Source organism: Buteo buteo, chromosome 8, assembly GCF_964188355.1.
Source record: "Buteo buteo chromosome 8, bButBut1.hap1.1, whole genome shotgun sequence".
In the NCBI taxonomy this organism is placed as follows: domain Eukaryota; kingdom Metazoa; phylum Chordata; class Aves; order Accipitriformes; family Accipitridae; genus Buteo; species Buteo buteo.
This window is the reverse complement of record NC_134178.1, coordinates 12,715,417-12,859,114: the sequence shown is the minus strand read 5'-3', so window position 1 is coordinate 12,859,114 and position 143,698 is coordinate 12,715,417. Positions and strand designations below refer to the sequence as shown.

The window sequence follows — 143,698 nt, the reverse complement described above, 5'->3', positions numbered from 1 at the left end:
TTTTGCATTTCTAATTACTTAAATGCAGTGTTCTTCACAACAGACATAATTCACAGGCCTTTAATGCTGTGCCTTTCAAAACAAACATGAGTCACAGCCCCTAGGTAAACTTCCTGGGCTGGCAGTGAATATCATTATTGTGTGATAGAGTGCAGCAAGCTGTTTGCCAGATTACTCAAGCTCCTAAAGCTAGCAAAATGCATTGCCATTTATTTATTATGCTCATGATAATTACAATTATCATCACTGCAGTGCCAATCTGTTTGCTGCAGAATGAAGGCCTCTTCATGATGTCTCCAAGGATTCAATGTTAGGCCTGAGTAGTTAGACAAATTATGGGGCCTTGCAGGATTCTTTTTTCTGCAAGAATGAGGACTTACTAAGAGGTATCAAGCAGCATACTCCTGCTCCTTCAACAACAATGTGCAGGAATGCCAGGAAACCCCTGCTACAAACCTCCCCTTCTGTACAAAGTACTGTTTTGGTCTTTGCTTTGGGCACTAACTGTCTTCCAGGACAATATCCAAGCACGGGTTCCAGCTCAATATCGTGTACGCTGAACTTAAAAATTAATATATATTTCCATTTCTCCACAAACGTGGTTTTTTCATGTACATATAGGGATCCATAGAAATTACATAATGTCTGAGTATGTGTACAAAGTAAACATGAATCTGCCTCTGCCTTTATTTCTAGCCTGTTCCTCAGTATGTCTTGGCACTAAGAAGGAGGAGTCAGAACATACTGAGACATTAGGCCAGGGAGAGTAGCGAAACCCAGATTGTGAGCAGAGGGGGTGGAAACATAAAGTGTAGGCAGGTGAGAAATGTGAGATCATTTATCCAACCCTGCAGCAGTCTAAAAGAATACTTAGCCTCATATGGTGCTTTAAATCTTCAAAATTCTCAACGAACATTAGTCAAACTAATGAAATTAGTCATCTAAGGTCATATTCTTTTTATTTTCATTTTAAAGGAATTTTTCTTGGATTATTTTGATGAGTTACATTAATTTAAAACTCTACAAATGAGTTCTCTTAACTTGCCTTGCATTTCCCTTTACATGTCTTCTGGCAGAGTATCTCCAGGTTACCTGAGCATTGGTTCCTTGAAGGCTCTTGACGTGATCAAGCAGTATGTTTCCTGGTAACACATGTTACAATGTTAGGTGACATTTCTCAAACAAGATAGGACTAGATCTTTGGGATTCACTTTAGCTAATTGGGTTTAGAGAGTTGTCTTGTCACCACACCTTCACTTTACTGATGCACAAGTATGTTCAGTACAAATGCATTAATCTCTTTCATTTTCATATTCAATGAGATGCTGAATTACAGCATTTAATGTAAGCCACTATGCTCACCTCAGTGGGAGTTGCAAATGATCGTCATTAGCGTAAAAACATTGCAGATCATCTTACCACACTGAACCTTGGCAGTTCAAATATGGATCTAAAACTGAACTACAGACTGAAGTCAGCTCTTGGATTGTATTAGTGTTGTTATTAGTCATTTGTATTGTCTTAATTATGAACCACTGGATAGTAAGATATGTGGTATAAATAGCACATTTGGTCTCTCTTTGGACACAGACGACTAGCAGGGGTCTACCTCTGCAGAATAGTAGACTAAACCATAGGTTGCCCTACTTCTAAACACACCAAGGAACTTTTTGATAGGCGTTTGTTGTTATTCTGCAGTGACAGGGAATGTGAGGGGAGAAAAGTGAGTCCTGAACATTCACCTTGTCAAATCTCCCAAAATGATGAATGATAAAGGTTCTCAGTAACTGACACTTATTTCATGGCAGCAATTTAGGCAAAAATTATCAAGACCTGAAACTGTTTATCCTTCATTTCGCTACCATGCGTAATAGACCAATTAAGATATATCATGAGCTGCTCATTGGTGTTAGACATAAGATGGAGGAACACAATAGATGGAAACTAAATCAGGTGATTGCCAAGGACAAGTATAAAAGAATAACATAAGCACATAAGGATAAAGGAGAAAGCAATGGGCAGGAGACAAAGAGGGTAACAAGAATCATTCCATAAATACATTAATAGTAAAAAAGAGACTGAGAAAAGCTTTGTTCACTATAAAAAAAGGAAAGTGTTACTCTGCAATTTAACAGGTAGGGAAAGTGACTGATAGATCATGCTGAGAAGACCACAATGGTTAATGCCCATTTTGCATCAAGTCTTCCCCAGAAAAGTGTACCCTGTAAACTACCCTGTTGCTATTAGTAACAAAAGGACATCATAAAAGAGAGAACCAAGAATCCTCCCCTTCTGAAGGAAAGAAGACAGCAATTGGCTTGGCATGATGGACTTCATCCTAAGATTTCTACAGAACTGTCACAAGTAACCTCAAATGTGCTAGCGGTCATCTCTCAGGAGAGGAGTAGGAGGACAGGTGAGGTGGCAGTAGAAGACTGCAATGGTGCAAAACAGTGCACAGCACTAAAAAAGGAAAACCAGAAAAAAAAGGGAACTGCAGACTGGTCTTTGTAACTGCCAGCCCTATAGACATTCTGGAGCAAATGAACATACTAGCAAGCTTCTGAAAGTTTTTTACTTCAAATCAGTTTAATTTCTATCTATAAAAGGATAAGGGGTCTTTTGAATATAGGAGAGGCAGAATATGTCCTCTGTTGTGACTTTAATAAGATTTTTTATATGGTCTGACATACCATTTACACAAGCAAGTTCTAAAACCCAGTCTAGAAGGAACTGTTTACATATGTATACCCTAGATTCAGTCCTGTTGAGTGTTTTCATTAATAGCTATGACCATGGAATAAGGCTAGAAGAAACTAGAGGCACGTGGGAATGGAATGCAAAATTATATTTGTGAACTAGTAAAATAGGGAGAAGAAAAATAAAGTTCAACAGATGCAATTGCAATATCCTACACTCAACAGACTGTGCAAATACAGGATGGGGAGAAACAGGTTAGGTAACAGTTCTGCAAAGAAGGAGGTAGGTGTTACAGTCAAAGACAAACAGAGCATGAGTCAGCAGCATCACATTGTTGTGAAAATGGCAAGTGTCATACTGAGATACAGAAACAGAAATAAGGTTTTTGAGACATGAATTGATCCTTCTATTCTGCTCAGCACTAGCAAGAACACAGCTGGGCTGGAGCACTGCACTTCAGGAAAGCGTGGACTAGAAGAAAAGAGTCCAGAGGCAAGGAAACACTGAAAGAACTGGGATATTCAGCTGAAAGTAAAGAATAAAACATACAGGGTAGCCATCTTCAAATAAACAGAAAGCTATCACAAAGAGGAAGGGAATAATCTGTCCTTCATGGAAATAGTAGCTAGGAGAGAAGGTTTAATTTGCAGCGAGAAAGATTAAACGTTAGGAAAAACATTTTACTGGAAAGCCTTGTGAAGCAGTGAAGTAGGTTTCCTGCTGAGGCTGTCTCTCCATCTCTAGAGGTCTAGTAATATGTTAGAGAAACATCTCTCAGAAGTCATATAGGTCTACTTGATCCTCTTTAGGGGAATGGACTAGATGACCTCTGGAGGTCCCTTTGACTCTATGACTATCCTTCAGTTGACACCTATGTCATTTACATTGTATAAGCTGACTACAGTAAATGAACCCTAATCTTAATGAGTGAACTTGCTTCTACAGTCACACTGCCTATCGTACATCACTTCGCACCTCACCATCAATGTGTTTTCTGAACATAAACAAATTCTGCAGCACGTGTTACAGCTCCCTCTTCTAAATAAGCAACATTATTGGCTTTTAATTCTGAGACATTTTTTAATGACTTCTTCCATTGTTGGCAAAATTCTATCTTGTGTTTAAATAGCCTTGTTTCCGAAAAATGTATACATACTTCTCTCTTAAACAATAAATAATCCTCTGCTTAAAATCCATTCCAAACAGATGTAATATTTTACTTGTACTGTCTGTCCTTTTAAGGAACACCACAAAGATTAAAATTTACTATTAAGTAACTTTAATAGAAAAAAACCAACCAAGCAAATGCTGTATCATTTCATTCCAAACAAGGATTTATCTGTAAGCAACCTATATCAACTGAACTAGAAAACCAGGTTGCTTTACATCATGTGCAAGTTCTCTCACAATGCTGACTCCCCTGTTCCTGTGGGAAAACTGTGAACTGAATTCTGCTCCAGCCAACATTTATAACACAACTGCTGTAATCAATACTTGCTTAGAGCCTTCCATCAGGGACCCTCAAATAACTGATCAAAAATTGATGCTATTCTCATTTTACCAATGGGAAAATACCAGCAGCTCTGCCTTCATTGAATATTAAAGTGATTTCTCAAGGTCAAACAGGAAATCAGTGCCAAAGTCAGGAATTTTGCCCTTCAGCCCCTACACTTATTTATGGGTCTAGCTCTAACACTGTTGGTTTGAGATGCCATGTTTTTCTACCTAATGCAGGTGCCAAATACCCAGTTTTAGACTGAGTTCCCTTTTGTGTGTAACTATAGAATCACAACAAGCACCCCCTTAGCTTATTTTTTTTCAGAATAAACTGTACACTGTTAACCATTGATGTTTTATTGTCATTGATTTAGTAGCTGCCAGAGAGTTACAGCAGGAGATAGATTGCTGTTATTTTAGCCTATAAAAGTTCTTATGCCTCTGTCAGCAAACACTTTGGTTCCTTAAAATAAATAAGTAATCTGAAAGAAAATACACAAGCTGGAGAAATCTTTTTGGGAAAAAAATGTATTTTTTTTCTTAAGTGTTGCATTGACTATTTCTTTCTGGATAACAGAGCTGTGTAAAGCTTTCTCTGTTGTATAGGCACCTGGGGGGCAAGCTAGAACATTCTTCATGCCCCAGTTGGAATACCTGCACTGGGCATAGCTGGCAGGGTCCGGGTAGCAGAGGACTGCAGGGGTGACCGGTGTGGGAGGAGGCCATGAACTGCCCTGGGCTGATCACAGCCATATCCAGACAGCTCTTGTGCTGGTTTTGGCTGGGGTAGAGTTAATTTTCTTCATAGTAGCTAGTATGGGGCTATGTTTTGGACTGGCGCTGAAAACAGTGTTGATCATTCAAGGATGTTTTAGTCATTGCTGAGCAGTGCTTACCCAGAGTCAAGGTCTTTTCTGCTTCTCGCACCACCCCACCAGCAAGGAGGCTGGGGGTGCACAAGAAATTGGGAGGGGACACAGCTGGGACAGCTGACCCCAACTGTCCCAAGGAATATCCCAGACCATAGGACGTCATGCTCAGCATATAAAGCTGGGGGAAGAAGAAGGAAAGGGGGGTGTTCAGAGTGATGGCATTTGTCTCCCCAAGTCACCGTTAATGCATGATGGAGCCCTGCTTTCCTGGAGATGGCTGAACACCTGCCTGCCGATGGGAATTAGTGAATGAATTCCTTGCTTTGCTTTGCTTGTGTGCGCAGCTTTTGGTTTACCTATTAAACTGTCTTTATCTCAACGCACAAGTTTTCTCATTTTTACTCTGCTGTTTCTCTCCCCCGTCCCACCAAGGGGGGAGTGAGCGAGCGGCTGTGTGGTGCTTAGTTGCCAGCTGGGATTAAACCACAACAGCTCTGAAACATAAAAACAACCCATACCTCAAAATTTCAGCCGGTCAGAGGAGCACATGGCTCCTCTGCTCAGATACATTTAAGAAATGGTGGCAAGCGCTGGGGGCAGGACACACAGGAGGACACACCAAAGAAGACCTGTGAAGAGACAGATTTGGAGGAATGGAAGGGGAGAGGGCACATGAAAGATGCTGTTGGGGACACGGCTGGAGATGCACTCCTGGAAGGATGTACTCCCTGCCAGAAGTTTCCCTCTGAGGGACTGCAGCCCATGGGAGACCCACACTGGGGCAGAGACACCCTGGAGAGACTGTGGCTATGGGTGAGCCGTGCTGGAGCAGTGACACTCCAAAGAGGCTGTGGGTGATTAACACTACAGTGAGGACACCAAAGAGGGCCCGTGGCTGTGGGTGACCCATGCCAGGGCAGGGACAACCCTCAGGCACTGCAGCCCATGGGCAACGCATACTGTGGCAGGGACAGCCCCAATATATGGCAGCTTGCTGGTAAGTCATGTAGAGCAGGGGCTAGAGCAGAGAGAAGCAAGAAGCAGCAGAAGAAAAGAGCAAGAAGCAAGTATTAGCAGAAAGGAACCATTGCACACTGACCCAAGCTCCTGTGCTGCCCATCGCCTGCCCAAAGGAGTCGGTGGGGACTTACTGTAGCATACAGGGACAAGGAATATGGAGACGAGGAAGAAGGGAGGAGAGGTGCTGGACTGAAGTTTATCCTGCGGAAAGGGAGGAAAAGTGTTTCGCTGAGTGTTTGTTATTGTTTGTCTTCCCATCTTCTCTCGATGTCTGAATCGGTAATTAACGTCTTATATTAAACTGCAATAAATTAAGTGAAATTCCTTGAGTAGAGACATTTTGCCTGTGATAATACTTTGTGCTTTTTCAGTATTCTGAACAACAACTTTCCAGATACAGTCATGTAAGCAAATGTGCCTTCTGTTTCCTACTTCTTAACACAGGTTTTAAATTCAGCCCTGCTACAGCATAGGCCAGGTTTGGCCTGTGAATCCAAACTGGCCACTGACATCAGAAGGACACTCAAGAAAAAATTCACCCATTCAGAGCATCAGCAAGAAATGCTACTGTGCTGCAACTAGTTTTTGCAGCTGTGCTCAAAATGTCAACATGCACTTACATTCTTGTTCCTGTATCTTCAACAAATAAGAAAACTCACCAGCACTAGGAATGTCTGCACAGCATAAGCACATGCAGAATAGGAGAGTGTTATTGGTGCTTTCATGAGGCATCACCTTTCAATAGTTTCAATAGTTAGCATTTAGCCAAAAAGCTAAGGACTTGGCCAACATACTTCATTTATCTAATTTGTAGGTCTACGTTTCATATATGTTTTAGATTGATTTAATTAGTGTTAATTAACATAACTTTATGTATTATGAGAGACAGCAGATACCCATAAAGATTTTTGTATTGAGCCATATGGCAGCCTGCAATACACTAGCCAAAAAAGTATAATGAGGCATATAAAAAAATCTGCTGCACAACACTCCTTGGTAATTTTGAAAAATGAATGTCAAAGTTTGCACAATACAAGAGATATCATCCTGTTCTTGCCTTACCCAGTCTGGCTATGGAAGCTGCATCGAGCTCCAGTTAGGATTATGGAAGATGCAGACTCTGTAGTACCAAGGCTGATCCGAAGGGAGTCAGTTCACATCTCTGGATTTTCCTCTTCGGCACAAAGGAGAGTAGATGGAAGCGTTTCCTTTTGGGTTAGGTAGGGTCCAGATGGAAGATATGTCCTGAACTCTTCGCTAGGATCAGGAGATAGGCAGTTATCTCTTTTGAACTTTTGTGTGGATTCTCAAAGGTTTTGCATTGTTTGCTGTTAGTCAGTTGTTTCAGATGGTGGCCTTGAGGACCTGCCTGGTCCTTTCCAACCCTACCTTGCTAAAACAGGGACAAATGGAACTTGGTGTGAAGGAGGTGACCAATCTCCATCTCCATCCATGACCCAGCACCTGTCACAGGACAAGGAGGAGCCCAAAGCATGAATCTGTGGGAAAAGCCAAAGAGGCTGGGGAACAGCAGACAAATAATCCCAGATAGCCTGAGAAACAAACAAATGGTAAGGAGAGAAATAAAGTTCCCTTATCTCCCACAGTAATTGTTCACCCACCAACCCCAGGCACAGTCACCTCTGAACAGGAATCTTGTCCCATGCAGAAAAAAATAGGCCTGTTATTTTTTTGTAGCGCCTTCCTTTAATTGCATCGCTGTCATCCATGCAGGCAGAATTCAGGAGTCTTCAGTGACTCAATTTGCCAAGAATGAGACAAGGTGGCTGAAAAACAAACAAAGATACAAACAATCAAACAAGTGATTCCACAAGAAGATTTCCTATTTCCTTCTCCCAGTTTTCAAAGCAGCACAGTTCCCGCATGGAAATGCCTTTCAGATAGCCGTATCTTCATTTTCAGATGGCCAATTTCAGAGATGAGGCAGGGGGAAGAGATATTGGAATAATATAGGAAAAACTGGAAAATGTGAGTATTGTAAGGACAAAAGGTTCCAATTAACTGTCATTACTGCTCTAGAGATGTAAACTTCAAGACGGTGCTGGAGAAATGAAGAAGTAGGGGTTTGTTTCTCACATTTTGGCCACAGGAATGTACCATGAAAAACAGTAAAACTAGAAAACCCAAGATACTCATAAACAAATGCAATCTCCTTGTTGCCACTTGCTGTAATTACCAAACATCTCTGCACTCCAGACTGCCCTGAGTTCAAAATCAGAGATTTGACCTTGGCATTTTGGCATCCTCTGTGAGTGCCAGCACCATCAGACTAAAGGCTGTTCCTTATAGACTCCATTATCCTGGACCTGAAGAGAGGAATGTGGCTTACAAGACTGCCATGACTAATAAATTCTGGCAGAAAAGCTTTGCAGAGCTGGAATATTTCTGTTTGCGCTGGTGCCTCTTTTTATCTATATGATACTGACATCTGGTGGAAATGGGCATGAACTGACGAACGTGAGGGCTTGGACTGCTCCTGCCTTAACGTAATGGCAGACAAGAACACACCTTGAAATGTGAACAAGTTACATGAGCAGAAAGTGAAAATTATTTATAATTACACTTCTTTTTAACAATTTAAAGACTTTTAAGTGTAGCTTCTTTAGAGAAAGCTACGAAAGATTTTTATCAGTTTTCCATCTTTTTTTGTGATAGCACACAGTTGACACAGGATGTGTGGTTATTACTCAGATATACAGTTCTTCGTGACGCTTACCACTTCTTGTTATGATGAATTAATGCCAAAATACAAACACTTTTCCACACAGAAGCTGATGCTCCCATCTTTGCGAAATCAAAGTTTGGAAATAAGCTTAACAAAAGGCATTCCTACCTTGTTGTTTTGTTTAAATGTGTAAACAGAACTAAATTGCTGTACAGATAAACAGTATTTTTCTTTCATATAGTATGCAAAATATAATCATAAAAATTCACAACTTTAAAGTAGTCTCTTCTGAAAGAGAAAGCATTCAAGTTACAAGGACAAGATTACACAGTGAGTGTCTGAGCTCTATCAGCTGCACCAGTTATCTCATTTACATGTCTCAGGACAATGTTGTTCAATTAGAAAGATAATTAGTGGTCAGAAAGACCTGAACTTGGAGAAATCAACATTCCCAGGGAGAAGAGAGCTCTCTGCATTTACAGAACAAACTCCTGTGTAACTGAAGTCAAGATCACAGATATAATCTTCTCAATAAATAACATCACAGTAACTCTTCTGGATTGAAAGCTCTTGTATTTAAGGCATTTGACAGTAGGATGCCCACTTTCAGTATCACAAACACTTTACCATCCTGACCGAATTGCCAACAACAAACCATAACAAGTATATCAGGTTCCTCCCTTGACCTGGTACTGATAACATCTCCAGTTTTGTTAGACCTCTGAGGACTCACTAGCCTCAAAAGAAAAATGAAAGCTCTTCCCTCTTCTAAAGAAAAGAGTGTATGTGATCAGTGGTTCCATACAGTTTTCTACTAGATCTGATACTGTTGATGGTCTGGGGATTTTATGAGTGAGACAGTTAATGGTTCAGCCTTGTTGTCCTCTGCTTACCACTGCATTTTTATGAGGTTCTGTATCAACACATTGACACCTCATTGGGCTTAAAGAAAATCTTTCTCCACAAATCACAGCATATAACAAAATGCTAACTGGAAAATATTCCAGATAGTACAGAAATGAAATCTTGCCTTATACACATAACATTATCTTCATCAAAGGAAAAGTACTGTTCTAAGTAGTTTCATGACTTGAATGAGAGACTGAGGTGGCTGACTCGGTATATCAGCATGCAAGGAGACTATGTTTCCTACACCATTTTTCACTGAGAATGCTTTAAAATGCAAAAAGTCCTTCGTAACCTTCATCATCAGTCATTTCACTGACTACAAGAGCTATCTTTCACTTTGTTCTCAGATCTGATTCACTCAGTAATACAAATATCTGTAAACTATGCATCATACATGACTGGTAACCCCTTGGAATTTCATCAGCGTACTTGGCACAAGCATGGAGAAACTGTCAGACTGGTGGACTCTATCTCATAGATCACAGAGTTACCCCTGCACAAGTTCAAGCCCAGTTCTCAGCAGCTTTCAGCTGCCCTAGCTCTACAATTTATGATTATCCCCCCCAAAGGAGACCCTCCTCGCTTTAAATGTGTTGTGATCTATGCAAGTGGTTAATTATTTGGTAATTTCTTTTCATGGTTAAGAACAATGTTGCATATCTTGCAGAACAAACTTTCTCAATGTTCCAAGCTGTTCTTTAAAAAAAGTTGATAAAATTATTCAAGGCTGAAGCTAGAGATAAAACTACCTCACATTTACTTTATTCTTTAATTGTAATGGCTCTACAAGGTAATGTTATGTCTTTATGTGCTGGCCCCAACAAGGACTCTAAATGTTACCCTTTCAGCTTTCAGAGAGACCTGGTGACATCTGGCCTGTCACAGCAGAGAATTTATAAAGCCAAGCAAGCACATGATCTGGACAGTCATGAACCACCATCACCCAAATGAATACCCCACTGGCTGTGGGGTACTGACCACCCTGTGGTCAGATGGTTGAACAGCCCCAGGGTGATTAGAGCTTACACCAAGGCTCTTCTCTTGTAGCTTCACTTTTACAGCAGCTGAAGCAAATCAAAGTCCACCAGCCCATATTTCTTTCGCTGTAACCGTTACTGGTGTCCAATCATTGCTAAGGTAACCCACTTGGACGTTCCGCCTAGTAACTCTTTTTACTTATGTAAGAACGTAGCCAACTATGTATTTTAAATACACTAAACATATTTCAGCTTCAATCTAACCACTGCAGTCTAACCCCAGAAAAGGAAGCTTTTTACTCATTTGCCTATTTTGTACTCAAACAGAAACAAACACTATCAAACTTTTCCCCCGTGTATGTAGATGCAACATCCTGTCAAGCTTTTAGATATCCAGAAGTCCTTTCTGCTAAGAAAGCTTACAGTTTAGGCCAGGACATTCAAAATGAAATATTATTTATAAAGTAATTTTGGTGTGTTACTGTGGAAATCATTGGGATGTAAAAAGACTAGAGTCTAATAAATGCTCTGTCCTCTCCAGTTGGACTTACAAGAGCTCAGTAGTTTGCAGACAAGGGATCTAGGATATTTCTATACAGTGTTAGTCTCGAGAAGTTGCTCAGACTAGTTTTAAATGACTTAAGCAATTCTGCTACATCCCTTGAAGTGTTGCAATGTAAGGCTTCCTGTTATCTGTCCTAAACCTTCTTCTTCATTCCATACTGTTATATCTAATTACACAATAATTGTCTTCCTAGGCTGATATTTATGTTGTTTAAAAACATGCTAAAAGTGGTTTTAGGCAAGACAGATAACATAATACAAAGCAATGTTTCTCTGATAAGAGGAGAAAAAATGTAGCATAAAATTTTAGTTCCCATGACGTTAGAGATGAGATAAAGTCCACGAGAGAAAAATCAAGGCTGGATAAAGAAAGTGTGCAAGGCTCTTGGCGCAGAGATGAGACTCCAGCTATTATGCTCCTTGGAATTCTGCCCTGCAGCCCAAATAGGAAACAGATATTAATCTCATGCCTTATGCCCTCTGCTTTTTCCCTGGGGATGCCTCTTTCAGCACTTAGAATCATAGAAATATTCAGATCAGATGGGACTTCTGGTCTACACTACTCCTCAGGGCATGGGCAATTTCATAGTGAGATCAGGTTCCTCCAGGCCCCATCCAAAAGAGTTTCCAAAATCTCTGAGGATGGAGATATCACAGCCCTCTCCAGGCACCTGTTCCAGTACTGAACCACTCTCCTGCATGGGATATTCCTTCCCAATTCCAGTATTTCCTTCTTCACCAAAGAATCATGAGATGAGTGATAAGTCTGCATGTAATTTATTAATCAAACAACTACACCGTGCTTCCAGTATGACACTTCCAGTCCAAACTACACAGTTTGGCCAGTGGCCAGCTTCAAGTTACTTTCTGTTCTCAGTCTCTCCATGGTGGTCTCGTGCAACTTGGGACATTCCACATAAACAAACCAAAAATCAGGACATACTTCTCCCCAGCCTTCTTTTGAAGTCCCTCAACAGTCAACAGGTGGCAATGTACTCAAAACTCTCCCTGATCCCAGCATCATTCACCCAGTCAAACAGTTTCAAGATAGCATTCGTGAAGAGAGAATAAGAAAAAAGTTTTGTCTCCTATGAAGGATGGCAGTCATTTTTAATGCCTTGATTCCCTTTCCCAGTTGCCTGCAGTTCCGAGCAATCCCCTAGATTACAACCCCTAGCTGACATAAATATTTTAAGAAAAACAGAAACTTAGAACACTTTGCCATCCCGAATGTTCGGTGCATATATCACCAGAATATTAAAGAGTAAGTAGAGAGACAGCATTGACACTTGGCCTAAGGCTGGCACAGTCAAGTGATGTTTAAGAATGTCTCTTTGAATTCTGAAGCACTCTTATGCTCTTTTCTGTTCATGTACCCCTGCTTTGAAGTTCGTAAACATTCCAGTGAATAGCTTTTTGATTCATGTGAATGCTTGAAAAATATCTATTCTCTGCAAAATGCCTGCACATAATTGAGTTTTTCAATGCAGCAGCACAAATATTTACTATTCAGTATTCTACTGCCTAAAAATCAGTCCTTCAGTCCAGGAACAACTATGTCACCATGCAACCAGCCATATATCAGAGGGGGCAAATAGTCAAACTAAATAGTTTGCACATGTAAATTGAAAATAGTTCATCTATATGATCCACTGAACAGATTTGCAAAATCCAGATACAGCTTATAAGCTGTTCATGAACAGCGAAAAATATTTTCACAGTAATCAGTATTTTCACTTTTTGGACCATTATTTCTTATTACCTTTTGCTTAAAGGTGTGAAAACTACCAGATATTCAAGTGCGAATTTTTTTCATGTGCATTGATGACAACAAGTAATAAGAGTCTGCTGCATTTCTCACCTGCAGATGAGATAGTTTGGTACTGCAAGTCATCACAACATTGCCTTGGAGCAAATACCCCAGCACACTAATTGTCTCACATAGGACTCGTTGGATATTTAATTAGTCAGGAAAGTTTTAATTATTAAAGAGATGGAAGTGTTCCGCAATCTTCACACAGTAGTCTTACATAGACAAAAAGAGAAGAGTTGTGACTCAAGGTCCAGCATTTATGACAACTACTAAGCTTCAGATATTCCCGAGGAAAAAATTAAATCCATAGCATACCTGACTGTTAGTATAGTTCTGTGACTGCAAGTACTCCTTGCAAGCTTAATTCTGCATGTTAAACTTGTGACCTGAAACATTAGCTGTATTCCCAGCTGTATTTTTAGCATGGATACAAACCTTACCTTTTGATGTTGTGGAAGGGCAGAAATAGCACGAGGCAACATGAGGCTTTACACAAGGCTCATTTTCCACCAGGAAAAGCTAACACAATGGCCTTTTGTTGGCATTTCTCCCGATTCCTGCTGCAGGAGGGTCCATTGAGATGACGTTGGCACGTGGGGACACAAAAGGGAGCAGCGTGGCTTGTAGCTCCAGCCTCTTTCTCCTTTACACGGCTACAAGGGGCCCAGGGACCTAGCAGGTAACTAAAGTTTCCCTGAAACAGCTCCAACTTACGCCAGGCATTGGGTGGATGTTTGTCAGGCTCTGAGCTCAGAAGGCACACGGGCCGATGCGGCTTCCCCAGCGGTCCTCAGTTCCTGCCCTACCAGGAAATGAGCCCTTCATCTCTGTTGCCTGCAGCAGGTCACTGTTACACAAAGCACTTGTGGTTTGACTTATTTGTTATGAATTCACCGCCTTTCATTCCTGTAAGGAAACTTCTTGTTCTTTGAAGTGGGAAAGACTTTCAGAAAAAAAAAAAAAAAAAAGGCTTGTTTCATAATATTTTAATCTGAACTCTTTACCAAGTTATACAAGCACTATGTTTAAGGTTCCCTTTGAGCAGAATCATGCCTTCATCCTGCAGTCCTGATCCACCTTCATCAAATTCTTCAGATCTCTCAGATAATTTGATTATCTCTTGTTTCAAATGGTAGAAGGCTGGCCTGGTCAGCTCTTGTTTGGATCATTACCTATTAGTAGAAGTAAAACAAGGGAGGATGTCAGTCTCACACAGTTCTGTTGCCCTTGCCCTGGTGGGAACACAAATGCCCTAAACGTAACAAATGTCATGTGTATGAAGATTAGTCTGTCTCCCTCCACATTACTTTTGTGCAGCCCTCTCCAAAGCACTCTGAAGACTACAGCGCACTGCAACTTAACAAATTACCATGTACCAGCTGAGCCGTGGTCAATGTATCAGCATTACTGTGCTCTAAAACCATATAAAATCTCAAGGAAAGCGTTTAACACTGATGCACATTCTTTTGCATTAGATGCAGTTGTAGAGCATGATGCTTTCATCAAAATGAAGGTTGCCTGAGACATTTTCAACAGACATTTTCCGACAGAACACGCCACATCTCAGCTAAGACACAGTTTTGAGTACTACCAACAGGGCCAATCTGCTGCAATGCAAAGCTATTATTTTTTAAATCAGCATCGGCAGTTTACACTAACAACTCTCTGAGAACAACCCAACAGTACACGCACAGACAGTGTACGTCAGCGCAGGCACAGAGATGGACAATGCAATATATTTAATGGTGGGATTTTTTTCCTTAGTCTTCAAATTTAAAGCCTTGTCCACTTCTTTCGTGCTTACCACAGAGTTTGGGAAGGAGGACAGCCAACAGTGGGAGAGCAACTGGTTGCAGATTATGGAGAAATGATAACCCAGGTCTGCAAAATACAAAAAAGAGTGCTGAAAGGGCTGGCTGATGTGATAGCAAGGCCTCTGTCTACCATCTACGCAAAATCATGACAATCAGGGAAGGCGACCTGACTATCAGGAAAAGGGGAGTAGCTGACATGCTGAATGTCAGAGCTTGAATCCAGAGGAACCTTGTGGATCAGGAGGATTGGGCCAACAGAAACCTCACAGTGTTCAACCAGAAGCAGCCCAAAGTTTTGTAGCTGAGATGAAAAAACTCCATGCATCAGGACAGGCTGAGAAGCAACTGAAAAGGACTGAAAAGGATTTGGGGCGATGGTGGGCACTAGGCTGAATAAGAGCCAACTCCATACTCGCCCTGTGCATACAGCCAACTTTACACCGGGCCACATCTGGAGGGCCAAGGACAACATATCCAAGGAAGATGCTCCCACCCTCTGGTCAGCACTGGTGAGACCACACCTGGAATAGACTTGGGCCAGCTGTGGAAGCCCAGTTCAACAGGGATCTGGAGAAAGAGAGGGGGACTGGCAGAGGGCTACCAGCTAGGTCAGGGTCCACGAACACTGTGACGAGAGGCTGGGAGGAGCTGGGCTTCAGTGTTGCAGACAGGAGGCTAAGGGGAGATCTCGCAGCAGCTTACAACAACTTGAAAGGCAGTTACAAAGATGACACAGCCAAACTTTTCTCTGCAGTGCCAGACAATAACACAAGGGGCAACACCCACGAGTTACATTTTGTGAGGTTCAGGTTGGACGTTAGGAAATACCTCCTCCACAGGAGAGTGTGGTGCAGCACTGAAACACACTGCCCATAGAGAGCACGGATTCTCCATCCTCAGAGATTTACAGAAGGAGTTGGCTGGGCAGACCCACAGTTGACCTAGTGTCAGGAATATTACTACTGCAAGTGGGAGCCTGATCTCCATAATGTCCAGAAGTCCTTTCCAACCAGATTTGTCCATAATTCTGTGACATTGAAGTGATTGTGCCTCTATGTATGCAGAGACATTCATTCAGGTATACTTCAGGGGAGCAAAATGCCAGGGGAGAGGAGGAGATAAGACAAAAGAACTCAGCAGTCTCCAAGTTTAGATGGTAACAAGCAGAAGGTCTTCAGGATCATAGTTTGGACTGAAATGCCTAAAATCCACAGGAGGATTTCATAGCTTTTGAATATGTCTGTGCAAGAAGACAAGTAAAATAAGAATCCACTGCTGACATGAACGAATGCCACATTGTGACTATTGCCCAGAGAGGTGTGTACGCACACCAAAACAAATATTCCCTTGCTATTGCAGGTAGGTGGGAAGCATGTGCAAATCTCTTCCCTCCCACCCCTTAATTCCAAATTAGCCCAACTAGACTACCTGCCAATTCCTACAATTTATTGCTAATACAGCCCAACTGTGAATCTGCATGAACGCTCTTTCAGGGCATGGAAAAAAGTATACTTCAGAGAGGTTTTTCTCCTGGAGAACAATACCTTCCAAAGCTATTTTGGGAGTGCAGACAATACAACACCCTGCAGTGCAGGAGACAGAAAAATGTCCACATGTGGAGTCCAGCATGAAGATCAGTTTCATCAGTCTACATCCTTCTCATAGTTTCAGGTTTGTCTACATCTTTCAGGGGACCACGAGGACCGATGTTCCCCAGGCCAACAAATCTGCCTGGTTCAGATAGCAGCACCCACACGTACTGGTTGGGGTCCAAAAACACTATATGTGCAATCTGACATTCAAACTAAAGAATACTCCTACATGGGCTGAACTACTTCTGCATCTAGGTGGTCTCTTCAGGTGTCAAGGAAGCAGCAGTAAATTGGCTATCAGAGCCCCTGAACTAGGCCTACTGTTTTAATAACATATTGAAAGTGGCCACAGGCTGGGCTCATCTTCCAGGACAATGAGCATCATGATACCCCAGTGAGAAATCTCCTCCCCAGCCCTTATTATTTGACTCCCTTAGCTGTCCCTTCCTCCCCCCCTAAAAAGCCCAGGGCAGCTCTATACAATGAAGACCAGGATCCCTCAGGCTTCCCTTACCCGAAGTGTATCTTTTCCCTTTCTGAGAAGCACTATCATTCTCCCCTCTCTTTCTATGCCAGTTCCTATAAGCCAGACAGGAAATCAAATGTTTGGGCTAAATCCCTGCAGCTGTGCATCACTGAATTGCACAGGGAGCCAGCCATCCTTCCAGGTCTTTAAAGAGCCTGTGTGCTTTATTACAGGTCTCCAAGCTTCACACCTCTAAACCAGAGGCATAAGCCCACTCCAGACATAGCTACAGCTAAGAGCATTTTAAGACATCTTTATCCTCTCAGGCATGCCTCCAAATGAAACAGTTTCTCATAAGTCTCTCCCAATTTCCTCCGTTTGTACATGTACAGGGCCCTTCCTCCAGTAATTTTATCATATAAATCCAGCTTCTTCAGTGATTTTCCCATGGAAATACTCCTCTCCCCTGCTCTCCCTCCTATTACAAAGGCCTACCAAAGGAAGTGATCCTTCCACCTCTGGTAGGAATGAGAGGTAATTGCATTCAGTACTGTCAAACGACACATCACCTGTCCCCCAAATCAAGAAGATGGATTTAGAAGTCATAATATGATTTTTAAAAATTTTGAAAGACTTCATACAACCACATTCTGGTTTATGAACCTTGCAGACATAGTCACACCAAATGTTCTTTCCTCTAGAGAAGTAAAGGATAGAAAAATGGGGGGGTCTTAGTGAAAGGCGAGACCTGTACCAAAAGTATTTATCTGCAGGAGCTGAGTGTTACATCAAATACAGAAAGACTCAACATTAAATCAGGACCCTAAACAATATCGTGAATCCCCAAACCAGAAGTATTTTACTTTGACTTTCACAGTTGGTTTCTGCTTACATGCTCCCATGAAGCACAGCTTTGTAGTCTTTTTCTTTCTCCTTGTGGCTCATTCAACACTTCTGCGATCTGTGACCAACTGTATTTGGCACATGGGATGAAAATGAATAGGATAAAAAAAGGCCAAGAAACTGTCTGCAGCCCAAGATGTTACATTTAGCTGGGCCTTGAACTCTCTCCAAAGTTTTCCTCTCCCTTCCACAGTTAGATTGCCCAATGCAATATTTTTTCAGGCACTAAAGAAGAGGCTTGTGAGTTCCTACATCTTTGATCCCTTTCAAAAGATGTCTTCTCGTATTTTTGTCTTTCTGGGAAATACAATCCTAAAATTACTCTAGTTCTGACCAGAAATGGAATAGTGATGAACCTGGAAATAAAAGGCCCATACCCCTTGTAACAGTTTCCAATATGACACTTGGATGAGGATTTCATAAAGAAACAAGCAACAACAAAAACATAAAAACACCAGGTGAGCTCAATACCTAGTAGGTATTATAGCCTAGTAAAGAAAACAAGCAATGCTGATCCACGAGAGACAGTATGCTTGGGATTAAGTAGCAAAACACAGAAACTCCTTTTAAGAAGAGATTTAAACTATGGAAACAAACAAGAAGTGAAAGGAGTTAATGAAAAAATTCCAAAGGACAAGATGAGAAAAGCATGATGTAGAAAAAGCAAGGAATGAGAAAAGTGTGCTAAAATGAAAAATTTGAATTGGCAGGTGGTGAGGGAGCTGAGAAGAATAAACAGAGCTGCCATAATAAGGATAAGATAAGAATATTAGACTAAAAATAAGTAGTCTTCAGAAAAGATGGGGATCATGAGGAACAGAGAAAAGTGAAAAATCAGCCTGATTTGCATGAGCTTTAAGAGACTGCAGAGGGTAGGTAGGGAAATGAAGAAATATGCATAGATAATATGGTTGATGCTGAGGCACAAAACAAGAGATACATGGAAGGGCTTATCCACTGAACCAAAATTAAGAACCACGGTGAACTGTGCTTAAAAATATACATGCCTGTTTTCATAGTGTGGGAGAGAAGGGTCCAGAGCAGAGCACCACTGGTTTTTAAAAAGGTATTTTCTTGGCAATAACAACAAAAATGACACAAACGTTGCTAGTGAGAAAAGAAAGATGAATAGTGAGAATCAGAGGGGAAGAAAAGAATTTCTGTTTTTGTTATCTTTAAAGCAGTTGTATCTCTCTAAGAGGGAGATAAGGGAGGTAGAAACAGAATTATTGATGAGTACGTGAGCAGACAAGAAAGAAGGAACATACCTGGGTGCTATGAGCATACCAATATCACTGGCCAGGAGCAAAAGTACTGCTGATAGGGTAAATATAAAGATAACATAGAGACCAAAAACAGTACTCTGGGCCCATTGCTAAGAGAAGTGTTTCAAAACTGCTAAAAACATGAGCAAAGTCAGTCAGTCAGTTTGGAAGAAAGGTGAACTGAAACACCACTACCATGATAATGAAGAAGAAGGAAACAAACTGCTGTGTCAAACACAGTGCTGGCGATTCGATTCCTGAGCAAAGCAAGGATGTCTGGGAGTAGAATGGCACCGAGCAAGGGCATTGAAGGGCAAAGTGCTATAAAGTGTCTCATCCCTTAATGCTTGAGGATTATCATTAGAGTTACATTTCTTTCCTGCAGAACCTCTTTCTAACTCTGTGTGTTCCTAACTTGGTGAATTCCACTTGTGTCTGGGGTTTCTCGTCCCAGAAGGGGCAAAGCATTCATACAGCAGGGTGAAGGAACAAAGTCTGAGGTGCAGAGAAGTATAGCACCACCATTTTTCTCTGCTACAATAGGTATACCATCACTGCCCACTCAAGAAAATTGATATTTTGACCTTATAGACTTTAGCTGTAGCACAAACAGCTCAAGGGAAGACTTCAAAAACAAGAGAATAGAAGTGCTGAGTGACTACAGCCAAAATAAGTTACAGGGCAAGAATGAGAACAAGACGTAAAGATGCTCTAATCTGCTGTCCATAGAATAGAAAGATACTTATAGAAAGCAATGTTATTGCCTTTACAAAAAAAAAATGTTGATGCCAACTCATACTGCAGGAAACCATTTTAAGTTTACAAAGAAATATATGGAGAAAGAGGAATCAGAGTTAAAGAAGAAGAGGGACTGATAAACTCTCTGTGAGACTGAAGAAAGCATAAAACAAAAACACTGATCAAATTAATTTGGAAGAGTTAAAGTAACATTAGTTATGTCCTTGTACATCTCTTAGACAAATAATCCCTGTAGATGAACAAAAATAATAGGTAAGAGCATCATAGGTACCTTGATAGTTTCAGTAGCAACATACCTAAATCTGGTTTTGCTGCAGTTTTAAATAAATAAAGCATTTTTTATTTAAGTTGACATATAGGGCCTCTGGACAATGTTCAACAGTGACTCAGAAGTGCTTGCTCTATAGTCATTACTGAATTCCAGTAAGGCAATACTTGTAAGAGTCAAAACTATACAGAAGAGACATTTCACTATAATCCCATGTTTTCACTGACTCAGACCTCCCCAGGGGGGAAAAAACTGAAAGAATCATTTCATGTTTCTAAGTACAAAGGGAGCTTCCCCTCTCCCCCTCCTCCAAAAAAAAAAAACCAAACCAAAAAAAAAACCCACTTGAGAATTATTCTTTGGACTACAGGGGTTTGCAAAGAGGGTGTGTGGGGATGTGTATACAAGAACTATTTCAAAAGAACATTAAGAATACATAGTCAAGCCCTAAATTAAAGTCAGAATTAAAGTTGTCAGTATAGCTTTCTCTCAGGCTCCCTCCCTTTTTACTAACTATTATTTAGCATCATTATCACATTCATTTTTTTTCTGCATGACCTCTTCTTCATTGAGCACACAAGGTGGGCAGCAATCACTAAATGGACAGCTATTCAAGATTACCTTTTATCCTCAGTATTCGGTGGGTGCTCCATGAGTTAATTATCACGTCACCCAAATCCTGCTTTTGAGTTTTTCTGTGATGCCCTTATTGTTGTGTACTAGTTCTTCATTAACAGTAGTAAATACATTTTCACCAAGCTCCTCATGCGACTGACTGGTATTATACCTTATCACTTGAAGAGCTTAAACAAAAAGTCATTTAATACTCTATACCACTTAATACGTATGCCCACACTGTCCTAGGAAAAGTAATCTTGAAGACCAGATTCACTGTCCATCCAGACAGCAAGCCTGGAACCACAAACCTAGGTACCTCCACATTGCCCAGAAAACCACTCCAGGGTTAGGACACTCTGAAGCAGTCTGTTTTAAACGGGACCTTGTATTTGGAACTGCAAGGGACTGCTGGAGTTTTTCACAAGAGGGATACCAAAAAGAGATATTATAATATTCCAAGGACAAGAAGTCAATGACTTAGGAGAAGCAGTGTGTTGGAGGGTGTATCTCTCTCTCTCTAATTAGAAAGACCTGCTCTATGAGACTTCATCTATCTCAAGCTGATGCGAGCACCCTAGGACTACGTATGCAACAGAACCCTTCTTCCAGACACTTCCCTTCGGTATACACAGAACCACACAGACCTGGCAACACTGATCTGCAATGGACAGGTAAGAAGGAAATGGTCTCCATCCATTCTTCTTCCTCCCCACTTCTGCTATGTAGAGGAAGCACTGCCTAAATTTTACAGCAGAAACTGGGAGTCAGAGGGTGTGCACAGCAGTGTACAAGGGCACTACAGTACCACACTAACATGAAGAATAACTTGCACACCCTCATAAGGCTGACATGTGCATATCACTGATCACCACAGCAATGATGACAGCATTGAGTTCTGTATCACCATGTAATGATGCTGCAATGTACCAATTTCATCTACACTTTTTCTGGCAGTTATCTTGCAATTCTTTGGAAGAAAAATAATGCAGGATGAAATGTAACTTTTATATAGTTTTCCTCAAACCACTTTACTCTTATGTGGAGCTTTTAACTGGGAAGAAAAGGGAGTGTGGAGGGAGAAGAAACGTCAGATTGTCCCTCACACCCACATGCATCTACAGCAAAGAGTGGAGAGAACATTCCTCAAAACAGGTAATGGGATTCTTCAGCAAGCAAAGAACAGTACAAGCCTCCCCTTCCGCACATGCCTCACTTTCAGAAAAATTGGTGTTATAAGTTTAAAACTCTCCTTTTGGCTTGCGTGAGCTGCATTTCCTCAGCAGATTATCCCTGATCTCACTGCCCTTGGCAGCATTAGAGGGGTCACATTTTTACACGGCTGAACTACTTGAACAATTTCTTCAAAGTATGAAATAAAAACATTCTTTCCTTCAAAGCAGCCATGCATGCTTTCTTCTTTATTCTGTTTGTTCAGTTTTTTTCTTTTTAAGTCAATAAACACTTTATACCTTGTATTCATTGCAAGAAAAACAAATTCTACTCTATGCTGCTGAAAATGAAGTATTCCACATGTGTCTTAAATTCTCTTCTAAGATTTAAGTCCAACCCCTAAATGATTTTCTCCCCAGCAAAAGTTTGAATTGTATTTGGCAGGAATGGAGTGAGGAGTGACATCTCTGATTATCTTCTGCCAAGCCTCAAAGAGCTGCTGTGTCCTCCTTCCCAGCTCCCAGGAGAGAACCAGTACAGTAAACATCATCTTCTTAGGTACTACATGTAGCAGCAGCAGACGCATTTGCAAAGGTCACCTAGCAGAAAGCATTCCTGCCAACTTTCCTTCAAATCCAAATGGTTATTATGAACTATTTAAAGCAGAGTCTGGTTATACATGGTGGAGTGAACCCAAACTGCATGTTACAGCTCTCTTTTGTTATAAATTAATAAGATTTACCCAGGTGTTAATAGAGTACAGAAGACCGGTAAGTGAATTGCTAATATAAGGTAACCAAAAATTTACTCAGGCCTTTTTTATGGTCAAAATATGGCACTTCAGCCTATATAAGACCCTATAGAAAGATGAAACGGCCATTCCTGAATGCTTTTTCTCTTTGAAACATGTATTCTCATACAAGTCTAATAAAGGAGATTACCTCCAACATTGAGCCAACTTCTATTTCTTTTTTTGTTTTGTTTCCTAGACAGACTAATAGGATTATCAGTACTATATCCTGAAATTCATATTTTAAAGCAATAGCAGCCGAACCTTTGCCACGGAGACTAGAGTACCACGAAGGTTTTTTTGTGGGGTTCTTCAGAAGGTATTAAAATGCAGTCAATAAACTCATCCAGCAAAGAGAGACTATGAAGGAAAAAGCAATGACACACCTGTAGGAATCCAGAAGGTCTAGTTGCTCTCAAAAAAAGAACAGATTCCTTTATGGGAAATCTTAATTAGTTAGCAAACCTCTTCATCTGAGGCATATTGGATTCATGCACTCATATTCTCATTTGGTAAGAAGTGTTTTAAAGTCACTGTGGGCTCTTCTGCTCTGTGCCAATAGTCTGTTCCTGTCATTCCAACATAGTTACCCTTTTTTCCCCTCCAAGTCATGCCACTGTGCAGGTCCATTTCTCCTTGCCCTCACAGCTCTCCTGTCCATGCACTCCTGTGCATGCCAGACCAAGCGCTGCTCCATTTCAGTGTGGAAGCTGTCTTCTCCTCCTGCACTCGCCTGAGAGTTCTATTGTCACTTCTGCAATCTCTGTCCCTGTATCCAGCACTGCAGTGCTCGAGAGCGGTAACTCCAAAGAAAGTCTTACGAAGCCCCCACCAGGACCAAACAGTGCTCTCCAGCCTGAAGGTAAAGACCAACAAAGAGATGGAATGTGTTCGATGTAAAAGCAGCTCTTGGAAGGATTTAGCTGCTAGATGGGTTGCCACTGAGCACATGTAAACTGATTTTTTATAGGATAATAGCTATTACTATGCTCAGATTAATTTTTATGAAAAAAAAAAGAAGAGAGATACCTCACAGATAGACAACTTTCCTTTGAGTCTTTTATTCTAGTGCCTGGACATTCCAGATGTGCTTCTCACACAGAAAAAAACCCAAATGGACTGATTTTTTTGTAAGCTGCAGAACAATACGCTTTTCTCCAGTGTGTTTCTCAGAAAGGCCAGGAACAAACTTGCAGAAAATAGGATGAGTATCTGACAGACCTGCAGCCCAAAAAACTTCAGCCTCTAAGTTTAGCAAAGCTATAAGTTTCTTTCATTTGAGGTTCTGGGCATTATGAACCAGAAGTCATGCAACCAGCTCCAAGTAATATATTTCTGATGCCCAACATAAGAAATAGTATAAACTATTAAGAAGGAAAGAAAAATTGAAGTAAAATAGCTAGATCCTGCCCTTATAGGCAGCAAATCAATCTAGCTTACTTCAGTGGGCTCTACAATTACAAATGAGGGAAGAATCACCTGAAGTTTTTTAAGCTCTGTTTTCAGACTTCTGCCTCTTTTGGCTGCCTGCCTGCAAGAGTCTGCATCTCTGAAACAGCGTCCCTGATGCATTGTTTCCTGAAAACAAAGAATACCAAAAGGCAAGCATAATTATTCTCATTGTTGGATACTTGAAACAAACGGCAGGAGACATAAATTATAAGAAGACCTATAAGCCTGTATATGATGAGGAATAATGAACTACTGTAAAGACAGAGAAAAATTGAAGTGCAAAGGCATGTAACATTTTACACATTAATAATGTAATCAAACTTTCTAAGATCACAGATCTTCCTCATTTTTTTAGAATGGGATCAGAGTGTTTTGCCTTAGGCCATACTTTACCTGGACCATTTCATCTACTGTCATTACCAGGCGACTAGGATAACAGTCCTTTTACTAATTGACTTATTTAACCTTAAAGCACCTAAAACATTTTTTAGGTCTAACCTGCAGAAAGCCCAACATTCACAGCTGAAAACAGTTCATTATCAGTTTTTTAAAGTATGTGTGAGTTTTAAGTAGCATTTGGGGTTTATCATTAGCACAAACACTCAAAAGGCTAAATATACCCTGGTACATCATGAACTAGCATTACAGTTGCCACTGGAGTTCATTCTGTAAAACACAATTCCATTTCACCTTTCTCTAGCCCCAATAAAGCATTTTAGGGGTCTCCAGAGGCCCAGAAGGATAACAACAAGACCTTATTTTACAAAGCTGATAGCTGCAAACCTCTCTTAGATGCACTGGGTTTTCCCCATGGTTTAGATGCCAAGAATATTTCAGTACTTGTGGACTACTTTGCTAGTAACATATTCATTTTTCATGCACATGTTTATCTTTACATGCATGAACAGAAAAACTTCGATCTTTCTAAGAATATTGGAAAAACAGACCTCAAGTTTGGGGTTGTTTTTTTATTAGAAAGGAATGGGATACAGAATAGGTTATCTAGACCAAGGTCACTAGGACCAGTGTAATAATTTTGTTTCCCGTGGGACGAAGACCTCACCCACATCCCTGTTACTATTTTGGATCAAAAAAAAGGCAAAATTTATAAACAAAGTATCATTTCAAGACTAAAAAGTCAAAAATAAAAAATAAAGAGCTCATTGTCAGACTGCAAATAATCTTCTACCAAAACAAAAAAGATTTGTTAAAAATCTTTGATTAATTCTACTAATTACATGTACCTAGGTTGTCATTCCAATTTCTCCTTCATCTAAGTGTCACTCAGACACTTGATCTGAAGTCTGTGGTTCACACTCAGCCTTCAGCATTTCAGATTTTATTTACTGCAGCAGTATATCTAAACCAGGATCCAGAAATTTACTGGTCCAGGTGGAGAGGAAAGGAAGGAAAGGAAGTTGAGGAACCGAAGTTAAGGAAACTGCAGCTCTTTATAGATTATGGCAAAATATACTTGCTGCATCCAGTCTTCAGAGGTTCTGCCATGGTCAGCATCAGGGTGATAAAGAAAGGTGGACAAAAAAAAAAAAAAGATATAAAGACAGGCTGCAGGAACTAATTTTGCCATGCGTGAGATCCTTTATTTCTTGAACTTTCCAGGCTGAAGTGGTTATGCAGACTACCACAAAGAAATCAGACAGCCAGCAACTTCCCAACTTAAGGTTGGCTCTTCAGACAACATGGTCCATCACAAAATTCCTCATTCTCTCCAAGAATGGGGATAAATATAGACCCAAAACCCTATTAAATGCCAAACTTACTTAAAAAACATTCCTGATTGCAGCTTTTAAGTGGGGTGCATCCAGGAGCATGCCTGTAATCCCCTTGTTGAACAGGTAGATTAGAACAAAACCATACTCCATACATTTACCTCCCCAAAGTGACTAGTGCCTAGACTTCCAGGAGGACTCTCTATTCCATGTCCTCCATTTCCCAGTAAAGTTTGTGGAGGTCTAAGCACTTCCAAAAAGTCTTGACCAAGCTGACTAGTTTCCTGAACTAACAAGCAATTCCTACTACTCTTACTATTAACAATAAATGAATAGTCTACCAGTGCTGGGCAAGTGGATTGCAGCCCCACACGTTTATGAAAGTATCTGAGTAATCTCAGCAGTATGTGCCAACTCTCAATGTGCTGTTTTTAAAGTGCTGTTATAGTTCACTGCATGTTTAATTTTTCATAGTTTATAAATTTATAACCATTGCTGTTTGTGGTGTAGGAAGGTCTGGAATCAGAAGGTCGATATTGGATCATTTTAAGGTCTAACCCACAAAATGTTTCTTCCATGGTGCCAGCTAGAGAATAGAGTTGAGGAAGTCTGCAGAGCTTTCTGAGGAGAAATAACACTTTTCTGAGAGTGGTCAATGCATTCATCAAGAATTCTGCAGGCTGCCTCAGATGTGGGGCAGAAGCTCAGACGGCCACTCTCCCAGATAGCAACGAGTTATACCAGGCCCACCGCTGGCAAGATTCAAACAGAAAGTGATAAATAACAGACAAAACAAACACAATAGCAAATGTATTGACAGTACTATAGCATCATGATGTCCGTGACCCTGATCTTGACCTCTGTGCTGCCCTTGGAGCCTACAGGGCCTGAGAGAGCCTTACTTTGAGCCACTTGGACCTACAGCCATGTTTCTGACTCCCCTTCCTTTGCTCCTACTCCTTTCCACCAAGGAGGGATGGTGGCTCCTGCACAGCCCCTCTGCTCTAGTGCTGGGACGAGCAGAAAACAAGTTGGGTTTTGCATCCCTTCCCTTCGATTGGTGACACACCACTTTGTCAGATCAAAAGGGATCAGGTGGAGGAGGGGGTGTTGTGTTTGTGGACCTGAAGACCCAGGGAAGAAAAGAAACATGGAGATTTCTATAGGAGAAATGGCCTCATGCTCCAAATGGGGAGAAGCTCACATCCTGGGAAATCTTGCTGGGGTGGAGGACTGTGCTCCAGGGAAGAAGATGCAAAATATGGACCTCATCACGCAACTGGGTGACAGCCTCTACCACAAAAAAAGTCTTGGCATGACTTTTGAGATCAGCTCAGCCAGGCTCCACCAGTGATTACATGCCTTCAGCAGCAACTAACGATGACATTTTGCTTGTTTTTTAATGGAACTTTGACAGGAGACAGCTGGATCATCAACATCTTACATGTTCAACTATAGCCAAAGGGATATACCATCATTCAGAAAACTAACTGCACAGTGATCAAAGAAGACACCCCTACCCACAGATTCCCTACCCGCAGTAAAGAGACACAGAGCACTAAACATTTGCACCTACATCCCCAACCACGTGTTCTCCAGCCACAGGATTCATTTTGGATAAGCTCTATACACAGTGCATATGCTCAGTCCTTAAACAAGCCCCAGAACTGTCCATGCCCTCACTTTGGCACACGAGATGTTACCAGAGCCCCAGCAGTACCACTGGAATAGCTCTCCTGGGCGGCACATCTCTTGTCCCACGGGGCAGCTGGTTTGTTCGTTGCCTTCAAAGACATACTGCCTTGGCAGACATGACAGAGGCAAATCTTATGGCCTCTGCTGCCACTTGATTGTTTACTGTTCTGTCATTTACCAGCAACATTTCACTGGATTAGGCCCAAAACATGAAAAAGCTGATTGCAAGATGACCACAGACAGAGAAGACCACTTCCCAGTCAGGTCCAGGAAGAACAAAATGTCCCCTCTCCTAAGGCTTCTGCAATCTGCAAATTACCCATTTGTACACTGCAGGTCCAGCTGGGTTTCCTTCAGTACCAGTGTGCAATTAGCAGTAAAGAGCGATCAGTCTTCTTAAAACTGAAGTATCGATCATGCTAACAGTAGGAACACAGAAAGTAGACAAAGCAATTTTAGAACAGAATTCTTTATTTTGTGTCCGTCTGCCCTTACTGCATAACGATAGCACAGGTCAGTCTGACTTCTTCAGATGCACAGCAGAGAATGACTTCAGCCTGAGCAAGTCCCCTAATAGCTTCCCCTTTTGGAAGGAGAGGATCTCTTTTTAGCCACCCAGAGTTCCTCTGCTCAGATCAGCTCCAGCACTTCCTCTGCAGCTTCAGCCACCTTCTCCATTCCTGCCCGTTTTCTCAACCGTCCTGATTGAACACCTCCATATAGCAACTCTCCTTCTGGCTTAGCTAATACACTTTGTCCACAACACAGAGCAGTTGCATTTTTATGATGTGCTGTATTCTGTAAATACTGGTGGAAGGCTATGTTACAGAGACATACGTTAATTCACTGGCAAGCGGCTCAAGGTTTAAAGAACCACAGTACCATCAAATTAAATTAATGCAGAGTTGGATCAAAGTCAAGATATACCTGCAAATTTAAATGTGGACAAACGACTTTTTAAAAAGACCTATTCACAGGGGCTGACATTTAAAGATTTTTTTTTAATTATTTACTCAAAGAATACATATTTGGAATAACAAAAGTACAGAAAACAAGACTCTCCAAATATCCTAAAAAAACAAAGAGTACAGACACTTAAACTTGTGTCTATTTCTAGCATTTTGTTTATTTTCTGTATGTGATACACAAAGAAATAAATGTGCGTACCGACTGTAGTGGCACTCATTGCATACAGATGGTTTCCCCTCTGAGGAACGTTTTGGATATAGTTACATTCAGCTCTCTGGGAGGACTTTATAATGTCTTCTTTGAAAAGCAGTTGTGTACACTGCTCTTTTAAGGCCCATTCCTGCCTTTGTTCATAAATGCATTGGGACTAGTCACCTGCACATGACACAGTCTAAGCCTTATCAGATACTCGGGTAAATAAAGGAGCAGACGAGGCACGGCAGAAACCTCACAACACACTATTGCATGAACGCAAGCCTCGCTGTGCTGATGCGATGGGAGGACAGAAAGGTTACACATACACCATTTCATATGCAGCAGCTGTCTGATGTGCATTTACCACGAGACTTACCTAGGTCTGTGGAAAACAGGACAAGAAGAACTTTTAACAAACAGTATGTAAAAAAGACAAGTTTTCTCTTGAACACTTGAAGGCTATGCTGTATCTTCTATACTTTGAAAACCGTATACTTCTTTTGACTGGGATTTCTTTACTCAGAAGTATGGTAACGTATCTTAGCAACAGTGGCAAGGGGGAAGACTTACTGTACTGTAAAAGAATTAAAACAAAATGTATATAGCTGCTGACTGTTATAAATACATCCCTACCACTCTGAGGGGGTGTTCAATTATATTCCTCATTACTTTTCACATTTCCTTTTTCAAAGGGGTGGGGCGTTCCTCCGGTTTTCAGCTCACCCATGAAGAGCCCTAAGCATTTTAATTCCTTCAGCTTCAGCTCCGACTAGACAGGCCTTACAGTATAACCTGTCGCTATCCCAGCTACGCTAGAAAAAGCCATTACTGTAACACCCTGGAGATAACCTCTCTCTGTGAGCCATGCTGCCACTCCCTCAGGTGTTCAGCTGCCATCAGCCTAGAGCAGCATTTTCCAGCTCTGTCTAGAGCAGGTGAGACTAGACATACCGGGACTGCAATATTTCACATTCCTATTTGTCGGGTAAATAGAAAGCTTCCTGCAGCGGGGGAAGTTTGCACAATTTCACCCTTTACCAAGATAGGTAGTTTCCCACAAGTAAAATAACCTCCTGAGCGCAAGCTTCATCTATGCCTTCTACCCAAGTCCCCAGCCAGCGCAAGCCTCTTGCAGGCTTCCCACCCTCGCAGCTGTGGCAAAGCAAGGTTAAGAGCGCTACAGCACTTTTGTTCTCCCGTGGAGAGCTCTGTGGGCAGCAGGGACAGGGACCGCATCCCCCTCCTGCTCTGGATGCGGGGGAAAGCACCTAACTGCAGCAGAGGCACTGAACTGATCTACCGGAGGAGCTACAAAGTGAAAGCAAGGGCTCCAGATTTTAAATGACAGAGGGCAGGAGTGCTGGAAACATCAGGGGAAAAAAAGTGAAAACACCTTTTTTCCTTCAGCAAGGGCTCCAATTTTCTTTTTAAGGATTATCCTCCGCAGGCAACTCTGGCAATGGCTACGAGAAACAGCCTCACCTGAGTACTCTCCCAGCAAATCCTTTGCTCAGCCTTCCTGGGAATGAACACTACTACTGTCTACCTCCTAGTGAACTTCATGTAATGTCTGTGAAACACTTGGAAATCTTGCAGATGATTATGCCCTCCCCAGGAAGGGAGGGAGGGAGCCCTCGCTGTTTACTATGGCAGGGGAGGGATCTTAGTCCACGCAGCTTGGAGCAGATTTACACACAAGGACGGACCAGGTGGTTGCCTGGGATAGCAAACTGGTCGGGGATACTGAGAGTACGCATGACTTCAGCTGGATATTTTTCAACTTTATCTACTACAGAGGATGGGGGGAAGGGTCAGAAAAGAACACAAAGTGACTCTTGCCCGCTGTTATTTTTCAAGGTTTTGGACTATCTGCTCCATCCAATGATCTATCTGGCACCGTCATTACTCCAGAGGTGTAGACGCTAATTCCGTCCTAAGTGTTCCCATCTTTCAAAAGGCCACACTTGACTGCTGTTATTAATTCCATGCATGATGAAGACATTTAAAGCCTTGCAGGCTTCCTCACAAGCGGATGTCTTTCATGCCTCGCTCTTATTAGTGCAGCAGATGAATTTCCACACACACACACACGCCCGCTCCTCACACCAGACGCCGCCGCCGCCGCCGCTGCTGTCACCCCCGCCACAGACACATACCGCCACCGACACCCCTGCGGGAGACGCACCCCCCCCCTTCCTCCTCCTCCTCTTCCTCCTCCTCCTCCCTCCCATCACCATCCTCCACCCCCTACCCGGCCACAGCCTCCGTTCCCGCGGGGTTCCGAGACGGGCAACGCCGCAGGGAGGCTGCCGGAGCCCGGCTCCCCCCCGCCGAGCTGTGAGGGTCGAGCCCCCGCCGAGCTGTGAGGGTCGAACCGCCGCCACAGCGGGAGGGGGACCGGAGCCCCGGTGGCCCTTCGCCAGCCTTCCCCGGCTCCCCCCTCTCCCTTTAAGGCTTTGGGAAACTTTTCTCCCCCACCGTGCCGTCACGCTCCGTTAGCGGGGCTAAGGGCTGGGCTGAAGCCGAGCCGGGAAGTTTCTCCCGCGGGCGCCGGCCCGAAGCAACTTTCCCGTACGGTTCACCGGGCAGCCGGAGCGGCCGGGGCCCCGGCCGCTCCGGCTGCCCGGTGGACCGTACGGGAGAAACGCGAGGAGGAGCTCGCTTCGGGGGAGGGAGAGATGAAGCCGGGGCGTGGGGAAGCCGCTCCCTTCTTCTTCCTCCTCCTCCTCCTCCTCCCCCCGCCCCTGGCTGCTCCAGTCTGGCAGCCAGGCGGCCGCTGCCTCTGGCCGGAGCCGCTGCAGTTGGAAAGAACCCGCCGGCCCCCGGCGCTGCCGCCGGGATGGGGACGCCGCTGGCGGCTCCCGGCCTCTTGCTCCTCCTGGCCGGTACCGCGGGGCTGTGCCGGGCTTTCTTCTCCCTCCCGCTCCGTGTGTCCCATCCGGTCGCCCCCGGCGGGTCGCCGCCCGCCCCGGTGGTGTTGCGACCGGCCAGCGGCAGCCGGCAGCAGGATCCCCTGGGTGGCGCGGACGGCTTGGCCTTAGCCTCGGATCCCGGGGGCAGCCTCAACTTTTTAGCCATGGTGGAGAATCTTCAGGGGGACTCCGGCCGCGGCTACTACCTGGAGATGCTGATCGGGACCCCGCCGCAGGCGGTAGGAACGGGCCGGGGGCTGCGGGCATGGCGGGGGGGGGGGGGGGGGTAGAGGACGGGGACGGCAAACTTCTTCTCGGTGGCGGGAGTCCTCCCTCCCCCCTCCCAGCCCAAACGCAACTTTGTCCCGGCGCCTCCCCCCCCCCCCCCGACCCCCCCGAAAGACGGTGCCGGTGCCCGGAGCGGCAGCAGCGAGTTTCCGCGGGCCGGGGGGGAGGCGCCTCCCCGCCCTCCCGGGGCCCCGGCGGCGGGGGGCGACAGCGGCGGGCGGGGGGGGGGGTGTCGGTGCGGGCAGAGGCTGCGGGAGGCTGCGGTGCCCCGGCCCGGTGACTGAACCCTGCGGAGCTGGTCCCCGGTTTCATGCTGTCTCATGGCGTTTTGATTCGGAGCGAGTTGTTCCGTCAGTGGAAATGAGTGTGGTTTAGAGTCGGGGGGTGCTTTTTTGTTGTTTGGGGGTTCTTTTGTTGTTTTGTTGGTTTTTTTTTAAGCTGCTTTGCATTGTGATTGGGTGCTCTGATAGATCCTCCCGGTGCCCCCGGGAGAAGCACTCGAAATCTTCCTGCTAAACTAAGTGATGGCTAGGCAAAACCAGCCCTTTCTTTCGGGAATTCATGTGTTGCTCATTAATAACACGAAGAACGGGTGTGTTTTGAATATTGTTTTCAAATAAACCGTGTTTCCTTCAATCTTCCCTTCCATCTGCTTTCACCAGCATTGCTAAAGTTTTTATTTTTTTGCAATGTAGCTGCTCTTTCATCTGTGTCATGAGATCCCAGGAGGAGCGGTGCTGGGCAGCTGGTGGGGATGACTGGTCAGCTGAGTGGGGATTAATTTCCTGAAAACCCTCGGGGCTTTCCCTCAGAACTTCACGTTTGCTTTGGGAGTTTAGGTCCTCGCGTTCACTAGTGTACACAAAAAAGTCCTTATTCTTCTGCTTTAGCTCCTCTATGTAATAAAAAGCCAATGAATGCCAAAATGCCTAGCCAACAGGGAGCGCCCAGCCGTTGTTGCGTCTTTGGACTTCCGTGAGCTCTTTCTTTTTTACTCCTTCAATGTAAGAGGATTGGCCACATCGTCACTCTAATTGAAAAGTATGATGGTAGGATCAATACATGTATTGAGAAAGGGTGGCGTTGTTTTATGCTCAGTAAATGGAGTTTAACAAAAAAAGCTAACTAGGTCTGATGTATCAAGGTGTGGCCCGATAGCCACAGAGGGCAAGAAATAATTTTTCCTCCATGTCGTGCGCTGTATACTTGACTAGTTCTGTTAGTGTGGCGTTGTGTGTGCTTCATTACTCCAGGGAACATTCAATATTGGTTTCTGCCAGAATCAACATACCAGATTTGATTGGACTAATAATCCAATTCGGTATGTCTTAAATGAAAAAAAATTTTTTAGGTAGAAAAAGTGACTATCAAGCATATCATCTCCTTACATGTCTAGGGGGATTCTGAAATTGGAAGAAATGGAGAAAGAAAAAAATGACAGGCTTTTGATAATGTGACCGGAGGTCTAAGAGGGAGAAATGTGCTGCCCTCAGTGCACCTGGAGGCTTCAGTTACGCTTAACAGCTAGTATTACGTGTATTACATGGGATGTAAGGTTTCAGATAAACTTGCCTCAGTGACTTTTTTTTCCCATCTGAAAAAAAGCTCTGAATCTGGTTGCAAAGCTTTTACTATTTTGAACCGGTTCTGAGTTCTCGCAAAGTTAATTATTTAAAAGACCGCCAGTGGTGTTTAGCACATGTGAAGTTTTATTCACGAGTAGGCCCACCGAGGTTGTAAGTAAGGTTATAAATGCGCTTGTGTTTCCAAAATCAGATCTTGGCATGTAGTGACTCAGTAGAGTGCAGTTAAAATTTATTCTCTACTTTTGATGGAGATGAATTTTTTATCTCGTTCCCTGCCTGAAACTGGAAGACTTAAAGATCACAAATGTACTTGTTTTTCTGCTTTGCAATGAATAGTATAAAGCTGCAAAGCCGCTACAGGCTAGTGCTACTTGCATCCTTCACAGCGCTTATACTAAAAGCAAGTATCTTCATACTGCCAAGAGCTGGGATGGTGTTAAATTCCTCCGGCGAGTAGTTGCTGGAGTCAGACTGGGCGATGATCAGGTAGAAAAGGAGAGATGTCTGTTATCGATTTAAACGCTCCTCCCATCCTGACTTTGCCTGACGTTAGAAGCTGCAGTGTGAAGTGATGCTTGGACACCTGCCTTTAGCCTTGCACCCCTCTGGCACGGGACTTTCTCCCAGGCTAACTCCCTTCCTCAGCCAGGCCTCTCCCAGGACTGCCGAGCCCACGCAGGGGGTAACGCTGCCCTGACGTTTTGCCAAGGAGGAAGAAGGATACTGGCAACGAAGAAGAGCTGCAGAGCAGCATGGCTTCGCTTCTGCGCTGTCGGAGCAGAAAGGCGGATGGCAGAGCTGCTGCTCCAGACGGTGTCGCAGAGAGGGGACGGGTAAATGCAAACAAGGCAGTGGTGGACCAAGACCAAATAGCAGGTTGTGAGAAAAGGCACAAAGCTTAATGTCACTGTTACAATAGTGTTGGTGCCTGGTAACTTTGAAAGTGTGTGCGTTAAGTGTCGAAAGCTACTGTGCCAGTATGGGGAATGAGCATTTGTGAAAGACTTCAGCGCTACTGAGCTTGCTTTTCTGCTCAAGTACATTTTTAGAAATTTTCCTTTTTTAATTTCCATTCTTGGAAGGAAGCTACTACAAAAGAATTTCATTTTTCAGGTCATTTAAGGCACGCTGTTTGGCTTTTGTTCCCATTCTGATTTGTCATATAGCGGATAAACACAGCACAGAACTGAGTTTCACAATGGCAGTTCTGAAATACTTGTTCTGACGATATAAAAATAGAGCAGCTGTGTGAAGTCAAATTTGTTTTATTTTCAAGAGAGGAAACTTCAGTGCAGTCAATCCAGTTTTGCAAAGTGTGTGCAGCCAAAGTGTTTCTCATCACTTCCAGTTTTGTAACAACAGTATCCTTCCTAATCCTATCAGATCTCCAGACTAGCTACCAGGTCAGTGTCAGCTGTCATTACCCCCATTAATTCTCATCCATTCACATGCACATCTACTTAAGAATTATGTGAAAGGTGAAAAAGAAGGTCTATTGTATTGAAGAGTGTGATATATTTGTCTCTTACTTCACGGACGTGTTATTATGTGTCCTACATCTGACGGATTATGTGCTTTACACCTGTCTGTATAGGTGCCCTTCTTCCAATTCCAGATTGAAATAAGAGCTGGCAAGAGCGCAATATGAATTGTGTGCGCTGTTCTTACTACTTATTTCTTTAAATAATCTGATGGAATTCCTTTGCTCTATCTTTTATTATTTTGCCTGCCCTGAGATTATAAGCACTGTGAGGAATCGAATCAAAGATAATTTAGGGTTTTTTCGTTATCTTCACCGCAGCTCTCGTCCTATTAGTTTTGTTTCTCCTACGAGCTTTTGACCAACAGAATAGTCAGACTCCTAAAGGACCCCATGTTCTTCACAGCTTTCTTGAAGTCCATCTGGACTCCATTAAATGTTTGCAAAGAAAGTACTGTTGCCTCGTCTTGCCTCTTGTGCTAGTCTTCATTGTGTGAAGTAATGGTAGTCCTGCCGGTCTCACTGTGTTTCCAAATTGTGTTTTTTATTGAGACCAGGTAAATGTTATTCCTGCAACTTCATTGCGAAGAGAGACCAGGCGTGTGCCTTCTGAGAGCTGAGAGTCACGTAGCTGCGCTCTTATTAGTGGGTATTGAAACCACAATAGGATCTGACTTGTGCTCTGAATGCCACGGCTTCTTTTTGAAATTACAGTGTCAATTTTTCATTCTGTGCATGAAGAGGTTTCGGCTATTGTTTCTCCTAATGGCAGCTTGTTCTGTGCAGAGGGTGAGCAAAAACCTGTCCTGTAAACTTGCTCTGAAGTTTTCAGGTCAACATCAATGTTGGGTCTAACGGCCTTCGCTGTGAAACACAAACTCCAATTTCTGTGTAATTGGTGGGAAGTTACCTTTCCTTCAATTTCTTCCAGCTATTAAAGAAAAAAAGGATAAAGAAGGATATGTATTAAACACCTCAAGTGTGTCATGGAGTCTTATAATTTATAGCTCAGTATTTTGAAGGTGATGAACATGCACATTAGCAAGTTCTGAACATGCAGCCATTCTTCCTTAACTGTTGATAGCTCTTATTTCCTGAGTGTTGGAAGGAATGAAGATTGTGAGGGAAGATTCAACTGCTCTTGTAATTTCATCGCTTCACTAGTCTTGCTATATTAGGTGATAAGGACCTGATTTCTGGAGCTGTGCTATTACCTAAGAAGCTAAGCTCTGCTTTCTTAATTTTGCTGAAAGGGGGTTTACTGTCTTTCTAGATACAAGAAGTTTTGCAAATGTGATCCTTCAAGGTTCAAATACCAGAAGGCAAGCTCCAACTCAAGTCTCTCTCTCCCCCTCTTTCTTTTTTTTTTTTTTTTTTAATAAATATGTAGGTCTTTTGTGTTTATTTTTGAACTCTAAATGAAAGCTGAAAAAAGGAGGATTGAGGAGCAAAGACAAGTGCTGTGGTATACTGGAGTATTTTGAGGTGTCAGTGTCAAAATCCCTCCAGATCCATCTAATGGAAGTATTATTGAAATGCAAAATATTCCTGTTGTTAAATGATAAGTTGGGTAGATTTTGGTTCTTGTTGTTGTTGTATGCCTGCAAAATGAAAAGGACAAGGACCTGAAAGTCGTCAGGCAGGACTAATATAGTGATGTGCTGTGGTGCAGTGGGGTGTAATGTATTTTTGACCAAAGACAAAGCAAACAAACATGCCAGGTTTGGGTTGACAGAAAGGTCCCTGCCTTTACAAATTAGCATTCTGGCACCTCATTCCATACAAAATTAGCCCTCGCAAAAGGGACGGCGTGTGAAATTCCTCTATGTTTGGATGTTTGAGATTATTAAGGAAGAAATCTTTTTTTTTTTTCCATGGGTTTTGGGGTTTTTTTCCTTTTTTTCCCTTCCTGTAACCAGAGGGCTGTGTGGTCTAGGGACAGTGTCTGGCAAGACAGATTTAAAAACTACTACACCCTGCAGGGGTCTTTATTTTCGTGAAGGGCACTTATGACTCCGAGTCTGTGAGGACACGTTAGCTATTACATTGCCTCCACATTTTATTATCTTTGAAAATTTCTCACTTATTGTAGGTGAAGCGAGCCTGACCTGAAATGTTATCTGGTCATTGTCGAGTATAGCTACATTTGAAAAAGGAAGCCGATACTATGGCATACCCTTGCACATGTGCATCTCCAGTATGAATCAGACATACCTTTCTCCCTTTTCTTACTGGCTGTGAAATACATGTTTAATCATAATTTGTGTAAAGAAGTAAAGGAACTTGTTGCTCCTAATTCTGCCCAGATTAGGACTTGAGATCAGATCTTCAAAGTAAAGGAGGCAGCACTCAGCTGCCTCAGAAAAAGGAAGTGTTTTTTCCTGCCATTGATGGGACTGTCATACATCTTGCTGCTTTTCAGCCTGGTTTTGCTACGTAGATCTGAGCTTACGAAGCAAATGCCGTATGTGTTCTACAGATACCAGACTGCTGTTAAAATCAAAAGTTTTACATTTGAATTTGTATCTGTTAGTTCAGTGTCCTTCCAAGCACTTGAAATAGCCCAGGACCAAAATAGATTTTATTTGCAATTTTTTGCACATGAATTCCCTTAGTTTTAAAATAACAAGTTAGCTGACTCTCTGTCTCCTCTGCATATGCCTACATCGCAGCCACCCGTGCGGCGAGGATTGCGGCGTTAAAGAACTGAGCTAGCTGAAAGCGGCTAACTCGGATGGGTAACAGCCTAGTTGTGACAGCGGGGACCTCCACACGAGCGATCTACTGTGCTTTTCCGGGTGGCTCTGCAACACGCGGTGAGCTCCGCTACTGCTGCCAGCACCTGAAGTAGCTCGAGCACGTCTGTATCGACTGCGTGGTTTGGTTTTGCTATGGCAGCGGCTGCGTGCTCTGCGCAGCAAAAGCTCTAGCAGCCCAGAACCGCCCGTGAGCCTTGCGGAGGAGCTTCATAAACTTCTTCCTCCTGGGACAAAAGTTTGGCTGCTGAACCTGATACTGCCCACACGCCCAGCGGGGCTTCCTCCAGGCGTGGCTGGCTGATGGGCTTTTGGCCGGGCTCGTCCCAGGGCAGTCGTGTAGCAAAGTCAGCTCTCGTGCCTTCAGAAAGCCTTGGGCGAGAGTCAACGTTTGCTCCCTCTTTGCCAAAGGTTGATAAAACAATACTCTTCTCCCCCCTTCTCGCTCCTCCAGCAGAGTTGTTCCTTCATTCTTCCTTTTGCCTGTCACTCTTTCTTCTGCTCTCACTGCCTTTTTATATCTTTTACCGGGAGGGTGGCGGGGGACAGATGTTCTAGAGCTTGGTTTTGCTTTTCAACAGTCCTTCTCAAATAGATGAAACCTGTGGGGTATCGCAGAGAGGGAATTTGAGGAAAATAAGCTAGATAGGAAAAATCTTATTTGAGTGAAAATTACAATTCATTGAATACAATTAATGTGTCATAATTAAAAGGCTCTTTTGAAGGGAATCTATTAAGACAGTAATTGCTCTCTACAATCTTTTTTTCCCCTCACGCCTGCTTACTAATAATTTGAAATTATGAAAAATAAATTGCTCATAGATTTTTTTACTCATTGCTCAGCTTGTAAGTACTAAAATTAGTTGATTTTATTTAGCTTTATGGTTGGTTTATTTTTGTACCTACTTACTAGCAAAAACTGCTGTTAAGCTGGACTGCATGTGTTTAGGGAAAAGTGTCTCAAAGTTGTTGCTAGTCTGGTTTTATTTTAAAAGAGCAAAGGTATTAACACTGCAGTAACACTTGGTAAGCTTCTCCTCCTTAAAGACACAAATGCATCCATTCCTGGGGATCTAAAACTGCTTGATAGCACTACTTTTTCCCATTGGCATTTTTGTTTTAAGGAAAAACAGAGGACAACTCAAGAACTAAGAGTCACCTCTCCACTTGAGGGAGGGAGCAAAAGCCTTCTCACATTAAAGGTCAGCACCTGCAATTTGACAGGGAAAAAGTAATGGAATCCTTTTGGTGGCTGTCTCTCAGATAATTCCTTGATATTTGTTTGTGGGTCTGCCTGAGAGAGTGGTCCGTAGAAGAGTGCCTCGGAGCCAGCTGCGGTGCTGCGGCTTGTGCTCAGGCTTACGTCAACGCCAAATGCGAGAATTTTCTCGCCCACCCGGGCTCTTTCTGTTTCTTACTTTGCTACCATAGGAAGCTTCATACCAGAGATGATCAGCCATTTGGGGCTTTTAGAGAACCAAAAGGCTTACCTGCTAAGCCACTGTATGGAAGGTTGGGTCCTGTGTGTCCCCCCCTTGAAAATTATATTGTGGTATTAGGGAAGAAAAAAATACATCAGGTCAGGATAAGGTAAATTTTGAAGATTGCCTTTGGCAGCAGTAGTTTTGGCATAGAAAATAATATACTAGAATGTATATTTTGACTGCAGGCTTTGGATCTATTTTCAAAATTGCCACTGCGAAATCTTGAGGAAGATTTTTTCTCTTATTTTTTTCTACCTAATTGGAAACTTTACTTCTGAAATTCCATTATGATACCTGTTGATAGAGAAACTTTGACTGTCAGTGTTTGTGGCTTAAGAAATTAACAGCTGTAGTGTCTTTTCAAGACAGAGCATGCTATACCAATTTGGAAGGTCTTCAGGGCAATGTTACTATGCTGCTTAAGCGTGGTATGGAAAGACTTACGCTTTCATTCACTGTGCTGTCTAATAGACGTCTGCTACGGGTAAGAGTGAAATGTGAGGCGTGTCAGAAAAATGAATCATCAGTCCTGCTGATACTTCTCTGTGACTAAAGAGATTTTTATTTAATTCATTCATTTTTCTTCTCGGTGACTCTCAGGTTGCAAATAAGCCAGAGGAGTCCAAAGGTGGTCACGCTTCCCAAAAATCTGAGAAGTGCTGTATCAAGATAACATCTGATGCAGTTACAGTCCTTCAGTTTATGTGTCACAGAGTAACCTTCTCATTACTTCACGGATGCAAAGTCCTTCAGGGAATAACACAAACATCTCGCATGATCCAAAGTGCCAGAGTTTTGCATTTGGACTGCTGAGATAAAGGGGGGAGGAGAAAATTTCTCAGCAGCCGTAGTTATGAATGCTGGCACATGTTACGTGTTCCAGCTAAAGTTAACTTTCATTTGCACTCTGGTGAGCCTTTGGGTTGGCAAGTGACCAAATACTAGTGATACTACCTGTGCGTTTTTGTTCAGGTTCGGAAACTTTCTCCACAGCAGGCGTGCACGACAACCTTTGCTGTTGCTAATGGGTGAACTTCCACAATTCCAGTGGCCTGAGCACCATCAGCTCCAGTGTGTAGGCAGCAACGTGGCTGCGCTTGCCACCTTCTCACAAAAGTTGGAGCCCTGGGCTGCGGTAGGACCTGAGGTACCATCATCACACAATGGGTTGTAACCCCTGGACGAAGTAGAAGATAGCTTAGGCCTACATACAGGTTGATATGCGGAGGAATGGATAGTAGGAAGCTGTCTTCTGTGTGTTGTTGCAATGTGTAGTAGCAGACTTCGTCAACCTGAGACCATGAAAAAGTCTTTTAACTTCCTGCCCTACAAACTCAACCTGGTATCTGAAAATAAAGCTGTGTTCCTGCATGCCTCTGTGTTCTCCTGTGTAATAAAGATTTTTATAGTGGAACTTGGTTAACAATTGTAATGATGTATGAGCCACAGGCGAAGCTAGTTCATTTCCCAGAGCTGCTGCCTCTACAGTATTAGCGAGGGTAAAGAGTAAAGTGTGCATGTTTGAGAAGGAGAGAGAGAAATAAATGAGTCCAATAGCAGGGGGAGAAACACTGCTGCTTTTAAAAAAAAGAATTTTAAAAAAATCGTATCTTATTTCACTTGAGAATCAAATCTGCCTTTTAAATTGCCCTGCCAAATTTTTAAGTAAAAATGTTAGAATAAAAATGAATAAAAAAGACTGTTCGTATTTTTAATAAATCAAACACATTATTGTGACATTGCTTAGCAGCTGGTTTTTTCCCTTTTTTTTCCCCTCCGATCAAATAGTCCTTCCTGGTGTTATGGAGTGGAAAGCTGCTTTCTGTTTGCGCCTTTGAACTCCCCTGTATAATTCCAAGAAATACCCATGATGACAATCAAATTCTGCTCCTTGGTAATATCCTAAATAGGTCAGGTGGAATGGGGAGCAAAAGCCTTCTGTCTGTTGTATTCCCTTTATTAATTACCAGGAAAATAAAAACACTGGAGTTGCATCACCTTGTTTGTGCTCTGAGACCTGGGGCTGCCTGTGGACATTCCTGTGGCTGCTTAAGACGGCACGGACCAGCGGGCAGCTGCCTGACCCCATGCCTTTCCCCAGAGATGTGGCACAGCTTTTCTAGCAGGAAATACAATCAGAAGAACCAAATTCCAGAATTCCAGTCCTTGTGGTTGACATAGCTGTACTTGCCTTTTTTTTTTTCCTCATCTCTTCCCTCCCTCTCCTTGCCTGCAGCAACGGATCCAGTCATGTCCCTTTGCCGTCCATATAGCAGCAACCCCGAAGGTGTTGCGAAAGTATGTGATCGTGCCTGTTTCTGGGCAGAAAGGGAGGAATGGAGGTAGGAGCTGCTGTGGCAGGTGGGGAAGAGGTAGATGAAGGGAGTTAAAGGATGGGTAAATGCCAGGACCAGTCTTTTCAGCTCCCCAGGCTGAAACATACCCGTTTGGCAATATGAAATACTGTAGCAGCTCTCATATGTTAAACAAAATCTGACAGTGCCGCAAGTCCAGTCCTGAAGAACACGTGGCATTTTTATAGCAGAGGTCATGCCTTGAAGTACAGGGAGTTCACAGATGCTTTCCCAAGGTGTGTGCTAATTTATTTACCTCTCTATGTCCAACAATCTTGGCTAATCCAGGGATCCCAGTGTGTGAACATGGAATTGGTGGTAGTTTCCTGGCCTCCAGGAGGGAGAGACTGCTTTCACACCCATGAACTTGACTTAAGCAATAAGGTGGGGGTTCCCAGGTAATCATGTCCATTGGCTTTCACGTTTTGGGAAGGTTGGTTGTTTCACTGTTGCAGTGTATGGATAGGGAAAGCCCAAGAAAAATGACTCTTACCCACTTTGGTTTTGTTACGGTGTTTCAGAGGAATGACTGGAAAATATCATATAAGTGTTCAGTGTCCTTCTTGAAGAAAAGCACTAAAAAAAACGGTAAGTAAGCCCCTCCTGAAAGCAGGCAGTAGGTGCAGCTCGAAGGACATTCTAACGAGCGGCCCCGCTGTGTGGGTATGGCAGTGCCGCTGGGAACAGCCTGTTCTGGGGAGAACGGATAGACCCGATGTGTCAGGAGTGTCCTGCCTTCACCTCTTCTAGCAGCGCTCCAGACTTTGAAAAACCTTTGCTAACAAACACCTGTCTCCAAAACTAACATCTTGACAGAGGAGGGGAAAAAAACCTGAAAAGAATCATGTCACTACGAGAGTGAGTTGATGGGGGGAGGAGAGGGAAGAGATCAGACCCAGCGTGCAGCCTTCTCAAAACTCTGATTTTTCTCACTGCTGTCCTGCCAACTTCTTTTTCTTCCTACCTGTCTCTGAAATGTAGCCTTTTTCAAAGTTAATCGCTGCCTTCAAAAGCTTCTTAAATATTGCAGGAGCAGCTTTGGCACTTGGTTTCACATCTCTAGTGCAATTTGAAATCCAGGGTCTTACTTAAATTGGAGATTGAAGTTCAGATCTTTGGCGCAAGGGAGACCTTTTAATGGAGGTAGAAGTACAGGAGTGAGACTGAATCTCTCCTGAGAAGCTTCTGCCTGCTGCTGAAGGGCAAGGGTACTGTGGTGTCTTTGACAAAAGGGAGATTACAAAAAAAATAACCGCGCTCATGAGGTTAGAGATACCTCCTAGCCTATTCTCAAGAACATTAGGAATGGGCTTCATAAGCTGTATTGAAGTTTGAAACGTGGCCTGTGATTAATTCTGTTATTTCCAAATGGCACAGTAAACAAGGGCAGTGACTCACAGTGTAGAAGCTTGTACAGCATGAAGAAGGTGTAGTTAGTTCAAGCCTTCTTGACTTTACTTAGTATAGCTTGGCTCTGTGCAAATGTGTAAAACTGTTGCAGTCTTACAGCAGTTGGAGGGGTTGTTGCTTTAGTTTCAAAACAAACTTTTTTTTTTATAGTGTCAGACTTCTGAAGCTAGGTAGAAAAGAACTAAAAACGCCCTTTTTTTTTTTTTCAGACAGCAGTTTCTCTCAGTCTAATGAACAGTTGAGGTAAAGAAAAGGGTGGCCTGACAAAATAAATTGGAAGCTAATTTTGGAGAGCAAAAGCCTCAGAAAATTGAAATTCTGAACTGTATGCAGCTTCTAACTGTAATCATTCACTGGGTATAATATATTAACATAGGCTTACTGATTTCATTTCCTTCAAAAAAAAAACCCCAAAGCAAAAAGCCTTCCTTGGATATCATACTCTGAAAGGTAGTGTATTAGCATAATGAGTGCCTTTCTCCTCTTTTTTTTTTTCCTAAAAAAAAAACCTCTAAAATTCTTTGACATAAGACTATGGTTTTTAGAAGTATCATGCCCCAAGTAGTGGTAGTAAACAGAACACACATAGCAGATGTTTAACCTAACGCACTTGAGGTGGATGGTTTATTGTTTTTCAGTGAGGTGGTTGTCTGTTTTTTACAGAGCAAGTTTAGCTTCAGGTCAACTGAAACAATCTGACAGTGGCTTTCTTCAAGAATGAAGCAAGGCAGGCTGCACTTAAGCACAAGTGCACAGAGGCTTGCTGAGGGAGCTGTCTGGGGACAGCAAAACCCTTTTTCACTGGCCGGTGGTGTCTGTCCCCCGGTATCATGAAATACAGTTGTGCAGCCCTTCGCCCACCTCCGCCACCCTTCTATTTGCTGTGGGGCTAGAAGCTGTCCCACTCCTCAGGTCCTCCCACAGCACCCATAGCTCTGTCGACTAGTAGCCATCTGATGTGGCTGGCCACTGCTCTGAAGAGTTCAAAATCCTGCCAAGTGGTGCCCAGCAGGTCTGCTCTGCGGTGGCTATGCCTGGTGGTTTCAAAGCGAAAAAGAGATTTAGGTTGAGAAGGTGACTGTAAAATCAGTAACGGCATTCACGAGTGTATCTCCAAGAGTCAGGCTGGTGGTAGAGATGCATTTCAGGCATTTCTTCAGTTTCTTTTTAGCTGTCGGTTTATTGAATTAATAGTTGTCTCTCCAACACCTTTGGCCACTGTGTTCTCTGGGGAGGGAGGGGGGAGCTTTGGATGAGATGCTTACTAATTTAGATGTGGCACAGAGCTTAGATGTAGCCCGTCTCTAAACCAAGACTGCGTGGGCACTGGGATTCCTCACGAGTGTTGCAGTTAGATGTGAGAGTTGGTCCCAATGGCATTCGGCTTACGGTCTCCCTGTCTCATCAGTGCTGTACTGTAATTAACAGAAAATTGATGAATTTAATTCCTATACACCTACTAACAGGTGGAAACATGCTTTTGGATTTAACAAGAGCTCTGTGTGTACTTAAGTGCAAATAGCTGATGTCTCCTGCATTCATTCTTGAATTTCAGGGACTGTTTGTGGGGTTTTTTTAATCTTCTGTTTATCTAGGCACTCATTAATTTTTCAATCAAGAATGTGTTTAGTATAAATATAGACTATATATATATTTTCCTCACTCAAATTTGTGAGCACTTGGGTGCCTTACTGCTCTTAGTAAGAACTAACAGTCTATTTGATGTTAACATGCATTGCTGGCTACGCTGGGAAAGGCTGATGAAGATACCAGTTGGCTCACACGCAACCCCTTTTTTCTGAAAAGTGCGGCTCCCAGGGGGTCTCTGTGGCAACCATACGTCTGTTAAAAGACTATCACAGTTTTGCTCGGTCTTCTCAAACCAGTTCAAGCCTTTCAATGGTTATTTACAGGTGAGATTTTCTAGACCTCTAGATTATTGTTGTTACTGAACTTTCTCTAACTAGTCCAGATCTTAAAACCTGATGCCTAGAGCAGGGCATGACTTCAGCTGTAGCTGGTTTATGTGAACTAGAGGGTTGCTTCACACACCTAGTTTTTTGTCAGCTATAGAGCATGATATGGGAGAGGGCCTTGCATCTGAAAAAAAAAAAAAAAAGAGGAAAAAAAGGTTAATATTTTCTGAAAAGGCAATGAGACAAAATTGCTACGATTCACACAGCTCTAAGATAAGCAAGTAATAGCTCATGTTCAACAGCAAAGCATGTTCATATAGCATGAATAGGATGGATGTGTTGTATGATAAATCTAGACATAGCAAATAAATTTCAGCCTGAAAAATAAGATACCACATGAGACGGCATGTGCAGAAAGAATGCTAATGTTTAGGGAACCGAAGGCATTGGCAGAAAGGAGAGCGCAGAAATGAAGAATAGATATTTTGTTTTGTTACCAGGATTGATTGGCTGACTATTTTTTTTGTCTTTAAACCATAATAGCCTTCCCTTATTGTCAAAATGATAATATATATAAAGCACTTCCTGTAATATTTCCCTTCAAAATGACTATTCATCAGTCCCAGAGTCAGATGCTCATATTTCAACTCACAATTTAGTTTAGCAAGTTTATACTTCAAAGCAATCAGTCATTTTAGCATTTGTGGTTTTAATACAAATCTCAACTACAGAAGCACGCAGTGCTCTTAAGCATGGATAGATTGGCTAATCCAGATAGTACGTTTTAATCTTCTGGCAAAGCAAGAGATTATTGCTTTTCAGAGAGAAAGAAAAAAAAAAAAAATGAAGTATTCCTCCCAGTCTAGCAGTGCAGATCATGAAAAGATTGAGGGCAAAAGTCTCTGGTCTTCTCCTGGGCCCAGTACAGGTGTGAGAGTGTCCAGGGATAGCTGAGTGGTTTAGGTGCCTGGAGGAGAGAGTGAATGTAACAGTCGTATAGATACGGGGTCAAATCCCAGCTCCTGACACCAGCTGGGAATATGGTGAGGGGACTGACAGCGAACGCCAGACATGCTCTGGTGGGCTTGATCTGCTGCTGCCCTCAGGAGCCTCCATTTGCCACTTGTTCTCCTGCTTACTCCGCAGCCTACAAACACACCACAGTTTCTGGGACAACATTCTGCCGTTGCGAAAGCAGGAGTTATCTTTGGTGATATACTTGACCCTCCTGGTTTGGCCAAATTTTCGTGCTGCAATAAATCACCTTCCTCTGCGTCCGCGGTGTGACGCTGCAATGAAACGTGGGCACCACCTGCTGAACAAACGACATTAGAAAATCATTAATCTCCATTCCATTTTTCTTTCTCACAATGCCTCTCTTATCTTGGCTGCATGGTTAAACCCTTCTTATGACTGTGGGAGGATTTTTTTAGAGGTAGTAGCAGATAGGTCTGTTTTCACTGGTGAGGTGACCTTGCCCTGGACTCAGCGTAACATGTGGGCCTGCCCCCTTCCTCCTCCTCCTCAAAGATGAATTCGGTACCGTCCAAGCTGCAGAGAGTTATTTGGCTCCGGGTGGCTTTGACCAGATGACCCGCAGAGCTCCTTTCCAACCCTAACCGTTCTGTGAAGCGCTGCAGAGCAATGAGGACTGGGTTGCTCCAGTTCAGGGACCACTTACGAGCAATGAAAAATGGGAGAGTCCTGTCTCTACCCCAGTGTTCGGGGGCAGCGCGTCGGTCTGTTGTACAGACCAACAAACTTACCCTTTTTTAGTTTCAGTCTTACCTGTTCAGCAAAATACGTATTATTCTGCAAGCAGAAATGTGTCATTGTGGAGGCTTTTTCGGTTTATGTCTAACTTTGCAGGCCTCTACATCTAGACATGCTTCCAAAGATTCCTCTAACTCATCTTTTAATTAGGTTTTATTTCTGTATCTTAAGAGGAACAGATCTATATTACAGCCTAGTCTTCTGAAACTGTTTATTAGAAAGTAGGCCGTAAATGCTAATTCCAAGTAACACACACAAAAAACCCCAGCATACAGTAACTCTGTGCTTAAAAAGCTGCTATATATTGTAACAGTATTAATTTGTAGAAACAAATTGCTGAAATAACCTGACTGACAGTCTGTGCCAATAATAACACGGAATTCCAACTGTGGGCAAACACAGCATATAGTTGCTAGTGTGTTTTCTTTTTCATGTGATAGTTGTAAGCAATTCTTGCCGGATGGGCTGATAATGTAATTAGGAATTGTTGTGTTAAATGAGGCAGTATTTAAATTGGCAACTAATTTTCCTATCTATTAACCAGATTGAAAAAGAAGAGCTGTTACCCAAATGATTTCTAGCTGCTAATCTCTAAAAAGAAACATAGCACTTCTCTGCACCTTTTTTTAAGCACTGTCTAGCAAATTATTTTCAGTAGGGTTTATTATGTGGGGGACAAAATAAGAAAGAGAGGGAGTTAAGAGATGTTACAAGTTCAGGGATTGTTAGATGGGGTGGACTTCTACTAAACCAGTACATCGTGATGTGTGGTAACAGCTCATGAGCCAGTAATGGGATGCTTGCTATTTATAGTCTCTACATGTGGACAAAAACCCATATTTACTTTGTGATAGTTCACTGTGTAGCATACTCCATCAAGCAGAGTAGGACTCTAAGCCCTATTTTAAGTGTGTGTGTGGGAGAAGTCATGAAAGCACAGCAGGACGAGATTTTGAACGGCATGTGAATGTTACTAGTGTGGAATGGTCGCTCTCTTTATTGGGGATGGGAGAGGAGAGAAAAGAAGGGGGCACCCTCAGGTCGAGTTAAAATCCCAGAGAAGGCATGATGGCTTGTAGTTTTTCATCATGAGCTCTTGCGGAGCGAGCTTTTTTGGTCTGCTGGCTTGTGCAGCAGAAGTATCAATTGCCCATTATTAAGACTTTGACTGAACCCCAGAGTAAATGTAAGGCTGAATGAGGTTGATTATTATATTTATGGCTCTATCTGTGCAAATCTTATTCCTTTTTTTTTCCACTCCCCCCCATATGCTTCAGCTGAAGCAAGGATGAAGAGCCGAATACGTTTTTGCAGCCTGGTTTCTTTTGCCCAGTGGTGAAACTTTATTGCTTGACCTAAAAGGATCAGACCCATTAACTTGGAAAAACCTATAATGGATTTTTCCATGGGCCAGTCTTTTAATGGGGATGAAGATTATCTCTAGTTCAGTGTGGGTTACCCAGGGCATCACATCAAAAGCAGCAGCACGACAGGGTTGCATGCAAGCCCTAGGATTCCCACCTGGAAAAGTCTGTGTGTGCTAAACCATGTGGAGGGCTGCTTCAAAGAAATGCATTATGCACTTGTAGCCTGTGGGATTTGTTTTGTATATTTTTCTGAAAGTTACCAAAACTCCCGACCTCAAACTAAAAACAGGAAAGAGAAATTTGGACTAAGTCCAAGTAAGGTGTAGATCAGAACAGAGGCAACATCTGTCCCTGCTAAAGCATGCTAGCAACCTCTATGCCACAAAAATGGAATGATTGCCACCTTTTATCCCTTTTCCTTGAAAATGTGAAGGAAGTCACTTTCTGAATGCATGGTGGGATAACTGCAAATTGCTGTTCACCAGGCAGTTAAATGAGGCATAGATAATGCCTGGTGTTGATGACGCTGCATTGACGCCACTTGCTGTAACAGATAGGGCAGGCACCTGAACCACAGGCAGACGAAGCTTTGAAAAAAAGATGACAGATCAATAGGCAATATTTTTTTCTGATATCAAAATACAACAATATTCAGCAATGGAAAGCTTAAAAATATTAAAGACCTAGCGGTAAGTTAAATTATTGAAGCAGGATAGCATCCAGTAAGTGCTATTTGAAGTTGGCGCTAAACCAAGCACTGGAAAGTTTGAGGGATCCTTGAAGTATTGACAATATGTTTGACTTCCAGTTGAAATAAATCATTATGACTGGGTTTTTTTCAGTGTCTCTACCCCTTCAGAGTAGAAAAAATATAAAATTCATGGCCTAAGGAGGCTTCTGCTTTCAATGTTCATGACTTTCAGTAAACAGGTTTGGATGTGTTTCTTTTTATAAGCACAACTTAATGGCATATAGATAGAGTGTCAGATTTCCTCTGTAAGTTTGTCGTGGCAGAGGTGGATGGTACTGTCTTGCCTACTCTATAGCTAGGGTTCTTTATGAACTTATTAATAATAACGACACTATTTCCATACAGGAAATGCATCCAGCAAAATAATCTCCAGATACAATACTATGTGCAGACTTTATGTCCCACAGCTGTAGTAAAGGTGACCTTCAGGGGGGAAAAAAATGGCCTTTTGTGTTTGCTGTCTGCTTTCTGCTATATAGGTCTGAAATTGACTTGGAAACCACAATAAAAAAGAAACCGAGGCTTTCCTTCTGTGCCTCCGAAAGCAAAAGGAAAGTAGTTTTTCATTGTTTTTAATGCTGGGCACGTGATCAAGTCAGCAGTCTTTGGGCAGTTTCTCCTTCATAGCCTCGTTCAGCCGTGTCTCTCCGACCTTGGCTTTCGCAAAATCTGACTTCATCTGACAGTCTCTGACAAAACAGGGCGATCACTAAATAATCGGCTCTCGGTGACAGGAAGTGATTCACTGGCGATGGCTGTAATAAACCCAAGGAACCTGCTCCGCCTGCCCGCGAGAGCTCTGATTGACCACATCTGGGGCTTCACCAGGAGGCAGCTGGAGAGGACACTACCACCGCTGTTGGCTCTGCCTCGGCGTCAGGGTCTTCTGTCCCTGTGACAGAAGGGTAAAGGCACAGAGAGGTATGACCGCTCTCCGGCCGTCACAGCCCAGAGCTCAGTGAATCAAGTTGAGGTGCCATCGGTTTCGGTTTTTGTTAGTAAGCTGGGTGGCGAAACGCAGAGGCTGGGGAGTTGAGCACATAGTGTGTTTGACTTCATCTTTCGGGAGAGGGCAGGGCTGACCTCTGGAGATGGGGCAGGATAGGCAGCCCCGGACCATAGCTCTTTCAGTTGCCACCCTGTGATTCACCAGAGCTTCCCTGAAGCTCCCCCAGCAGCACCATTAAACCGGCAGCAGGCAGTACAGAATAAAGTAGGCTTCAGTGGTGACAACATGAAAGTGATTCTTAATGAGACGTGAAGGCACTAAAGAAAATTCAGACCCAAAGGGTAGCCAGGAGAGAAAGAGAACTCAGTAAGTTATACCCACCCCAAAATGAGCTGCTAATCACTGGCACTATTGTGAGGACTACAATAAATCAGTGTCTGCCCTGGCCGCCTGCATCTCATTATGCACAAACATGCGGAGAGAGAATGTCAGCCTCAATAGCGATCTGTCATGTGAATGCTGCTGTGTCCGAGTGGGCTGGCACTTGCATGGTTGGCCAGCTTTGTTTTTTCTTTTTTTTTTTTTTTTGGTGGGGGATATTTATTTTCTTTTGGAAATGTTGATTTGCTCCGTACTGTGGGTAGTAAATTCGCCCTTTTCTTCAGTGATTTGTGAATTCTGTGATGATAACATTGTATTTAAGGTGTGGGGGTAAAATATCTTTCATATATGTCATATTTAGTGATTGGGGGTTTGTTTGGGTTCGGGGGTTTTTTTTCCTTCCCAAGTCCTCCTTCGTGTATGGTGTCATGCATATTACTGAAGCTAGGGCAACACCTACATGTTTTTATGCAGCTGATGTACAGTGCCCATTACTCAAGCATCACAGACTGCCTCGGAAAGGCTAATTAATTTAAGCCCTGCAGCACCCCTTTGAGGCAACTTTTGTTGGTTCTGATAGATGCACACACTGTAGCCGCTCTTTGTTATTTATTTTTAACATGATTTCTCTCCCAAAGAGGGGGAAAAAACGAGTAGTTCTTACTTTGTTAGGTAGTTGACAAAATGTTAGGCTTTTGATATCGTTGAAATAAAGTATGTAGCAAACTTTGGATTTTATTGCAAGCCATGCCTCAGAGGTTCCTATTTTCTTTTAAAGCCTCAGCTCCTGGAGCCAGGTGAACTTGTAGATGTCCTTTTGTTTTTAAATCTCTGTGCCTAGCTCGTGTGGTTGCAAAATAAATTTTAATATATTGTCTCCGCTTAATCTAAAATCTGGGATGCAGTGAGGCACTTGACTAAGGTGGTAGGTTTGTTTCTTTTTAGTCTTAAAATTTTTGCATGATTAGGACTGGGAATATCAATGTCAGAGTGTGCGTGCAGTTCAGAAGAGACTCCTATGGATTACTAGTTGGTTTTGTGTTCATGTTTTAATTTCAGAGCTCCTCAGTCCCATCCTATATTAACAAGGGTAAAACAAGCGTAACCATCTCCTCCTTCCCCCTCCATGAGCAAACCAAAAATGTTTTTGAACATCAACTCACACTTTTTTGGTCTATGCTCAGTCTTAAACTTGTTGAAGGATTCAGCATATCTTCTCCAAATGCTTTATCCTCCTTTGTCTTTTCTCTCCTTTCTGAGCTCGGCCCTGTTTCTCCACTTCATTTGTCAACACTAAGCTTGTTTCCCCTATTGTTCTCTCTTACTCTTCCCATGTCCACTTTCAGTGCTAGATCGCTAGCTACCTCACGTCTTAAGGAGTGATGAGGACTACCAAAGTGGCTGGTTTGAGCTGACTTCAAACCACAGGCAACCCAGTCCTCATGTCTCACTTCCTCCTACAGGAAAATTCTTAATTCCTTAATATTTTTCTGGGGAGCAGGTGTCCCCTACTGCCTAGGGCATAATTTCACAATCATTTTAAGCCAACCTGAGACCGCACTGTCACCAAGGGAGGAATTGCCCTTTTCTACTATCTGCTACTGCCATCTCTTTTCAAGTAGCTGCTGATATGGCAGATTGCTAATTTTTTTTTTTTTTTTTTTTTTTGGTAACAGTAGGTGAGGAACCTGATCTGATTTGCATCACAGCCCCATGGGTACAAGTGCTTATGCCAAGAAGCCCTGGGAAGCACCCAGCCAAGAGCAGGGAAAAAGTGTGACCGCTGCTTTTGGTAGCAGTACAGTCTCTGACTGACTTAAATTATAATTTAATGACACTACATTTAATGTAGTTTCAAGGTCTCACTGAAAGAGGTGATCCTGCATCTGGCTGCTAGCTCCCGTGCTGTTACCTTCTGCTTTGTGTTAGCACAAGCCATCATGCAGCTGTGGTGAACCAGCCTGGTTACCTGAGCCAAATGGGGAAAGGAGACGTCTTGTTTTGTCTGTGTGGTTTTGTTAGGCAATTTTTGGGCCTAAATCGTCCCCCCAATTAATCAAACAAGTGGCCCTACTCTTAGGCCACCTTTCAATCAATGCTTTTCTTAGTGTTTATAAATCTGCCATCCTATTTAAAGGCGATGCAGGCTGTGGTAGGTTGCTGCTGCTCAGGACGAACTGGGCACTGTTCCCATGCTCTCCAAGCCACGAAGCAGATTCATGCTTCTGCTTATTTCTGCTCAGACTTGCACTCACCCCCTACCTTGAAACCTCATAAGCTCTAAGGCAAACAGTGCTTTAAAAAGTATGCAATTCAGCCTGTGTCCAGGACGTGCCAGGTTACCAAGACACGTGGGTTGGACCAAAAAGAAATTTGAGATAGTTATGAACTCATCTGCTCTGCAAATATGGGCTTGGTGGGTTTTTCCCCTTCCAGGAACATGAGTATGTTAAAGCACTTCAGCATGATCAGCTGTTTTGAAGGGGCTGCAGCAATATATCTTTCCCAAAAGTGACACTTTGTATTTAATTTTCAGAGCAACTTTCATCATAGTTTTGAAACTGAAGGTAGTTTAGACGAAAACTTTAATGATTTTTTGTTTGTTTGTTTGTTTGTTTAGTTGGATATGAAAACCACCTCTCCTTTCTTCTGTTTCGGCAGTTAAATATTCTGGTTGACACTGGGAGCAGTAATTTTGCTGTAGCAGGTGTGCCTGATCCTGATGTCACCTCCTACTTCAATACCAAGCTGTAAGTACCTGTTCTGCACGGCGTGATGGGTTAGGATGTCTTTTAGACTCTGGCTCCTCCATGCAAAAGAGGATGATAAGGCAGTTTGTGGGGCTCCTGTGATGTCCCATGAGAGTGGGATGTTTGTTGCCGGAATGGTAAGATTGGCTTTGCCTGATGCAGAATCCTGCCTGACATCATGAACAGTCACACTGATGGCAGAGCAACTGAGGTCTGAGCACAGTGCTGATTAGAGCTGGAGAAAAGGGAAGAAGATTACAGGGTAAAAGTCACACCAATTTCAGGCAATTTCTTATTTGAATAGTCTTGGAAGGAATTGAAAGTTTAAATATACTTTCCCATTGTTTACAAACAAAACTTAAACCCCAGTAATTGTATCTGTTACTTGACATTTCATCCAAAACCAGAATTAGTTAGTCAAAAACTAATTTGTGGTTTAGTTTGGCCAAACGCCTCAATCAGTTAGTGATCTGGACAGGCCCTGCTGAATCTGATTGTTTATGAGGTATGACTTGGTGGGTTTGGTGATTGTTATGCGCTAAATTTGCTGTGTTTAGCATGAGCCAACATTAGTCACAGCCAAGGACAGCTTTGTCTGTCTGAATCACTTTCCCTCCTTTCTTCCTTCCTTTCTGCCCTTCTCTAGTTTCAATTATTTCAGGTAAACTTCTCCAAAACACAGTGTCTATCTTTAGCTGAAGCTGATGACTAAAAATACTTATATGATTGGGAGGCTGGAGAGTATCACCATTCCTATTACCTCTTCATGTATTTTAACATGGGATTTGCACTTTTTTTCCAATAAGATGCACTGGTAATGGAGGGAAGGCTGCTTACTAGAATAGCCTTACCTCCTGTCACATATTCAGATGTTAATGGAAATATTTCATGTCTCACTCTGATATGACACAGGTCTAGAAAGTCCAGAATTCATACTTGAAAGCTGTTTCTGCACTATTGCAGAGTTTTACATGCCCGATATCCCCTGCCATAGATAGTGGCTAGAGGAAACTTAATTGCAAGGAATTAAAAGCACAAGCATTCCTTTCCCCTTTTCTCTTAGGTGATGTTATTTTGTCTGGAAGGGCAAGGCCTCTCTCATAAGAACCATAAACCATTAGAAACAGTAGCAACAGCAGAGGTTGTGTGTTGCGAAAGACTGTGACATCACTTGAAAGTCACAGTCTCTTATCAGTGTTCTCAGTGCATGCTGTTTTGAGAACTTTGATATGAAGTTAATAATGAAACCTTGAAATTTAGGCCCTGAAGAGTTAAGGGTGCCTTGTAAAATGTTCAAAACTCAAGTCATTAAAGTCCAGAGCAATTGCAATAGCAATTTCAGGTTTGGGTTGGATTGATGGAGCAATATGCTCAGAATGAAGTACAACCATTAGCATGTTTGAACCTGGCTACACCATGCTTCTTCCATTTTAAATACTTTAAATACATTTCAATAAATGTCATCTGGGAGGGATCCTGGCCCCACTGAAATCAGTTAGATGTTTCAAAAATGTTGTTTGTGTGAAACCTCTGTAGGTCACCTAGTACATATCCCAAAGGAGGCAGGGCTGTCACCAGATCAGGTCAGCTACGGCTGAGTCCAGCGAAGTCCTGTAAATCTTTAAGGGCTGAGAATCCGTGCTCTCTATGGGCAGTGTGTTTCGGTGCTGCACCACACTCTCCTGTGGAGGAGGTATTTCCTAACGTCCAACCTGAACCTCACAAAATGTAACTCGTGGGTGTTGCCCCTTGTGTTATTGTCTGGCACTGCAGAGAAAAGTTTGGCTGTGTCATCTTTGTAACTGCCTTTCAAGTTGTTGTAAGCTGCTGCGAGATCTCCCCTTAGCCTCCTGTCTGCAACACTGAAGCCCAGCTCCTCCCAGCCTCTCGTCACAGTGTTCGTGGACCCTGACCTAGCTGGTAGCCCTCTGCCAGTCCCCCTCTCTTTCTCCAGATCCCTGTTGAACTGGGCTTCCACAGCTGGCCCAAGTCTATTCCAGGTGTGGTCTCACCAGTGCTGACCAGAGGGTGGGAGCATCTTCCTTGGATATGTTGTCCTTGGCCCTCCAGATGTGGCCCGGTGTAAAGTTGGCTGTATGCACAGGGCGAGTATGGAGTTGGCTCTTATTCAGCCTAGTGCCCACCATCACCCCAAATCCTTTTCAGTCCTTTTCAGTTGCTTCCCAGCCTGTCCTGATGCATGGAGTTTTTTCATCTCAGCTACAAAACTTTGGGCTGCTTCTGGTTGAACGCCGTGAGGTTTCTGTTGGCCCAATCCTCCTGTTCCACAAGGTTCCTCTGGATTCAAGCTCTGACATTCAGCATGTCAACTACTCCCCTTAATGTAGTGTCCTGTGCAGATCTGTTGAGGCCGCAGTCTGTCCGTCGTGTAGGTTCTTGATGAAGATGTTGAACAGTTTTTCCTCCACTCACAACCCCTGGGGCACTATGCTTGTCATGAGCCTGATGTTGAGCCAAAGGTCGCTGCCCTTTGGGCCCAGTGGCCTAGCCCATCTTCAGTCCACACAGTGGTCTGTTTGTTCAGCTCCACATCCTCAGGTCCCAAATGGGAATGCCGTGGGAGATGGTGTCAAAAGCCTGACTGAAGTCAAGATGTGCTACAGCCACAGCTCTCCTCATCTGTGTAACCAGTCATCTTGTAGAAGGCAATGAGGTTGGTCAGGTGTGATATGCCTGTGAAATTCCTCGTTGAGTGTCCATGATTACCTTCTTGTCCTTCACGTGGTTAGGAATACATTCCAGGAGGTTGTTCTCTGAGACTTTTCCTGACTTGAGGTGAAGCCCAGTGGCCTGTAGTTCCTTGGGTCCTGCTGCTTGTCTCTTTTTGAGACTGGCCTTATGATAGCCTTTGCCCAGTAGTCAAGTTACCTTCCCTGGTTGTCATGATTTTGCATAGATGGTAGGCAGGGGTTTTGATATCGCATCAGCTGGATCTGTAAAATTACCTAAGAGTGATCTTTACCTATGTGTAAATGAGATAAATGACCTATGGTCACTTTTCTTCCACACTATGTAGAACACTTCAAAATTAGATAAAGAGGTTTCCTCTCATCTCGTAATCATTCTTGCAGTTTTCCCCTATATTGTCATGAAGTGCTTCCATATGAAAGTCATAAACTGCAAATTGAAGACAAGGGGAAAGAAGAATTAGTAATTTGTTAGGTTAATGGGACTGAGTTATAGATGTGTGCTTATTAGAATATTAATATTGTGTTAGAGAAAGAGTGACGGGTCTGAATTTCCTGATTGCCACGCTCTTAGTTTAATTTTATTCAAATGAACAAAATCTGAAATTAAATGCATGATTGTTTTTTGACTGAAATTGAGGAGGGTGCATAGAAAAGACATTATCTTTGTTTCAAAGGACCCAGAGGGTGTGTTGTTCAGGAAGAGCCCTCCTTGAGCAATTTTAGAACTACCTTGTTAAATGATGTTGTGTGTCATATAATCCGTGTCGTATAATTCTACTGTTTAATTATCTGGGTCTTTCTGTACAAAAAGAATAAAGCTGTTATTATGAACTCTTTCACAGCTTGGGCTTTTGAGTGGCTCTGACAAAACTTTGCTGTGAAAAGTTCTAAGTCTGCTGTGATGATCATGCTGTGTAAGTCACCATGATGTATAAGGTTTTGGGAAATGGCCTAATTTGTCCTGAACTGAAAAGAAATCACAGAGTTTGTTTCTCATGCTGTTCAAAGTAACAAGTAGTTTTTGTTGAGTATGCTACTTATAATAAAAGAGCTACTTAAACAGATGCATAAAGGGATTTTTACACTTGAAACTGAATTATCAGTGATGACTCTGTAGCAGCATGTGAAAGAGTGATGTACTCAGGGCTGTCAATATTCAGCAATAGTATTCAGTTTTATTTCAGTGTGAGTACTACTCCCTTACCATCTAAAGTTTCAAGAGCAAACTGCTCAGGAGTTGATCATTCCAAGAGATAGGGAGCTAAGAAAATTATGGGCAGTAAGTTGAGGTAATACAATAAGTTATATACCAGCAAGCAAAAGTAAGCTGCTGTTTTGCAGTATGATCCTGTCAGTTTGCTTGTGTACACTGTATAGTTTGTGGTTTGGTGTAAATTATAAACTTGTTCGAGAATCCCTGCAAATTAGATGGGACTTCTTGGTTAAAAATCAATAATTTATGTTGGGTTTTCATGTTTGCTGTGTCTTAAAGTCATTGGCCCTGAATCACTTACCTTGTGCCACCTATCACTAGAGAGGGGATCAAAACTTCTGTTCAGATTTTTTTGTTCATTGCTGTTTTCTGTCCCTTCTTTGCCATTGCTGTCCGTGGAGACATTGATTTGGTGCTTAGGAAAAAGTGAGGGAGTAAGCAGGAGGTCCTGGTTAGTTGCAGAGCGGCAAGATAGCATGGAATTAAGAAGGAATTGTATGTCTGCCGAGGTTGGTGTTAAGCAGGGCTTTCTGCATAGTGGATTTGCTGTTGCCACGTTGAGCTCCCTTCAAATGAAGCATGACATGAGAAATAATATTTTGGTTTTGTTTTGTTCGGTGATATATGCTAGTAATGAGAAATAACTCTGCATGAGAAAATGAACCCATTGCTAGTTTTCTCAGCTGAGGCTTGAGATCCATTCGAGGTTTGAGGAACTGTGTTTCTGTTGGCTGCTTTAGAGAGAAGATAGTAACCAGGAAAGAGAGGGAGAAGGAAGTAGTGTCACTACAGCACTATAATCTAGGAGGCCATTTTCCCTCACCTCTGGCTAAAATACACGCTGTCCTGCCAGAAGAGTTGAACTTCTTATTTTCTCATCACAGCCAAAACAGCTTGTTTGGAATTTTTTGTGCTGTGTGTTTGTTTTAAAACGCTCGGCCCATGAATTAGAACAAGTCTCTAGTTTTGACCTCTAAAGAAGTTTTCTTCCTTTAGATCAGTGAGGTGGAAAACCACGGGCTGATTACAGTCAAGAAGATGGAACAGGAAGTGGTTTTGCAGAACAGAATTTACTGCCACAAGAATTATGTGAGATCCCTTCCCACATTAGGAATTTTGCTCCTTGAAGGAAATAATAAGGCCTTCTCTTAAATACAATATTTGTGCACTTTACAAATGAGATGACTATCCTCATACCCCTTTCTACAGGTGGGGAGGCTGAGGCACAGAAGGCAAGGAAGTGACTTGTCCTGCCTTGCCACAGGAACGTTCCCCAGGCGTGCTGGAAAACGAACCCAGTCTTTCTGTGTCCTGCTTCACAGCTCAATCCATCAGGCTGTTACCGCCTATGGAAGAAGAGCTGTGTGCTGCTGTTGTTGCTAGTCATGCACCATCTGAAGATTCACTTCGCTTTATTCTCCCAGCACTCACTTTTCTCTCTGATTTCAGATGTTTCCTCTTCTGTTGCACAGCCAGACACTTTTCTACATGAAGAACCCTGTGTTTTCCCTTCCTTTTCCTGCCTGCGCCCCCCCCAGTTTCTGTTATGTCACTAATTATTCAGAATCTATTTTGATTTATAAAATGTACTGCCAGCATCACAGTGGTGCTCTGAAGACCCTGCCTGAGCAGAGATGTCCCTTTGTCTGTCATACAAATGCAGAATTACGCAGAAAGGTAAAACAGCAGTAGCAGCAGAAGTGAGCAGATAGAGGGAGTAACAGTATCTCTGGAATTCGTGCCTTTTGAATTGTAATCTGTGGGGCCTATTATCTCATGTATTTCTGCTGTCTTGGATGTTACAAGCTACTGAACTCTGAAGACCCTTGAAGGGTTAGGTGTTGGGAGTATCAAGAACTGCTTAGGGTTAGAGCCTGGCCTCTTACTACTCCCTCCCTCCCTTAGTTAGGAAAAGGATCAGTCGCAGGGTCCATATGGCCAAATTGTCCCTCAAGATAAAGTGTCTGCTTGAATGGATGGGAGTTGTCTGTATTGCCATCTAAAGGTTGTTCCCCATAATAGGCAAAATCACATCGACTTCATTCTGGTGAGCTCAGGTACAGGGGGCTGTGAAACCACTTCATGTGGCTGTTTCTGTCAGAGCAGCTGTTACATTAAAGCTGGGTTGATAAAACTATCTGCATTTGATAAATGAACTGCACTTTCTATTGTTTTACACACATGTAAAGGTGGTGTTATGAAATTATTTTACACGTTTTTTATATTTACTTTTAAAAAGGCTGTCAAGCAAAAAGCCTATTCAGATGAACATGAGTCATGGTCATCTGTCTCTTCAGAAGGTGAAGCTGTATGCTGAGGAATGAGACCAAAATAAATTGTAAGGGATCTAGAACTTCTGTAGTTCTTCAGCAGTGATGCGGATAGATGATTACTCTATTTATACTATAGGATTTTAAAATGAAAAATCTATTGAAGTTTTTTTCAAATGTTTTTGTTAAGCCTTCTAAACAGGACTCTTCTCCTTTCTTTGCTTGCCATACTTAACTGCTCCTTTGCCTTTGCTGCCCTGGTCTAGAAGGAACTCCTTCCTTTCCTCCTCCAAGTCAGTGAATTATTCATTAATAATATCCAAATCTACTTACTTCCTGACAGATAGACCAAACTGCAGATTTAGAAAACCTGTGTCTTACTGCTGATACTCACAATAATATTCCAATTTATCCAAAATGGATTTTTTAATAATATTAATGAGGTATTAATCTACAGCTATTCAGTTAGCTTGGCATTTCAATTTTAGATTTGAATTCAGAAGCTTTTCATTTCCTAGCGCCACTTAATACGTTCTGTCTCCAGTTAAAGGGTGTTGCTCCTATTGTGATGGACCAGTCTGAGTCAGGGACACATTGCACTAGGTGGCATCATACCTTAGTTAAACAAAAAAAAAAAAAAAAAAAAAAGACACACATTGTGAAGATTTGAGTCATTGACGGCTTCAGGATAAAAACAGGGCCTCGAGATTTTATTTCTGCTTTTTACTGCTTTTACAATCCATCCCCATTCTTCTGTGAGCACATGTGATTGACTTTGCAGACTTCACTTTTCTTCCTCTCTGGGAAAAATTGAAATTGAGTATATTTTATTGTCTTGCATTGTAAATGAACAGCTCATGCATAAGCGTATCTTTTCCTTTTAAAGGTCAAGTACATACAAATCTCAAGGGATTGATGTCACAGTTAAGTACAGTCAAGGAAGCTGGACTGGAGTGCTTGGTACAGATGTCATTACTATCCCAAAAGGAATCGATGGCAGCTACACCATCAACATTGCTACCATTCTTGAATCGGAGAATTTCTTCTTACCAGGGGTTAAATGGCATGGGATTCTTGGTCTTGCCTATGATGCCTTAGCCAAGGTAAATCATCCTTTCCCCAGCTATTGTCTTTCACAATGACAATAAATAGAAAAGTAACTACTAAAATAAAGTGAGCAGATGATCTGTTAGCATTAGACTCCTCCCTTCCAACCACTCTTTCCTATGTTTGTTCCAGAAAGAATAAATTGGGTTGTGATGGTACCACGTCCCATGTGAGGATTTTGGCTTTTCTGTTGATGAAGGCTCTGATTTTACCTCCTCTGGAATGAATAAGCTTTTACAGAGCTTGTAGTACCAGAGTGTGGGAGTAAGGCTTCTGGTATGTGTGTGGAGGGCATATATTAGGATATCCTTCAAGACTTGTAGATGGACTGGTGGACTTACTTGGCAAAGTTCTTTCTAAGACATTCTGCATTCATCAAGTAAAAAGTTGAGAAGGAGGGCATATATGGATGATTTCAGAACAAATATTAGCTACGATGCTTTCATGAACATAGAACCAAGCACATCCCGTTCTTGTGGAGGTAGGAAATTCAGGTAGAAGTTTAAATTAAAACCTAAAATTTATAGTCTAAAATTTATAACCTTATAATCTAAAACTGAAAACGTGATTGGAATACTACACAGTCATCGTTTTCAACCTACACATAACTGTCTGAGAAATTCACAAACTGAGATATATCCTGTTAGAACAAATGATACTGCCTGCCAACTCTGGAATTAAAATGCTTTATTCAAGAGTTATGTGATCGTTGTATTGACTTTTGCCGTACTTGCTGTCATACACTGTCAACAGACAGACAGAGAAGAGCTGCTTCTCAAACTCTGGTTTGGGCAAATAGTGTATTCAGGGCATTTATTTTTCCCCTCTTCCAAAGACTTAAGTGTTGTTGGCTTCTGAGGCTGCTCTGTGCTTTGTGTAGTAAGAGCACCTCACAAGCTAGCTAGGGTCTCTGCCTGTCATGAGATGTAGCTGCACAGAAATCTGAATTACAATGAAATTGCAGTACTCCAACTGCAAAGGAGAGCATGACATGCAGTGTAGGAAAGAACCTGTAGGACAGTAATCAGCTGAAGTAAGTATGCTTGGAAATGAAGTTCTTTAAAAGAAAGTAGAGGAAATAAGGGTCACCGAATTCAAAGTTCATTAGAATTAAACTATCTTTAAAACCTGAAAATCCTCACTTTAAAATTCTGCCTTTTAACCGTGGAAAGGTGCAAAGGGCAAGTTACATTTCTCTGTTCTAATAACCCAAAGCTGTTTCCAAACAGAAAGCGTCAGGGAGAGTTTCTGCCTGAAAGTGAAACTAGTATTTGAGTTTGAAAACTGCAATTGAAAAATACTCTCGTGCTTTAGGGATTTCTATGACAATGGTCAAGAGTAAAAATGTTTTAAAAACAACAGAAACCGAAAAATGACAGATGTTGGGTTTTTTAATGACATTGTATCTAGAATTTTCATCACTTGGTTGTCAGAAATTCAATTTACTTGTGAAAAGTGGTCTTGTTTGAATGATTTGCTCATTTCTGCAAAGAAACTTTTTAATGAATGCTTCTGCAATTCTTTTGTTTTTTGTTTTGTTTTTCAACACCTTCAAGCCTTCAAGTTCTGTGGAGACATTCTTTGATTCTCTCGTGAGGCAGGCAAAGATCCCCAACATTTTCTCCTTGCAGATGTGTGGTGCTGGACTGCCCGTCTCTGGAAGTGGTACCAACGGAGGTAGTCTTGTGGGTATCTGTCAATCTGAGAGGGAAGATGTATCTTTGTTAATCTCTCTCCCTCTTTTCTATGACTACGCTACTTCTTCCAAATTTAGTGTTTAAATATATGAAATGTTTTATATTTTTTTAAGGAAAAGTTAAGCACTTAGGCAAAACTCAAGTGTCTATTTTCATTCTCCATTCTTTTTTTGCTCTCTCAAGTTTGAGTAAACTTCTGCATTTCAAGTTTCATTTTAATAAAGAAAAACATAAATATTGTGGTGTTTCCTCAGGGCAGATTCTGCTACCTTTCTCAAACTGAGTAGTCCCTTACTCAGCTGCTAAGCTTGGTCAGTCTCATCAAAATGCTACAGTAATTTTTTTTACATGATGTGAAAAGGGGGAGAGGAATTGAGGCTCTTTTCCTTCGTTGTAGACAACATATTAAAGAAAAAAATCTCAAGACCAGATCTTCTGCTTGTTGTTACTCTGGAAAATCTTTCCATCAGTTTTAGTGGGACCAAGAATTGGCCATTATTTATCTGGAATCAGGAGCTGGAATGGCTGTTCCCAAATTATGCTGAAATAAGCGTATCAGCACAGGAGTTGATCACAAATAGTTATTTTGCTGTGAATTCACACACTGTAAATGTTAACACACTTGAGACAGATGAAGCCCAAGAGAGAACTCGCTTATGTTAGTTCAGTTCAAAGTCTGATGGTCTAGTATGCTCCCAGTCAGCTTCAACATAAGTTTTGATGGAAGCTAAAAGTGATAGCAATGATAGGGTGGTCATATTCCATTTTGGATGTGTGTAAGAAAAATGAAATGTTCTCAAACAGTATTAAGGCTTTTCTGATCTGATAAAGTGAATTTATGATGTGCAAGTTTAATATTCTGTCCCATTTTTATACATTGCCTAGATTAAACCACTGAAGATACTGTTTTGATTTTAAACAGTAGAGCTTTCACGAGAGAATCAGTGTGAGCTTGTAGATGAAGATGCTGGCAATTTGGCCCAATATGGGAATTCTGTTTGAGAGAAGCACGATCTATCTAATGTCTAGATGTTTTGTACTGCTTTATTATTGACAAAGAACTTGTCAGTAAAAACCTTACAAATGGTGCTAAATTAAAATTTTGATGCCCCGTGTATCACAATTAAATCTTTCCCTTTTTTCCTGTACTTGCCCCAAAACTAAACATCCAGGATTTAAAAGTTTGTGAATTCCTTTCTCCTTTCCCTTAGGTTCTGGGTGGAATTGAACCAAGTCTGTACAAGGGTGATATTTGGTACACACCAATCAAAGAAGAGTGGTATTACCAGGTTGAAATTCTCAAACTGGAGGTCGGAGGACAGAACCTCCAATTGGACTGCAGAGAGGTATCTGTGATTATGTGTTTCTGTCTATATAAATGCAAGTTTGGTTAAGAAAAACACTTAATTGATCAGTTTTGTCTCTGCAAGCAGATGTTTATTGCAGTCTCCTCTGAGAATTAAGGCTGCATGGTAACTTTGAAAAGAAATGATCAAGCCATGTGAAATGCAGTGTGTACATCAAGCATGCTAACATTGTTTCAAATAGGACTTTTAAGTCATTGACAGTATTTTCAGTAAATTAGGTACTAAGCTACAATTGTTAAGTGAACAGTCCACTGAAAATAAGGCTGCTGTGGTTTGGAAGGGCTCAGCCCCTTGACTAGTTTCAGTTGTAACAAAGTGTCTAAACACTGAAGATAGTGCATTGATTCAAGGGGACAACAGCCTTTAAACAACTACAGTTTATGGTTTTCTGTTACACAGTAAAACCAAAGCAAAGGGGTTTAAAGCAATTCTGGTCAAACAAAGAGAAGGGAAGCTTTTGGATTGACCCCTGTGGAGATGTCTAAGCATGTAATTCATTATGGCAGTGGGCAGGTGTCATCCTGGGGTTCTTCCCAAAGTATCTCATCCTATGCCTCCTTTTTTTAATTTTTATTTTTATTTTTATTTTTGTAATCCCCTTTTGCTTGCCTCAGCATTGCCAGTTATTATTCCTGATGGATATGTTTTCTGTTTTTGTTAGGAATAATGTTCTGCTATCTCTGGATCAGTCTAATGAGACTGCGTTGTTGCAATTTTTATTCCAAAGCTGTTTCTTTTTTTTTCTGGAGGATATGTGTGTATGTGTGTGTTTTATTTGTTCCTTCCTGCTGCTTGTTGCTGTTCACGTTTTGATTTTAGTTCTATAATTTTCATGCCCTGTTTTCATTAGACATCTTAATTTTATCTCATGCTTGTTCTCTTAGTTGGAAATCATTGGGACACGATAATTCTAAAATTTTTATAGTACATACAAATGAAGTGAAATTCATGATAGAAATCTTATATGTGCATAAATATTATATATCCATACAAAATATGGAAATCATATTGCCATATAAGATATTTAAAATGAGTCATATCGTCTTTCAACTTAATAAGCAAAACAAGGTCTATTTAAATGCCTCTCTCTACTATAGAGTTAGGAAAGCAAAACCACTGGTCCTTTGACATAAATGTTTGTGCTCGCTTTTCTTTCTTGCCTTAAAAAACAGTCAACATGTTTTTGAAGAGGAGCCCTTGTGCTAATGGTTTAATACATGCTGTTTCCAGAAAACAACTCACTTAAAAATCTAGGAGTGTTACGAAAGTTTCCTGTTATTGTCGCTCTTTTCTGAGCCAGAGTTTGCTTTCACATTGTACGTATTAGCGTAGTATGCTAGTCACTGTTACAGAAGGCATGATTCCTTTCTTGACCAAAGGAGATCTTCCCACAAAAAAAATTAGAGGAAGAACAGTAAATTAGAGCTAGTATGATTAAAGTTTGGCTAGTTAGGGGCTTGCAGAGCATGCATAATTCGCTGTATAGGATGACGAACTATTTGCCCTCTCTCCTCTTAGTTGTTTTCTAGGAAACGGAACATTTTTTGTAACCATCACCAGAGACTACTCCTTTCCTTGCCAGGGAAAAGTAGTCCCCTCGCTTCAATGCTGGGAATCTGTCCAGTGTTACACTGCAGCTGTGGCCTTGAGCCTGGCAGACCAGGGCTGAGAGAAGTACTGAGCTGCCAGCAGTGCACTCTGCATAGGGTGCGCTGTTAAGTATTAACCAGGAAGACTAAGAAGGCAAGTCGCTGCCGCTGCCAAGTACGCTGTACGCAGCATGAAAATCCAGGTGCTTAGTCCCTAGCCAAGCGATCCTGCTACTTGAGGCGTTTTGCATGGGTTTATTTTAGCGGTTGACCCTCTTGGCTGTGCCTCCTACCTACTTTTTTCCAAAGGTGTCTTTCCAGGATGCTGGTGATTGCATATTTGTGGTACTGTCACAGTTAAAATGGACTCCGCAATGCCTTGATATTTCTCTCCACTCTTCAGAAGCATTTCAGAGTGTATCATAAATGGTTTCCTGTTTGCTTTTCTTTCAGCTCTGCTTGGCAGCCTATAGCAGCTCTTCTTTCAAAAAGAAAATAACTAAGTCAGAGTTACTTTTTTACTTTTTGGTGGGTTTTATTTTTGTCACTGCGCTGAAGATATTCCATGTGACTTGATAACATCTAAACCAATCTATTTTAAATTCGCTTGCTGTTTGACCTCTTCCTAAAAAGCTTATGCTGTGTATTACCTTGTGTCTTATGATTATGCTATAAACTTGTCAGTGTTCAGTTATATCGATCCTGCTGCCTAAGCTGGTAATGAAAGTAGTTAATGCAAACAGCTGCCACTGCTACTTGCCTCCCCTCCCCCTCCATTTAATCATAGTTTTTAAGGAGTTCATGAAAAGAAGACATACCTTTTAAAATAGTTATTCCTTGTTTCTGGTATCTGAAGTTTGCTGAAATCTCTTAATCTGAGGGCTGGGGTTTTAATAATGAAGAGAAATGTTTGCTTAGGTTTTTTGAGTGCAGATTTTGAGGTAGCAAGATTGACATTTCAAGGGTTTTTGTACTTGTTTTTGTCTGTGTTTTAGTGGTTTTCAGCAGTCAAGAGAGAAAGGTGTGGCATTTGGCATTTGTACTCTTGAACCAGTACCAAATACTATATGTAATGAGGCCCGATGTTCCCTGACTATTCTTAAATAAGATACACCAGCCATTAAAAGTAGGCTGCTGTATTGTGTTTAAACTAGAGTGAGTTGCTTCCGTGACAGCAGAGACCTTGATTCAGGGCTTGGACATATGTGTAAGCTACATCAGCATGCTTAGTATCTGTCTGTACTGACCATGAGAGTGTTTTTGCCCAAAGCATACGGGAGGTAAAGTGGATTAGCTCACACCTCTGAGAGGGCCCAGGCTTTACTTCTTTTTACGGTGGTTTAGCCATTTGCACCAGCTGTGGTGACACTCAGTAATTTCCTGAATGGTGCAGATAAACACAGTCTTGTGTCTAGGCTGACCGTATCCTGCTTTTGCTCTCAGACTTCTATTTGAATTCAAGCTATCAACTAGAGAGAGCTGCTGACAGGTATGACATGCAGGCTTGGGCAGACAGCTACCCAAAAGGAACAGCTTTGTCATTGTTATGAAACAGTGGAAGTTGCATTACATTAACTGCAGTGTGTAACTTTTCTCCTTTTTTCCCCCTCCCTAGTATAATGCTGATAAAGCGATAGTAGACAGCGGAACCACGCTCCTCCGACTGCCCCAGAAAGTCTTCAGTGTTGTTGTGCAAGCAATAGCTCGCACATCCCTGGTAAGCTAATGTCATTAAATCTGCTCAAAATGTTAAATTCCTATTAAATGATCGCATGATCTTTGAAAGGAGTGTCATCTTTGCTATCTACCTTGTAAGTCATAGGGGTTTAACCTGAGGGGAGCAGAATCTTTCCTGGACTGCTCCTGTTAATAAGTGAGAAATGACTGATAATCTTTGATGGAAACAGAAAAGGGAAAGCATTAGCTGAAAAGGGAAAGGGAGGAGGGAAAACAGGGGGTCCAAGTACAGACAAGAAGTGTGTGTATGGAAATGTATCAGAAATAGCACAGAGAGAGAATATTTTGTTCTAAGCATTTCAGAAATATGGACATAATCCCTGTTGCTCTGATCAAAGTACTAAGAGTGCAAAAATCAGTCCTTTCATTCAAAACAGAGTGTTTATAAAGTAGAAAAACCTGCTACTGCAAGCAGTTCCTTTCCAAGTATAATGCTTATTGTTGTATAAAACAGATGCCATTCATTAGGATTATTCATATCAATAAAGCTGCTTTTGACTTTCATTATTGAATTATTTATGTTTAAAAAATCTTTCTTTGAAAATAGAGTGGGCTTTAGAAGCAGGACATGAGGGTGCCGGATTTCTCTGAGTGTAGAGTAACTGAAGCAGCATTTTCTAGTTAATAAAAAGTATTCATAAATTTTGGCTGAATACAGTGAACAGCGCCAAGAAGGTTAAAGATGAAGAATAAATCCCAGATATTTCAATGTGAACAATTTTAATATTTTTGTCATGGATTCACAATCAGACAGCAGCAGTAGTTGCATATCACAGGAAATACAGTAACAGGACTGTTGGCTGGGTGCCAAAAAGACAGCGTATTTGCCTGTATGCTTATAATTCAAGATTGAGATCCTTTTCCTACCCGATTGAGAGCAGAGATTTGGCATGAAGCATTCTTCACTGCCTGCAGGTGTCCAATATCTGAAATAAATGTGTACCAGTTACCTTATGTAGCTCAGCTTCCCTGGTTAAAAAGTTCTTCTCTTTGCAAAGCACTTAAGTATTGACTGGAACAATTTCAGTCGATGCGGGGGGATTTGAAAGAAGCCTACCCAAGAGTTCTCGTAACGGCACCCTGGGATAGGGCGTCCTCCTGGGAACTGGGTCACAGCAGTCCACACTCCTCCCTGACGTTGGTCAGGACGTTTGAACTAGGGCCTTTCACATGACACGTAAATAGTCAACTGATTGATAAGGTATTAGAGGGGAACCACTCACTCGGCATAATGGTTTTTGTTCTTCCTATTAAAAACGCATAAACTAACTCTTCTTTTTTAGGGTTTCTTTTTAATTTCCAGGACCTTGCTGCTGTACCCCTTTCCCTCCACACACACCAAAAATTACTTTTACCACTCTAAACAAAGGAGATAGTCTATTAAATAAGAAAGTAGTCACAAGATGTAAGGATCAGATTCCAGCTGTGTAGAAGTAATGTCAGGAAAATGGCTATATTCAGCAATTGTACCATGGCATCACATCCCTACTTGTAGCGCTATGGGCTTCTGGCAGCCTATGTACCACTGAAACATAAAAGCATCTGCTGTAGTCAGACGTACTTCTCTGACTACAGGTGAACCAGGTTAACAAGTTCCAGCTCCTAGCAGCTTGTTATGAACTTCCCAGCAAAATGTTATTGCTCCAACAGGTGCGCTGGGATAACTGCATGTGAAGCGTTCCTTTATTCAGCTCCATTAAAAACCAAGGCTGTGAGCTTTATGCTCTTTAGTGGTGCAGATCGTTTTTTAAATCTTACTTATTTGGACTGAAGTCTTTTAGGGAGCAGCTATAGATGCAGTTTGATGTTGGCAGGCCTGAAGGTGGTGGTTTTGGCAGAAGGACAGAGATGAACCACAGAGGAGTGGCAGCTATTACACCTCGCTGAGCTGAAGTCAGAACAGCGTATCTACTCACAGCATTAATATGATGCGAACTTAATATGTTGAAGAAAGGAAGGCCCAAATAAACCTAAAATCTTTATTTTAATAACCTTTTAGGTATCATACAGCCAAGTCCCCCCAGTGCAGTTCTTCAGCATACAGAAGTAAGGCAAAGAAATGCAATGTAATAAGCAGTCCTTCTGGGAAATGAAAGTAGGCACTTAAAATAGAGCACTTTATAGACTTGGTCTGTCCAGTTTGGGTGCTATCTTGCAGTTTTTCTCAGATCACAAGCTCTGCTTCCCAAGAGAAAATGGAAAGAGAGGAGAACTATATTTTTCAGCAGCTCTGGCCTGGGACTTAGCTGTGAGGGGCAGAGCGTTCTGTCCCATGCCAAGAGATGTACTTAAGCGTGCATTGAGAGTTAAGGGTAAAAGCAGTCTGTTTGTGACGGTAAGTCTCATTGTGTATTTACATGAATGCACACTTGTTGGCCCAAGAACAGAGATGAGCACCTGGAAGTATTATGTCTCTAATACTGTGCAGCCCTAACAAATATTTCATTGGCAGGTATGTGGGATGGGGTGAATACCTGTCACCTGTAAAATGCCTGATAACTAAAGTATAAGCTGATGTTTGCAAAATAATCAATATCAAAGCTAAATACAAATGAGGGGAGGGGAGAGGCTGGATTCCATCTTTCTTCTTCAGTCAAAAGGCAGGCTTTGGCTGTGTGGTGTCAGAACAAGATATTCTCTTGGATGTTGCTTCACGTGGGAATAAGAAACAGCACAAAGTAATGCACTCAAATAAGGAAGGTTTTTCCTCTGATCTGGCAGCAGATCAGCTTTGGGGAGCATGAACATTAGAGAAGATGTTTGTCTCAGGCAAACAAGCTCTGTAGGGGTTTTCTTTTTGTTTTGTTAGTGCCCTGGATATATGAAAAAGTACTGTTTATCAACCTTATTTCAAAAGCGTGTCAAGTTGTATTGGTAGTGAGTGGCAGGGCAGCAAAAGAGACAGAGGGACATATTTCTTTCCATTGACTGTAGCAGACCTTGATTTCCTTAGATGACAGGAGATTTTGGCTTAGCCCTTGGCTTCAAAACCCTAAAGTTGAGTAAGAAGCTATAAGTATGTGAGGAAGGGAGATGACTCCATTACATATTCATGTGGTTTGTATTTTGGTTTGTGTTTTTAAAAAAATGTCTGCTGCTTCAAAACATTGGCATTTGGTCGGAGCTGTTCAGAGAAGAGGTAGGTAAGTAGTAAAAGCCCGTTGATGCTTTGCCTCTTTGTGTTACTGATTGCTCAGGGAAGTCATATAGGTTCATTGCAGAAGTAAAAGTAATGAAATACAAATGGGGAGGGAAGGGAAGCTAAACTTGCTTTTGCCTCTTTCCCCTTCTTCCAAGCCATAATGGGTTATGATGCACCTCAATTGTGTGTTGGGTTTTTGCTTTGATCCTTAAAGAAAAAGCTCTTTGTCAGACTTGTGTTCGTGTTTGAATTTCTCCATGGGAATGGAAGAAGTATTGAACAGTGGCAGTGACCATTTACAAAAAATCTATCAAAATGCATGTAATCTGTATGTATCACTTTCCTTTTTTTAATAGATACAAGAATTCTCTTCTGGTTTCTGGACTGGTTCACAGCTTGCATGCTGGGATAAAACTGAAAGACCCTGGTCCTTATTTCCCAAACTCTCCATTTACCTGAGGGATGAAAACTCCAGTCGGTCGTTTCGGATCTCTATCCTACCACAGGTCTCAACCTTCTTTGTTTATTCAGTTATGCATTTATTTTTACTATTATAAAGCACATGCTTTTAAAAAATAGGAGCTATTTGTAGCAGTAATAGAGAACTGGCTTATTGCCTGCAAAGGAAATTCTTTAAAATGAAATTTAAAAAATCAAATTTTAAATGGGGAAAATAGCAAACTTGTCAAACCTAAAACCAAAAAAAAGAAGAACACAGTTTCCCTCTGAGTGTAATCTCAGTTGGGAATGGTTTTTTCAAATTGTCAGGAAAAATAGGCAAGTTTTTGTTTTGTTTTTCACAAGCTTTAACCACATCAGATGTCAATACAGAATGTCTCTGCTCATTTTGACCTTCTTGTTTTGGGAAGCAAATTGATTTATTTTTCGTGGCATTCTGAGTTGAAGCACTTCTTCTGAATATGTCACTCTTGGCAATGAGCCATGTGATCTCTTCACCAGTTTCTGTAACTTGGTTGGTTTATCTTTTATTAATATTCCATCCAAGCTTTTAGAATATAATGTGCCACTTTTATTTTTCCTTTCTGGCTTCCCCTCCCAGTATAGGTTGCAATACAGGCTAGTATCCTCTAGCATTACTAATACAGTCTTCTACCTCAGGGGATGGTCAAGAGCAAAGGGGAGAATGAACCTATTAAGTACATTTTAACTTGAAATATAGTAAAGCCTAATGGTAAGCTTTCTCTGTATTGATCATGTAGCTTGGCAATCTTTCATCTTCCCTGAGGAGACAAGGGGTAAAATGTGACTTGAATTTATGAAACTAGAGCCTTGAAGCTGACACTGAATGCTATCTGAATCAATTCCATCCTGATAATTTTTTAAATAATAAAATTATTCTCTAATTTAAGTTCATATCCCAAGTTCTTTCTCAGCTATCCTTCCCTTATGGAAAATACAATAAAAAGTGGTTCTCATGAATTTGCTGTTGACCTTCACATAGTGACTGACTGTGTTCAAATTTAAGCTTAGAATCCAAGAGCTTCACCTCTTACCTGCATGTAAGCTTTGACCAGTTTTAAATCATGTACAGAAATCTGTTTGCCCCTATTCATTCTCTATTTCCAGTGGAGTTTGAGTGCTTGAATACAAAAATCAAAAGATCTGAACTTCTAAGTACTGTGTAGTGTTGCTTCTTACACTCTGGCTTTTTTTTTTTTTCCCCCATAGCTTTATATTCAACCCATTCTTGGAATAGGAGAGAATTTACAGTGCTACCGATTTGGCATCTCTTCCTCCACAAATGCGCTAGTTATTGGTGCTACAGTCATGGAAGGTTTCTATGTAATATTTGACAGAGCCCAGAGGAGAGTGGGCTTTGCAGTGAGTCCGTGTGCAGGTAAGAGAAATATTGTTCAGGACTTGGTGAGTGAGGAAACACCTGCTCTCTCACAGAAACACCTTTACCACTTACCTGATGGGGAAAAGCATGGTTACTCATGAAGTGCGAAGGGTATATTTTTGAGCAATCCCAAGCTATTCAGATTTCAAGGGGAGAAAAAAGAAAGCTGTATTGCATGCAGCAGTCTTTGGCATGAAGTAAATCAGCCTCAGCTGTGGGTATCTTAGCTGCATTCTTCCTCTGAGAGGAGATCTTCTTTCTGAGACATCTGTCTGTGTGTGCAGTTTCCCCAACAGTTACATGAGACGAGTCCCTGTTTTTAATGCAGCTTCATTTTTATGTAGTTTCTGTTCTAAATGAATTCTTCAACTAACTTTTGCAGTGTGCAGTTAAGTACCTTACTAGCGCTTTTCATGTAAATTGTGCCTTTTCAGCCTCTCAGAAATACTCAAAGAAAGAGCTAAGGTGAAAATGGGACTCAAATTAAGACTTGTGGTGTTTGTGTTGGTTCTAAACAAATAGTGTTCTCAGTGTAAGTAGACAGCCGTTAATTTTTTAATTAGCTGCTGAGAAAATGTGGAAAAGCTCATAATTTTTGGCTGATTTTACAGTGCTGGTTACCTTTCTTGCTTTTTCATGATTTCTCCTGTCTCACCACAAGTAGCTAAAAACAAAAGTTTTGGGGTTTCCTCCCCTTGTTGATGAGACATTGCTTTGGCACCGCAAGAACATACAAGTGAGAGAGGAGGGAAAGAATGTGCACTCCTATGCAAGTCTCTGTCCCAAACAGAAGTGGTCTATGCCCTGAAAAATATTGTATCATCTGAGATTTGCATGAGAAAAGGACTGTGACGGACAGTGCTTATTTAATCCCCAGTTTTATGTTAGAGAGGGTAAAGGCAGTAAGTACTTGAGTGCTTAATGCGACTAGGTAATTGAGGGAGAGACTAGCTAGCTGAGTTGTAGCTCCAGGGCATTTTAAAAGCTTTTTTTTTTTGAATCTCCCCATTGTTAATGGGTTCAAAATTGTCATCTTTGAGCTTGCTACGAAAGAAAATCTGGATATTGATGTGGGTTGCTTAATGAAGACCTCTGTGAGGTACCAGGCAGTGATGAAAGACACATTTTGAATGCATCTGGAAGGAGAGTGTAACTAGACAAATACTGCAGACCAGGTTTTCCTGCCTTTCATTCTTCCTTGTGCTTCCTGACTGCAATTTCAGCAAGCGTAGAGCTGCCTCCTGTCCCTGCCATGCTGCAGCCGTGAATGGAGAGGGGCGGGGGCACTTTGACAGAACATATTGACCGACATGTGGTGAGCAGGGGACACAAGCCAGCTGGTGCTTGTAAGAACTGCTTTGAGGACACGTCTTTGTCGAGAAAAAGAGTCAGGGAACCATGATAACACCTTAATGTTAATATTGCTACATAGAAGCATTGAGTTTGGCCACTTCATGTAGTTCTGCCAGCCGTGTCTAGAGAGGAACTGAGCTTGCTGAAGAGAAATGAAATCTGAATTTGCATGAGCTTGAACACATGATGATACCCAGCTGGTGCTAGAAGGCATTTCCTCCTTGTTTCTTTGTCCATGTTTCATACATACGTCTAAGCTAGCATCGTGGGAACTTAGCTTCTTGAGAGATCAGATGATACAAGCCACTGACTGAGACAAGATATACTGATTTGTCAGACTCTGCTCACACGGGGTAGATGACGTTTTGCTGGATGTGCCAGTTATTCTGAATTCACTTCTTCACAGCTTGTGGTTTCCATATTTAACACTACTTTCATCAGAAAACCACAACTGTGAGTGGTTAGCAGTCAGTGCAATGTGAGGGATTAAGCTGCCTAACTGGCTTCCTGTGGAGGCCAGCCATGTCCTCCATAGCAACTGTATTAATGTAATTTATTTGGAGCTTTTTAGGGTGTTCATGGGTATAAATTAAATTGAATTACTGGTGGCATAGATCTTCAGAAATAGAGAAATATAAAAGACCATTTGGTGTGGCTTTGCAATGACCTATGCTTTCTTGTTTACAATAGAGTGTTAACACTAAATTTAAGCCCATGTTTTTATAAAATGTTAAATGGGTATGTGCTGAATACAAAAATGAGGAGAACGGGACTAAAAGCCTTACTTCATTGAACTCCCAAGTTTCTATTCAGACTTGGCTAGAGATGAGAACTGGTTTATCCCACAATACTCCTTGCACCATTTTCATTCTCCAGGATGTACCAAGAGTGAGGATAGTTAGATAGATGGCTGCAGGAAGCTATTCCATTGTAGCATGAAAAGAAATTTGCTTTTTCCTCAGTATGTGAAAGCCTTTAAGACTTCTTCAGCCTGTTACTAATTTCAAATTGTTTCAAGTTGCCTGTTGATAATTTCAGGGATAACCTACTGTTTACAGGATGACTAGGAAAGGTTTTGGATCAGGTCCCTTCTTGAGACAAGATGTTCAGATCAACTAGTTAGTATTAGTGAAGCAACCTAATGGTACCATGGTATTGAGCAGAATTACTCCCCTAGTATTTTTGTAGTAAGTGACAAGATCCTAGGAGCAAGACTTGGGTATTTTTTAGGGAAGAAATGCACCAAGCACTGTAATCATAAATTACGTCTACACTAAACTGTGATGAGACAGAATGCACCCAAATTTGTGGGCACTAAACTCGAGAGAATGGATGGCATGATGAATAGCAGAGCTTCAGTCCAGAAGGACCTTGGTAACCTGGAGTACTGGACAGCAGAAACCTCAAGAGTTTCAGTGAACAGAAGTGCAAAGTTCTGCACCTCGAGCAGAAAAACACCATGCGTGGGTACAGTCTGGGAAGGGACCAGCTGAACAGCAGCGCTGTGGAAAAAGAACTGGGGATTACGGTGGGCCTAAAGTTGAATGCAAGCCAAGGGTGAGTGCAAGTGTAACTACATAACAAAGGGTAACATCCACCAGGTACATTCAGGAAGGTTCACGTTGGACATGAGGAATTTCTTCTTCACCAGGAGTGTGGTATGGCACTGAAACAGGCTGCCCAGAGGGATCATGGGGTCTCCATCCTCAGGGTTTTACAAGACCTGTCTGGATAAAGCTACAGCTGACCTGATCTATTGATGGTGACAGTGCCGCTCTGAGTAGGATGCTGGACTAGGTGACTTCCAGGGGCCCCTTCCAAGCAGCATGTCCTGGTGTCAGCTGGGATAGAGTTAATTTTCTTCGTAGTAGCTGGTACAGTGTGTTTTGGACTTAGTGTGAGAATAATGTTGATAAAACACTAATGTTTTAGTTGTTGCTAAGTAGCTCTTATCCTAAGTTAAGGATTTTTCAGTTTCCCATGCTCTGCCAGCACGCAGGTGCACAAGAAGCTGAGAGGGAGCATGGGCAGGACAGCTGACCTGAACTAGCCAAAGGGATATTCCATACCATAGGACGTCATGCCCAGTATATGAACTGGGGGAGTTGGCCAGGAGGGGTGGACCGCTGCTCAGGCATCGGTCAGCAGGTCGTGACCAACTGCATTGTGCATCACTTGTCTTTTCTTGGGTGGTTGTTTTGGGTGGGATTTTTTTGTTATATTCCTTTCCATTACTATTATTAGTAGTAGTATTAGTATTAGTATTAGTATTTTATTTTAGTTATTAAACTGTTCTTATCTCAACCCACGAGTTTTACTTTTTTTCAATTCTCGTCCCCATCCCAGTGGGAGGGAGGAGGAGTGAGCAAGCGGCTGCAGGGTGCTTAGTTGCTGGCTGGGGTTAAACCACGACACAGCACTTTACAATTTTATGATAAATTTGATCAAACTTCAATTTTGTTTCCTTTCCAAACCACCCAAGATGGTGAGTGAGTGAGAGCGTGTTTGAGTTCTACACAAATGTTATAAAATAGCATTTTTCCAGAGGTGCCATTTTTGTTTTGTAATCGTCAATACTGAAGAAAATCCCATCTATTCAAGGTCAAGAATTTATTGTAGGTAGCTACCACCAGATGTTCTAATAAAATATGCCAAAATATCCTAATTCAGCTAATGTGTAATATGCTAAGTGTGTGTGACTGTTAGTTTATGTTAATGGCTTGTTTGAACAATTTAGGCAAATTTCTCCTCTTTTGATGTCCCCTCAGTTTCTTTGGGGGTGGAAGAGAGTGAGGGAAATCTTTCCTTTTTGGAGGGAAGAAAGCAGAGGCTGTGCTGCTATCAGGCATTCTCAAAATTTAATTTAAAATGTCAGCCACTATGGCAACAGTTTTGTATTGCCTTTTTTAATAGGCTTAATTATGTACTCAAGCCAAATAATGACTAATTAGGGACTGTTTATTTTCAAAGCTATCTCCAAGGTAGAAAATTGTCCTGCTTTTTTTTCCCCACTTCTTCAAAATACTAAGCTCCTGAGTAGTAATACTTATGCCTTGAATTTCACATTAGTATTAAAAGTGGTTTAGTTTGGTTTTGCTGCAGGACTTCACGGAGACAGATGAACTCGTGTGAGGGGGTGAAATGTCCAGAAGAAACAATTGCATGGTAGACAAAGTTCAATAATCGGACTCGGAACAAAACAGATTCTGCCACAGACCTTCTAGATAGTCTTTTACAAGTATGTCTGCTACTGTGCAGCTGCCTTGCCATATACCTATGTAACAGCAGTGTCTTGGCAAAGATATGCTGACGATACAGGGTGCACAGGCCAGTTTATTACCATCTGATGAGTTGGAAGAGTCCGTGTTTGGTATTCACCAGTGTTAGGGTGCTTGTGGGTACAGCCTCAGCTTTCACCCAGTCTAACAGCCTTTTGCTGCTAAAGGAGTCTTCCTACACTCACAGCTGGAAAAGGGGTTGGTTCAGTTGAGTGATCCTGCAGAAAATTCCTCGTTTCAGCATTTTGTTTGTTATGACAGGTTGGTTTTCCATCAGATCGGAGAGTTGCCCTGACTCTCCTTGCAGGCTGCCAGTCACTAGCACCAATACAAAAGAGGCAGTGAGGGAGAGCAGGACTGTCTCTTTCAGCAACAGCCTGCAATTAAGTTGAATTAAGTCTAATGAGACTTAAACCTTAAAATAATATGAGGTATTGGGAGGCCAGGAACTGAATATCAACTAAAATCTCTCCCAATAAATTGTAGATAAAGCAGCCCACCTATTCTGCATTTGTTTCTCCACAAAGAACCTTAAAGGCCACCTTCCTGCCTTTCCAAAACCCAGGCTCCCCTCTTCCTTCCAAAGGGTATTTTATGCTAATCTCTTTAAACACGCTTTCAGGAGTTGTGTCTAAGATGTGTGTAAATAAGAGATACTGTTTTCAGTAGGCAGGATCACTTACAATTTGGCAAGAGTCTGTCTGTGTATGAAATGAACAAGAAATAAAGCAGGAAGGTTAAAACTGAGGCCTTTATAAGAAAGACACAAATGTGTCTTGAAGTATCTGACTAGAGAATTGAAATACAGCTGTTTGGAAGACTTGTTAAAATGCACAGACAGTACTAACTGCAGGCTCCTAGTTGCCCCAAGCAAGCTAAAAGGTATCCATCCTTCCCTGGCCACGCACCTGCAGATATGAAATGCTCTGAATATTTTGTTGCCCTAGGCAACTCACTTACTCTGCCTTTACAATACATGTAGCCCTGTCCACAACTCAGGGGAACTTTGCTGTGCTTGCCACGGTTACTGTGACAACCATGGGCAGCATAACCCTTTTTAGCAAATACTGGTTTAACAAGTAGGGGTTTGTGATGGTAATGAAACAAGTCACACAGTCTGTGATGTTACTGAGATGGATGGCTGTTCGAAAATGAAGTTGCCGAGGCACCCCTTCATGCTTCTTGCCTTAGCTTTGTCATCTCCATTTTCCAAACTGCTTCGTTAGCTTCTCCCTCCCTGCCCAACAGCACTGCTCGTTCATGTCCCAGCTCCGTGGTCCTGTCATTGACCTTCCTCTCCACTATTCCCCTTTTCTGGAGAGCTGTCATCCAGCTCTCCCGTCTTGCCTTCCCTTCCTTCTGGATTTTCACCTCCAGTCACAAGAGTATGTGTGCTGCTTTCCACCCCGCACCTTGTGTTTAGGATACAATCCTTTAAGATATCTGTGAAGCTAGTGTACCTGCATGCTGCTGCCTAAGACCCTGGAAGATAGCAAACACAGAAGATGTAAGCATCATCTGAGGTACTCTTCCAGTTGTTGTGAATGCCAGAAACAAACAAAAACTGCCCAGGCCCTGACCTACTCCAGTGTAGGTGTTGTAGGATTTTTAAGCTCTGTTAAATTGACATTTCTGAAAGGTTAGTCCAAGAGAGAAAAGGTGATCCAGTGGCTTGGGCTGTGGGAGACCTGATTTAAATGTCAGTTCTCTCATTGACAGCCTGTGTAGATGTGGGAGTGTCATGGTCTCCTTATGCTTCAGATTCCCATTTTATAAACATGGGATACTAGCATTTTTATTGCAACGAGAAATACAAAAAAGCATGAGTATGCTGAGATGTATGATGATGGAGGGAAAGGGATATATAGGTATTTAGGCTAGATCTTTTGTTACTTACTTTTAAATGATGTCTATAGACTTAATGTTTTTCTTTTCGTAATTTCTCAGAAGTTGATGGCTCTCCAGTATCTGAGATTGAAGGCCCTTTCACAACAGCAGATGTTGCAAGCAACTGTGTTTCTAGTGTTTCTTTCCATGAACCAGTGTTGTGGATTGCCTCCTATGCTCTCATGAGCCTGTGTGCAATTATCCTCCTTGTACTGATCATCCTGCTGCTTATTCCACCACGGTGTCAGCATCGTTACACCGACAATGACGTGGTCAATGACGAATCCTCCTTAGTGCGTCATCGATGGAAATGAGAAACTTGATCGTGAAACCTGGGACTTAAACAGAATGAAGAACAAAGTACTTTGCCAAGGGGAAGAAGCCAATGCCTCAGTCCTTTCTACATTCCTTACAAATTGCTGTTGAAATCCCGCCAAATATCCTGCATCATAACTTTTTAAGCTTTATTTTCTAACACTGATTCTGAACCAAAGCACTGTTAACCACCTCTTAAGTGCTACGGTAATGGATTTGCTACTGCAGTACAATGAGCCTTTATGCTCTCAATAGTACCTTCTTTAAAAAAAAAAAAGAAAAAAGAAAAAAACACACCATGATGTTCTTCCACTGTCTGAACAAAAGTGTCCATCCCTCTTTCACAAAAAAAGAAGCTGTCAGTATTTTCTAACTAATCGAGCCCTGACTGTAGAAAAAGAGAAAAAACTTAATAATCTTTCTTATTATTTTCATTAAATGAATACTGCTTTCTGTTTACATCAATTCATTTTGAAACTGTGCTTATGGTGTGGGGGAGGGAGAAAGGTCAGACTTAAGCAGCAGAGAAAAGCAAGTGAGGTCAAGAAGAAATGTTGGTTTATGGGTTTTTTTCCTCAAGATCACTGCTGCCACTTGAGAGGGTCACCCTTCCTGAGTGTTGTTACAAAATAGTTGAGGAGGCGAAAACTGAGAAACAAACTTGTTCAGCCTTAGTGTAAAACAAGACTACCTCTCTTAATTTACAAGGATGCTACTGCTGGTAAGTGTGTGGTTCAGAACTGGTCTTGAAGCACAAGACACTCCATACAACCAAATGCAATGCCTTGGCTTCAAAGTAGTGGATTTTATAAAAATGAATACTTCATGACTTTCCACTTCAGTGCATCAAAAAAAGCCTTTCAGTTCCCCCCCTAATGTGGGGGTTTGTGGTGTTTGTTGGGTTTTTTTGAGTTGAGGATGACTGATATGTAGAAAAGGCTGGTCTGCATATGCATGGACAGATGATAAAGCTAAGATCTGTGTTCTGCCGTGTCTTTTGGTATTTCTAGTGAGCGTGTAACAAAAAGGAAACAACAAAATAAGAAAGACAACCTTTTTTTTTTGGCTGAGCTCAGCAACCTAGAAGTTCAAGGGAAAAGTATCTGTCTTCATGGACAGACTGTGAAGTGAAAGTCTTAATGCTGGCTTGTTTTTCAACTTGAACAGCAGTTGGAGGTGTTTAGTTTAGCTTCACTGGTGTGTCAATCAAATGAAAAGTGTGTGTACTGACCGGCTGAAAACAAATATGTGGTGAGATTGAAAACAATAGTGGGAGAGAGCAGGGAAGAATATATTTGACCAGACCTCCATTGTGCAAGTGCAGATCTTAATGCTGAGGACAGAACACGGTATTTTCTTTGCAGATAAGACAATTTTTCTTGTATCTAGTCAGCGAGCATTGCAGGACCTCCATAGCTTTTCTGTAACACTGGCGTAGTGGGTTTGAAAGATAAACAATGCAAGGTTGAGGAGTCCGGTGATAACTATTAGTTATCTGGGTTTTCTTCTTAAAAAAAAAAAAAAAAAAAAGGAAAAAAAAATTCCTTTGCATTTTGATAGCAGAATGGTTTGCATGCCTGTGTGGGAAACAAGGAGAAAAAAAAGGAAGCTTAGCTCTGAATCTCCCAATCCCTTGCCTAGAAAATTTTCTGTCTATAATCCCTTCATATAGCTTTCTGATTCACACTGCCTCTGCATTTGACTCTGCATGGAATAAGCAAAGATTTCTCTTTTTCAGGAATGGTGCTTTTACAGAGGTGCACGTAATGTGTGTGAAAATAAAGCACTGTTGTTTTTTTTAAACTAACTTGCGTATTTCTCTTCATAACTGGAAGTGCCTGTGGTTTTCTTTCCTTTTTAACTCTTGCACTTTCAGATTGCTTGGGTGAATAGAGTAAAATAATTGGTGTTGTGATCCAACGTCTGAAAATTATTTCTCTTGGAATTAGGAGTTGGAAATAGGAGGAAATTTTGAGTTTGCCTCCTTCTTCCTCTGCCTCTTAGTTTTTAAGAGGAGAAAAATGGTGAATTATAAAGAATGTAAGAAACTATAGAGCTTAGGTGTTTTCTCCATATTCTATTATCCATACATCTCTTTCTTAATGTCTTATAATTAGAATTTTTAGTACACGTTATAACAAGAAGTTGTTCTCTTGAGTTTTTCTTAAAGCAATATACTTTGCTCTGAAAAGTTAGTGATGTTTCCAATTCTGTGATTTGGTTCCATATCATCCTCCTGGGTTTTGTTTTACACAGAACAAATAATTTCAGAGTTGTATTCCTTCTTCTACAGTATGGTAATATAAGTAATGCTTCTGTCACCTGTTTCAATCAGAAACACAGTGTGAATGTTTGGATTGATACAGTGGTAAACAATGAGCCCTTTTTCCAATTCAGAAAGTAATAATGCTTGTACGCTCTTAAAATGTTTCTTAGCTGCTTCCCTCTCCCCAGCCTCTCCTATCTCCTTACCACAAAGAGTTTTAGGAAGGAATTTATTGGGAAAGGTTCCTAGTATGCTTTGTAATGACAAGTGAGATTTCTTCTGAGTTGCTTAATGAAGTCTTTTTAGTGTGCTAGATTTCATATAAAAGCCTTTCAGTTTTACCCTTTCACTTTGAATGTCGTTGGTCAAGACATTTTAATAGAAACACTTGAATTATAGGAGCAATAATCAAGTAGCACAAATGAAATAGTAATATATTCTTGAGTTTTCATGGCATCCTTTGCCACTAAAATTTGGCTTATTGTAAAAATGCTGTTAGCGACATCTGCTAGCAGCACAAACTTCATCTGAGCTTGTAAATTGATACTTACACTGGCAGATATTCAGGTGAGTATTGCTTTGTTGCTCTGGCAACGAGAAGAGCAATAGAAACCCTTGAGGGTTCATTTTTAGCCTACAGCACATTAAGAAAAATAATGCTCTTGAGCATTTTTCTATGAAAGATGAAATACAGTGACAGACTACAGTGTAACCAAGTGTGTCTTACTGGTGATCTCTTTCCCTGCCTTTTTTTTTTTTTTTTTTTTTTTTTAAAGGAGAGTGCTGTGAGGTATTTTATGCTCCTGTTAACTAACTTCAGAGATAAGATTAACCATAGCTTAAAAAAAGGGGTGAAAAAACAAAGCTTTGAGTAAAGACGGTGCTGGAAAATAGTCTCTATTTATTATGGAAGACAGGATGCTCCAAATCACAGCACTGCAAAGCATTCCTACACATATCAATATTTCTTGCAGAACCAGCGTTCTAATGTGAATGTAGTATCATGTACCATGAAAATGTCAGAAAGCCATGTTTCATTGGATGCGGCCTTTTAGATAATTGATGCTATCAGTGCAATCATTAGGGATTTGAAGATGTGTGATTTGAGCTCAAGTAGTTAAACCTGAGTTCAGGCATGGGAATATGTTAGTTCTATCCCACTGCCTTCACAAGTTTTAGAAATATTATCATGGGCTTTTTGGCTCAATTTAAACACTGAAGAAAGTAGGTGAAGAATTTTAATAAGCCTTTTATTCAGGTTCTGTAAAAGAAGTTAGGTAGAGGGGATTGTTCTGGTTTTAAGGTGAAAGAGCTTGTATTTAGGATTTGTATGTTGGATCAACCTAAATGCAATATATCAAGGCAGTGTACCATTCCAGTTCGCAGTTTTGATGCTGTGCAGGTTTACTAGTGGTATTCACAGAGCTATTGGTTTTGGTATCTCTTGTTAACATATCAGTTGCTTAACAACAGTCAACTCTTCATCAGCTAAAGTCAACTTATGGGTATTCTACCCAGTTACTTGCTGTGTATCAACTGGCTATGTTTCACTGAAGGATGAGCCATTTGTATACTAACCTTTTCCTTTTAAGTATGAAAAGGTTTATGAGACTTGCTTAAGACAGCATGTTTTCAGAGAGAGAGTGGTCCTTAAATTTTCTGATATTCCAGAATGATTGTGCTACTGAAAGCTGCTTTGATTTCTGTAGACGTTTCCAACAACTAGGTTGGTTAGCTGTCATAACCTGATCTCAGACATGAGCCTCACATATATAAGTAGTAATATGAGCTGAGTAATGAGGGGGGCTGGTACAATGACCTATGGAGGTGAAAGTAAAGGAAATTATGGGAAGAGAAAGAAGTAAACTACCCTTAACTTCATTAAAAATTTTAAGAGCATAACGGATTGATCCTTTTAAGAAAGGTCTGTACAATTTACCAAGACATTAGTTCCTGTCAAACTTTATGCTCTGATTGATAAATTGTTCATTTCTGGCTGATGAAGTTCTTGCTGCTGTTCAGAGAAGTGAAAAGAGATTGGTAATGGGATAAGAGCAATCTTCTGAGCCAGTCAGATTTTCTGGCTTCTGGGGCCTAATTAGATGTTAGGCCAGGCTTGTGAGTAATCCAGAGTCCTGGTAATGGCTCCTCAGGAACATTATCTGAAATGTAACTGTTGGTTTCAGCCGAACCCCTGGATGAGATGGATCCGTACCACAAAAGCCACTGCTACGACTTGCACTAACTGACAGAGGGGCTATGGTGAGCTGCAGCTGGCTGATGGTGTGAAATGTGGAGATGCTAAATAATTGAGTCTTCTACCAGGCTTCCAAATCAAGGCTGAGGCTCCTTGCTAGAGCAGAACAGGATAGCAACTGCAGTTGCTGACAAGCTGCTGTAAGTGTAACATTATTAGTTAACCTGGCTTCTTTGGTACGGGTTCACTTGTCTGAATGTTTTGAAAGCCAGTGTACTCTTTAAGGTGCCTGTTGCTGCTACTGGGAATCATGCACTCACAGGTGAGTAAGGGGCACGATCGTCTTTAAGTAGAATCATTGGCCAGTTACTGAATATTCCCCACTCCATATAACAAAGCTCATAGTGATATGTCTCAGCCCTAGCAATAATCTGTTTGTAAGCAACAAAACAGATTATTTTAAAACATGTTGACATCGCTGACTGTACAGTAGTAATGTAAGAATGTTTTGTGTTTGCTTTTTTTTCCCCCCTTTTCATTGTATCTAGGCTTTCGCTGGATCTTTGTAGTCTGGTAGTTTTTGAAATACTGGGAATTTTAGATTAGACTACGAAGGCACATACAGAATTTCTTTTCAGCTAGCCAAAAAGTAAAATGCAGAAGGTAATTTTCAGCATTTAAAAGGAATTAGCCCTTAATAAGTGTTCTTTTTTTTTTAACTGATGATAATCACTTAAAATCAATGTATTTTAGTATAGCTGCTGTGCTACTAACTCACTGGCTGTAAATCTTCTGATTTTTCTGATTGTCTTCTGGTCCCCTTATTCCCCCCCCAAAAATAGTTCCTAAAAGCTGAAGACCTCTATATCTGAAATTCAGCCTTCTAACAAAAGATATGTTTTTCTCGGTGACCATTCACAGACCTGTCTTAAAGTAGTTTGTAAGGCTTTAGAAATTAACTCTAGCTTAAAAATACTTGCATTAGTATTAGGAGAAATAGAGCCAAAACTTCATCTGCGTCAGTGGTCCCTGAATTTGTCTGTGTGCAAAGAACTCCTTTGTGCATTTTACTACGTTTCCTAGACCTCTTTTACTTCCCACTTGGAAATAAATACTTAACCGCTTGGTCTCCCTCACTGGTCCTGTACATTCTCCTTTTTCTCTGTCCTTATGAAATAGAGGGGTGGAGAGGAGGACCACAAGGAGCTGTGAGGGTTAGTGCCATTCCTTAAGCAGATGACAGCCGCTTCCTTGAAGGCCTTGCCATTTTTTTGTCCTACCACCAGCTGTAGTGGACCATTACTGTCTGTTGGGTCTTTTTGCTGACTGCGACACTTCTGCTTTTTTCAGTTGAGCAACTCGGCCTGCTCTGATTTTACAGCGATGTGTACTTAGGCAAAATACTTGAATAAACTACATTGTTTGTAACCATCTTCTCATCACATCCCTCTTTAAAGAGGGAATTTTCACAGAGCTTTGTCAAATCTGCGAAGGGTATGTTTATTCCTGTGTTGTTAGAGAGGAATTACATAGCTGAATGTTTAAATGGCCATCTTCACAATATAGCTGTCCCTTGGAAAATTCTGGGTGGAAAAAATGGACTCAAGAAAGTCATGTTGAAGTGGTACTGAAAAGACAACTGACAATTTCTTGATAGCACCAAGGCATGGATTACTGCAATATGTCCTGGAAAAAATTGCTTTGCTAGCCAATACTATGTGTGTGCATAAACTGTACAAGGTTGAGTGTTTAAATAAGATTTATCTGAAACAGGCAGTTCACATTTTTTATTGAAAATTTTGTATGGAGATGCAGAAATCTTTTAAGATTTTAACACTACATCAGCTGTTACTTGATAGTTATTTAGGAAGCGTGGAAAGGATTTCACCTTTAAGGAAATGATTCCATCTTGTAGAGGCATTTCTTCACCCGATTTTTTTTTTTAATAGACAGTTTTTAACATTGACCAAAAGGAAAATGGGATCAAAACTTTGAAAAAAGGGGTATAGTCTTTTTAATTCCGTCTTCAGGTGATGTTAGGATGTCTATCCCACTTACTTACTGTCAAGCCTCATTACTGAATTTTCCAAAAATTTATACTTTGTACTTTCAGGTCTTGCCATTTTCAGATAAACAGTATGTAAAAAATCAAATTTTATGCTGCTTAAAATAAATGATTAAGTCTTTCAACCTATTCTGTGTGTCTTTTTAAATCCTGTTAAGATTAACTTCAAAGCCGATAAATTATATCCATCCAAATTCTTCCTAGTACTTTGTGACTTTCAATTCTAACTTCTGGCTTTAGCTCTGAAAAGAAAGCAGAACTGCTTTAGATCTCATCTGAACCTTGCAGGGACAGGGGGAGGCAGGCAAGTTTAGCTCCAAGGTGATTTTTCCTGCTTCTGCCTAAATAACTGAGATCTCCTTGCTTCAACTTTTCATCAGTTCATTTCAGTATTGGACAGAAATTGGGCACAGAAAACATTAACTTGAGAAGATGAAGCTTCTGATCATCTGGAATGGATTACAGTAATATTTTGGACTGTTGCTGTCTGCTGCCCTAAACTATAAATCAAGAAGGCATACAAATTGAAAGTACCTGTCCCCAAGACAGCCAGCCAAGCCACCCTGGGAGTGTTGGTTTCTTACCTGGGGAGAGCGCGGAGGAGTGGGTACTGTGCTCTGTGGTTTGTACCCCGGGAGGTGGCGCACATGGTTTGTTTTTCAAATGGGAGAGGTTTGAGCCCTTTCACAGCAATTTCTGTTGTCTTGCTTGAATTCTATTAAAAGTACTTTCAATTTTTCTTTTTTAAATATCCTACCCAAAAAGGTCCTTAGCTTGGGGTCTTCTGATCATTTAGTAACATCCCTCTTCCCTCCCCCTAAAAGCCTTTTTTTAAAAGGCCGTTATTTTAAGTCCTCAACTTTTATCTTTAAAGGTAGCATGGTATATTATGCATGTTGATAAACTTACAGGATTGGTCAAGCAAGACAGATTAGCACCAACTGTTTAACATGGTGTTTTTATTTCACAGTTTGGAAAGCTGGCTGGTTTTGCTTATTACTGTCCTGATATTCAGTGAAGCCTACCTATTATTACACAGCTCTGCTCACAGGGATACTATGCAAGTTTTCAATTTTTTTCCTGTGCTTAAACTTCTCTTATGCTTTGGAAATTGCCATCATCGTCAGAGCACCCTCTGTGCTTCAGACATATTGAATCCAAAACTGTAAAACTGTCTGTTCATTCACACTTCTCTTGCTCATCTTTCCCCATTAAAGCCGGCCTATCTAGACAAAACACCTTTTAAGTTTGTGTATGAAACACAAACGTAAGAATTTATTGCAAGAATATGACTTTTTTGATAACTACAGCGCAGTGTAGACAAATATGTGAAGGTTTACAATTCAAGTGTTCAATGTAATTTTTCAGGACAACATGTAATTCTCATGGCCACTTAAACATTAACTATTCTTCCCTTTCTGCACCAAAACAAACTGTTTTTAAAAATAAATGGTTCAGGTTGGGGTTTTTTTTCATTCTAGAGCCTTAGAAGTAATATCTGCCTATACCTTGACTCATTTTTTTTTCCCTAGGAAATCCAATAGCATTTCCTAAGAAATACAAGTTGTTGTAAAGACTACAAGAATCTATGTTGCCAGTGTATATACAAATATTAACATATTGGATTTTTATAGTTTTTAGCTAGATAAAACTACTTTTTATGAATAAACAAGGTATTGTGATTCTTCAACTTCTTTCTTTTCATGCACCCAGCACTTTTCTGAAGTACTATGTGTAAGAACACTATTTACTTTTCCTTTGTTTTTTTTTTAATTGTAAGCCTAACATTAACTTCAGCTTTCCATATTCTTACTGTATGAGATTTTTTTTATTGTTGTACACCTTGAACACTCTCTTGGCTGGTGTTTTATACTGATTTTTAACTGCTGATGTATTTTTACAGTCTTCTGGTTTGCACATATATTCCCTTTTTACACCCACCTTTTTCACCCACACTGTCCTGAAATATTGACCCACTGTCACTGCCCATGTCTGTTGCCATCCTGGCCCACAGGTAAGGTGATACCTTTTTTCTCTTTTCCCCCTCTCTAGGAGGCAGGTCTAAAAGAAATCCAGCTCTCTCACTATGCATGGGGACTGGGCTTCAAAAGTCAATTAACTGTGGGTTTTTTGCTCTTTTAGAACTCCAGCATCACCTTCAGGTGACCTGAGACCATCACAGTGGCATCAGCCTGGGTCCCTGTTGAGAAACCTGGTGTTGGCAGAATGGATCAGGGAAGAGCTCCAGGACATACCACCAGATGTCATCAAGCTACAAGTGCTTTGGGATTGCTGATAGTAGGGACCTTGCCAATCCAGCTCCCTGCGGTAAATCTCTGCTTGACTGAGTGGGTTTACAGAATTGTTTACAACCAGACATGGCTGTAGACAATGTGGGATTGCACAGGTTCTGTGCTAATAGGGACCTGTAGGCCTGATGACCGTGCTGACAGCAGCATTTCAAGAAAACAGACAACAGAGATTCTGTAGGATTGTGCAAAGCCATATCCAAGTATGCAGCATTAAATAGAAGGATTTTCCTCTCCCTCTCATTTTGCTCTTCTCCACACCCTTGCCTTCCTCTTCTGAAAAGTTTGGGCCGCTATGTATTAAAGATGACTAGATTTGGGCACATAATGTATTAAGCTATTGCTGCTAATACTGAGGAAAATTTGCCGGTTGACTTCTATCTGGATGAAGTGCAATTGAATGTCTTTTCCTTGTATATCTCTGGATTAACAAAGCATGAGAAACACAAACAAATACGCCCCACCTTAGCCTTGTTTAACAGGCCAGCAACATCCTGGGAGCTAGACTCACTAGCTTTACAGGTTTTCTAGGTTATCATCTGAAAGTAATCAGTGCTTGCTTTTTGCTTTTTGTTATACGATCCATTTTTGCATATCTGGGGGGAAAGTGTTAAGATTTCAATATATCCACAAAAGAAGTATCTAAAAGCTGTCATCTTGTTCTAAGTATTTGCTCCTGGGTTTCACAAAGACATTCAAGGTATATGTGGTGGGTTGACCCTGGCTGAACACCAGGTGCCCACCAAAGCCACTCCCCCCCCACCTCAGCTGGACAGGGGAGAGAAAATATAACAAAGGGCTCGTGGGTCGAGATAAGGACAGGAGCGATCACTCACCAAGTACCATCATGGGCAAAACAGACTCAACTTGGGGAAAATTAACTCAATTTATTACCAATCAATTAGAGTAGGGTAATAAGAAATAAAACCAAATCTCAGAACACCTTACCTCCACCCTTCCTTTCTTCCCAGGCACCACTTCACTCCTGGATTCTCCACTTTTTCCCCCCAGCGGCACAGGGGGGACGGGGAGTGGGGGTTACAGTCAGTTCATCACACGTTATTTCTGCCACTTCATCCTCCTCAGGGGCAGGACTCATCACACTCTCCCCCTGCTCCAGCGTGGGGTCCCTCCCATGGTAGACAGTCCTCCACGAACTTCTCCAATGTGGGTCCTTCCCACAGGCTGCAGTTCTTCATGAACTGCTCCAGCGTGGGTCCCTTCCACGGGCTACAGTCCTTCAAGCACACACTGCTCCAGCGTGGGTCCCCCGTGGGGTCACAAGTCCTGCCAGAAAACCTGCTCCAGCATGGGCTCCTCTCTCCACAAATCTGCAGGTCCTGCCAGGAGCCTGCTCCAGTGTGAGCTTCCCACAGGGTCACAGCCTCCTTTGGGAACCCACCTGCTCCACCGTGGACCTCCCTGGGCTGCAGGGGGACAGCCTGCCTCACCATGGTCTTCCCCACGGGCTGCAGGGGAATCTCTGCTCCAGCGCCTGGAGCATCTCCTCCCCCTTCTTCTTCACTGACCTTGGTGTCTGCAGGGCTGTTTCTCTTACATGTTCTTACTCCTCTCTCCGGCTGCCATTTCTGTCTGTCCCAGCAACTTTTTTTTCCTTCTTAAATATGTTATTCCAGAGGTGCTACCACTATCACTGATGGGCTCAGCCTTGGCCGGCGGCAGGTCTGTCTTGGAGCCAGCTGGCACTGGCTCTGTCGGACACAGGGGAAGCTTCCAGCAGCTTCTCACAGAAGCCACCCCTGTAAACCTCCCCCCAGCCCCCGCTACCAAAACCTTGCCACACAAAGCCAATACAATATACTAGAAAAAAAAGTCATTTTATTAAAATATACATTTAAATGCCTATTTCTCCACATTACTTTTCACGCTACCACAATTCAGGATGCTGAGGTTCCACCTCAATTATAGGCACAAGCACACGGTGAACCATGGCTGAGTTATGGCAGCTTGAAGAACTTCTCTTCTACATTGCCACCCCTATTGTCTATGTGTATGTTCTTATCTGTCCCAAGTCTTAGGTAAAATTAGTTAACTTAAACATCAGTTGCATATTTTAGGTAGGTGGTCTACTTTTTCTAGTAGCCCTTGAAGTCCTTGTGACCTATACAATAAAAGATTTGGTACGATATTCTTTCTCTGCCTTACAAACTCTGCATCCATTTGAAGTCATTAAACTCTTTTAATTCATCCTAGCAGGATTAAAAATACATTGTTGGCCATTTGCAGATGAGCAGAAAACATGTAAATTAAATAGCTATGAGGACTGGAATGACACTTTTGCTAATTTGTTAGCCAAGTGGGACGGATGCAGAAAATACCTCTGAAGGTACAGCAGCTCAAAGGGCAAGCAGAAACTTGCTCTGGCGTAATTTTACAGTGTTAGCAAATGCCCATAAACTTTCCCTATGGACTGTGGCTTTTGTGATCATAAGACAAGAAAAACACATAAGCATTGTGTACATACATTCACCTCTTCCATTTAGTGTCTGCAAGAGTCATTTGTTTCGTGAGTAGATTTCCTGTGCTGCTTATCACCAAAGGGTCTTACAGCCCCACAAGCATCAAGAGTGAAGATTGTTTTGAGAGTTTTTCTCTAAGCTTTCAAATTACAGAATGAATGGTTACAGAATAAGAACTGAAATGATATTTCAAAAGTGTTCTGCATCCCCCATCTTTGATTAATTACTAAAGAACGAACAGCATGGTGGGTTTTTTGCAGACACAAAACTGAGATACCTGAAGTAAAACATTTTAAAGTTTCCTAGTCTGTTGGTATTTAAAATCCCCTCAGCTAGAGACCACTGGATCCCTGGGTTTTGGCAAGCAAGCAAACCAATTACTGTGTTGCCTGGTTTTGTAGCAAATGCCTGGGCATAGTTCACTGTAGTTTAAGCAGTAATGAAAATGAAGTAACCTGCTACATTTTCCTTGTGGGTAAAAGCAGGTAAATTGGCAGTTATCCAATGGACGGTGATTGCTAATGATGGGTTTTTTTCACAGTAAGGTGTTGAGGTGGTGACAAAGCTCCTTGGGGCTTAAAATTTTTATTCATGGAGTCTGTGACCCACCAATGCCCATACAATAAATTTATTTCAAAATTAAATTATCCTGAGTGCTAGTTAATTTTCCTGGCTTTAATAAAAGTAGCAGAATTTTTCATTTGGCTACCATGAACTGTAGCATTTGAGGTTTAAAGACACATTATTTTTACTTTAAAGGCTAGATATGCACTCTTCAATAGTTTCAATCATTTATTTGAAGAGACATCATTTTCTGATGTGCCATCTTGCAGGATAACAGTTCCTGCAGAAATAATTGCATATTTGAAAAAGTAACCCAGACCAGTGTTGTCCTTAACATTCTCTTGCCCACTCATAACTCCTTCTCCTTTCTGTCCTATGCTTTTCATTTCTTAAGTTTATTTGTCCTGTGCTACCGCTTTAATTATTTGCACACCTAGGCTTTATTGGATGTTGCTTTTCATTTGCAAGCTCCAGTACATGTGAAAATAATGAGCAGCAATATTCCCTCAGGTTTTACCTCCAATTTATAGGATACTATAATATCCCACTCGCAGATGAGGACAAGAAATGCCTCTTCTCCAGGGACTGGAAACATTTATAGCTTTCATGGGTGTCCTGGGAGGAAGGCAAAAGCCCCGGTCTGGCTGTGGTCCTGTATGTGCCCTCCTGCAGGAATTTATTCATGTTTGCTGAACTAAACATAATTTCGGTGCATCATTAGAGGCAGAGGGAGCGAAGAAGCTTAAGGGAAACTAAATCAGAGAGTTTTAAGGGCAAACGCTGATTCCCAGTGCAGTTTGAGCAATTTTCAATATGAAATCACTAGCTTCCTTGTTTGGGTTTTGCCCAACTTGGGGGTGTTCAGCTCAGTTTCCTAAACTTGTTTGAATGCCTACTTCAGTTCTTAGAAGTTGTCCTCGATGTGAGCTGTAGTTTCCTTGGGTCAGGGTCAGGGCTGGCTGGTGCTGGCAGGGCTCAGCGCCCACGCAGGCCTGCAAACACCTATCAACCATAGCAGGCTGGAAACTGGAAGTTTTAAAAACAGAAAAGCAAGCCCATGATGTGTGGGGTCCTGATGGGCAATGCCTTTATCTCACATTACCGGCCGCAGACTAGAAAACACGCGCTGCCAGCAGCATGCTGTGGTTTCACCCTCCTTATATCTGGCCTGGGAGGCTGGGGAGCGGGAGAGAAGCAGTTTTCTGGTGGGGGCGATGGGAACCGGGGACTGACCAAGCTACCCCACCACCGGGAAGGAAACATCCAGGCGAGGGTGCACGACGCTTTGCTCGCAGCACTGGCAGGGACCACCGCAAGAAAAGATGAAGCAAGGGCTCGGCCCGCTGGGTCGGTGGGTGGAGGAAGGACGAGGGGGCTCCAGCTGGGACCTGCCCCGCGGCCTCAAAAGCCAAAACAGCGGGCAGACCCTGGCCATCGCCAGCAAAAAGCCCTTGCTTGCTTGCTTGCTTTCTGGGTTGGGTTCAACAGACTTAAAAATAACTGGTTCATTTTGAGATTTGGGGGAAAACGGCTTTTCGAAGGGGCTGCCGGATGGCACGCGAGCCTTCCTTTTGATCCTGCCGGCCAGTTGGTTTCTTTCTGGGGAAAACAACTTTCAGCACGACCTCTTACGTTTGAGTTTTTGGGTGGCGTCTACTGCTGTACCTCCTTGGGGGCTCAGTTTGGGGGATGAATCCTCCCTCCCCTCACCCCGCATGCCCTCTCCTCCTCCACAGCCCCCGCGGCCGTTACAAACCCCAGGCCCTTCCCTCACCGCCTTTGCCAAGGAGATAACGGCAGGCCGGGATGCTGCCCAGTTTCCCCCCGACACCAGCAACCGGCAAAGCGGCCGGGAAGTCGAAGGGGCCCGTCGTGCCTCCCCGGCCGCACCCCTCGCCGTGGCTGTGGCCGTCCCCCGACCCCAGCGCCGCTCCCCTGAGGTGCCCCGCGGCTCCCCGCGCAATGGCGGCGGCAGAGCCTCGCCCCCCGGGGTGGTAGCAGCCACCGCTGCCTCCCCCGGCGGCCCTTCCCGTCAGAGGAAATCGCCCAGGACAGCGGGGTGCGGGGCTGCCGTGCCGTGCCGTGCCGCGCAGGGGCGGTGAGGCGCGGACAGGTGGCTGCTCCCCTTCCCGCGCCGTCCCGGTGGCTGCAGGACGCGGTGGGGGAGAGGGACGAGGAGGAGGAGGAGGAGGAGGAGGAGGAGGAGGAGGAGGAGGAGGAAGGGCGGGCAGCCCGCCCCCGTCCTGAACAATGTGGCTGAATCGGCAATGTGAGTAGTACTCCCGCGGCGGCGGGGGCCCGTCCCGCCGGGTGAGGAGGACGGCGCGGAGGGCGCGGGTGCTCCCGGCGACGGTAGCCGGGGCCTCGCTCCCGCCTTGCGCCCTCCTCAGGCGGGTGGCCCGCAGCCGCTCCCCGGCCGGCCCGGCGGCGATCCGAGGCCCCTCTCGCCGCGGGGAAGAGGCGGCAGGGCTGGTCCCGACGGCGACCCCAGAGGCGAGCGGGGGCCGAGACCCCGGCCCGGGGCGGAGGGGCCTGTGCCGGGCCTCGCCGCTGGGCGCCTGGCCAACACCTGAAACCGGGTCGACGCCCAGCTTTTTGAGGTTGGAATAATTTAAGGTCGAGACTTAAATGGGTTTGTTGTCGTCATCGTCCCTCCGTTAAAGTCCTGCTGTGTACAGGTAGGTGTGTATTGGCGAGGTGTGGCAGCATGGGGATTTTTAAGTCGGCTAAGCAAAAAAAAAATATATATATATTCTGCTTACGTTTAGTGCTTAGTTGCTGGCAAGGGGCAAGTGAGCACCCAAGGCAGAAAGGAAATTGAGAGCTGCTGTGAGGTGGGACTGCTAATCGTCGTCTTTTCCTTCTGCCTTGCTGTCTTTCGCACCCTGCCTGCCACACCACCATCCAGACCGTCCACGCCGTTCTTCATCCCTGCTCCTCTCTGCCCTCTTACCTGTCTGGCTCCCTGAGTATTGCCGAGGATCTCTGCCCGAGTACCTCTCCGTGGCAGAAACAGAGCGAGGGAGGTTCGTGCCACCTGTCCGAGCACAGCAAGCGCCTCGGCGGCACGACATCCCCTTGCCGCTCCTCGGTGCGGAGCTGAGGAGCCACACAGCCTCTAAAATCAGCAGAAGCGCAGTCTGGCTTTCGTGAATGTAAGCCGGACCTTGCGTTTTATAACTCCTAACTGCTGTGGATAGCAAATCTCAAGCTCTCTTAACTACCCTAAGTTTGTCTGAGCTTATGGCTTAGCTGCTAGTGTGTAGGTTTTATGCATGTCTATGCAGTACTCAAAATAAGAGTCTACGTGTGCAGGATGTGTAACCTCAGTAAATCCAAGAGATCCAGGTGGACCCAGCAGATAGCATCAATGCAGCCTTGGCAGAATCCAAGAAAGCAAAACCAGAAGTTGCTTGACAGTGAAAGTATTTTGTGACAGTTTTGAAAACTAAGTACAAACTGTGCAGGAGAGTTGGTAAATGTATTCCTTAAACCTTAAAAGGCGTATTTCAGAAACGTTTAAGGAGCTTGTGGTTTAAGTAAAATACAGAATATAATAACAGAAGTTAGACATTCTGTACTTTCTCTTCTACTTAGATAAAATGCTGCACTGTTGAACCTGTTTTGCAACAGAGTTGCTCCATAGTTTTGACGAAAAACAGTGCAAAATCACTGTAAAGATAAACCTGCTAAGCCAATAACAGAAAAAGCAAAACAAAACCTGACTGACAGTCTCATAGATCTTTACAAGGCACCCCACACCCCTGAGAAAAAAAAATCACTGCAATCTTTAAATAAACTTGTAGTTTTCACTTAATTCCTTCTGGGTTTTGTCTTTGAAACTTGTGACTTGGTCTCCTTTACAAATTAAATATAGATTGTCTATAAATCTGATTTTTTTTTAATATTCAAAAAGAGAAAAAGTGAGTAAGTTTTATTCTGCTTGGTTTCTGCAGCTTCCTTCTTTGTGGACATGAACTTTGTCTGTTCACATTCACTGTATGAATGAAATGTTGGAGTACTTTTTAGTATTATTTTAGTGCAGATTTGCACCACTACTAGTGGTAGAGTGAGACAGTTTTCTCCTAGACTGAGGCAATAATTAGGAAATTTGTTATATCTCTGAAGATTCATTATATTACTGTTTTAATCCTTTGATGAAAATATGGTAAGTTTCTCACAGTATCTTCCTTAGTCACACAAATGCACACACTTATGATTCCTAAATACAATAACACTGAACATTTTAAGAGCTCAGATCAGTATCTTAAAAGGGTTTACTGTCCTCTCTTCCCCCCCCTCCCCTTTTTTTTCTGATGCAGGAAATTAGAAACTGGGTTTATTTACAGAAGAACTTTCAGTGTTCATAAAGATCTGCATTCTTCCTCACTGAGGTTCAGGGACGGGAGTACGGCTGTGCTTCATTTGTGAAGGATGACTGGGTCAGAGAGGGCCTCTTGCTACTTCTGTTGCTATTATAAAGAATGGGGAGTTTAGGTGACGGTACTGTTCAGTGTTAGCTTTACCAGTCTGCTTTTTCTGTCGTGTTTTGTTAGCCTTTTTATTTTTAAAGCTAGGTAGAATGCAGGAATAACCACATGCACAAATACAGGATAGCGAGTAGCTAGAGAGGTAAAATCTTTGCAGGAAAAAGATCTGGTCTTTATAGTGGATTATAAACGGAACCTGAGTCAATAAAGTCTACTCTTTTGAAAAAAAGTCAAACTTCATTTTGGTATGAATAACCAGTAGAGCCTCCCAAATGGGTGTGTTGGGCTGGTGTGTCCGTTCTGCAGTAAAAGATGCAGAGCAATTGGGCAGAATTCATGGGAGGGCAGTAGGACCTGCAAGACAGGACTTGAGGAGAACAAGTGAACACTTTGGCCTTATTCTAGAGAAGGGGTAGGGCAGAAATCTTAATATTTATAAAAGGCAGTTCCAAGAAGCAAAGGAATGTCTTCTTGAGTGTAAACAGTTATAAGGAAGATTTAGACTAGGTAATAAGCAATATTTTCTAGCAGGCTGGCAAAGTGAACATACTGGATGTTTTTGGACATTGGTTCTGTTGAACTTGATTTTCAGGACTATGAAACTAAAAATTTTCCTTTCTCACTTTAAAGGATGATTATGTTCAAGGACATGTTTCTTTACAGATCAGGAAGTATCTTCTCACATCAAAACATCGGTGTTTCACTACTGCAGTGTGATATTTCCTTGTTCAGCATCATGAATTAGGTGGCGCATTTCTTCTAGATCAGGAGTGCACGTTAGCCTTTCTGGTGATGAGGAAGAGGAGATATCCAATATGCAATTTATTTCTATTTCTTCATAGTCAGGAAAATTGTGAATCCTGTTGTTTTTGTAGTGTGTAGATGCGCTGCTAATACAGTCCATGGAAACTGTGATACAACTGAGAGGAGGTGAAACAGTCACTCTAGTCATGTTTGAATGCAGTCAGAGCTCATTGTGTGAACGAGATTATTTGGGCCTTCTTCAGTTATTTTTTACCCAGTGTGTCAAAAGGGTGGTTGGAGGGAGTTCCCTGTATGGTCAGTGTTTTAAACCATTCCTGTAGCGTCTGCCTATCGCAGAAAATCAACAGTAACTGCATACCACCTGTATTAGTCATGTGTAGTATCTGGTACTTACATTTCAGAGTCAAAATCCTACTAGGATTAAGTTTAACTTCATGTTTCTTTGGGTATTATGTATGTGGATTGAGGGGAGTCTTGTGGGGAGTTTTCTGCCTGAAGATCAAGTTTTAGAAACGCAAGGGGTTGTCAGAGATGGGAATGCAACAAATGCTCTATCAGCACGTCTCTGAAGGCTGTGGTTAAGACGGTTAAGACAGTACATAAGAAATAAAATAGCCAGTTTGTGTAGCAGTGCCAGAGAAAATACAATATTTTGTCTGTTGCTATGAAAACATCTTTATGTCTCTGTGGTTTTCTTTCTTCTTTTTTTTTTTTTCCCTTGGCAGATCTTGTGAAATTTTCAGGGCTCCTGTTGATGTGGTTGGCTGCTTGGTACTTGGGATACTTAGTCGCTGCTCTTGTACCCAAAGAGACAATAACAAGATCTATTGCTAATCTTCAAGACATTGGAAAGAAACCAATGTTGAGGGGTGTGTAGTTGCATTTTTTTTTTTCTTATACTGTATTTAAAGTTGTATATTTACATGCTAAATGACAAATGGCTTGTTAGCTGATAAATGATTTGGTGTGTGCTATTGTAAGAATGAAGCTGGCGGTGTGAAGTTAATTAGTGCAAGTCTGGACTATTTCTTAGACACTATCTTTGAAGAAACACAATGTCAGCCTATATTTGCCAGTATGCAAATATAATTAATTGAATAGTAATGTAAGAAAACCTTATTTGTTTGGTCGCATGTAAGCACAAAGCTGCAGCTTTGGTTCTATCACACGTATTTTACAGTTATGGTAAACTGTTGAATCACTAACCAAACTTTGTGATTAAATTCTCATTATTTCTTTCCTCTAATCTGACTGGGGGGCTTAATGTGTACGTTTTTGTCATTCTATGCCTATATTATCATGTAAAAAAGGCTTAAAATGAGAATGATAGCCATTAAATTCAACCTATTGGTACGAATCCTTCATCCCTCTAGCCCTTGTTTCCTGTTATATGAAATAGCACAAAATAATTACTGTAGATTCAAGTCGGATCATAGTATATGGGGCATTTTCCCTAGATAAGCTTGCTCTCGATCCCAGCAGCTGTTTGAAAGTCAATGATAACTTAAAGCCCAGGCAATGTTGCCATGATACTGGAAAACTGGCAGGATTGGCTTCTGTGTGTATATGTTTGAGCTTAGCATGTTGACATTTAGTGATGCTTTCCATGTAGAAATTGTTTATGCAGCAGCCAAGAAAACATTTTCTCTTCTTTGTTGTTGTAGCCCCAGTCCCAAAAAGGCAGAAGTGTGATCACTGGTCTCCCTGCTCACCTGGGAATTATGCCTATCGGATTCTTAGTGGTGGTGGCAAAGGAAAGATGGCTAAAATTTGTTTTGAGGATGAGCTGTAAGTACCAGTCTAACTTCAAATCTAAGCAAGTGCTTTGTAGTGTGAAGAAGGGTGTTTCACTGTTTTTGTTCAGTAGCAGCAAGTAAGCTCCTAGCAGGGGGCTTCTATTCTGGTGATAAATTTTGCAATATATCTGACAATATTTAACTCTCTCCTGCCCCCTCTTTGTTTTTTTAAATACCTAATCTCGGTTTATTTTCTTTGCTTCTATACATAAGCTGCATTCAACTGTTAGTTTTAAGTATGATTTTTAATTTTCATGGTGCAGGATAGCTGGTTTACAGTATGTTGAATGGTCAGCACCTTCTGAAAGTCAGGTTCTTTCATGGCTTTTCAAACTGGACAGGTAGAGTGACTTCAAAACCTTGCAATGATCTTTTGTGTAGATATAGTCCACACAGAATAGAGCCACAAAACTGCATTTTATGTTGAGGTTTATCTTTTTGGCAGCCTTTGTATGAAGTACTTTCTTGATCTTGCTCATGTTGAAAGACTCATTGTGTATCGTTGAAGGAAACTGATAAATTGTGCAAGATTTTTAAGCATAGCTCTTGTTTACTACAAAATATTGAATTAAGTAACTGAAGAAAATATGAACATCAGAAAGTGACTTAACATTGGTAAATATAACTTTGGATCAGAGCTTCTGGATGAATGCATTCTGCTGATACTGTATTTATTTTGATTCCAGGCTTATAAGTGAAGAGAAGGGTAGTGTTGGAAGAGGTATAAACATTGCTATTGTGAATTGTAAGTAAGAGAAAAATTGTTAGAGAGACATACTTTTGTACTGCAATAATTTACAAAGGTTTTGGGGGTATTGGGGTTTTTTTTGTTTGGTTTGGGTTTGGGTTTTTTTACTAGCTAATATGGAAGGAAAGGGAAAGGAACAAATTGCAAACTTGATTCATGTTAAATGGAAGAAAAACAAATCTGTGTTTGAGAGAAATAGTCTTCTGGATAAACAAAAGAAACGTGTTCATAATCAGTATAAGAAAATAGAAAATGTGTACATAGAAGCCATATATGTGTATTTTATTAGATAAATGAACTGCTTCTTATGTAACATAGCAAAAATATCTGCGACCTCCAGCAGTAAGACTCAACTTTCAGATTCAGTCCTTGACAGAAGATACCTACTGATAAGGGGCAAGCGGTAACTGAGAATTGCAGTGCTGCCCCGAGGTACAACCAAAGTACTAATTCCATTTGCAGACTTGGGGTCAGTGGACAGAAAGACAAACTCAAAGCTTGATTAATATTAAGCTGCTGTTATATGTCTTTGCTTATAGTAGGAGCTATTGGAAAGCAGAAGGTGCAGTTTATTCCAGATCTGGAGGCACCGTTTTAATTTAGATGAATGGGAATGGTGACGAAGTGCAATGTATTCAGTAATGGATCCTGAGAGAAATGAATGCCTAAATGTGTTGGGGGAGGGGAAGAAAGGGAGTTCAGATGCACAGTCAAGTTGGCTTTGATCACAAAACATGTTCCAGTTTTTCTGTCTCAGTATTGCTAAGCAAGATCTTGACGTTGTCTAAACTTGCATGATTTTATTGAAGTCACAGGCTTAAATTACCATTGACAAGAACCTGTTCCAATTTTTTTTTTTCCCAGTTAACTACTGCGCTTTTTTTTCCAATAAGGAATCATTAAAACTTTACTGGTTATAATAGATAAACAGTTAAAAATGAGTTTTCAGCATAAAGCTGTAGAGTAAGAGGGCAAATACTCATCCTGAGTGCATAAGCAAGGCTATAGCAAATACAAGTAGGGAACTAGCATTGCCTTTGCATCTGACATTAGTGAGGAAAAAGAAGTGATATATCAACTTTTACACATTGTTAAACAGCCATTTCCTTCATCATACATATAGTTATTTTAGCTACACTTTCATCTCCATCTGCAGGTAAATCTGCCCATTATCTTGAACGAATTTGTAGTGAGATGTATTTTCTACATGTCTTCTAATTAGATCAGTCAAGCTGATGACTGTGCTCAGTAAGTTTCCTATGGTATCAAACTTGTATTTTATTCCATAATAACTCTTTCTTCTCTGAATGAATATGGTCTTTTGTGAGAAGGAAGACAGAACTATTAAGCCCAAGCTAACAACACAGAGGGAGAGAAAAAGAATTTTGTGGATTTCTGCAGTCCTCACTACAGCCTTTTCCATTTTTTGTGACCTCTGCTCAGAAGCCCAGTTCTAGAATGCTGTTCTACCACTGACAGATTTTTGCCACCTTTTACCCTCATCAGTGTGATAAACCTGCCATTTAGCTTCCAGTGTTCAGAAGAATTTGTCTTCATGATTTTACCATATATGGATCAAAAGATAAGCCAGAAATGAATCAGGAACTGCTGGTTCTTCTCACTGGAAATGAGCTGACACACTAAATGGAAAAGACCCTCTCATGTAGCAGGGATATGGGTCTTGGATAACGAAAATCAATTAACTCAGTTGGCATGGATTTAGAAATTTGAAAAGTATTTCCAGTTGTGCATGTCTTGTTTAAACAAATGTAGCCATCTAAAGCAGCATATTTAATTATTAATATTGACCAAAATGTTTTGGAATGACTAGTTGTTTGCATGCCCAATTTCTGATATGGTAATGATGAGTGTTGAGTTTCTCTCCATTGAGATTCAAATGGTATGAAAGCTTGCACACCTGAAACTGCACAGAATAGTATTAAGCTCATTCAGATAGTCTTAGGCTTAATCAATTTTCCTGTTTATGGTTGTGACCTAGTATAGTATTTATAGATCTAAAACCATGGAAGCACACAGTAAACTGAACTCCTTCCTTAAAATAAAAAGCAATAAAAATGGTTTAGTCACATTTGATGATTCAGAGACTACATGAAACAAAATATTCTCCCCAAATCTTAAACTTATGTTACTTCATATTACTTCCAATTTAAAAACTTAAACAAAAGAAAACTCAGAAGCCCAATAATACACAAAATCAGAGATGCCTAGCTTTAGCTGAAAACACTGTATATGCTGATTGCATTTAATAATTTTTGCTCATATTTACACAACTTTTTTTTTTAATTACAGATAAAACAGGAAAAGTTACATCGGCAAAATTTTTTGACATGTGGGAAGGAGGTAGGGAAAAGAGTACAATAGAGCTTTTGTTAGTGTTTCAGCATTAAGAAAGGACTTATATTTGTATAATTATCCTGTTCTTTCGAATGACTATGATTGTAATATCAATGGGAATAAGCTAGAAGCAAACAGCTGTTGTCTTCATAAAATGTGCTCTGAGCAGATCTGAAGACAAATTTTGCCTGAAAAGCTGAATTTCTCCTGTCGGTTGAGATAGTTTGTTGTCTTTTTTTAAAATTGTTTTGCCCCCCTTTTTTTTTTTAATTCTTAAAATTGCAATTTTTTAATTGTCTTTTTTTTTTTTTCCCTCCATTATTTCAGTCTGGTAGGAATAGCACTTAACCAGGTACCACATCCAAATACTTCACTCAGCAAAATTCCTTTTCCTGGCAGATTTTGTTCTATTTTAGTTGTAAAATCATCATAGGAAATATGTTAGTCTGTTTCTTAACATCCTTCCATGTAGCTAGAAAGATGATTTTAAGAATATTTAAGCTATTTAAGAATAGCTTTTAACATGTTTTCCAAACTTTGAATGATAACAGTTTCCTTACCTATTAGTAAGGAGAAACAGAATGCTATGAGGCACTATGGAAGCTGATTATCTGACCATTTAGGAATGTTTGTGACCTTATGTGCATGAACAGAAGTCAGATTGGGACTAATCATGAGGCTACAATTTTATATATGGTATGTAGACTGTAATGTCTCCAGGATGCCTGTTACATTTTTTTGTATGGAAGACAAGTGTCTTGTGTATGTTTAGCAATTGCAAAACCAATAAATAGCTTAGTGCTGCAAATAGGCTGCTCCTTAATGAAAGTGGGTGGACACTGGGGTGTGTAACTCAGCTCCACAGTTAGCGTGGTAATATTCCATGGTAGTATTAGCATGGAAGCTCACAGAATAGCAATGACTTCTAGGCTATTCCATGCTTTTCTTGTGTGTATAATATTATGTGAGGTAAACATAAGAAACCATTTATATACTTATCCTGGGTGTAAATGGCTTTTGTAGAAGTTCAGAAGTATCTTTGTTTACTACTGGGAAATGCAGATCAATCCATGCTCTCCTAGCCTTCAGTGAGAGCTAGCAGCTCTCTGCACCTTTCAGGATTAGACCCTCTGCCTGTAAACAGAAAAACTGCCTCATTAGGTCTCATTTTGAATAGACAAGGCGAAAAAGTGAAAAGAAGTTGAAAGTAGGTGGACTGTGATATGTGTGTAATGCATAATCAGTTTTGTAATTGATTCAACAGACCACTCAGGAGAGATGATGACTTTCATTAGAAATGCACCAGAAGGGTCCCTCCTTTTGATGGTGACTCATGATGATGGAAGCACCCGGTAAGCAGGTTATTCATGACAGGCTGAGGAACAGAGCAAAGAATAGCTTGAAAATCACTATTGCATAATGGTGTAAAGGAATGGTAAATTTCACTCTATAGTCAGGGTTGTTCTCTCTTTTCCTGCCTAAAAGGTTTTGGTTCCGTGTCCATTCAGTGCTTGCCCATATCATGTATGTTGATGCTTCCAAAGAGGGATAGATAGTGTTGTATTTGTTTAAAAGCACCGGTAGTCCTCAGAAAGGGCACTGCTGTTACCTCTGGGTCACAACCTTCTACTAAAGAAGGTATCCACACTCCAGTTATAATGTATCTAGTTTGCATTCCTTCTTACATCTTAACCTGATTCTTCAAGTGCTTTCGAATCTTAGGGGGTTTTTAGCTGAATTCATGATATGGTAATTATACAGGGAAAGACTTAATCATGCAGTTGATAAACATTTGATGTCCTTGTCCTTATTTAAGAAGGGTTGAACCATCAAATAGTGTTTGAGATACATTTTTCTTTCTGCTGTGCTGTTACAAACAGGTTGGATTAACATCAGGAATGTAGAGAGGAGGAAGAAAAAGAATTTTGCTCTGTGAGTTTAATGGCATGCTACTAAGACAGCTCTCAGGATTTTTTAAACTTCTCATTTTTGCTTCTGCTGACTTACTACAATAAAGCATGAATCAGCTGTGTTCTTTTTCAGCATTTTTCACATCCTGAACTTTTAACACTTTCTTTCACTACATTTTCCTAGGTTAAAAAATGATGCCAAAAAATTAGTAGAAGAGCTGGGAAGTAAAGAAATACAGAATATAAAGTTCAGGTCAAGCTGGGCTTTTATAGCTGCCAAAGGCTTCAAGCTGCCAGATAACATCCAAAAAGAAAAGGTCAGGTTCATTTTGTTTTCACTTTATATTTGGCTGTGTATCAGATATAACCTTCAGGTGCAGATTTTGTATGTTGGCTATAATAACTGTAGCCTGTTCAGTAAGCCTCAGTCGCACAAAGCAAGTTCTCTAATGTATCATCATTCTTTGCTTTGGATCTGGGGCATGTACATGTACAGTACTGACTCCTACCACACTAGCACTAAATCATCTGTAGATAAATTTCAGAAGTGACCAGCGATTCTAGAGAGTCTCAGTTTTGAAATGTCCAACCTGACATGCTGTACAGAGACTAACGTTTTCTTCTGGAAGGACAAATTCCAAGGACTTCCTAAAAATAAAGACTGTTTTTATATGAAAATTGGGCTGTCTAAAATTGGCTGTGGAAGTACAGCAATGCTTGCATCACAAAACTTTTCTGAATAACTTGCCCTCAGGCTTCAGGAGGACTAAAGATACCATTTTTATATCAGATTTCTGTTTGCATCTGTGACCTTGTTGTATTTGGTTTCTATAAGCCCAGTAGTGCTCATCTGTATGACAGAGGCAGGCAGAAATGAGAAAACCCAATACAAAGGTCAGTTCCCTTGATGATACTGACTCCTCCAAAGGCATGTGAAATTTCCATAGATTTTTTTCCCAGAATATTGTTGCAATTTTCTTCACATTACAGAGCTTCTGCTTATACAATTTAGTGTATGTATGACAGCCATCTGGGAAATAAATAAAGCACTCAGTGTAAGAGAGAAGCTGGTGTAATCTTCACCTGTTACGTCGAGCAAGATGTGCAACGTGCTCCTTAGCTTCCCAGTCCTACCCCATTACCCCCTTCTGTTGTGTGAGATTTGATTTGACAAAGTAGTTTGTAAATGGAGAACGAACTGTTGATTTTTTTTTTATTTTATTTTTTTTGTTAAAACAGATAAACCATTCTGACAAGAAGAAGAACAGATACGATGGCTGGCCAGCTGAAATTCAAATAGAAGGCTGTATCCCAAGAAACCTGATCTGAACAAATGCATACCTCACTAATAAAGATAATTCTATATTTTTATATCTGTGACTCTAGTAAATTGCCTCCAGAACCCAATAAGCATCTGAATGCTAATTGTAAAATAAGTCATATGCACAGTTTTTAACCTTTCTTTCCTCTGTGAGGTTTTACTCTAATCTGAAAACATGTAGGTATTTTGATGACAAATGGAAATAAAATGCTCTGGTTTGGAATTACAATGTTCAGGAAGTCAGTCATAAAATACCAGGATTTTTGAAAGTGAGTATACATTGTCATTAGTAATTTTATGGGTTTGGTTTTGGTTGGTTGGTTGGTTTTAGCACGTGTTTTCTCTTTAAAGACTAGTATGCAAACAGAACTTAGACTAAATTGTAATATAAAATCACTAGCAATAAAGCAAATTATTTTGGTGTTAGTTTATTAGTAATGTCACTTGTCTTCAGAAGAAGTATGGAAATAGCAGTTACATTTGTTGAGCTGATTTTAGTGATGTTGACAACATGGAATAGCAGTGTTAACATGTAAAGATCAAGCTACTTGAATTATTTTACCGAATTTAAGCTGCAAATCTACATGGTTTGTTTTAATTATTTATAATTCCTGTAAGGTTAGCTTACTTTAAAAAATGCAGTGACTTCATGCAAGCTTAAGCATTATTCATGCTAACTGTAGAATCAAACGCATGATTGTAAGGAAACTGTAAAAGCCATTTATTTAATTTCCCTTTTTCTGAAGCACATCAAGTATGTCTGCACCTTTCTTAAGTGGTTTTTGTCCTGCTGTTGTTCAGAAGCCTCCCATATGGCAGATTCCACAGCTTAAGTTGCTTCCTGTAGCATTTCACTGTTATTCTAGTTATTCCCCAAACATACTGAATTAACCTAAAAGGACCAAGCCAATTACACAGAGAATAACTCATCACCATTCTTTTTATGCCAGTTTATTACATATCTGAAGACTGTCCTCATCAACTCTCTCATCCCTAGACTGAACCTACCTGGTATATTTTAATCTTTCTTTACATTTTTTTCAATGTTATAATGGTCGTTTAGCAGCAACTTTCTTAACGTGCTGTGCTCCAAACAGGTCACAGCACTCTATGCAGCTACTTACAAGTGTCCCTCACTCTAGACTTTGGGCAGGAGAAAATCAGAAGTGGTGACCTGAGAGGGTGGCTGCCAACAGCCAGATTCAGTCTGCTCTTGCTCTCCGTGTTGCCTGATTGAATCCCTCTCAGTGGTGCTTCAAATCTCTACTGTTGTCTCAGCTGCCACTATCTGCTTGTAGTCACTGCTGTGTTCCCAGCAGCTTTCTGGTATCACATCCCCCACCAGTACATAAAGCTATGTTTCCTGCTACCAGTTTGCAAACTGCTCCGTAGCCCTGGGATGCTGCCAAAGAAAGCAGTTAAATTAGTTTGACTCAATTTGACTTTGGCAGACTCACAATGGTTGCTCCTTATCACCTTACTACTGATGAGGTGGTTACAAATTAAGTAATTAAGTAGCTGCTTCAATATTTTTCCACATCGAAATCATTCTTCTGTTCTTTTTGCTTGTTCATCCTACACATTGTGTAGGGTCTCACTTTGGTGTTTTACACATCAAACAGTAAATGCATGTGAACTGTTGTAAAGTGCTGAACTTGGCCTCATTCTTGAAACCTAGGGATTTGGATGGAAGACCCAAGGTTTGCTAGCAGTTGCAGGCTACTTCACAGTTAAGAAAGCTTCTCCGCATCTGCTGCTGTTCCTTACACATATGTTTTTGCAAGAGAGGGGAGCTATCATAGGTGTCTATCTTCCATGTGAGCCTGTGGTGGGACACAGCTTCCGTGTTTATTCCTTGGGAGGTTTGAAGCAGTGGGTTCTGGGTGCCTTGTGCATGCATCCTAGGGATGTTACAGCATTGCAGCGAAATCAAACCTCTCATGTGCTTTGGATAAAGTGACCTAACCAATTGTACTTAAGCATTCCTGTCATCCAGATCAATGCCAAGACATATGGCTTGTGTATGTTCATTTTCTTAAGTGTACAGCTTCATGTCACCAATAATTTATTCAGGCAGTGTTAATGTTACTGGCAGAACATTTATTCCTTTACATTGTAATCACCCTTTGTTACATGCCTGAATTACAAGAACGACATAATTACAGTGCTAACAGTCGGCAGTCCTCAGAGTGCCAAGCTCTGAGACGGTCCTCAAACTCTGTGTAGTCTGACAGTCATTGCCTTCTACTCCAGGCAACAATTAATCTTACATCAATTACAATTAAATTTTACATCAATTTCTGTTTAGCAGTTACCAGGAAGTGTGCAAGTACTCCAAGTACTCCATTCTCTGCACGTACTCCATTCTTTCTTTACGTTCGCTCTGTTCTTCACACTCTGTGCAAGTATTCTGTTCTTTACAAATGGACAACAGTAAAAGGTGCATACCTGTAATCTGAATCAAAGATCAAACCACCTGAGAACATTTCACAGCGCAAGTCCCTGCAAAATGTTCTTTAACTCCATCGTGTTTTCACTTTTTCAGAGATGCAGTTGAGTCATCTAGACAAGGGTGTTAATAATCTGAATGCTGAATAGCTATCGTCAGCTTTGTTTTTCTTCGCTCATGCCACAGTGTTTAAATATGGTAGGCAGAGGAGCCTTGAGTACTTTGATAACTCTCTGATCTCAAGAAATCATGGGAAGGTAGTCACTTGAGCAAAAAAAGTGCCACTTTTTCAATCACTTTTCAGATTAGAAGCAATTTTACAGAGAGTTAGTTTGAAAGTGGGATTTTAACTTTGCACACACAACTTGAACTTTCAAATGAACTGCCTTCTAAGGAGGAGTAAAAAGTTTTTTCATGGAACTGTAATTCTGAAAAATTAATTGTGGAAATACTAAATAGCTTTTGATATAAAAACAATCAAAAGATGATGAAGCTAATTTTATTTGGGATCAAGACCATGGGGCGTAGGATCCCTAATGCGGGTCTCCTTCCTTACCTTTTCTTCATGTGCTGTAGACCACAGGCAGACTCGGGAGGTGGAGGTGAAGGCTGTGGGTGCCAGGTGACACTGCCAACCACCAGTGGGTTAGGAAGTGGGTAGGAAGCGACTTGCCATGCTCTCCGGGGCTGGGCAGGTGCTGTGATCTTCACCATGCCTTGTGAAATACTTCTGGGTGGTTAGTACAGCACACGGGATCACCACCACAAAATAAGGTTAAAACCCGCAGAGCAATTCATCTTTTTCTAACCCTAGTAGGCAAATCCAATGGGAAAACGTGAGCTTTAATGAGGCAGTTGCATTAATCCAGGCTTGGGTTTGTATATTTAAAAGCAAAATAACACAGCAGGTGGCAGCAGTGTCTTTCCAGAGCCTCTGCATCTCTGTCGAAGTACCCGACCTCTCTGCGGTTGCCTGTCCTGGACAGACACTGGAAGCCACGGACACGGGTGGAGGTCACCCTGCCTTTCGCTTGCGGCTGGGAGGGAAGCCAGCAGCTTTGCCTCGAACACGCCAGACCTTCCTTTCTTGTGCTTTGCCAGTGGCAGGCTCCCATTTCAAATATCCCCACCAGCACCAGCCTGCTGGTTGGCATTCCTCACAAGAAGGTCCCTTGCACCCCCTAACCGTTTAGGTAGACATTTCAGATAAAAGCAGTTAGAAAAAGTAGCTATATCATTCCTATTTTTCCCTCCAGTGTGAACATGACAACCAAACCCATAAAGAACAAAATACCTGGACAGAGGCCTTTTTTTATCTCTCCATTTAAGAGAATGAGAAGCATTTCAGGGTCTTGACATGTCTCTTAAAAATCTCTGGATCCCTGGCAGTCCAATTTGATGGCAGCCATAGGAAATATTGATCAAATAATAGGTAACATTTTCAGTTTCTCAGTGGTAACTGCTTCTTTAGGTTCTTTGTGTAATGTTATCTACCACAAAGTGGGAAGTTTCCGCTACATTTAAAAGAAAAATGCAAGAAAGGAAAAGTTCTTCAGTGAAAGATGCCCTTTTGCAAGCAGGCTGTGCTTAAAGCAAAACTCCCACTGACTGCAATGCACTCAGAACAGCAAAGAGAAGCTGATGCTTTTACTTATACATAATGCCTGGTGGGAAGTAATATATGAGTGTTATACCTCTGATCTCTTCTTAGCTGCAAGTGAAATGCTGAACTATGACTAGAATTCAGAAGATTAAAATGGGTGTTTTTAATAATGCTTGAGTGACAGCAATTTCCTCATTTCCTAGGACTCTAAAGTTGTGGTTTTCCTTCTCTGCTGGTGTTTTTTGTGTTGGTTTTTTTCTTTCCAGGGAAGATTTTCAGTAGCATAGGAAATGTAGATTCTCCCCCTTCAAATGCAAACTTTACACTAGCAGCTCTAATATAACTTTTTCCCTCTTCCAAAGATGAAAGCATAAAGACAGATTCTTTAGTCTGTCCCAGTCTCCACTGCAGGTCTCATTAAAAATAAAAAAATATTTTTTAAATTGTTATGTTTCAGCCAAAAGCAATATGCATTTCAGCCTTGTACTTCTCATATAAATCTTATGCTGTTATGCTTTATATAGCTGCTTTCTATATCCTGGGCATTCCCCTACCAGAGTTCTTGGGAATGAGACTGAACTTCTACCTTCTCTCCCGTGGCCAGGAGGTCTGTGACAATCTGGACTTTGAAAAGAGGAATGAGGTCTTGAAGTAAGACTTTCTAAAGGGTTATTAGTGATTTGATGTCACATCTGACTATAAATTCCAGTTTTGATCCCATCCAGGTTCACTCAACAGCATTGTGCTACCTGATCAGACTTTATTGCCTGCAAGGACTGGAAGTGGAAGAATTAGACCTTGAGTATCTCTGGATTTTGCAGCCAGAACAGAAAACAGCAGTTTCTGATTTTCCTTCTGATAACTTACAGGATAGAACTGGAGCCCAGTAGAAAAGCTCTGCTTTCTGCGAGACTTGTATCCCTCACAGTGATTCACATCTCTGGATGTTTAGTTAATTCCTGAAGTCTCTACTTGCCACGTTTCCACTCACCAGCTAAGCAGGCATCCCTTGTGGCAGATGAACAAGAGCTCAAGTCCTAAATCAGTGTCTTTTGGCTACTGATTGTTGAAAATCCCCGTAATAATAGAAGTAAATAGAAGTGGAAGAGAAAGACCACTCTTCCTCTGTTCTCACCTCTTCCACATTCACGAGGGAGATTTCTGTGTGATGTGATGTATTCCTGCCCACTGCAGGCACAAGGCGGCTTGAATGGATTTGGTCCTTCCACAAGAAACCTTCAGCCCTAAAGGTAAGTCCATTCTGCGGTAAATTATTGCCTGCTCTGCTGGGGCCTCAGTAATTCCTTGAGAAGGAAATCTAGAGACACAATAATTTTCAAGTAAAAGGAAAGGGACATATAAGAAAAGGGATTCTACAATTCACAAATTAATTTCCACTTAGAAACTTTTCAAGCCATTGAGTGGAGATATAAAAGCATAGTTAACAAAGATAGATTACTGCTATCCATTTAGTTTCAGCTCTAAGCTAGCTAGCTGATTTGGGTAGGTCGCAGAAACTAGCTGTAGCAATATGGAGCTCGGCAGACTCGTGTAGGCAATGCTGAACCTCATGCTGCTCCAGCTCAACTGCTGCCAAAGTTAGTTTCAAGTCAGCCCCTGAACTTTCTCATCTGCTAGTGGCTTTCTGGCATTGCAGCACAGCAAAACTCCCAGCAATAGCACTTACCACAGGACCATGCAATTAGCTCTGCAGTTTACTGAAGAACTTGACCCTTAATCAGTCCCGGGGAAGCATGGTTCTTGAGAACACAAAAAGTAACAGGCTTTTCCCCATTTATTTTACTAGATCTTGGTAAGCATTGTTCTACCACTAAATAATCCCTTCTGGTTTTAATTGTTCACTAATCATAATTTTAGTCCTTTCCTCTCGTGGTTCTTTTATGGCTATAATTATGCTCTGTCATTTTAAAAAAGGAAAAAATGGAAATATATCACCCCTAATATTACTCCACCTGAAAAAGCATTTAAGCATAGAGAAGCACTGCTGCCCCAGCTGGTACAAGTGTTAGCCCTGATTATCTTCTGTTCCAGGAAATGGTATAGTGATATAAAAGGTAAGATTCATCTAGATCCTCTGAGATCTGAATTGTGCTATTTACTAAAGGCTATGACATTTTATTTTACATCTTCAGCTTTCCTGATTTTTCCTACAGCGCTTCACATGTTTCACTGTGCTCTGATTAATACAGTAATCAGTTTTTTCCAAGTTACTCTCAAATAGTCAAGGTTTTAACAAAAAGCACTGAGAATCCCACCGTTTAAAACCACCATCGCCACTAGCTGTGCCCTCTGCTGTGCGTGCCTGGCTCTGTAGCAGAGCTGGCAAATAGGAATGTGCTCCTCAGCCAACTCAGTAATGGTCAGTTAAAAAAAAGAAACCAAACCAAAAAGCCCCAACCTGTAGACCTGGAGCTGGACAGAACTGGTTTTAGGGGGAGCAAAGAGAGCAAGGAAATAGTATTTAATGTGTAAATGGCACTGTATATAGTAAATTCAGATGTAACCTGGAGCTGCAGACCAATGAAGAAAGAGAAAGGTGTAAATATGTGTTAGCAAACATATATATGTGACCCAAAGTGGAAGGAGGAAGAGAGGAAAAAAAGAAAGAAAAGAAAAGAGGAAGAAAAAAACCAACACAAACATCGTATTCCTTCCTGTGAAGGACTCAAATGCTCACAGCTCACTGTAATATCCCACCACCACCAGCAGCAGCATGAAACCACTGACATTAGGACCAAGAGAAACGGTGAAGGAATGAGCTAAGAGGTGTGTTACAGTTATAATTGTATTATTGCTATTATTGTGACTTTTTCTGTATATAAGCACACTACCTGCATTACTGTTGTTTGTTTCTTTGTAATAATTAGATTATGTAATAATGATTCTTGAGTTAGTCTGTTAAGATTTCCATTATACTAAAAATCAATTGATGGCTTTGCTTTAAATATATATATGTGTGTATATATATATATATATATATATATGGTGTGCTTCCTTTTTGCCCATGAACAAGAGTTTGAACATAAGAGTACTCCAGCTCCTGCTTGCAGTGCACTCTCTCCCTGGTGACCCAGCAGGAGTGGAAATTTGTGCCTCTTGTACTACCAGCTAAGAGCTGCAAGAGACAACTTCCCAGACCCCTTTATGTTATGGTCTCCCTTTCCACCTCCCAACTGAAGTATTCCTCCCCCTGCTCTTTGAGTGAACCAAGCCTCTCACCTACGACAAAATCTTGCCTGTTCTCCAGGTAAGCTATAGGAGCAGAACATGAGGATGTACAAAATGGCCCTACAGGTATTTGCCTTCCTTCAAAGCTGGAGTCATATGAACTGATTTTTTACAGACTGGGAAGCACTCTATTTTATACAGGGTGTCTCTGTCTATATAAAGTTATTACCCTCAGGATCGTGGGTGTATATGGATGCCCTGAGTATGCATCTTCTCCATGTTCAGATGGAGACGTTACCCACTAATTTCTTTAGAGATATGACTTGGCAAGTGCCATTGAGAGGCTGTTTGTGAATCCTTTCACTCCTCACAACCCTCTCCTGAAGAAAATAATGACAACGAGGCCATGAGAGTAATTTTGGCAGCCCAGATGCCATCTTTTTCGGTTTCCTATCTATAGCAGTCTAGACTCTTCCTCACTCCTCCCCCAAATACTTAATACGGAGGGATGGTCTGTAACCCTCTTTGACCAAGTTCTTTTTTTCTGCAAGGATAGCCAGCAATGCCAGGGATTTCCAACATTTTCCAACGTGTGAACCATTTAGCAATAGCAAATGGGCTTACAGGGTCTCTCACATACAACTAAACCTCACTGACCTGCCCCATATTTGCGTGGAAGAATGAGCTGATTACCCTAGGGCTTTTCCAAGAAGCAACGTGGAAGCAATGTCGAGGAAAATGAATTCCGTTGAGCAGGAGACAGAGAAGTGGTAGGAGGAGGCGAGAGCAGACTGCTGCTGGAACGGGCAGGACTTGTGGCTTGGCCCATGTTTGCCCAGAGCTCAGCTTCAGCGTAAACTGCCACCCTCTGTTGGGGGCGGGGGGGCAGGCTCCCCGCTCACTCTGTCATACTTGTACATGCAAATTTGGGACCCTCTCAGTGATCAGAGGCTTGCACCTGATGATGGCAGCATCCCTGGGATACTATAAGTAAGAAAGAAATCTCTCCCACTCCTTTTGACAGTAAGGGAGGGAAAGCGAATGAGGAAAGTTTGAGAGGTTAAATGGAACTGAGAAAGAAAAAGCACAGAGCAAGCCCTAAAATAAGAGCCTCCCAGGGCTACAAAACCCAAGCCTGTGTTCAGAAGAAAATCCTTTCACACAATCCTAATCAAAGTCTCCTTGTTCCCAGAACAACAGCCCTGTCTACAGAATTAAGTTGTTTCCCTCCGCTCAGAGATGACGGCACACAGCAGTCTTTCTCCGTGCTAACCTCACAGCCCTCATTTGCTCGCTCTTTTCTATTCTCCACGGAACAAATTGCGGCTCTGCAGGGACCACCCCGCCATGCACAGAAAATCTCTTCAAAGACCAGGGCGCTTTAACTTTTACTCTTATAAATATGCCAGCTTCTCAGCCAGAGCCCTTTTCAGCGCTCTCTGGGTTCAGCATCTTGCAGCCGATCTCCCGCAGCTGATCTCATGGTCCCTGGCATCTGGGAGGCAGGGGACCCGATTCTGGTAGCTATTCATACTTGGCTAAATATACTTTCCATTAGCAGCCATCAAATCCTGGTCTAGAGACAGAAGACCCAATACTCAGTGTATCTACAGGGGTATTTACTCAGACAAGCTGGAAAAAAAATCAGACCAGAAAATAAACTCTTGCTCACTTTGCTCCTGTAGCGATGTGTTCAAAGCAAAATGAAAGCAACCCACTTCTGCAAGAAAGAACAAAAAACAAATGTTCTCCTCCCCTTCAGAAGCCACTGCTATGTGACTCCTCATGAGTTTGTCTTTTATAACCAAAGACACCACCTGTAGTTGCTCTGCAGGTGCCCAGTATTAAAGATCAAGGAATCTAACATTTATTGTGGTGCTTTCTCTTGACACAGAGAATTTTCTGATCAGGCTTTTAATCCCCTTCACTTAAAACACACAGTGCTCTTTACCATCATATATATGCATATGCAAGAACGTTATAGTTAGACCTGTTTTACGAACTGGTAGTTCAGTTTGACAGGCAGGGTTGGGGGGCAAAGCTCCCCACAGGCTGGCACAGCTGAGAGCCCCGCTGAGGTTCGCGTGTCCCTGGGATCGCAGGTACGGCCCCGGTTCCCCTCCAGCTTGCTCAGGCTCTGTCTGGCCTCCTCAGCATGGACCAAAGGGACAGGTCTGTGGAGCAAAATCCTCCCTGCCAAGGTCCCCATGGCCTCACTGTACACAGCTCCTGGGAGAGGAGGAGGTTGCTTTGGACAACCTTTTGTTTGCTCTCGGGGACTGTACACCTGAGAGTGACTGAGGTGCATTAGGTGCACTCTTGGAGTACATCTGCTGGCTTGTTCTCATCCAGAAGCAATCCAGTTTGGATGTGCTGAGTCTCCCCTGTGACATGAGGCAAAATGCTGCAGCTGGGGACGATCCTGAGATTTGCTTTAAAAAAAGTCAAAAGTCATGGAGCTGAAGCAATCCTTGGACAAAACAGTGCTACCTCTGCATGCCTCGGTACTGCAGGAGACTTGGGGTCTAAAGCTGATAAAGTGAACCCTTACTGCAGTCTCTAGGAAAAGCAATACAGACAGGGCTTTTAGGACTGAGCTTCCATCCAACAGCCATCTCCGGTCCGTGCAACTACTGGCAAAGCCAAGCTCTCTTCTGCTCTGAGGGCTTGCAAGCTGTCGACAAGTTCAATGTAGGGCCAGGTCTTTTACTCTCATTCACCGCCCAAGGTAACTTCTGCTTTCTGATATTAAAAAGAAAAATATTCCCCTATTGGTAAAACCTGGAGCTTAACTGCTGCTTTTGGTAGCTACTCTCCGATGTGCAGGACTATCACCACAGTACACAGTGTTGGCTGAGGAGGAATTGTTCAGCAAACAGCTATTACAGCCCAATACGTTTGTAATTCTGTACCAGTAGAGCACCACTTGCACTGGCACTTGTTCTCAGGGACACTCCAGTATATCATATAGGAGAAGATTGGGCTGTTCAATGTGCAGTGCAAAGAGGTGAGGGCTCAAACGTGGAAGCAGCAGATGCCTCCAGCTGGGGCAGAAAAGGGTTAGACTGCAGGGCTTTTTCTGAGGGCTGCTTCTCTGGGCACTGTGCACATTTGATCTAAAATTAGGACTAATCTATCAATCTTTCAAGCACGTTGAAAGGCTTGCTGTCGCAGGAGAAGAAAGGACCTCTTGCAGGGGTCATACCTATGAGGAGTTCCTCCTGAGTGGTTGTTGTTAGTTACTCTTTGAGGTAGCTTTTTATATCAAGTACACAAGCTATACTGTTCTCTAGTCATCACAAGAGGGTTGCAAAGGCTCAGTCAGGCACGCGTGGTAATTTAATCTTCTGAAAAGTCCTGTAGACTCAAAGCTGCTTCTGCACAAATAAACAAGCGATGAATTTTAGAGACATGTAGAGTGTCTGGACCTCAAAATTTACCAGGGATCCACACATCCCTGTTCACTTCATCGACTACAGCACTGACCTGCGGGTGCCTCTGCATGTACCCAGCAACTGCTTTAGAGTGATCTCTTCTGCTTTACTGACAGTCCCACCTCTGACAGCTCATATGAACAAACCCTGAGGGCTTTTTCATCCCTCTTCTCTACGGTCCTATTTCACGTCATTTCAGAGAAATGGGCCAGGAGCACAGAAAGTTCAGGTCCTGATGGTCTTCCCTGTCACAAAAGCCATGTCCATGTACAGCTCCAACAGATGCTGCTGTGAACCCCCTCCAGAGGAGGGACTGATGGCTGGTGAGACTTTGATGCGGAATAACCTTGTTCTGGGAGACTGCACTTCCCCAAACACCTGGGGGACTGCAACAAAAAGTGAAAGAAAATTTTCTTGCTGCTGCCCACAGCTCTCCACATCTGGATTAACGTGTAACTTTCCCCTGAGCTGGGAGCCCAGCCCAGCACCACACTGTGCGCTGCGTTCCTCCTTTCCCTTGGCTAACAACCCCGTCGACAAAAAAGGGAGGCTTTATTTTGTTGTTGCTATCTTAACACTTTCATAGCACTGTACTAAAAACAAGGACTCAAGGGTTTTCTATGATATAATCTCCCACATTTTTTCTTGCAGGGCACCTAAGCAGGGATGCAACACATCCCTTAGCTATCAGGCCTGGCTCCAGCTCCATTAGGGATGCAGTAAAACTAAGGAAAGTGAGGCTTCCTCACCCTGCTCAACAGAGTGTAAGAGACTCCTTGTTTATGTGTGTATCACTACAACAGTCATTTTCTAATGCTGCTGAAATGCTAAACTAATGCTGAAACTAATGTGCAATATCCCAGGGATTTCCCACAGATGAATTTGCATTTAGATATTTACAAGGTAAGGTGTTGTTTCACATATATATAATTTAGCCACAAAACATCAGTGAAACATATACATCAGTCAGGAATCACATCGTTCCTTATAAGAAGGCTGTTTCTTAAGTACTTGAACATTTGTAAGACACAACAAATGCAATTCAGACATGAAACTGGCCCTTCAGATTTCCTTACGCAGTTGTCCCTGTGTTTATTCCCAAGGTGTGGTGAAAGCATTGTCCTTCTTTCCTAGTCCACTGCTTGGTGTCTGCACCTCTGTATTGCTGGAGTGAAGCTCAGACAGCTTGAGCTGCAGCCATATTTCATAGCAAACAGTCAGCATTGATTTGGTTCATGACTTGTTTTGCTAGTATGCCATAGAAAGGGAAATTCAAATTGTAACTGCTCAGCAAGGGTCATTCATGACCAAGGAATGATCTGGCATGGAGGGCAAGAAGAGGTTGCCCTGACTGGAAGCAGGGATGCCAGAGACAGTGAAGTTGAAGTGAAGTTTCACTGGGTGATGAGATAAGAAATGCCACGGCGGTGTCTTGTAGCAATGGTGCAATGGGAGAGCTCAGAGGCCACCTTTGGGCAGCAGAGCTGGTGCTGGGGGATGGACCATGGGGCTGAGGTGCCCCGTGCTGATGCTGACATGAAGGGTACAGGTGCAAGTGTAGGGAATCAGCTCGTGCTACGTTTGCATAGTCCTTGTAGAACCGCTTATGGTGGTAGGACTCTGTTCAATACATTGTTCATTAAATCTTTTTGTATTTAAGCACAAACATGTGTTTAATTCTCCTCAAGGGGTACAATAAAAATCCCCCAACACTATTCTGCCAGATCCTCTGCTACCATTTAGTTTCCTGTTGAAAGTGCTAATTTACATTAATTGAGGAGCTCATGTCAGTAATTTTTAATGTAACAAGACTAAAGGAACAGAAGCAGAGTAAGTACATGCAAAGCTAGTTCCACCTAAACAGTTCATGGGCAATCATATACACTACATGCAGTATTTTAGGCTTCATACTCCCCCTGCCCCAAATTATAACACTAAAGCACTAAACAGCTGTGAGGAACTGACTTTATTTGCCTTACCTGCAGTAGATAATGCTCTTCTATTCCTTTCTCATTGTCAGAAGCTAGAAAAGTAGAAAAAAGGTTAGGGAAAAATATCACCACTTGTAAATATCCAGATGCCAGGATCCATTCTCTCCTGGGAACTGTTAAGATACCATCACCATAATGATCATTAACAGATTCCAATATGCCTTGAACAAATAGGTTTAATACTCTAGATAACAGTTTCAGTTGTTCAATTCTTTAGCCACACTACCTTATATAAATTGAGGAAATGGTCCCCCGCTTTGAAGGAATTTACATAACCTAAACTATGTTTCCGTACACATAACATTAACTCCAAAGACTTTGAATGTACATCATCCTGCCATTGCTCATGTCACTCCATGGGGAATGACAGAGTTTTCTACTCTAGGCTGACACTGCTTGGAATAAGGGTGCATTGAAAACTAAACCCCAAACCCACACCCTTCTCCCTTGACAGCACATATCCGTGCTGTGCTAATGTCTCCCTTGCTGTGGATGTATAGCCAAATCATCTGCAGCTACCAGGACGATGCTCTTGCAGCAGCAGAATTACAGGCAGCTATGCAGCTTTACAGGAGCTGCTGAGCAGGCTAGTGGAATGAAAGTGCTCACTTTCCTACCAGCTGTGTCTTACACCAAAACAACACCCCAGTCAACTTCTCTTTTTCATATAAAACCACCAGTACTACTTGCTCTACCCTGCTTCTGCGTGCTTGGAGCTCAAGAGACAGTGGAAGAGGAGAGACTTGAAACAAGCGCCCTTCCCTTGCATATTTATATTTAACTTCCTGAGTCAAGCTATATTTAAGCAGCTTAAGCGTTTGGTTTTCTTTTTTGTTTTACACCAGTTTGGATATTTTTCTTCTTTTTTTTTTCTCTCTCCCGTTATTTTTTGGTAGCTTCTATTTGTTGGGGTTATTTCATTTATTTTAGCAGAATGTTTTGTTGTGTGTGGGTTTTTTGGGGGTGTGTTCTTTTTCCTAATATTGTTTGTAGGATTTTTTTCTCTATTGCTGGCTTTGTTTTTGTTCTGGCTTGTTTGTGGGACTTTTATTTATTTATTTAGGCAGTGGTTGCTTTTGTAGGGATTTTTGGCTTTTTTTTTTTTTTTTTTGGTAGTGTTTTTCTTAGTAGATGTCTGCGGATGTTAATTTATTTGCGTTTTTTTATGAAGGAACTTGTCCACTCAGCAAGGACTGATGCAAAATCTTACTCCTGGGACAGAATAAACCCCTGCAGTGCCATGAACTGGGGACTGACCCGCTGGGGAGCTTCTCTGCTGGAAAGCACCATAGAGGTCGTGGTGGACATTAGGGTAAACGTGAGCCAGCGGCGTGTCCCGGCAGGAACGAACACTGGCAGCACCCTGCGTAGCGTGGACAGGAGCAGGTAGGAGATGGAGGGATGTGACTGTCGCCCTCTGCTTGTCACTGGTTAGACCTCATCTGGATACAGCCTTGTGGTGGTGCAGACCCTTTGCGCCACATTGCAATGTCAAGACCAGCCAACACTGTGTTCTTGTTTTGGCTACAAGCGCAGTGAGTTGGGACAATCTGATAGTTTCTTTTCCTGGTTATGGTACGGTGAGTTAGGACGATTAGGCACTCCCTAACCATACCTGAAACTCCTGCTGCCTGGATCATGGCCTGCCCTGGAAGGTGCCAGAATTACCTGACAAGAATTGTGGCCAGAATGGAAATATACTGACCAAAGTCAACCATCTCACCATCCTATGAATAACGATCCTAAGCAAGAGCCTTTGAGCTCTCCAGGATCGCAGCAGGCTGTGACCCAGCATCTCCCCCTGAGTTGGGATGCCTCTCAGGGTAGATTTCGCGAGGATTTTGAAGAGTAGGTTTTGCAAGAATTTCCAAGATCTTCCGCTGATAGATGCCGATGAAGAAGGGGTCAAAGATCATCTGCTGACAAATGCTGACAAAGGAGAATAGTAAGTAATTCGCTACAATTAGATTTTGCAAAGTTTCAAAGATAATTTGGTACCAATAATTTACTACAATTGGCAAAGAGAGAAAAAATCTTGATCATACGTTAACCTCTGTATCTGTGTGTGTGTGCGATTTGATTTAGGAAACTGTAGTGTCGCTTATAGCAAATTTTATTAAATCACTCTGATAATTGGCTGATGATTAAGTATTGTTAAAAATCATATGACTTAATCTTGTGATTTACTGTTATAGTGCTAATAAATCTTAATTGCTGCTACCTCAAAGTTGTGTAGGATCCATAATCACTCATTCCCCGATACATTGGCGTAGTTACTCAATGGGAGGTTTTTCTTACCCTTTATATTAATACGATTAGACATAAACCATTGACCAAGTCTGAGACTAAGTCTGGATCCAGCCGTACCTAGACTCCTCTCTGAGAAGGAATTTCGAAAGCTAGGGGGTCATTCTGAACCTCGTGATGTAATGGGAGGGTCTCCCTTATCCTTTTGCATCTCTGGTCTCTGTATGAATCATTCTAACTGGATTCTAACTCAATTTTCCTTTGTATGTTTCTTCCAGGTACTAAGTAATAGAGTGAATCTTGCCATTGAACCTTGTTAAGTCACACTTTTACAAATTCACATGAAAATCACCTTTTGCTAATAACTTTGATGGCGACTCTTTAAGTGACTTAAATCACTCATTCATGACAAGCCTCCTGTTTAGAGGCCCCAGTATGGGAAAGACATGGACAGAATGGCAAGTTTGAGGGAGGGCAGGGCAGGAGCAGTGGCCCCAGGGCTTGCTCACCCCGGGGAAGGGATGGCTGTGGGGGTGGGCTTGTAGCGGCCCCCCAGCACTTGTGTCTGAGAGGATGGTGCTGGGCTCTTTGCAGAGATGCATGAGGAGGGGGGAAATGAGAGACAGGGGGCATAAACTGAAACAGGGGGGTTATATCCAGCTGGATATGAAGAAGAAGAAAAAAATCACGCTACGCCTATTTAATCGATTGAATTAATTTCACAGTGAGGCTGTAGAATCTCCATCCTTGGGGGCTTTCAGGACTCGATGGGATAAAGCCTGAGGCAACATGGTCTGAGCCACTTTGAGTTATAAGGTTTGACTAGATGATATCTGGCAGTCCCTTCCTACCTGAATAATTTTATGATTAAGGATTTTGCCTAATGGTTTATGTCACATAATGATCCTGCCAACTAGTGCATTTACATTACAATATTCCTTTTTTAAAGTATAATCCGAATTTGCTTTGACAAATGCTTGGTCTTTCATCTTTTGCATCATGTCCCATTCTGTTCATTAAAATAATTTCAAAACATAATCTACATTTCTGACATTTGAACGAAATTCTGCTTAACCTATTTTTAAACATCCTTTATTGAGTTGTCTTAATCTGTAGAACTGCATTGCCAGTGAAACATGCTGTTATAAACTGTTACATAAGCATGAAAACTGTTTTCAATGCATTACACTAAAACATTTCGCAGTAACGGGGTAAAGATTTTATTTTGCTGATTCAGGAGAAAATAGGAGAACCAAAATCCTGACATTTGGAGAAAGGAGAACCCCGATTTCTCCCTTCACAGCAAGGTGACACTGCCCAGAGCTCCTCTTTTTCCCACTCAGACAGGTCTCCTACAGGCTTGAGCGCAAGAAGAGGGATGGTGGAGGGGCCAGGAGAGCCGGCAGCCGCGGTGCTGTGCCGTGGCCCACGGCGAGCCGTGGTGCTGCCCACGCAGGGCTGGCTCTGTGTCACTCCCTGCAGCCAGAGCTCGGGAAAAACCCCCCTCAGTCACTGCTAGACGAGGAATTAGGAAGAAGGGCTGGGGCTGGCTCTAATGAACACTGTGACTTCTGTTCGGTCGGACCCACGGACTGGAGTAAAGAAGTTTAAGCCCCACAAAACCCACTCAGGAACTGACAGCAGCTGATTGACGCAGCAGTCAAAACCAGAGAGTGAGAAATAAGGGCTGATCCTGCATCAGACTTGCAAAGCCCCTGACTGGACAAAGCAAGCTGGTTTTGCTTAACAGCTTAGAGCCTACAAAAACACCAAAAATGAGGGCAGGACAGCAAAGACAGCAGAAGAGGGAGCATCCTGGCCCAGTAACATTGAGAAAACAGTGCAAGGACCTGAGAAACGGAGACTTTGGCTGCCCCGAAGCAGTGCATAACACCGATAAATCACACTGTGTGTGGCTTTGCTTTCTTGTCACCCATGTTCAGCAACCTCAGCCGTACCGTGCAGCCCGGGTGAGCGGTGGCACGGCTTGCCACCCTGCCTGCGCTGAAAAGTCTCGTTGTGAGGCAGAAAAAAAACCTCCCTTTCCTGTGGAGGGGGCCCTCACCCACTTGCTTTTTACGGGAAGGGATGGGGAGGCTGAAAGGGTCCCCTGGATGGCGTGGGGCCAGCACCCCCGGCGGGCAGCCCTGCTGCAAGGGAGGCACTGCAGCTTGCCTGGTCTCCGCTCGACCCGGCTGGTTTTACCCCACCCGTGCCAGTGAGCTGACTCGGTAAGCTGACTTTTTGGGGGAGAAAAGAGGGGTTGTTGCTCATGGGCAATGTTTCCAAATACCTCTGCCTTTTGCCCCTGTCACCCCACCACGCAGTAAAGCCACACAAGGAGGCAGCCAGCTGTGCTCCTGAGTAGTTTCGGTTTTGTCATCCGCTAAACAACAGGAGCAAAGTTGGCTGGCGTATAAGGAAACGAAAGGAAAAAAAGCACATTGCATTATTCGTTCTGGAGCTATCAAGAAACGAGCCCCTTTTTGTGTAAGAATTGGTTTCATTTCTCCTGATTCTTGTCATAGTGTGTAGGTGGAGCCTGTAAATAAAAAAGCACCAGCAGAAGTTGAGAAGTTACTGTTTCTCCTTGCTACAGGACACTACACAGGTAGGAGTTTCTCTTTTCCTTCTTCTAAAAATAGTCATGCAATTTTTGACTGTTAGCTTCATTCCTTTTAATAGTTGCATGTGAGAAGGCTCCATAAGTGTCTAAAGTAAATGTGCTCGAACAAGGTTGCCAGGAGTAGGATTTGTTGTTTTCTGGGATAGGGAAAAAGTCAAGACATTAGCATCATTTCTTCTTTAAAGGAAGATGACTGAGAGACGGCATTTAAATTGGAACACATTTTTTAAAGTATGTGCTGTGTGGGGGCAGTGTTCCACAACACAGTCCAGCCAGCAGTATTCATGTGTAGCATCATAAGCTTTGCACTGTTTCATTTTTTTCTGAGGAGACAGCTAGAATTAATAAACATATAACCCAGAGTCTGTGTAGTTTACCCAAATACCCTGAAGTCACAGGCTATGGCAGGCAGAAGTCCATGCACTCCTCTGGCTGGGCACAGAGCGAATGAATGCAAGAGCAGTGTGGGTTCAGCACCGCAGCTTTGGGTTTGATAGCGGATTACCCCTCGAGATGCAAAGGCAGCATCATTAGAGAAAAACAAGGCAACTCCTCTTCAGGACCATCAGCAGGTTGGTGCTTCATGCAGATGTGGTTGTGTAGTGGTTGGTGTGCTTCGTGTTGTGCCAGGGGAGGTTTTCAACACACAGGCAGGCAGGTAACTAAAGGTAAGGTTCAAGGAAACTAATATTATCCCAATGACAGAGGCAGGGGCAGGTCTGGTGAGGGCGGTGTTAAACTTTCAGTATCAGCACATCATCCAGGTGTTGTTTCACATGCGGATTCTGGCCAGTTTCAGAAAGGCACTTCAAAATTGCAGCTCTTCTTTTCCTCTCCTTTCTTTCTTTCATCAGATGTTGTCAAGGCTCAGTACACAAAGAAATCACTACGCCTGCACGGCAGAGTGAAGGGTTGCACCAACCTGTCTAATCTTTTTGAGGTCCAGGTGGAGAACAGCTGGGTAGCCCCAGAAATCCACGCATGCTGATTGACTCCGCTGCTTACTGTGGGTGTCTTTGTTAGGTTGTGTATCTGTGTGTGCACACTGTGGTCTGCACTGTAGACCTAGCTAAAAACCTTCTAGGTACATGGTAAGATATAGCCCTTGCACTAAAATTTTTAAAAGCTGTCACTTTTTTTGTCAGACTCCTTAAATCTCAGTTTCCCAGATGTCACAAGTTTATCTTGCAAGATCTTCCTTTTTTCTTTTTGTTTTGTTTTTTCCTGGTGGCCTCACTACACTACTTTTGCATTTCATCCTATTCATTATAAGGATGGCTAAAGCTTGCTGTATATATATATGTGTTTCTGAAGGGAACACATCCATGTTTAGGAGGCCGTGTGCTAAAACCAGTACATGAATAACTCTGAACACAGCCCAGTGAATATAAATAATAATGTAAAAGTGACAGAAAATTGTTCCTGGATAATATTTACATTAAAATAAAAACTTATAGGGAGTGTTCATTCCACTAAATTGAAAGGCAGGTAGAGAATGGGAGAGGCTATAAAAGGGATTACTGTTAGAAACATTATTATCAGTAAATTATTTCCTGTAGCAGTAGAAAATCACAAAAGAATCTGGTGGCCAGTGAACTGAGGAATGTATATTTGTTGCAGATAAAGCACTGGGTCTTCATTCAAGGAAGAAAAATCTTATAATTAATTAACAGAAAGAGAACAAAGTCCATACTAAAATATTAAAGAAAGGGGACATGTGGCAAAAGATGAGGGAACTGTAAAATAAATAACTATACAGAAATTAAAGTAGTTCAGTCATCTTTTATTGCTGATCAAAATTGAAAAGTTTCCCCATAGTAATTTATTTTTTATTTCAATAAAAGGAGACAGGAATACGTATTAAAAAAAAAGTATCGCTTTATTAAAAAGAAAGACTGAATAGCAAGTGTGGAATTATACTGGTTTTTTTCTACACTTGTTTTACACATTGAAAGTATAACTTACGTTGTGTCTGATCATCCTAGTTCAACATCTGCTCAAATTAGAAAACCTGTAAATTTAATTCAACCAAAAAATTAAAAGAACAGGAAGATATTTCAAGCAAAAATGTCTTTCTCCTAATCCATTTTCCCCAGTGTTTGAGTTAAACAGATCTTGGTTTGGGCAGCGGGAGGTTAAAAAAAACTAGCTTTGAAAAAATATTGTTGGGGTTTTTTTCATTAGGTCATTCTCTCTGGAAATACCTTTCCCTGGAAAACATCACATCAAAAGCCCCCAGTTTTTTCAGTCACCCATAGAAAATATGTCAACAAAACTTTTACATAAATAAAAGCTGAACAAGAAGATAAAAAAAGTCTCCTAGTTCTCCTTTCTCTAACATCCTGCCAAGCAAAGTCTGCTTTTTGGAGAGGGTTTTAAGCTATAGAGGGGGGACACTGAGATCCTGAGCTTCTAAAACAGGTGTAAGACTCTCCAGCCATGCCCAGCAGCTGCCTTACTGACTGAGCTTCTCTAAACACCTTTCAGCAAAATATGTCATTGAGGAAAACTGGCTTTTTGCAAAAACTGGAGTAGCATGCTTTCCCTCCCCAAAAATATGCTTGTTTACTCTGTGGCAACTTCTTTTTTTTGAAAACACAAAGAAAGCATAAGGGAAGTAGGGAGAAGTGTTTCAAGTCTACCCTCTGGAGAGCAATTCTAGAGATTTGAAAAGAGCTGTGGCACTTGGTATCTATTGAGGGTTTGAATCAGTAAATAAAAGTGGTGTTTGATTTTCTCTGCTATGGTCACTGTTGCAAGCTGGAGTCACTCTGTGCCCCATATTTGATTTCAGAATCTGTACAGAAGTGTGGTTGGACCAGACAGTAATCACTATTTAGTGAAGCACTTATGGACAAGCTACATGGTAGGCCAAAAAATCAGCAGACCATGGATTCTAACAGTGTAGTGTTCAAACAACCTTCTGAAACACCCAAACTTGCCATGAAGAAAGATGTTTTTGCACCACCTTCCTTACAATCATCTCTAGAAGCTTTTTCAGTACCTCTCCCGCCAGACTTAGAAAATGAAGATATTCTGATGTCGGAGAACACGACTGAGAGAAAGCCTGACTATGAGCAGAAGGAGTTGAAGAAACAGTACTACGGAGAACAGGACAAGGTAAGGCAGATATCAGAAGAGGGCATAGATCCTCCCCACTCTTACTCCTGTGTTTCACTTTGTGCCCCAAAATGTATTCCTTTGTCTCTTTGGGCAATCTGCAAGATCTGTTAGGTCTAAGCAGAGGAGTACCTTTGGGATCAAGGCCAAGCAGTCATTTGTGTACGTAGGAAGATAGGTGCCTGCAATTAATTTGCACACATAAAAAATGTAGGTGTAAAAAATAGGATGGCAGCAGCCTAGCAGCCAATTTAATGTGCAACGTCTATCTGTTTCATTGGTAACAATTAGCAAATGTTGAACAGAAATCCTAAAATCTGAGATATTTTTTACTTGAGGCTCTGCCACCTTCAACAGGAATACAAAGAAAGGTTAATAACGTGTTGAATATTTGACACTGAAAACAGATTGTTTTGAAGTCTGTGTCATAGTTAATGAAGTTCCTTGAGAATGGTTGGGATTTACTGGCTAGTAAACGTCGTAATGAAGATAGTGGGGAGGGGTTACCAAAAGGTTTTAAAATACCTGCCTCCAGTAATGTGTGCTTTCTCATCTTGAAAGAAAAATCTGCTCTGTTTGATTACATCTGATTGATAGACATATTTTCAGAAGTGGCTTTCTTAGACAAACGTGATGGTGGGAAAATTTAATTTTTCTTTTCAGATAATCAGGTATGAATGTGCCTGGCCCGTTAGGGCCTGTAAAATATTGGTGTTCTCAAAACTGCATTTCTAAATGCAGCAGTCAGACTGGAACACAGAGAAAGGAACAGGGAGAAGAGACCAAGCTGATCTTTATACACTTTAGCTGGGCATATTTAACAACAGCAGGGCTGGAAATTATTTGGTTTGATTCCATGAAAGCAAAGAGCCCATGTTAATACCTGGCACATGTATCAAAACCAAAAATGACAATAATCAGTCATTTAAAACAAATCACTCATATTCATCCCTTACCCTAGCCTAAAATGAGGCAAAGAAAGAAGAGCCATGATGATCTAAAAGATTTTAGTCACCTGTTAAGGACACTACAGCAGAATGCTTTTGGTGTCTGCGCACAGACTAAATCTTCAAACTTCAAAACAAAGATTTAATAAGCTGAACTAAATTCTCTTATTACTGGGACGAGTATTCATTTGCATACACATACTTCAGTACATCTGTAGATGAGTGGAAGAAAATGGCAGTTATTAAAAACCAAAATTAACAAAGCACACTTAGCAATGAGGTCTCCTTTTACTATTTACCTTCTCAGGATAGCTTACAAAATTTGGTAATTTTACTAAGGATGGTGATTGAGCCAACCTCAACTGATCTTGTCATATTTACAGAATACCTGTTTATAACATGGAGGTGCAAGGATGTACAGTGATATGAAGTACAGCTTCATGCCAGTACATAAGGTTTACTAGAGAATGATGAGCTGGAAAAGATGCCTAGAAGGCTGGGGGGGGTGGTTGTGGAAACAACTTGTTTTAAAATTATGGAAAATTCATTGTAAGTTTATCTCTAGCAGACAGAAGAACATAGCTTGTACAACCAATATGAGGAAAAGATCCGACCCTGCATTGATCTCATCGACAGCCTAAGAGCTCTTGGAATAGAAAAAGACCTGACTTTGCCCGCTATCGCAGTGATTGGAGACCAGAGCTCCGGGAAAAGTTCTGTCCTAGAAGCCCTGTCTGGTGTTGCTCTTCCTAGGGGCAATGGTAAGAATTCACCTTCTCAAGTTTTCACTTGAATTTCACTTTGGTCACTTTGATGAGATGGAAGGGATTTTTTGTTTGTTTGTTTGTTTGGTCTAGGATTGGATAACTCCATGACTGAGACTATATCTAAATTGTGAGACTCCAGGGGCCTTCTCAGCTCTGGTCTCCAGTAGGAGAAATGGATGTACAGGTGGGGTACTCAGGGTAACTCCAGCAAGGCACATGTTCTGGGTGATCAGGAGACCAGAAGTAAGAAGAGTATAGTGTAGTATACTTGTCCCAAACTACGGACAGACTGAAAGGTAGCATCAGCTGACTCTGTTCATTTCCCAGCAAAGAATAGTGCAGCAGAGTATTGGTTTCACATGGAAGACTAGTTTTGAAATTTGCTTTTGGGGTTGGTTTGTGTTTTTTTAACACAATTTTCTCACACATACCTTTTTTTGGCAAAAAAACATACAAAGATCTTTACTTTACAAACATGTGCCTTGGATGTTATTTAAGTCAGAGAAGATTGTTGGAAGGCTCACTTTCCAACTCTGTGCGTGTGTGTAAGCACACACATACAACTTCTGCAAGTTCTGTATGAGCTGACAATACTATCTAGTCTTTCAGGCTGGACTTGAGGAAAAGATTTTCATAGGGTGTAGGTGCACTGAAACAGGTCACCCAGAGAGGTACGAATCTCCATCCTTGGAGGTTTGCAAGACAAGACGTGGCTGGACAGAGCCACGGCTGATCTCATCTAGTGTCAGTGACAGTCCTGCTCTGGGCGGGAAGTCAGACCAGAGCCCTTTGGCAATGTCTCTTGGAACGCTTCTGTGTCTCCGTGTGAAGTATTAGGCAATGCTGTGTACGCCACGCAGTCCGTGGCTGTGTATCATGCATAACAACTGCTGAGAGAGTTGCCTCTGTCTTTGGAACTTCTGCAGGTATTGTTACTCGATGCCCCTTGGAACTTAAACTGAAAAGAATACCTGCCAGCCAGCCATGGAAAGGGAAAATTTGTTACCACAACATCAGCGTAGAGCTCCAGAATGCCTCTGAGGTGGAGAAAGCAATAAGACAAGGTGAGTTGTAACGTATTCCCCTCTGATTTGGCTTGCTCAATCTCCTCTGAATCCTTTCTCCCCTTTTCTTAGGCTGAGCAGCAGTCCCCAGACTAACACAGTGATTGTAGCCACGAGTAACACCAAGAGCTGAATTCAGAGCAGAAGGCGGCAGGGTAGCATAATATGACTCTCTCAAGAGAGTTGTATTACTACTTCAGTGGTGAAGGTGACCCATGATGTCCGACAAAAGCTCAGGCTGTGTCCTCAGCTGTATGCTGTCTGCCTGGTTTGGGGAGGTTGTCTGTCAAATTGTGAACATGCAGAGCCTTAAATGGTTCCTGTCATCAGTTCAAAAGCTCAGAGAATGCTTGAGGTGTCTGTGGCTGGAAATCTTATGATTTTGGAGAAAACTGCAAGAAGGCGGAGTGGAGGGTATAGAGAGATTCTGCCAGCTAGTGTGACTACAGACTCAATCATTGTGCTTCCCATGTCACAGCTTTACTTTTATGGTATTTCACGCTGTGTAAGGAAACATTTTTCTTACCCAAAGGGCAGTAAGCACTTGCCCTAAATGTGAAAGTTGAATTGTCCTTATTTCCTTGACTAGCACAGCTCTGCAACATTGTTATTTGTCCTAATGTTTTTTCATTAGCTTTTCAATGCATTATTTGGATATTTGCAATATATCCTTCCAAAACCAGCAAGGCAAGTATTATGAATTGATTAAGCTAATTACAGAGCTGAAAATGTCTCATGAGAATAAGTACGGGGTTTCCTTGCCTCTCTATGTTGTTCCTAGTTCAAGCATTATTGCCTTATAAGATCTGGGACAAATTACTTGATCTCTCAACCTCTCCATCAAAATGTGAAGAATATAGAATAAAATCTATTTATCTTTCAAGGCAGGAAAGGATTAATTAATGACTACAAACTGTCTTGAAGTTGAGGAAGCATTTCTACAACTGACCAGTATTTTATCTGATCACTTGCATTGTGGTTTATTTACATGTATTTTGACTGCATATGTGGGAGTTCATAAGTATATGCTGTGTAAAATATTACAGTTCACATTCTAAAAGGACTTCACGTATCCATGTAGTACATAAAAATTTCCTTAGATTTTTGCATAAATGGATTTACGTGCATGGCTGGATCTGAAAAAAGCCAAGCCTAAAGGAACCTTAGGTGGTAGTAGGCACTTTTCAAAGTCATTGTGTTCAACTTCTCTCTGGTGCATTGTTTGAAGCTTGTATTCATTGCCTTGCTCTTTTCTTCTTGCAGGCCAGGATGTTGTGGCTGGTACTACAGGTGCCATTAGTGGAGAACTAATTTCCCTAGAAATTTGGTCCCCAGATGTCCCAGATCTGACACTAATTGATCTTCCTGGAATTGCCAGGGTGGCTGTGGGGGATCAGCCAAAAGACATCGGGGAACAGGTAAAACTCAGTCTCATATGCCAACCCATGCACAGGGTCACTTCTGTAACCTACCTCCCATGCGAGCCTTTGCCGTAGGACACCGGAGTTGTTATGCTGGGCTTCTGAGCCAGCAATACAGCTACACTAACAAACAGGCCTATTTTTCAGGCGAGGAATTGCCGATAGGAAGAGTGACATCCAGGATCTCCTGTCTGTCCTGTCGTGCAGGAGGGAGCTGCCCACGCTAGCCGTGAAGGAGCTACCTCAGGTGCCTTGACACAGCCTCCCCATGGCAGCACGGAATAACGCGTCCGTATGGACCCCGAGCACTGGCTTGCCCTTGTGTCCCTTGGCTAGACCACAGTCTGGAAGATAGATACATCCCAAAATGAGTTGTCTCTTGTGGATGTATTTGGCAAAGGTGAATAGATCTGAGTTCTTGTAAGTTCTTCTGGAGCAAGGCAGCAAATTGGTCCTCTTACAGTTTCATCGCTCTGTGATCCCTTACTTACAGAGCACATCAGACTCAGACCTGTCCTGGTTTTTCTCATTCCTTAAGGGATCTCAGCAGACCCTTTTTGAAGTAAACAGAATATGCGTTAAAGTGGAGGGGATCTCTATTCTTCCTCTAGCTGCTTTTAGAAGAAATGTTGGGGAATGCAAATAAAACTCTAGTTGGACAAGGCCAGCCATGAGGGTGAAGTGCAGGAGCTGGGTGTATCGTTTCTCCTAAAATACCTTTATATAGGAACTTGGAATAAGAGTAGCCCAAACTAAACTAGATATATCAACAAAAATGAGACAAGATTGGATTGTCTGGGCTTTACTCTCTGGGAGAAGAGGAGTTTCATTTCACAATTAGATAGTAATCTTCCTATTGCATTCAGAAGAAAGCAGCAGATGTGACATGATCCACACATTTCCATCATCCCCAGCTGCCTGCATGCTTCAGAGATGGAGGCTATAGTGTTGTAGCATGTCAGAAATTGGGATGGATGGGAAGTAGAAAAGAGAGGCACCCTTACCAAAACTCAGGGGAAAAAAAAGAGTTAACTTACTTCAGTATAAGCACAATAGAACTGTGTTAACCTTTTGCAATACAAGATAAACTATGAGAAACTCTTTCAGTTTGGCATTGAAACAAAGAAACAACACCAACTAGATGTCAGGTGTGACTTTTTGGTTTTTTTCACACATACTCCACTGCAATATAAGCCAAAGACATTTGCTCTCCTTTCAGAGATACAAATTTGAGATTTATCAGCATAATCTAACTCACTTTCTTTCCATAAATGTGTACCTAGACATCAGAACTTGTTTTTCTTACATGTGATTATTTATGAAATGTCTTTAATATTTCTATAATGAAAGATTATATGCATGAGAGGTTAAACTTTACATAGCTTTTAGGAAAGGCGTAACAACAGTCTGGTCTCATTCATGCTAGATGTTTGGATTAATCTTGACATAGGAAAAGAGGCTGCATTCTTCTGCTGACCCATTTCCATGCCATCCTCTAGCATGTAATACTATCCTCAGTATACGTGATATTTAATGTCATCAGACAGTGGCTTGTATTGCAAGAAATGGTCACAGCCTACATGCAAGCATCTGATTTCATTGAACTTCATTACTGCTGTATTGCATTGCAGATCAAAATGCTACTTAAAAAAATTATTGGCTGCCAAGAGACACTCAATTTGGTAGTGGTGCCATGTAATGTGGATATTGCAACAACAGAAGCACTGAAAATGGCTCAAGAGGTGGACCCCAGTGGAGAAAGGACACTAGGTGAGGCAATTTTTAAGCTACAAGCTGAAGAGAAGTGCAAATCTTTTTTTCCATGAAGGTCTGATGTTCTGTATTCCACTCCAGTTCTGTGAAATTAGCTACTAGAAGAAGGAAAAAAAAAGCAAACAGCCTAAATAAACTATTTACAAAGCTTGAGATGATCCAGTAGCTCTAAGAATCCCTCAATTTTGGTCTTGCTGGCATTCATGTTATGAATAATTGGAAATTGAAAATCTCAGAGTTAATGGTGGGAAAGCTTTGCTGTTGCCTGTTAAAAAAGGTTTGCAAGGCAAAAGGCATGGTGGGAGGCCAACTGTAGAGCAAGTTTTACAGTTCGAAGCCCAGGAGCTGAGAGCTTTCTAGGAGAGACAAAAACAAAACAAAGAGAAGTTACTTTATAAAACACAGTACAGAAGGTTCCTGCACTGGTGGCGGGGTGTCCTACTGCACCTCTCCCACCTTTAACTTCTGCGCTCAACTAACTTTCTCTTTGGGGAACTTCACAGGGATCCTCACAAAACCTGACCTGGTGGACAGAGGAACCGAAGAGTCTATCGTTAACATAATACGAAACCTGGTCATCCCCCTCAAAAAAGGTTACATGATCGTGAAGTGTCGTGGGCAGCAGGACATCCACAACAAAGTGGCCTTGGCTGCTGCAATCCAGCAGGAGAGAAAATTCTTTGAGACTCATGAACATTTCAGGTACTTGTCACAGAAAGGACCTAAACAAAAACATATTGAAGTCACTTCAAAGCTTCCTGTTGACTTGCTGAGATTCAAATTAGGGTTTCAAACAGGTATTAATTAGACTCACTATTTCTCATTGCCCATGTAGTCTTGCATTCCAGTAAGCCAGAAGAATTTTACATGTCAAACTTTTAAAATGTATTTTGGATGCAAGATTGATATATATCTCTCCTTAACCCTGCGAGAAGTGCAGTGAGCTGCAGAAGTTCAGAATAGTCCCAAAGAATTCAAGTTAAGCATCTGAGCACGTCAAGTCAAGCACTGAAATATTTCTATTCACTGGAAAACACGGTGAAACTCAGCATGAGAAACGATACTGCCTGTGCTGTGGGCACAGATTTCCCCAGATGACTCAGCAGCAAATCAATCATAATATAGAGAACAGCAGGTGAAAAGGGTTTTGAATCAGTGAACTTCACACATGCAGAAATAATACAGCAGCACATTAATCTGCTGTTAGAATTTGCTATTTTCAGATTCTTCTCTGTTTCTCTTTGCTTAGCCAGTAGCAGTAGCTGTCAAACAACTCTTGCACAAAAGCCATGGTGCCCAGAGTCCTGGGCTGCTGCTGCATCTGTACTAGCACTCCCCAGAGGGCCCTTTCTTTACTCAATTTGTGTAGTAGAACTAGTGAAAACAGAGCAGAGCATCAGTGCTGCCTCCTTGCCCTGCACAAGCGGTCTATCCAAAACCACCTTTTCCTCATTTTTGCAGCATTCTTATGGAAGAAGGAAGGGCTACTATCCCTCATCTGGCAGAGAAGCTCACAAATGAACTGGTGAAACATATTATTGTGAGTAACAGAGGTGGCCATACTAAGTTGTTTGTATCGGTTACTACCTAAAAATAAGTTTAGCCCTTCAACCTTAGATTGCAATTGATTGCGTCTTTACATGCATAGGTGGTACTTAATTATCCTTCAATCTGGCAATCTGAGAACAAATTGACCTGAGAGTCAGAGGTAAAGAAACCCAGGCTCTGTCCTCAGATTTGCCTTTAAGCTGAAGATTGACAATAGGCAAATCATTTCATCTACTTGTGACCCTAACTAACTCCTGCCTTTTCAATGGCAGCCATGATATTTCTTTTTGTTTGTGAAGACTGTTGATCAGCTGAGTGACAAGTTACTGCTAAAAGCTTACTAAAACACAATAATTTCTATTTAAATGAAAATGTCTTAAAAATCTCAAGTACGATCTAATTTTTTTATGATATTACCATACTAATATAAGTATATTGGGGTCTTGATTTTATATACATATATCTGTAAGTAATATATCTTATTCCATTAAGTGAAAATGCTAAAATACAGGGAATGTCTAAAATCAGTCCTGAAGCAGAAAAAAATATGTAATTATGTAACCTCACATCAAATAAGCAACTAAACAGCCATGTTCGATCAGGTATTTATCAGGAATGGAGGGGTGTGGTGGGTTGACCCTGGTTGGATGCCAGGTGCCCACCAAAGCCGCTCTATCACCCCCCCCTCCTCAGCTGGGGGGGGAGAAAATATAACAAAAGGCTCGTGGGTCAAGATAAGGACAGTTAATACAGTGATAACAAAGGTCGCGCGTGCGAAAGCAAAGAAAAAAAAACAAATGATGTTATTCTCTACTTCCCATCAGCAGGCGATGTCTAGCCGCTTCTCGGGAAGCAGGGCTTCAGTACGCGTAGTGGTTGCTCCGGAAGACAAAATGCCCCCCCCTCTGTCTCCCTTTACTTAGCTTTTATATCTGAGCTGACATCATATGGTATGGAATATCTGTTTGGTTAGTTTAGGTCAGCTGTCCTGATTGTGTCCCCTCCCAAGATCTTGCCCTGCCCCAGCCTGCCATTGAGGGGAGGGCAAAAATGTTGGGGAGACAGCCTTGATGCTGTGCCAGCACTGCTCAGCAGTAGCCAAAACACTGGTGTGCTATCAACACCTTTCTAGCTACTGATGCAGGGCACAGTGCTATGAGGGCTGCTGTGGGGAGTATTAACTCCATCTCAGCCAGACCCAATACAAGGGGTCAGTACAATCCCCGCATCACCACCTCCCTGGCACAACCTGGGAGAACATAGTTTTTGGCTCACTGTAGGTGAAATGTTGCCCTAGTCTGCCGTTACTCTGCCCACCTCACAGTGAGGTCCAGCCTGATTTCGCAGGGAGATGCTAGCCCCCACCTTCTCTCAGTGAAGGCCTTATTTGCGCTTCCATGCTATCGCATGCGTAGGGTGCAAGGACAGCGAGCTCTTGGACTCCTAAGAGCAGCAAATGTCATGTGCAGGTGTAGGTCACTCTCAGAGGGATTTTGTTTTCCTTCCAAAACCAGACATGTTCAACCTACCTAAACGACCTTCTTTACTGTCTAACCCCCAGAAAACTTTGCCAGCAGTAGAGAACCAAATACGTGAGGCACTCCAAAAAACGTTACAAGATCTACAGAAGTACAGAAGAGGCACACCCAGAACAGAATCTGAGAAGCTGATTTTCCTCACAGATGTAAGTATCAATATTGGTTTGGTCACAGAGCAGAACTAGGAGGTAAGTGTGGGAGAAAAAGAAACTACCTAAAGTTAGCAAACCGTCAGCATGGACCACCAGTAAGCTTGTGGTATCTGTCACTGAAGTGTTTCGAGAGTAACACAGACAAACCTCTGGCAGGAATACATCATACCTGCAAAAATAATGGACCACAGGAGCTCGAGCCCCCTTCCAGCAATTTTTTTCCTGTGATTATGTGACAAGAGAAGTGAACAACTCAGTTGATTAGTCAAAATCAAGCATCTCAGAGAGGGAAAACTTACACTACTGCCTGCCTGACATTTTGAAAGGTTTCCATTGTTTACAGCACTTCTAAGATCAAATGCATTCCTGATATCAAAATATGGTTTGCAAGTCCACCTAAGTGTCTTGTCTTGGGGAGTTAATCCTTCCCTAAGTGAGCTTTTGGCAGGACGGCAGAGGTGCTCATGAAGGCTTATCAGCCTTCAAAGACTTCATACAGGTCTGGTCAATTAGAATTTAGTAAATGGTTCTGAGAGTCCACAGGAAAACAAAAGAAAAAAACAAACAAAAGAGTATCAAGTTTGTTCTCCTCTAGCTGTGCTGGTTTGGGGGGGAAAAAAAAAAAAAAGGAAAGAACAGGAGCTAAGAGCATAAAAGATGTAAGGAAGGGATGTTTTCAATGAACCATGTCCCTGCTTTAACATCAAATGACTGCAGATTTACTTAACATATGCAAGTTAGTCTGAAGAATTGAAACTTTACTACATTGCTTGCTTGTTCTTTAATTCATTGCAGTTGATCAAACACTTTAATCAAGACATCTCTCAGACAATGCGTGGAGAGGAACAGTTGTTTGGAAATGAAATCAGACTGTTTACAAAAATCCGCAAAGAGTTTCGCAAGTGGGAGTTGATTCTCCTACAGCGTTCTGCAAATGGTAAGCATAGAAAACCATCACTTGCAGCTGACGTGAGATTCCATTCCCTTGCTTTTAAATCAAGACACAGCATCATCAACAGGTTGTTTTCAAGAAAGTGAAAAACAAGAAGCTAGGAGCATTCATCTGTTGTAGTGTTAGGCAAGTTATGCTTTGGTCCTTGGGGACAAAGACCCAGCTTGTGTTAAATGCTGTCACTAGGGAGAGATCAGTGGATGTCTTTTCTCCCAGGAAAGAAATAAAATCAAGACTGTGGACCGTGGCACAGAATTGGTTGCTGATTCTCTGAACCATTCTTCTAAATAACAGCAATAAACCCAACACTAAATAATAGTAATAGTACTAGTAGTAGTAATTATTATTACTAATGTTTTGGAATTTTGGTCTTTTTTGTTCTACTTTAGCTCTGGTTTAAGGTGTGGAGAAAGCAATTCTGACCCTGAAATAACCACAACCTTGTAAAGAGTACCCCTTTCTGTGCATCACCCATCTTGCTAATTGCTTAACTGAACTCCGTTCTAAACTGAGGTGTAGGGTGATACACACAGACTGAACTCTGCTGTACACACAACAGCTTTTGCAGCATCTTTCTCACATCTTTCAGAGACCCCAGTATTTGCTTTTGCCCTGCAAGGCATCACATGGCTGCTGAACCACAGTGGGGAATCCTCCAGGCACTTTCAAGTTATCCCCATTGATTTAAACTAATACGTCCGACTTCACAATAGGATCAGGGCAGCAGCACACAGCAGCTCTTACAACAGCACAGCTCTTGCTGACAATACGCTACCCCAAAATCATGTGTACATATGCTCAGGTGAAGTATTTACATGTGCAGCAGAGTAAGTTCACTTACATAGCTTGGAAGCTAGTGGTAGCTTTAGCAAGCCCTTCCTCAGCAAAAAGCACTGTTATCAGCCACCATTAGGATTTCTGAAGGTACATCATTGCATGTCAGATTATTCTGTTTAACTTCTCCTTTCTTACGATGAATGAAAGTATTAAAAATAGCAGATACTTTAAGCCTTGAACTTTCTCTTGCAAAGCTGATGGATGTTCTTGTGGCCATGTTGCAGCTTTGTACTACCTTAACTGTACAGGTACGTCTTCAGACTCTGAGCCAGATACTCCACATCTACTTCTGCCCTTTTTTTTTTTTGTTATTATCCAACCATGGACTCATATATCTGAATGTTAGAACTGAATGCATTCATGTCTTGACTTCTACTTTCCACGTGTGGACTTGATCCATGATTCACAAATTTGACCCCAAAACAGGGCAATATCTAAACCTTTCAAAATACTTAGGAACACATATTTGCCTGAATATGTAAACCAATTCAAAGGGATCTACCTCATTTAAGATGGCAAATTCATATAATGTCAACGAAGAAATACTGACTGTGATAACTTAAATAAAAATAGCTAGTCAACAGTAGTTTCCCTGGAATAAGACTGTTTAGTGAGTTTGGGTTTTTGTTTTGTTCTGAGGTTTTTAAAACGCAGAACTGACTGGTAATGGCCACTTCTGTGAGGGTAGCAATTCCAAGAACCACCAGTATTTTTGAGCCCCATCATAATTTCTGGTTTCTTTCTGTTAGTTAGATTCTTGATCCAGTATGTGAGGTGGCTCATTCACTGAACAATAATGTGTGTTAGCTCAGTTCTGTAGTAATGGTATTGCTCGAAAGATCGTCTCAGTATCTCTTCTTCTCAAGACTATTTCAAAGAGGAGAAATAGACTTCCTTCTTAAATCTGAAATTTATAAATTGAGTGATTTAGTAGTAAAGCAATGTTATTTTAATATTACAGTTAAAAAAAATATACCCAGTAAAGTGTGGAAATATGAAGACGAGTATCGTGGACGGGAGTTCCCGGGCTTTACCAATTATAGGACATTTGAGGACATCATAAAAGAGCAAATCATAGAACTGGAGGAGCCAGCTGTTGTGATACTGAACAACGTGATTGGTATGTCTCACAGGCCACATGAGGCTGTTGCATGGGAGTTACTGGTGTGCCTGACACTTTTTTTCCCAGGATAAGATGATGTTCTCACTGCTGGAGCAAGAGCTCCAGCCAGGGTACTCCAGAGTGGGGAAGTGAATCTGATTCAACCTGGGGACTTGTTTCTTCTCTAGAGCCTCTAATCTCTACACGTGGTCTCCAGCATTTGTTAATACTTTTCCCAGTGGCTGGTGGAAGGGAGGAAAGTAACTATAATAAATAACATAGTAAAGAAATAGTATAGTAGAAGTACCTGGTGCCAATCAAGCTGCTTGGTATTCCCAAACCCTGGGAACGTCATTCACAAACCTGAACCGGGAACAGAGCTTCTTTGTCAATTCTTTGCATGATGTTGTATGTATTATACAGTGGCTCTTATGGCTGGGGGAAACGGTACATAGTTCATCCAGTAAAAAGCGCCTAAGGAAAAAGTACTTTATGATCCTCTCCCTCCTATGTTTGCCTTAGAAGGCAGCTAAAGCATCTGTGCCAGACTCAGTGCTCTGTACTATATAGGCTAGTCCCTCTTCCTGGGGAGGCCACTCAGATTGAGATGCAGATGTGCTTACATGGACAAGTCATGGCACATCTGGTCAGGCAAAGCTCAGAAACTGCTTTATCAAAGAAATCTCAGTGATATTCAATCTCTCAGGTGTTAAGTGGTTACAGGAGGTCTTTAATGGCTCACACTCTTTGACCTAGAAATCCAAATTCCTACTTGTTTTTATTGGTCATAAAGGCATAGTGCATCAGTACAGCTGCTCAGCTATTTCTGGATGGACACAGAAAATGGGTAATTTTCCCAAGTCTCATATTAACAGTTTAAAAACCTCACTTGTTTACCTGACTATTTTGTCTGTGTGTTCTTCCTTAGGAATGGTTGAAGAGAGATTTATGGAACTCACTAAAAGGCATTTTGCTAATTTTCACAATCTAAACAGAGCTGCTAAGGTGAGACACTACCTATAAACTGAGATAAAACAAGAGCAAGACAGAATAGTATTTGTAAATACAGCCATGCTTACAGTACCTACCCCATTGCATTACCCTCATGCATGCATGGAATTTCTTGCAGGTCTATGGCTTTTACAAATTAAGAGCGAGCTTGAAAATTATAGAATATTTATAATGGCATTAATGAAAGTGCTTCCTGCCTTTCGGTACAACTTTGACAAGACCTAAAACATATATTTCTCATTCATTCTGATCACATTCTTGACGCATACAACACAATACAAAGAAAACCTGATACGGCTGCCTTGAAGAGGCAAACATAATTTCAAATTTAAGTCCTGCAATGATTTATAAGCATGTGGGTAGCCTCAGAGGGCTAAAAAGTGCTTTTACCTCTCTGAAAAGCAAGCCAGGATATTAGCCAGTGCACAAATCTCATCTTTGATAAAAAGGAGCAGCAGCAAACAAGCCAAAAATCATTGAACTATGACAGAGTTAGAAGATGACTGTTCACAGTTTGGGGGATTGCATGTTTTGGGGTGGAGTTAAATGATATGGATCTCATTGAAGGCCTTTTCTCAGAAAGAGCTTTGAGGAAGAGATGAGAAGCAATGCTGGACAGCCAAGAAGCAGAGTGCCCTCACAGGGCACTGCTGGAAAAGGAAAGTCAAAGGCAAATGTCAGTGAAATAGATGGGTTTGCTATTTGACTTGCATGGCCAAACCCTATGGAGCTCCCAGGCCAACCAGAGAGCAAGGAAATAAGCTACTTCAGCCAAACACAGAAGTGTTTAGGGAGGGTCTTTAGGCATCTTTAGGGATGCTAGGAAGGCATTTTAAGGGAATTTGAGGATGACTGAGGTAACTTTGCTGCCCCCACAGACTTTTGGGTAGAAGTATCGAAAAGGCCAGAAAGCATCAGATTACTGCAATAAAAACACCAGACAGTGAGGGGTTAGACGGGGTTGGTTTGCTGACAACAGATCGGAAACTACAGTTTTTAAGAAGGGCAGGAGGAGCAATGAAGTTCACACTAGTGCCTGCTGTCAGTGCCTACTGCAAGAGGGAGACACAAACAAACTGCATGCAAAACTGAGGCTGCCGGCTGAACTCATGGCTGGCTGTTGCTGCTTGTTCCCATCAACCTTGTATTTTCCTTCAGGGTCCAAGCACCAAGTTTTGACTGATCCCACTCGTGTTTAAGGAGGGGAAAAAACTGCCATGCTTTCCTGCTGTTTCAAAACAGAGGAACCAGAGTCTAAAGCATTACTCCATGCTCCCAAGAGCCGGTCTGGGATTAGTGCTGCGCAAGTACTGTTGAACACTGTGCCCAACTTGCCGTTCCCTGGGGAGACTGCTGAGCACCGGCACCTTTAAAAAGGAAGTAGATGTCTGATAATTTGTTGTTCTTTTCTTTCCTAGACCAGAATTGAAGACATTAGAGAGCAACAAGCAGCGGAGGCTGAAAGACACATCCGGACCCAGTTTAAAATGGAGAGAATTGTATACTGCCAGGATGACCTTTACGTTAAGGATTTAAACTTTGTTAAGGCAGAAAACACTACCAAAGATGGCAATGGGAAAGAGCTGCAGTTTGGATTTGTTTCGAATCAAGAGCCCTCCTTTGTCCAGGAAATGGTTTCTCACACCAAGGCCTATTTCAATGTGAGTTTACAGACTATGACACAGCAGTTCTTCTGCACCCTCAACGTTATAGCATATACCCCTTGTCCAGACCTCGCTGTAGTCAGTATGAGTCTTTCATGCAATACTACTACTATGCAGGGAATAGTAGCCAGAAGGTATAAGTGTCTCATCCAGGTACACACACAGCTTTTGTACGAATTAATCAGAGCTTCTGACCAGTGACGAAAATGTGAGGGCAGAGCTGGTCTGATGGGCTGTGTCAGCACAGTCACTGGGGAGAAGTAGTTGCACGCTGTGGGATACGATGATTAGAAAAGCCTGCAGGTTGTTAAAATGACAGCTGGCTCCTAAACCACTTGTTAGCTACCCTCCAGCCCGGCATGGCTCCCTGCTGCTGCTGCCACCCCTCACTTGGGGAATGTGCCATTGACAAGTGAGTCCTCACCCTCTTCCAGCCTTTCGGGGAGAAGGGGGTGACTCCCTGCTGCCTACACAGCCCCACGCCAGTACAATGCTCTCTTGCTGGCTTTCCTATGGGGACAAGTGTCGGGGGAGGAAAGGACAGTCATTTACCAGCATAGAGGAGAGGATAGGATGGGGAAGAGCCTCTACCCTGTAATTAGAAGTTACTGGTATTCAGCTGATGGCAAGCCCCCCCCTCCAGCAAAGGAAGCAACAGTCCTAGGACTGCTTTCCCCATTGCAAGTTCATCTCATGGTTTTCAAATGACACTAGTTTCCACAAGCTTAACAGCATCATGTACAGCACTTTGGTGTTTGGTACAGCGTCTGAGAGCTCAGGTCAGCCTTAAGCCCCTCTGCATGTTCCTGCTGCTAGCAGAAAGTGGTGTCAGTGGATTGCAGTCAGATCTAAACTAATGCGGCAGGAAGACCAATAATAAAACATTAAGTTAAAATGGATTTGACTGTCTGTAGAGATCAGAGTGCGTATGCTATATTGCAGATAGCCCCATAGAAGTGAAGTCTCTGAAGACAAATGGGATGTTTTAACAAACATGATCACGTTTGTTGATCATGTTAAAGAAAGACAGCAAAGGGAACACGCACTCTCAGGATTTGCTTTTGATCTTTGTTTTGTAAAACTCCCTCAGAAAGCAACAAGTTCAGTATTAATAATGCAGTACAGTAGGTAGCAGCTCACCTTGAATTTCAATGGCAAGGTTTTGACAAATTCCTGCAATTAAATGTTCAGGCTGCTCAGGCTGATGGAGAGAAAACCATCAGCTTTCAGAGAACAAGAGACAAAGGCAAAACTGCATAAGCTCTTCCCTCCTGCCTCACAATACTCTCTGCTATAACACAAATTTCTTAGATGCTAGTTACACACTTTTTTAAATGCCCTAAGTGCCACTTTCAACAATAACCAATGCCAGGGCATCATATCTTCATGAGACTTATGCAAGGCCAAATACACTTTGAATGAGATGGAAGCTCTGAAGTGTCCATAGCCTTTGAAAATAGCATGCATGAATCTGTGTCACCTATGGCAGGACTGTCAAGATTCTGGGTAGTTTGGCTCCAGAAAAACACCCATATTTAAAGCACCTAGGCTCCCTCCTGCCATGGTCAGTAGTGCCTAGAGAATACGTAGGCTCAGTAAATGCTTTAGCTGACTCAGCCGAATTGCTATTGACTAGATCTCTGCAAACTAGAACAAAAACCTAAACATCTAGTCTTAGGTATTTTCCAGCTTGAGCTCAACCCCATCCTTGCACATGAAAGATTTGCAGCTACTAAGCTCCAGAGTTATCTAAAGCCAGAAACACCTTAGACTTCTCTGGAAACAGGCTGCCTAAACCCTATAGGACCTACAAATCAAATGCGCCTCTACCCGGTCTTCCCGCTGCCATTTTCAAGTCAGGTGCCACAAAAAGAAAGGAGGACGGCACCTCTCTCAATTGCAGCCAGGCACTCGGGCGTAAGTGCTCGCCTGGCATCAGGAGGGCTGGAGGCAGCTCCCTCCCAGCGTTGGAGAGGTTCTGAACCTCCTGTCGCCCAAGAGCACCAGCTAAGCCCCCAAGCCCTGTGGATGTCTCTGGGGAAAGGGCCCCACAGGCTCTCCTAGGTCAATCTGTTTCAATTTGCATAAATAACTAGACCAGACAGTTTGTCAGGTGAAGCAGAAAATTATCTCATTGACATATCAATAGATGTAATGCAGGCACAGTCTAGTCTCACTGTCGCTGAAGACGCTTTCCCTTAAGGCTAAAGCTTGCTCCAAAGCTGTCTTATATTTAAAAGGCCAACCACACCAGAAATACCATCTAAATACAGGAATTTGCCACCTTTGGGAAAAATCACTGTTTGATTTCCTATACCATAACACACTGGTAGTGTTCAGAGAAGACAGGTTTGACGCCAGAAATTGTTCACAAGTACTGTTCGTCAGGCATGTCCTCGTATAACTCGTACCAATGATAGCTGGCAGATCTAAGCAGGGAACAGCCTGCCTTGGGTTTAGTTTGCTGAGGGAAAAAAGCAACAGCTGACATTCCCGTAACTCTTAATTTTTAGGCACAAAAGATACTAATGGCAAACATTTTTTAGTTCCTAGAAGCACACACTTCTTGAACAGCAACTCAATACAACATTTTAAAAATGTGCTGTCACTTCTTACCAGATTACCTGTAGCCCCTTCCTTTTTTAGTTCCTTTTGGGAAACAAGTATTCTGCCTTTTTTCCCCCTTCCTGCAGGGAGCAAGTAAACGCCTCACCAATCAGATACCTCTGATCATCCTGTCTTCTGTCCTTCATGACTTCGGGGATCACTTGCAGACCACAATGTTGCATCTTTTGCAAGAAAAAGACAAGTTAAACCATCTCCTTCAGGAGGACAGTGAAGCTGCTAAACATAGGGAGTACCTCAGTCAAAGAGTTAATCGTCTCACCAAAGCCTGCCAGTACCTGAGAGACTTCACCTCACTGTAGATTTCTTCATTTTCCAGAAGTATTTTTCTACTCTTGTTTTCTAGCATTATTGAAGAACTTTCTAAAATCCCCTAAAAATATAATATCAGTACAGACCTTTAACACTCATTTCTAGTGCTCAGTTCTGCTTTATTTTCCATAACCAGTTATATGCAAACACCTACCTTTATGTAAAGTGCTCCACTGGGGGAGTTGTGATTAAATAAAAGTTATCCCGCTTCTAATCATTTGCTTCATGAACTCTGTATAATCATTGAAATAATTATTAAAAAGCTAGACCTCTGAGGGTTGTGTTTTGTTGTGTGTTTTTTTCTAAATGAGGATGAGGGCTTTCAGTTGTGTAACTTACAAAGTGCAGAAATCAAATTATCTAACTAACATTCCTAGATAAAGCTTACTGCACAACCCTAGTGACATCCCCCGCTTCCCTTTGTGGTTTTGCCTCACTGTGGTTGCTGCCTTTCCTGCCATCACCTGAAAGATGACTCTGCAAGGTGTCACCACTGTTAAGTCCCAGCCCAGTAGGCAGAGAGGGTGCACACGGTGGGCATGAAACAGTTCCAGCCTAGAGGGAAAAGAAAGTTAACTTCATCTGTAGCCTCTGTCTCTCCTTTTTAAGTTCTCTGATTTGTAGAGAAAGACTAAGAGGCTCTTTCTTTTGGATTCCTGGAGCATCACCTGAAATTTTGGGACCGATGGGCAATTCAATAGATAGCAGGATTTGGATGTCAAAAATGGATTAAACCACCCAGGATGTTAAACATTAGAAGGGTGTCTCAGCCTGTGGTTTGCTGCCTTTATCCCTCCCCTCCCCAGGGCAAGGAGACCTTTCCAAAAGCTCTTTCATTTCATGGAAGCCAGTGCAAAATATAATACTGCATGCTGTATTTATGACATCTTTCATACGAAGGATTTATTTTAATGGGCAAAGCTGTGCTTTGTGGAGCCAGAGTAATATCTGCATTCAGCTAAAAAACCCAAACGTGTTTGTACCAGTGTGCCATGTAGTAATTTCCAGGATGCTTACAAGAGAAGCCTTCTCTTCAGGCTAGAAACGATAGAAGGCGTTTGACCCTCTGACATGAAACTGCAGCAGCAGATAGCTGACTTCTGCGGCACAGCATTCACACCAGTACAGCATACAGCTTTCATAACCCTGTTTAGCACTTCAGCCGGTTTTCCACATTTCAGCATACCGGTTTGCTACTATTGACTTGTAGTGCTGCAGGTCAGAAGCCATAAAAAAGTCTGATACCATAACAACTTAATTTCTTTCATTTCTATTTTTAAAGTACTTTAAACTTGTTGACTACTTCATGGTATCCCCCAAGGCGCACTTGATACTCAGGTGCTATTGAAAACACCCTGTCTCATACCTAGAGAAGAGAGGCAGGTACACATTGCTTCAGGCAGCATGAGGTGTAATAACAAACTAGGGTGTGACACCCTCGACTCACTGCCTTTAGACTAAACTTCCTTATTTAATTCAGTTTCACAAGTCAGAGTGATTTCATCAGATGCAGCCACTAAAGACATCCAACATTCTTGGACATCCAGCTCTCTTTCACTGGGTTTGTTCAAGGACCTGAAATACTGGAATTAAAATAATCTCTTGGATCACCTTGTGTTGTTTCTCTTCTGCTTTGGGTTTGGTTTTGGTTT

At 41.9% G+C, this 143,698-nt stretch overlaps 3 protein-coding genes across 8 annotated transcripts; all 3 read left to right on the top strand.

The window, feature by feature from the left end:
* Positions 1-31,496: 31,496 nt before the first annotated feature.
* Positions 31,497-87,205, top strand: BACE2 (beta-secretase 2). 2 transcript variants are annotated; one of them, XM_075033674.1, is made up of 9 exons: positions 31,497-31,875; positions 52,793-52,881; positions 59,962-60,178; positions 61,739-61,867; positions 63,091-63,225; positions 66,451-66,552; positions 70,071-70,220; positions 71,404-71,572; positions 87,079-87,205. In XM_075033674.1, exons 1-9 carry the CDS (start codon positions 31,564-31,566, stop codon positions 87,105-87,107), a joined length of 1,332 nt encoding a protein of 443 aa, XP_074889775.1. In that variant the 5' UTR covers positions 31,497-31,563; the 3' UTR covers positions 87,108-87,205. The 2 variants fall into 2 exon arrangements, with proteins under 2 accessions (XP_074889775.1, XP_074889774.1); XM_075033673.1 differs by lacking the exon at positions 87,079-87,205 and adding an exon at positions 78,154-79,800.
* Positions 87,144-104,101, top strand: FAM3B (FAM3 metabolism regulating signaling molecule B). Of its 4 annotated transcripts, none has more exons than XM_075033675.1 (8): positions 87,144-87,264; positions 96,270-96,413; positions 97,209-97,332; positions 98,027-98,085; positions 100,399-100,449; positions 101,708-101,795; positions 102,538-102,670; positions 103,593-104,101. In XM_075033675.1, exons 1-8 carry the CDS (start codon positions 87,198-87,200, stop codon positions 103,680-103,682), a joined length of 756 nt encoding a protein of 251 aa, XP_074889776.1. In that variant the 5' UTR covers positions 87,144-87,197; the 3' UTR covers positions 103,683-104,101. The 4 variants fall into 4 exon arrangements, with proteins under 4 accessions (XP_074889776.1, XP_074889777.1, XP_074889779.1 ...); XM_075033676.1 differs by lacking the exon at positions 87,144-87,264 and adding an exon at positions 92,469-92,558; XM_075033678.1 differs by lacking the exon at positions 87,144-87,264 and adding an exon at positions 92,587-92,967.
* Positions 104,102-121,055: 16,954 nt separating this feature from the next.
* LOC142033614 (interferon-induced GTP-binding protein Mx-like) lies at positions 121,056-142,315 on the top strand. 2 transcript variants are annotated; one of them, XM_075033672.1, is made up of 14 exons: positions 121,056-121,198; positions 124,008-124,333; positions 125,849-126,041; positions 126,974-127,111; positions 128,375-128,529; positions 130,164-130,302; positions 130,809-131,007; positions 131,767-131,845; positions 133,415-133,537; positions 134,339-134,480; positions 136,294-136,452; positions 137,363-137,439; positions 138,864-139,106; positions 141,803-142,315. In XM_075033672.1, the coding sequence occupies exons 2-14, from the start codon at positions 124,064-124,066 to the stop codon at positions 142,034-142,036; spliced, it is 2,151 nt and encodes a 716-aa protein (XP_074889773.1). In that variant the 5' UTR covers positions 121,056-121,198; positions 124,008-124,063; the 3' UTR covers positions 142,037-142,315. The 2 variants fall into 2 exon arrangements, with proteins under 2 accessions (XP_074889773.1, XP_074889772.1); XM_075033671.1 differs by having other exon boundaries at positions 125,846-126,041.
* The last annotated feature ends 1,383 nt before the right edge of the window (positions 142,316-143,698 follow it).

Excerpts from the sequence above, each read along its gene's own strand:
- BACE2 (XM_075033673.1), top strand. The coding sequence starts at position 31,564 with ATGGGGACGCCGCTGGCGGCTCCCGGCCTCTTGCTCCTCCTGGCCGGT. Across the intron at positions 31,876-52,792 it reads TCGGGACCCCGCCGCAGGCG|TTAAATATTCTGGTTGACAC; the intron begins GTAGGAACGGGC and ends CTGTTTCGGCAG. Across the intron at positions 63,226-66,450 it reads TCCAATTGGACTGCAGAGAG|TATAATGCTGATAAAGCGAT; the intron begins GTATCTGTGATT and ends CCCCCTCCCTAG.
- FAM3B (XM_075033675.1), top strand. The coding sequence starts at position 87,198 with ATGTCATCAAGCTACAAGTGCTTTGGGATTGCTGATAGTAGGGACCTT. Across the intron at positions 100,450-101,707 it reads TTTTGACATGTGGGAAGGAG|ACCACTCAGGAGAGATGATG; the intron begins GTAGGGAAAAGA and ends TTGATTCAACAG. Across the intron at positions 101,796-102,537 it reads CATGATGATGGAAGCACCCG|GTTAAAAAATGATGCCAAAA; the intron begins GTAAGCAGGTTA and ends ACATTTTCCTAG.
- LOC142033614 (XM_075033671.1), top strand. The coding sequence starts at position 124,064 with ATGGACAAGCTACATGGTAGGCCAAAAAATCAGCAGACCATGGATTCT. Across the intron at positions 126,042-126,973 it reads TGCTCTTCCTAGGGGCAATG|GTATTGTTACTCGATGCCCC; the intron begins GTAAGAATTCAC and ends GAACTTCTGCAG. Across the intron at positions 127,112-128,374 it reads GGAGAAAGCAATAAGACAAG|GCCAGGATGTTGTGGCTGGT; the intron begins GTGAGTTGTAAC and ends TTCTTCTTGCAG.